General features: G+C 41.7%; 4 protein-coding genes across 7 annotated transcripts; all 4 read right to left on the bottom strand.

Moving 5' to 3' along the window:
* Positions 1-24916: 24916 nt before the first annotated feature.
* Positions 24917-41870, bottom strand: nfatc2a (nuclear factor of activated T cells 2a). 3 transcript variants are annotated; one of them, XM_084553583.1, is made up of 10 exons: positions 41395-41870; positions 40078-41011; positions 39811-39979; positions 37695-37897; positions 37439-37611; positions 35806-35946; positions 33750-33805; positions 33462-33621; positions 32637-33329; positions 24917-26741 (listed from the first exon to the last, which is right to left on the bottom strand). In XM_084553583.1, the coding sequence occupies exons 1-10, from the start codon at positions 41525-41527 to the stop codon at positions 26686-26688; spliced, it is 2718 nt and encodes a 905-aa protein (XP_084409709.1). In that variant the 5' UTR covers positions 41528-41870; the 3' UTR covers positions 24917-26685. The 3 variants fall into 3 exon arrangements, with proteins under 3 accessions (XP_084409709.1, XP_084409710.1, XP_084409711.1); XM_084553584.1 differs by having other exon boundaries at positions 32631-33329; positions 33489-33621; XM_084553585.1 differs by having other exon boundaries at positions 33489-33621.
* Positions 41871-48679: 6809 nt separating this feature from the next.
* atp9a (ATPase phospholipid transporting 9A) lies at positions 48680-79369 on the bottom strand. Its single transcript, XM_084553749.1, has 28 exons — positions 79205-79369; positions 77059-77203; positions 74534-74647; positions 74225-74333; positions 73226-73284; positions 72292-72343; positions 71181-71275; positions 69980-70060; positions 69359-69434; positions 68887-68963; positions 68558-68718; positions 68313-68455; positions 66539-66651; positions 65611-65820; positions 63767-63928; positions 63161-63253; positions 62959-63042; positions 61857-62027; positions 60923-61021; positions 59313-59402; positions 58901-59045; positions 58074-58138; positions 56893-57048; positions 55765-55829; positions 55443-55551; positions 55294-55351; positions 54078-54281; positions 48680-52442 (listed from the first exon to the last, which is right to left on the bottom strand). The coding sequence occupies exons 1-28, from the start codon at positions 79270-79272 to the stop codon at positions 52306-52308; spliced, it is 3141 nt and encodes a 1046-aa protein (XP_084409875.1). The 5' UTR covers positions 79273-79369; the 3' UTR covers positions 48680-52305.
* A 2304-nt stretch (positions 79370-81673) lies between these two features.
* On the bottom strand, positions 81674-89052 carry sall4 (spalt-like transcription factor 4). Of its 2 annotated transcripts, none has more exons than XM_084553580.1 (4): positions 88746-89052; positions 83998-86430; positions 83612-83916; positions 81674-83527 (listed from the first exon to the last, which is right to left on the bottom strand). In XM_084553580.1, the coding sequence occupies exons 1-4, from the start codon at positions 88810-88812 to the stop codon at positions 83093-83095; spliced, it is 3240 nt and encodes a 1079-aa protein (XP_084409706.1). In that variant the 5' UTR covers positions 88813-89052; the 3' UTR covers positions 81674-83092. The 2 variants fall into 2 exon arrangements, with proteins under 2 accessions (XP_084409706.1, XP_084409707.1); XM_084553581.1 differs by lacking the exon at positions 88746-89052 and adding an exon at positions 87383-87642.
* A 21384-nt stretch (positions 89053-110436) lies between these two features.
* Positions 110437-113888, bottom strand: zfp64 (zinc finger protein 64 homolog (mouse)). Its single transcript, XM_084553582.1, has 6 exons — positions 113759-113888; positions 113450-113608; positions 113220-113366; positions 112996-113058; positions 112645-112896; positions 110437-112564 (listed from the first exon to the last, which is right to left on the bottom strand). Exons 1-6 carry the CDS (start codon positions 113778-113780, stop codon positions 111147-111149), a joined length of 2061 nt encoding a protein of 686 aa, XP_084409708.1. The 5' UTR covers positions 113781-113888; the 3' UTR covers positions 110437-111146.
* Positions 113889-144179: the final 30291 nt, after the last annotated feature.

Here is a 144179-nt window from a genome sequence, read left to right as displayed (position 1 = left end):
TTGCTTCATTCTCCCCAACAACCAATTCTCTTCCTCCTCTCTCAACAGCTCACTGTTCTCTAATGGACTATAAGAGGGTGGCGTTTCCAGAAATGGACCGCTAAAGCTGCCAAGACCCAGCTGTCTCCCTCTCTCTCTCTCTCTCTGAAATCTGGTTAAACACTGAAACAGTCAGGCATGCCAGAAGCAGTTCTACCCCAGAAGACCTTTCCTTACAGTAATTCCAGCAGGGATACTTGTAAACAAAAATGTTTCTTTTATGTTGGAAGTGGGCGGTATTAATGCATACTGAAAACGCTGGAAGAAGCTGTAGCTCCAGGCCAATAATTGTCTCCCCAAGTCTGTCTGTGGTCCACCACAGTGTGTTGCTCTCTGCTTCTGAGGTACAAAGCAGTATGCCGTGTAGGGAGAACACATTTCAATAATGAACTAAGTTAGGTCTAATGGCCGTTATTAGTTTTCATCCTGCTAACAATTCGATTTCAACTGCAAACTGCGACGAATGCGCCCGTGCCACACTCCACCCTTGGTTTTTGACAATGTTTGTTATTTTGAATGCAAAAAAGACAGTCATCTCCCTCTTTGATGAATGTGTCTCATAACAAAGAGCTAATGAGAAGCATGACACCTCTGTCATTTTCTGCCTGCAGTTTCTTTCCCAGCCTGTCTGTCTGTCCTTCCTCTTAAAGCACTCTATCCCCCAGACGGGGCCTGAGCCGACCCACCAAATCCCCACATTTCTGCCTCACTGCTCCACATTATGCCTCTGCACTCCCCATCCTCTTATCCCCAGCAAACTGTGACATACAATATTTAGTCAGCCCACAAAACATCTCACCAACGCCTCAACTTTACACCTTCAACATATAACTAAAGCGTGTTTTGCTTTCGATCCCAGGTATTTTTCTTGCCTGAGTGGATGGATGCACACGCTCACCATTTGCGAGCCCTCATCTAACTTGATTATATAAAGATTGCATAACATTAAGTTCTCTGCATTGTCTGCGTGCATTAACCAATCCTCACTTTTCATCTTTTGATGCCATTTCCCGAGCTCCAATCATACGACCACCTAATCGCTGAGGGCTATGTTAACAATTTATTTTTCGCCGGCAGCTGCTGAAAGTTTTTCTGAGGCATGTGTACAGGTAGGAACGACCTCATACCAGTCAAGACCTGAATGTTTGTCACTTCAGACGGAGTGTTTCAAAGGATCTCGTTTGGTCCCTGCGGGCTGAGGTGACAGAAGGTACATTGCGAGTGTGAAAAAGGTACTTTAGCTAATGAGATGGAATAAACGGGCCAGACAAACAGCCTAAATGTTCTTTTTTTTTTAGCAGGGCTGATGGTTGTAAAGTGAGGCTGTAAAGATAAAAAAGTGGCAAATAAGATTAAATCATTATTCATTAACACTCTGAAAAATAAAGCTTTCCTCTTGGGTAAAATTTGTGCAGGTGAGAATCAAAATTTTGTGTACTTTTTACATTTTTACAGTGTGCAATTGAGAGCTGCATTTTTTATTATTTTTTTTAACACACAAACTAAATTCACAGAATCAGATAGCTGTTATTGTGGAAACAGAGGAAAGAACTTCATCCTACCTGCACTGTCAAAGCACATCCATCACCCGATTTGTGTTGAGTCTGAGACCTGACTGACGATCCCTTCGTGCGCTGGTGCTTGGGGAAATAGTGTTGCTGGTGGGACCGTGGCTCTTCGATCCGTTGCAGTGACACCAGAGGATATGTATCTAAGACTCCTTACACATAAAGACACCTGGGAATAGCAGAATATAATTACTTTGTGGCCCCCTTTTTTTGTGGAGGAGAATCAGACAGCCACTATTAGCTGTTGGAACAGGAAAAAGTCATTAGTTCATCTCATTATAGTCACAATTACCTGGAGGAGGAGGAGGAGGAGGAGGAGGAGAAGGAGGAGAGGATGATGTATTACATATCACATATCACTGGTATAAACTGTCAGTGAGGCATTTGCATTGTGGACTCATAATAAGATTATTGGCAATAACCTAACACCCTCAAAGTGATTTGCTGAAATAACAGCAGCTGTGATTTGGACTGAGGACTAGAAGTGGCGCTCACAAAACTTTCTCTTACATTAATTCTACTTCGGAAATTGCTCATGAAAAGTGGCCACGCTCTCAGATATCACACATTCATAATGGATGTATGGTGTAAATGCCCCATCCCTTGGAAATATCTCTCTACGCTGAACCCTGTCTCTGAAGACATATCAGTAAATGTTTACAGATCATAACATGCTGTAACGTAGCCGCAGCCCTGTTACCATGGTGTACATGCAGAGTATCCAGTATGCAAATCACTGTCATCTGTTAACGACATATTGTAGAGTGGATGAAAGATCCAAAGTGGAATGATAGCACTTTTTTTTATCACAGGAAATATTTAATCAGTCCTCATTATTCCAACTGACACAAGAGCTGCACATTTGACGTTGCTTTTAAAAGCTCACATGTGGCTATTTTTGTGCAAAATCACTGGCTGGGATAGACAGTAACATAACATAATAATCACATTAGCCATACAATACTCAGATGTAATGATATTAGAAATGAGTTTGCACCGGGAAAACAAATGCATGACAAACTCTCAAAGTCTGACTTACGCTTAGCAAATGTGTCTTTCTGTGCAACAGACCTCAAGTTTGAATATTTTCACATGTAAATAAAAAATACTCACTGTGCTCTGGAGTCAGTTTCTCACCAGCTGATAGTTTGCTGGAGCGGCCCGGTGAGAAGAACGCACATGTGGGAAAATGTGGAAATGTGTTGATGCTGCCTTGTTTAAGTCTGCTCCATGTATGCACCGGCACTAGGCGTGTGGAGTAAGAGGAGGCTATTTGATGATCATGAGCAACAGGCTGCCTCCCCTCACCTCCTTCCCTCCCTCATTCCCTCCTTCCCTCCCCTTTTCCCTCGTCTCTCGCTCTTTCCCTCTCTGACTCTCTCTCTCTCTCGGCTCCTTCCTCCCCCCGTCTTCAAGCGCTGACATCAGAAGTGGGATGTGCCATGATACCAAAAGCTTTTGAGAAAAATCCATGGCAACCACCATCTAAGCAGCAGTGCTTCCCCTTCACCTTTAAACGGGAATAATCACCATCTTTTGATTGTAGATTCACACAAAGCTTTTTATTTGTGCAGAGGGTTACTCAACTGAGGGGGGTGGAGGAGGGAGGGCCGTTGTAGGCTGGCTCAGACTCACCAGGGTGTCCAATTTTAGACAAGTGGTGGGAAATGCTATCATGAGGTATGATGATGAGGAGGAAGGCATGGCTCATACACTGACTGTTTATCACTGCCAGAACAAATGCTGCACTTTCATTTTTTTTCCTTTTCCTCTCAGTGAGTTTGGATGATCTATTAATTACCGAAAGAATGGGACGTGAAACATGTTATTTTTGATAATATTTGAAACATAAAACATTTCCAGTATGAATGCGTAACAAACCATGTGTGGCACTGAGCATTATCTCAGAGGCCTGAGTTTCCCGCATTTGCAACTATTATCCCTTTATTGATCTACCTGGATGGAAACTGCAGAGGTAAATGCACACCGCCTCACGACAAGTCAATATTACTCTGTAATTTTCGCTTCAGTGCCGTTACGACCCATAATTGTGACGTGAAAAAGCCCAAATGTGCGTCATGTTTTTAAGTGAGGCTCCAATTTTCTTCCCCAGTCTGCGGCGTTTGACTACAGCATGTATAAAAAATAAAACTATTTTACAGGCGCCAGAACTGTGCTCTCATAAAGAGATGTATTAGAAGGGAAAGGAAAGGTCAGGTATAATTCCTGTGAGCTATTGTGCCTCGGAACACAGCCCTCAAAGCTGCTGTTATCTGAGTGAATATGGGATTTAAGGATTCTCGCACAGAGCCGGAATGAGAGGCCACAACATTTCTATAATGCAGCATGGTCCCCGTCAAAACAAAGTTAAATGATTATCTTTTGTATGTCTGTTTTGCTTTGACTGATCATACACAGCACAGTGCCAGGCACACCAGATAACTGGGTGATATATGATCATGTCCCGTGACATCAAGATTAAAAAGCACCACCATGTTCAAGACATCCTTCACCCACCAGATAAAGTAATGCAGAGATGTCAGTCTTAAACAAGACTCAGCGGCACTGTGATGGCTGCACCCACAGCTACACAACAAAATGAAAAGTCAGTAACCCCCTGGCACTGACACCTTCAGTTTGTAATTTATTTGCGTACTCAACTAGTTTGCTTTAAATGGTTTTCTTCATTTTACACATTCCATATAGTTTACAGATAAAAGACATGACACGGGTTTTGTTTCACACATTACATTTCTATTTGCAGGTTCACGGCACATTAGTTCTGTTTGGGTGCACACATTTAGTTAACCTTTTTGGGAGTTACCAGTGCTGGTGGGGTCCACTTGTAGCGCTGCATCAGGAGGCCTGGAGCAATATACTGTGAAAGGGTCGGCCCTGCTAAATAGGCTCCTTTGCTGATTGGACTGCACCAACTCCCTGACATCTTAGGGGGAGGGAGAGTTAACTTAGTTTGGCTATTTTGTTTTTCTCCATACTATATAAAATATTGGTATTTCTTGTTACTATTAATACCTTTGTTTGATTAGAGAAGATTTTTCTATTTTATTTATATAGATGTTAATAGTTAGTGTAGTGCATCTCTGTTTCCCCTAGAGTGGCTATGTGGTCTGATCAGCCACTGTATATGTGCCCCCACTGTGGTCATTTCATCAGGTGTTTTTGTAGAGCTTGTTTTGGTCTGTTCTATTTAGTTTTTTCCAGTTACAGCGTGACTTAATCTGTTAATTTGACCTCCTTTATGTTAATTTGACCTCTTTTATGGGCCCAGAACCTTAATTTGTTTTTTTTTTTTGTAATAAAACCCCTTTTTCTTTAAACCACCTCGTGAGTATCCTCATGCTTTGGCCAGCTCAGTCTCTCACAGACGCAGTGGTGTTAATGTCGACATGCTAACACAACCACCATGATCATCCTATGAAGGTGTAATGTTCATCATTTGACTATGTTATGTTGTGTTACGTTTATTATTAAATTTATCACAAAAATAAAATAAGAACAGATTTGTGAAAATACTATCCTATCATTGCATTCTAACAATGTCCGATACATGCAGAGATATTACTAAAGTGGAGGATAAAAGATTGACAGACTAAAGCTTGGTTTACAAACAGACCTACAAAGAGCCTACATTGCAGCCTATGCAGCTGGCCTACACTGTTGCAAGAATTAATACCTGTGCTCTTTGTGTGTCGGCAATTGCTAAACTGTCACTTTTACTCGAATCACTGCAACGCAGTTAAAAAATGAGAGAAGATGCCATAGTAGATGCAGGAAGAAGAAAGAGGAAAAGCTCGGTGCTTGTCTGGCCACTGAGACATTTACATGGAAATGCATCTCTGGGGAGGTGCAGGCGACGCAGAAGCATTAATCTGGTTTACCACTGTCTGTCACAGAGAGCTGAGGCTAATCAAATATTCGCTTTTGCGTTACGGCGTTTGGTGTCATGGCATTTTTACTGTCTGGTTTGAGACAGCCTGTTGTTGTTCATGACAGTCTTAATGTATGCAGATTTTGGCTTGACACTTGAGTGGGCTAGTTTATGGGTGGCACTCAGATCTCCAGATATTGCACTGCAAAAACAATGGGTTTAAATATATTCAGAAATCATGTCAGTAACCAATCCACCTCTGATGTATTTGCAATTCATAGTTCTTAATCACATTACATTAGGATTCAGGCTTGCTGAGTTCCCTGATACAAATCAGTCAGAGATGGAATAGAAAAACATCTGAAAAACATTGCAACTAGGCAGAAGCCAGGCGTGTAAACTCCATCTTTAGTGAAGTATTTCATCAAGTTAGGACTGCCAGTGATTGTACCTTCAGGTGTTCACCTCCTGGCTGCTGATTGCTAATTTCTGAGACAACTTCAGTCTTTTTTCAAGCTGAAGATTGATGTTAGCTCTGACGCTGCAACTGTTTTCTCAGCGGCATCTTTCCACCGTGTCTTACCATTTACAAAGAGATCAATGAAGACTCTTTGATCGCCCGCTGCTTAAAAATCAAACACAACTATCAAAGGCACCTTTTATCTGCAAAACTCCAGAGATGATGATGAACAGCAACAAGAAAAAAGGGGTTTTGAAAAACTTCAGCTGAGTTTCCTGATAGGGGTGGAAACCTAATTCAAGGTTCTGCAAGAATAATGCTGATGTGGCTCAGTTCTGGTGGATGCAGGCGATGACGCTTCAACGGTGAAATGTAACAAACATGTTAGTCTTCCATGTTTGTTGAGTATGCTCACTGCCCCACATAGCTAAATTATTGGATAAAGTGAGTATACTCCAAGGTTCTTGGTCATTTACTCTTACCACATTGTTTAGACTAAATATATCTATTTTTTCTTTGCTTGCAGAAAGTTAAATGAGAAAAAAAAATACTATAACTGGTTACTCTGTGAACATTAAACTATAATTAAGAGACTGTTAGCTTGGCTCAAGGACAGTGGAAACTTCCTGAAGTCTTCTTGTTGCCGTGTAGTTGCCAGGCAACTGAGGGAGACTCCAGGAGGTCACTGCACATAGCAATGAAGAAGCCCTCATTTCATCAGGGTGAAATAAATTAGGTAAAACGAGTTAACTGGTGAGATATTAGGCTGATGGTGGGCCAATTTGGTCAATCTTTGGACAGAGGATGGCTTTGTTTGGTGGTGACAATCATCTCATCAAAATCTCACTGAGAAGCAGAATATGAAGATTTGCTCAAATTGTCAAACTAACACTGTGTTTAAGAGACTGATGAAATATTGTTCAAGAATCCTTAGTTACAATGTAACTTGCAGAAGCACACTGCCTAATAAAATCTAATACTCAAGCCTCTCTGGTCATCTGTCTCAATTACTTCACATCTGACCTTTGCATATTAACATTTATGAACCGCATTTCCCCCTTAATTCCTCACATCTCACTGTATTTCCTGACCAGTGGTGCATTAAAGGAAATATTGATCGGCCATCTTTTCTTTGTTTCCCCATTCCATATCCAGTGACGATTAGTCTTGGGCAAAAGTAGTGGTTGAGCTGAAAAGCACTCAGAAGTAAATCATGACTAATTACTGTGCAGAGTATATTTGCTGTTCAGTGAAATATGCTTTGAGACAATTCCAAAAGGAAATTACTATTTTACAGTTTCTCACTGAATTCACTGAAGAGCCGAGGTCTGCAGAATAACTCCTTATGTCTCTACAGTTTGGTTTGGACAGGTGCAGGATGCAGCTGTCGGACCCGACTCATCATTTCACTCAAAGTGAATTGATGTGGATGGCAGGTTCAGGCATACTTTCCTGTTCATTGAAAGGATGTGTAGCCACAATAAATGCAAAGACGGACCCACTAAGTTCCTAGAAATGAAAAAAAATTGATTTTATAAACGCTTGTGGTTCTTGCTAACAAAGCCTATGTCATGGTCTCAGCCTTTTAACACTGAACTGGGATTGATTGAGCTCTCATAAGGAGAATAATCAGAGCCATCCAGCCACTGTTTGGCTCCAATGTTTCAGCTATGACAAGAGAAAGAGAGGAATACTTTGTGGGAGGCATTGTTTGAATATCAAAAGGGCCCGTTCTTTATTTCCATTCAAACAGACAAAAAAGCACTCACTCAGATAATTTCATTGGTTCAACAGCCACTCTTCCCTAGTGTTGTCCTCACAGCAACCGAAATGTCGTTTTTGTTAATAGCAGCTCTTGTGCACAGTTCATGCTAGTCATGTGGCAGTCCTGGTGATATTCATTTAAAACATGAGCTATAGAGTTTAGACAGAAGCCTTGAAGCTAACGAGGATCAAAGTCATTAACCCCTTGATTTTACAAATCTTAATATATTGGATTTGAAATTACTGATTGTGTTTCTCATAATGATGTTAAATATCTACGACACAGTCAGTCTCTGATCATTTCAGATACTGAGTGTAGGAGGGATAACTGAGACTGATCATCTAATTTTCTCGTCAGCTGGCCTGTTGTGGTGGGAAAAGCATGTTACTTGAGCAGTCGCATGAAAAAAGGTTGATGCAACAAGAGCATTCAAGTCCAACCTGCTCCAGTGACTACAGGACTAATATAACAGTGGCTTTAATTCTATGGGGTGACTCAGCAGTGGCAGAAGTGCTCACATCCTTTACTTGTGTAAGAGTGGCCATACAGCAAAACAAACATGTGAGCAAAGGTCTCCCATTAAAAATCCTAAGTACCCTCAGAAAAACTGAGCAATATATAGATTTATATTATTGGACTTACACTGCTGAGACAATACAGCTTACAGCTAGCTTTTTAGATGGTTTTAAAGCTACCATGTGAAAACCTCTGTCTGCTTCTGGCAGAATAATCACACAAAACTTTAAGCTAGAGTGAGATGTTTGCCTACGGTTACTTCCCTAGCTCATGCAGCTAGGTCAGCCATGTAAAAAGCATCACAACTAGTTCACCAGCAAGCAAAATGTCACCAGAGACACCAGGTCTCGGCTTCAAATCATGTTTTTCCAAACTTAGTATTTTGAGTGTGTTCACATAAACAGCTATGGTAACAAGTAGTGCACCATCAGCACTCGCCATGGTCAAAAAACACTTCTCACCCTCAGTGGTCGTTGTCCTGACTACATAGCAGAAGGGATAAGGACCACCAACCAAGTTTAAAACTTCTGAAAAATGGAAACTGCAGCAGCTCCTGTTAGAAAGATGAAAAATGTTAATTCAAAAATGCTCAAATCGTGAAAGCCATCAGTATGTTCAATTCATTTAACCATCTGTAATCATTCAGTAAAGCCAATTTCAACAGAAAGTTTTGATTATTTTCCTGCGAGTCACCGGGTTGTTATAATTCACACACTAAGGAGTATATGAGATTGACCTGGCACCTGTGGTCACCATCAGTTAATCAATTCTGTGAGGACTGGTCAGGGCTTGAATGTAACAGACGTTTATTTATACATCAAACTCCCACAGTCTAAGTTTAAATGCCCTTTGGTATTTCAGTTCAGCTGTTAGCTTCTTCTACCCAATGTTTAATTGGCATTTCAAACGTTCACACTACTATTTGCTTCTATGATGATATATTGCATGATTTGACATTTTTGTATCTACAGGTTATTTAAATAAAACTATCAGAGAAGCTGGTCTTGGTCCAATAATGTTGGGAACAGCTGGTTTAATCTTTGATTAATTTTATGACTTTAGGAAGGGTGGATGGATACAGCCATAACGTGGTAAAGTCACCACAGCCCACACTTTTATTTGCATCACATTTAATCTCATTTAACACAACGGTTCGCTTAATTTAGGTTTTTATTTGATTTTTAAACCACATCGTGTTATATGGGGTGCAACCATTAACGTTATGCAGTTATCGGCAAGTTAGTTTGGTTTGGTTTGCATTAATCTTTATTTCTTTATTTCTTTGTTTCATGTTACCTGGTTACAGTGTTATCTTCCTGGTGAGTAACAGCTGTGGAGCCTGCATAAATACAGAAGCCAGCTCATTGAGCTGTAACATGCTGATTTGACATGGGGGGAATTTGAGTGTAGTTGGTGGATTTACTTTGTATTTAGTTGTGGTTTACTTTTCTACCTTTTATAATAATAATAATAATAGCTTGGACTTATATAGCGCCTTTCATAGTACCCAAGGTCGCTTAACAATGGGGGGGGGGGGGGTTAGGGGTCAAAGGACTTTGTGAAAAGAAATGTTTTGAGGTGCTTTTTGAACATGGGCAGGGACGGGGCAGAGCGAACATGGAGTGGTAGAGTTTATGTTTCATTTGATTTTGTTTCGTTTGCTCAAGTCAGTATTTAAGTCTCTCTGCGTGTCAGTTGGTTTGGTTTACATGCAGACTTGTGTGTATTTCATATATATATATATATATATAGACATTTTTATAGGCCTATTTAAGTTTGTAATTTGGTATTTTTTTTGCATTTTATGAGTAAAGAATCCACTTTTTCAATCATAAACATCTGTGTTCTTGTTGCCTCCCTGCTTGATCCCTAACATAAAGGTAAAATTAAAAACAGAAGTATGAAAAAATCCAAGCCCAGCAGTAGATATGGCACATTTTATGTTTCAGAATCTCTCTGTTGGTATATGAATGCAAAGGTCTGGAAAATCGTAAACAGGTGCATGATTTTCAGTATCAGTCAAAAGCACAACACCACAACGAGGCTGCGGTGCCAAAGAGACACAGCTGTGTCTATTTGACTGAGCTCAGTCAAAGCTTTCTGCATTTTGATTTGAGTGCCTATATTGTAACATCTCTGAGAGTTAGAAGATATAACCTGCAATATGTGTGTGCGTGCTGGAATCACAGAAAGAGAAGTATATGCAATAACGCAAGACCACGGAGCGTCAGAGTTATAACACAATGTATGACAGTGAGAAGATGTGTGGGTGGTATCTGTGACCTCATCCTATTCCTGACAGCTGCTAGGTCACAGTGTTTGTACAAACAACTCACCGATCATGCTATCCACAACCAACAGCTGCATATCAATCATGAAGGTATGTGCCTTTGCTATACGAGGCCATAGAAAATCGTGGCAATCTATAACATCTGAAAGATGAATTTCTTTCCCTCAAGGTACAAAGGAAATCTTTCATATATTAAATGTAAGGAAAAAAATATCAATGTTTGATTATTTGTGCAGTGACACACTGTAGCTGGAATGATGCCGACACCACTCATTTTACTCACCCTCCAGCCCTTGAGATGTTAAATCATCCACCTGGATGCTCTAAAAATGGCATCTTCCAGAAGTAAACCAGGGAAATATTTGAAAACCCTTTTTTTGGCAGATACGGTGGTCCATCTGTGCTGTGAACCAGTTTGGATAGTTTCTAAAATATGAGCTAATTTTAACTCCTCTCAAAGTAATGGTTTATTGAGCACACTGCCGGCTCAAAAGGTTTAAGAGCAGCCAGATAACACTGACTGAAGCTGAGCTGATAGATGGAGGTGTGGATGGTAGAAAATATGATCACTCACATGAATCAAGGGCATGTTTTTTAAATGAGCTTGATCACTTGTAGAGCTGTATATCACACGAACAGACCTGTTATGTTGACAAAGATTCAGACGAAAATAATAGCCTCTCTCACGATCCCAGCTATCATGAATGTAGAAAATAGTTATCGATATCAAAACTGTTGCAGTCTTTAAACATGTCTATAAGGGCTGTAAAGTTGGACTTTTAAACATGAGGGCACTTTTGGAACCAGCCTCATATGGCCATTTGAGGAACTGCTGTTTGGTTGGTTGGTTTCCTTTTTCACCCTCGGTTGCTGCCGTTTCCTAAAATATCAGTTTTATCAAAGTGAACTGCAGTATTAATATAATGATATACACCAATTAGCCACAACATTGAAACAATGAATAACATTGACCATCTTGTGACAACTGAATGTTCTGCTTGGAAACTTTTGGACCTGGCATTCATGTGGAGACATGTACCACCCACCTAGACCAGACCAGGCACCCCACCCCACAGCAATGATACTCCTTGATGGCAGTAGCCATCCCCAGCAGGATACAGCCTGACACAGACACACACACAAAAATGGTTTAGGACCAACTATAAAAACATGAAGAACAGCACAAGATGTTGACCTGGCCCTCCAAATTCACCAGATCCCAAACTGATCAAGTGTCTGTGGGATGATTCACAGAGGCCCGTCCCCTAAACCCATAGGACCCAAAGGCCCCCACTAACAACAAATGTTTTGGAGGCACAAGGGAGACCTACACAATATTAGAAAGGTGGTCATAATGTTGTGCCTGATCAGAGTATAAATATAATATTTTTTAATAGAAATATTAGCATGAAAAATTAACAACCACAAGATCATCTCTGTCTGAACAAAAAAGTGATCACCTTCTGCCATCATTTATTAACGTTTTTATCAGTTATTAAATTGTATGCATTAATTAATTATTAATGAAACCCCAAATATAAAAAAAATGGAAAAATAAACAACAAATATCTTCAAAAATCTGTTCTATTGTAACATACAGTACGTATGATATCTGGACACTGACTCTAGTAAAGAATGCTTTCACAATACAGAAAACTCCCACAACCAGAAGCAGTGCCCCTGCTGTTTGGTCTCACAGTATGACTAAGCACAACTGTGTCTCCTCTCACCAACACTGGAACATTGTGTTAGCCAGGTAAACAAGCCGCTGAAGTAGAAAAGAGGAAGTTTACCAGCTTGTATTTTTCTTTGATTGGGTCTTCAGAAGGAAATCAATGAAAGGATGAGGACACTCCAAGTAGAAAACTGTTCACAAATAGCACTCTCCTAGAGTTGTTTTGATTTTTAAATGCGAGTAAAAGTACTCCACACCCTGTCAGCCGCTCCCGCTGTGATGTGGTAAAATGTGTGTGTAATTTGGATATCAAATTTAACTTGACAAGATGAGAGGAGTGCAATACAGCACAGGTCTTCTTGATTCGAGAGAGTTAGATGAAGGCTTTGCTGTCTCTCAGAGAGGACAGCAGAGAACAAAGTGTTCATGATGCAGGTGACAGCTTGATTGTGTTCTGGCTCCCCTGCCACCTCGGGCAGACACTGTTTGTGTCGTACATGTCAAGGATATAACAGTACATTGCATAAAACATTAAGCCTGTGCAGCAAGACACAGAGATCATCTTAATGCATCCATCTTCTGCAGAGGTGTCCTACCTGAACATTTGTTTACCTTTCAGTCCTGTTAGCCGTTAGCTAATAATAGCACTGTGACCGGTGAGCTTTGTCCAAAGCATTTTTGGATTAACTGTTGGTATTGCTGGCTGCAAACGGCACAAGCCTGCACATGAATCAGAGTGCAGTGAAAGTATTTAGTTGCCTCTGAGTTGGAGGTGTGTGCCCTGTGACTTACAGCTCCTCATCTAACTGCTCACTGTGGACGCTACTTCTTTTTCCATTACATAGCGGCGGCTGCTAAGATCAGAGAGATTACATTAGCAGTAAATTCACACAGTTGCTTTCCCACAAAGGTCAGCACAGGCAGCCAGGTAGAAATAATAGAAATCTATAAGTACTGCAGTTCTTTCATCATAGGGCGCTGTCACAGTTGTGTAACCTCAACCTCATTTTATAACGTGTGACTTTACAGATGGAGAGAGCTCTGAGTAGAGCCGCCAGCTGAGGGTCAGGCATCTGGTGAGAATGACTCCATGGTGCCTCCTTTTAGAAGTTTACCAGACAGGGCCAGTTGGGAGGAGACCCTTGGGTGAGACCCAGAATTCGCTGGAGGTACTGTATACCTCAGCTAGCTTTAGCATGTTGTCACCATGGATGGATGTCACTTTAAAACAATTTTTAGTTTTAAATGTTTTTGTCAGTAGCAAGCTCAACATATTCACATTGCAGTAAAAAAGCTGACACAATACAGGGAAAAAAACAAGCATTTAAAATAGAATAAAGAAAAGAAAAGAAAATAGAATACGCAGCATGGAAGGAAATATTCAGTGCTTTACTGAACAGTTTACTATGACAGCATTCTGTGTGTTTTTGTACTCCTCACAACCAGAAGAATAACAGAATTTAAATCTCATGAATGCTTCATCTTTGTATGAATGCACAGTGATGGAGCTACAGCTGTTGTCAGTTATTTCAACGCAGAAAAAAACAAAGCAGAAAATGGTAATGGTGATGTCTTAGCCTCGGTATCTGACATTTCAGTGTCACACATTCATTGCATCAGGAGTTCACATGACTCCAAAAATAGCATAAGGTCGTAGCCTAGCAAACTGTTTTGCTGCAGCTGCACAATAATAATTTCTGTTTTCACCACTGTGTGTTATTGGTTGTGTTATTGCTATAGACAGCTGTTTCTTCCCCTCCCTGATTTCTCTCCAGAGGCTGCGTGTTCAGTTTGACCTTAATGACTTCACCATTAATTTCCACAGCAGGCTGATATTAGCAAGTAGACTCCTGTTAAAGCATACAAAGCCATTAGCAGGCGAATACACGGACCGAGATCGCAGATATGCCACCAGTGTTTACACCAATATTGTTTCCTGAGATTTGTATAATGAGGAAATGTTTGCACTCTGAGTTATAGGGCCCTGGTTAGAGATCATGATGAAATGCAGGAAGTGTTGGACAGCTGGCAAAACTGTTTCAAGAGCACAGGAAAATCACAAATACTTTAGCTAGAAAGTCAACCTTTTTTCTAAGGTTCCAGGAAATAATCTGCTTCATTAACAGGCGTGTGCTTGTATTCATTTAACTTATTTCACCCTTTCTTTCTTCTAGTTCTAGTGTGGAAATGTGCATGTGTTTAGAAGACTGTCCCCTCTCATCCCTCATTCAATTTCCCCCGGGTACTGTCAATACATTAACTCTGTTGCATCTATTAAGGCAATTAAAGAATTATTGTCTTTGTCAATAAAATGATATGATACATATCATTGTACATATCATGTTCAGGTATTTCTACTGCTACCATCCAAAGCTGTACAATATAAGGAACTGGCATAGCCTGTACAACTTCTTCCACATGCCTGTGCACATAATTTTGACCAAGCGTTTGCCATCAGCCCTTGCAATTCATATCAGATGTTTAATATGATTTAAAAGACGTCTAGGGGACAATATTCCTTCCAGGCATCCTTTTTGCTGAATCAGCATTTTGAAACTGGTGGGGAAATTGGTATCTCGAGCTTCACTTGACCTAATTTCTCTGCATCCTCGTTCCTGCCTTTCTCTGCACCTTGTCCCCTGCTGTCAGTGTATGCTTAGACCACTATGTTTGGAGCATTGAAAAGTCAACCTTGGCTTGGGATGCAGTGTAATTAGCAATTATTTTCCAGATCCTCATTGGAGATGCTTTAGTCCTATGTCAGTGAATTTACACACACGAGAACTAGAAGAAAGAAAGTTTCCTCAGAAGATATCTTAACATGTCAGACTTGCTACAAGCTGGTTTTCATTATTCCTCCGCAAACGCCATTTTCCTGTTAGAAACCACGTTTGCAAGGAAACCTAGAATTCTTTAAGACTCACATCCTGCCGACGGTGAGCAGCTGATGACCTTTGGCTTCACAGACAGCAGCGAGACTCATCCCTGTGCAAACGGTGTCATCGGATCACTGGGGGAGTTGTGAAAATGAGAAACGTGCACTGTAGGTCCTCTTGAAAATGGCGTGATAGGTCAACAGAGGCTGAGCGTATTCACAAATACACCTGAGAATTTCCTTCGGAGAAGCAGTCGGTCAAAGGCTACAAAATGCAGCACAGAGCACACTTGACATTCTCTGTGTCTGTGAGCAGCGTATAGATGTATGAGGAAGGTATGATAAGAAAGACATCACCGCTGTGCTAATAGTGTGACTTCATGCGCACGATCCATGGAGAGCCACCCCAGTTTGTAGCTGGATTAGAGTGGAGTCCTGATGACCTTCATTTGCACTCCAGTAATTATCAAACTAGCAGGACAGAAAACAACTGATTCCACAGGGTCAGAGCCGACAACCACCAGGCTAAAGGAAACTCATTTATTCAGGCTCCAGGGATTAAGGCCCATGTAATGAAATGTTTGCAGAGTGTAGTCCCAGCCTATTTAATTATTTTGGGTTTCCTTTCAGCAATACATTTGAATCAGTTTCTCATCCAGGACATATCTGATGATACTTTGGGGAATTTCCTTTCAAGAAATTAGAAAATTAACTATTGACTATTGAGATCTATTCACATCTGCAAGCAGACTGACTAGACGTTGCACTGACATGGATTTGCCAACCTGTTTTCAAGGCAAAGAACTTAACTGTATCGCGGAGGCCCAAAGATCCACATGACGTGTTTATATTTTAAATATGATCATTTAGTAATTAAAACCAAATATGTAAGAGCGTGAGGCGGTCCCTCAAACAGCGCAGACACAGAGATGTAGCTTAGCAAAACTAGCCTTCTCTATTTAGAGAATTCTTGTGGCTGACGATAAAAATATCCTTTGTTTTAAGATTAATTTAGTTTCTATGGATACCACATTGTTGCTATGTGACAGGGTTGAAACATGAACTGGAGATTGTATGGGGCATGCAGGACATACAGAGTTTTTATACATTTAAAACAAAAGGCAAAGCTGTGTTTTTTTTCCCGCCGTTTCTTTCTGCTGAGCTACTCCTTTGGGTTCTCCTTTAAAATATCTTGTAACAGCGATTTGTGAGAGACTGAATACACGTGTGTGCTTTGTACTGTGAACATTCGACGGCTAAGATGTGATTTTTAATTAGACTTAAGTCAGCGGTGAGGATTAACCTTTACCTTTAGCCTGAACACCGAACGTGGCCTGATAGTCAAAAGGGCTTTGACTAACTGAATACCCAATCAGTCAGGGTTCATTAATTCAGTCAGGCTGGCTTCTTATTGTTTTCAGCGCTGTTTGAAGCCTCTTTGTTTTTGTGATTGGTCTTCAAAGAAACACATAGTAATTAAATGGGGGGAAAAAACTGAGGAGAAAAATACAAATATGCCAGAAGTCTTTTTTCTCTCTCGCTCTCTTTCCTTCTGTTCCTCCTCTCTCTAAGTCTACTTCAAGTGTGAGAAGTCACCGTCTGCTGTCAGTGTTAAGGAGATGTCAGCTTATAACTCAGCAGGTCTGTTGATCACTATGGCTTTGATTATAGCCGTGCAAAATAACAGCTCCCCTCTCACAGCAATCTGTGCAGACAATCCTCTATCTGCTCTGCTGTGTGCCATTTAATGGGGTCCTGTGTCTCTGTGATGTTTCTCTAATGACGGTTATTATCAGGAAAGTATTACTGGCACAACAATGCCCTTACTCTCAGCTGCCTGGTTTAATTAAAGAGGAATGTATTTGAATTTCTGCTCTCTGTTTCAGACTTTTTAAATCTGCATTAGCGCCATTTATCTATTGGCTTTAGATTTATTTATAGCTTTTAATCACAATCTCTGCAACTGTTGAATACCAATCAACTTTTTAAAATAATCCTGGATAATCCTCATTATATTTGAGCTCCAAACCTCAGTGTTTGGGCTCTTTTGCTTTTCTTCCGTTCTGAGAAGTTAACACATGCCTTTTGATTTCTCTCCAAAGAGTGAGAGAAAATGTGCCATTTCCTCATGAGCAAGGTTACTCACACCATTTGGGCTCATGCGAAGCGACAGTGTCTCTGCTGGATGGAAATTAGTTCTTGGACTCAATGTAAAAGTGAGATAAAGTGACAGGAGGTCTTTGGCGTCGGTTCTCGACGTTGCAGATGGATTTTTATTCCTATTTGCCTATTTTTTTCAACCCTAAAAGACAATATGGACCTTCATGTTCCAGTAATACAAATTTTAAATTTGAGAGATGTCAAAATATGACAGATTTAACTAAATATTAGATATGCAAATTAACACCAGTAATAATAAATAACCAGTACAATTCTAAAATTTGAGAGATGTCTTGGTTATTACCATCTCAAATGCAAAGGCTCTAAAAATTCTGGGTTTTTATATATACATATTGCACAAGTGATTTTGTATTATAGGCATTATACCTTAAACCAGATCAGTTCATGGTTGCCTTTTCATTACTCGTCAAGTGTAATGGTTCTTTGTTTATGTGTTGTAAACTTTTGTGTTTGGTTACAGACACTCTCCACTTCCCTATTCTTGTATTTTACAAGTATGTGTTCTATAGAGACATATTATATATTATATTTCATCAAATATTATAAAATATTGATGTTTTGTGATATTGTGACCAACATAAATGCGTCCTCCCGCGACCCTTAACAGGAATAAGCGGGTACAGAAGATGAATGAATGAATAAATGAGTCCAGGACAGGCAAACCAAGCAATTGTTTGGTGCCCTGTGGAAAAAAAAAAAAATTTGAAAGTGCTACCTCTTTGCACTGAAAACTACTACCCCTCTTAAACCTGTGAAGGCCCTACAGTGAATCGACAATACTCCACAACCCCACCCAGGGGTCCCCTTCCATCTATCCAATGACAGATTTTGTCAGTGTGGACTGTGAGGATCAGACATGAACATCTTTGCCATCTTTGTTTTATTTTCAGTTAATCATTTGCTTAAAAAAATACAAAAAAGCCCATCACATTATTCCATAAATCCAAAGTGATACTTCATGTTTTTATCAACCAACAGTCTCAAATCTTGAGATATTCAACTTTACAGTAATATCGAACATAAAAAACAAAACATCGTCTCAAATTAGAAGCTAAATCAGGGATTATTTTTAGCATTTTTGCTTGGATTAACTGATTATTGATTTTGTCACAGATTGCTTTTATGTTGATGTACTGATAAATGAATTTATTGTTCCAGTATTATCTAGCGTGAACAAAAGTTAAAGTATCAGCAAAGTTATTAGAGCTCAGGGGAACATAAATATCAGTACCACATTTCTGAGGCATCCAATCATCAAAACTCACGAAGGCCAATGCCAGCATGGTACTAGAGAAAGTCAGCAGATCACCAAAGTCAGCAGGTAGAAGTGGACAAACAGGCATTTCCATTGCTTCACGTTATATGATTATTGATTAGTCTAAAGAAAATTATCTCGGGAACCACAGGAATTGAGAATCAAGCAACAGTGTCTACAGTTTAAAAGGACTAAGTCTTCAAATGTTTCCGTTTATGGGTTCTAATAATGTGTACCAACTGTATGAGGCTGAGAGAGACTGGAAGGACCATTATTGGTCTGTTAAAGGGACCAAAGTGGCTTGCAAATGGTCTGATGTCTGAGATGAAACGACTGATGCCACTTTCATTGTCCTCTGAGACATCCCTGCAGTTGAGTGGATGTGAAATGTGAGAGGCCATCAGGACAGAGGAGCGTGTAATTTGACTTACTGGCAGTACTTCATGCTTTAACACTGAAAACACACTCTCTGTGACAGCAATTACACAGAAAGAAGAGAAGCATAATAGCACACCTCCGCGAGCACACGTCTTCACGCCATCAACCTGATGCTGCTTTATGGCAGCCAGGGACAAATTGCAGAGTTGTAAACAAACAAATAATTCAGGGGGGTTGATAAGATATAATAGGTTGCTTCAGAGTAGCATGACGTGATGACTTTTAGCATAAAAAACAGCAGATTAAAAAGCATTGAGGACGGAAAATTACATTAGCGTGCGCTCTGCAGCTCAACCCCTCCCCTCCCACAACAATTACTGTTGAGGTATATGTTTGTGCGCTGAGCTTAACTTCCAGCTGACCTTGTGACGCCGTGATGTACAGTGTCCTCAGCAGATTTAATTAACATATGCAGCAAGAACATGGAGCACAAGGAGGGAAGATGTGCAGTGTGACACATGTATTTGTATTTATTTGATATTTCTTAGCCAACAGTGACACCAGCTATAACCATCCAGATGTTCTCTTAATCCTCTAAAAATACAACAGTAAAGGGATAGCTATTTGTATTGTGAACAGATGCTCTGTAGTTTTGTTATCATGTATGCTAACATTTAAAAACAATAAGAGTTAAAATTAGGAAGATAAAGACAGTCCTTTTCAAAAATACAACTAACACTAAATACAACTAGATCTTATGGGAATGTTATTAGTTTTACAGGTATTGAGGCACTGACCTGTTGATAGTTTTACAGAGTCTCTGCATGAATCATAACAATTCATCCAGAGTCTGCCCTCAAACCACAATATGGAAAAATCAAGGGATTACCAGAATGAGGCTTTAACCTCTGCCGATCATGAACGTAAAATGTTGTGATGGCAGTATCTAAAATTATATTGTTTTTATTTATTATATTTAATTCAGTCTGGAGCAGGGTGGCTCACGAAAGGCCCAGACACAACACACGGAAAGAACCACTGGCAATGGAGGCTGACTCACGTTTCCTCTTCTGGATAAAAAAAGTTGCACAACACATCGCAAAGGATACAGCCAACAGCCAGCTGGCAAATACTCAGTGCCCATTGCACGCTGGAGGGTCCCAGGCAAAGATGTCGCTGTGCTAACCCAATAGCCAAAATGAGCAAAATCTATTATTGGGTAGATGGAAGGCGGCCCCAAGGTGGGGTTGTGGAGTATTGTCGATTAACTGTAGGGCCTCTATAGGCTTAAGGGGGCATGCCAAAAGGAAGCCATCTGGGTGGCCCACATAATTACTTGGTTTGCCTGTCCTGACAGTGCTCCCCTGCACGTTCTGAATGTTCTGCACCTGGTGAAAGGAATTCATTCTTCATACCAGCAGATGTCAGCTACTTTTAGCCAGGGGGCTAGGAAGCTAGATCCTTCCGAACTGGTCTTCAGTTCATTCATTCTAGATGACTGTGTTGTCGAGAATTTTTTTGTGTATTCATAATGAAAAAAGAAAGGGCAGAGTGTTTCTCTGAAAAGCCAGTCGGAGTGATCGCTCTCCCTCTGACAGCAATGCTAACATGCTGAACTAGAGGGGTCAGACTGGTGACGATGGTGTGAGACACACCACCAAAACTATGGCCCTCCACTGGCAAACAGTACAATTTGCGGCTTGTTGTGTCATGTCCCTAACTGACCTTGTGTCAAACTAAACCTGCTCTCATTGCAAATTATAAACATGACTATTAAAAAGAAGCAGCTCCTGATTTGTGTCACTCTTTTACTCTGACAATCAGTCACAGAGATCACAGAGGTGCAAATTTCTGTATCAACAAATCAACCACAGGACACTTTGCATTCTGAGGAAAGGGTGAGGGCGCCCGTCATGCACATGGACCTGTGCTCAGTAACCATTTGACTACCGACCCTGCACCCACACACACACACACGCCCACCTTTGACTGAAAGCAACAAATTCACACCCACCAACAGTTGCCAGAAGTCTGTGGGAAAAACAGGAAATTACAGCACAAAGCAAAGTAGCAATATGAGACATGTTTAGGGGAACTGGTCTGTGCAGCAGGAGGAAACAAAACGCGTATCTATTCAGCTGATCATATTGGCAAGTGTTTGATTTAAAATCTATACAGATGCACAGATTTTCTATGAATATCCTCACAATTACTCCCTTGTGGACGGCAGTGAAGAAGAAAGCATTATGTAAACACAGGACCTTTGACCCCGGTGCCGTTGGAAGGAAGTGAACTGTGGAGCAGTGTGTTGCTTGTGCTGCCGATGGTGGGCGGCAGCTGTATTTATCAGTGGAGCCTGTTTCCTCAGATTTAATGAGCATCGGGTCCACTTCAGAGCTGATGTCACCGTGCACCTCGGAGCAGGAGTGGGATTTCACCACCTGGTGATGATAGATAATAAACCATTAGAACAGTTTGTTTTCCTCTCCACAGTGTCTGCGTTTGTTTCGCCACACTGAAAGTGCGAATCAAAGAGTGCTCGGCGTGAAGATGTTTATCATTTGACACTGACTGTTGGAGGATGTAGCTTGTTGTGTCGCTGATTTTATGAATATTGTGTAACTGCCTACTTTAAAGAATTCAAGTGAGACACGGGGGCTTTATTAGTTAGTGTGAGGTAGCTGCTATAAGTGACTATAAAGGCAGTCTGAGTCTTTGGACAAACATGAACTTGACTGTCTCGTTTTTTTGATAAGACATAAGATTTATTGCCACTGTACAGTCACCCATACAACAAAATTGCAATAAAATCAAGAGTAAGAGTAGTCAAACATTTAGTGGCTCATTTGGAAGTTGAGTGTCCTGATTCGTTTTGGTTTAGAAGCTCAAGTTCCTCCAACAGAACTGATGCTCAGGATGGAGGTAGCCGCAGATGATCTTCTTAGTGTTGGAGAAACAACAAGAGATGGCGACGTCACCCAAGGAGATAAAGGACAGCCAATAGTCTCTTCAGCTGCCCTTATTTCCCTCTAAAGCTTTCTCTTGTCAGCTGCTGTGCATCACCGAGCATACCGCACGGTGATGGAGTATGGCAGCACGCTGTCGATGGTGGATCGGTGGAAGGTCATCAGCAGGCTCTCCCAGGCAGTATTCTCAGGAAGTGGAGTCGCTGCCGGTCAGTCCTGCAAGGGTTTTCACACCTTTCTTCTCATGTACAGATGGTGTTCGGCACTTTTTTCAAATGTTTTTTTGGAGGATGGAATCCACGTATAACAGTCTAAAGAGGCTAAGAAAAGAGAACAGATGACGACAAAGTGAAAATAGACAGCAGCCAGCAAACAGCCTGCTTTACTACGTCCAAACCTACAGTTAAAATTACGGCAGACGCTCTCATTATTTAAAACCACATTACCTTAGAAAGATCGACAGAGAAGTTGATTATTAATCATAGCACATTCGTAACAGGCAGGTGTGGTTTCTACTTGCCACATTTAGTGGAAAAAGCAAAAACACATCAATCATTAATTAATCATTTGAGGACTAACCACCGATGCTACCGATAATTCTGAAGCTGATAGTTTTCATGGTGTGGGCTGAGTTTAATTATTCATACCTCTCACTGTTACACGACTTTTGCAACAGTTCTTCAAGACTTTCACAACGATGATCCATCGTTCAGTACAAATAACATCAGGGATCACGTTGCCTCACGGCCTCGAGTATGCAGAGCAAACTGTCTCGGGGAAAAAGGAGGAGGCAGCACACAAAGAAGCAACAGTTTGAGGCTGTGGAGTCACACCTGCTCCCCGTCGCTCTGCTTGACAGAGTGGGACTCTCACCTGATTGCTTTCTGCCCTGCACAGTGCAAGTGTTTCACAGCAGTCTGAGCTGTCACATAGGCAATACATTTTACCTATTTTGTCACTAGGTACTGGCTTTGCTTATTGTTTAAAATTGCTGATGTAAAATTAGATATAATTCAGTTTCTGACTTGGATGTCAAAGAAGTTTGCGCTCACTGAAACCTTAAATAATCTCAAAATGATCACCCAACTTGCCATGGACTGGTGCTTTTAGGTTAAAGTGATGATAGTTTTATAAAATTAGCTAACAATCTCATGCAACTTGTCTCTACATGTACACAGATATAACACACAATCAACCATCAATGTACTGGTAGCTGACGATAAATACTATAAATCTAATCTCAGTCAGCTCACTTGTATCATTTTCAGTCTTTTATCTCATTCACAAGAAACCTTTAAAGCAGTAAAATTCCATTACGTCTTCCCACAAAAGAAGTGCAATACGCTACATTTCTTCAAATGTCTAATGAAACATGCAGCTGTTTATTAATTTTTTTAAAGGACCGTTTGAAAGCTGGGTCCCATCTATTTAATTTCTTTCAATTTGCTGTTCTGAAGCGGCTGAATTTGTCAGTGCAGTGGCAAAAAAACAGCAAAATCCATTGTGGTGAAGTATTCCCAGTGTTCCACAGAGGGAGCCCTCGTGTCCTGTGCTTCAATGATTGCCTCCTGATTCCTGCAGAGAGCTGCTGAGCCTCTCCTCTGAATTACATTCACATGTTGTTGTCTCCCTCTGCAGGGCATCAGCAGAGCTCACTTCTGACTTAAGTTTCCTCCTTTCACACCAGTGGACACTTCAATAATGGGTTAAAATTTACATTAGCATGACTGGGCTTACACTATTTCATTGTATTGTGTCATCGTTCTTATGTAGATTACATCGATCATCAGATCGCATCCCACGTTTCCTGCACTGTGTTTCGCATGAGTCAAAGTGAGATTCTGTGGAGAAACTTAATGAGAAACAAGTGGCATATTTTTCAAGAAATACAGTATATTAAGATGATTCATCCTCAGGGACTGGCATGTTTAATATTGCCTTCATTTGAACTGACCTATTTATTTTTTGAGTTTAGTTCTTAGTTTAGCATTCAGAGGAGCATTTTGCACACCTCAAGCTCAGGAAACTGACTCACGTCTCTGAAAGGGAGGCTGAGTATTCAGAAGTGTCTGCAGACATACAATATCATCTTTATTCCACACAAACAGCCCATTATACCGCTGCTCTGCAGTCGGCCCTGTCTCTTTTTAAAGAAGAAAAAAAATGCAATCACCCCTAAACACTATATCAACCCACCTAAAAGTTCCGTTATTATTTTTCTAAATTTAAAAATCTGGACCCGTGTGTTGCTGTTGATTCATGGTTGACGTGGCGACCATGTATATTTCCTCCGTGCCTGGATGAGCTCAGCCCTTTTCTTCTTTTTACACAAAAGTGAGATGAATGAAATGCCAAGCTCATCATGTATTTCATTCTCGTCCGATTTCCACGCAGCAAATGTGAATGCGCTCCAAACTCATTACAGCACACAGTGCTAAAGGGCACGTGAGTCATCGAGGCATATCTGTATGAGTGGGCCGGAGGCGGCTCATGGAGAGAAGCCCACGTGCTGATTTTTCACCCCTCATGATGTCATAACCAGAGACTTCCTGAACACAAGGTTCATTCACAGAGACCTCCTCCCGACACGGGGACCGAGCACCAAACAAGCCGTCTCCATGGCAACCTTCACCCTCCGGGCATGTGAGTCCCTCTCATGTTGTTATTTGTTATTTGACGGAGGGTTTTTGGTTAGAAACTGTGTCCACACTGTCCGACATCACGTGTGCCCATGTAAATAAAACTCCTGGGTTCGAGTTCTGAATATTTTGACGTTGTGGAAATTATAAACAAACAAGCTGGGTCTCCCATGAGTGCATCTGCTCCCTGCTCAGAGCAGGAGGGGACCACTTGATGAGTCACTGTCTACTGTGGGTCTACTAATTTTTAATTTTCCTCCTATAATTGGCACCAGAGAGCAAAGAGGCACCTTTGTGCCATCTCTACTGTGCGCACAAGAGATGCACCTCGGTGACACAGGAGAATATTCTCTGCTCTGGGATCAGGACCTTCAGAGTGAGAGGGTGACACATTAAAACAAGGACACTCATAATGCATATGGTTATTATTTATTGCTTCTTTTAAGGATACAAAAATAGCATGAATAGAGATTTTTTTTTAAAGAGGCACAAATGAAACATATGACATCGATGAACATAGAAAATAAAATAAGACAGTATTAATAACCCTTCCATTACCGAGAAGACTACAAAATAATAACAAACACATGAACAAAAATAGAAACTATTACGTGTAAGTGTGTCATAATCTTCTTCAGGACATTGTAATAAAACAGGTGAAAGGTATGATGATGACTATAACATTGTGTATTTTACACAAGACAAGCTGCTTCTATTTTAGACTTTATATCTAATATTTACAGAAAAGGGGAAAAACTAATTACATTCAAGAAATGTCAAATGCACTTGTGCTGTACTGGCTCAATGAGAAATATCCTTAAGAGATTAATAGTAGCTTTAATATAAGAAAATAAATTTTTTTTTTTTTTTTTTTATCAAATAGGTCTTATCAAATGTGTCTCAGTCTTACTTTTCTTTTTTCTGTACAGTCGCACTTGGCACTTTTACCGTATTCCAATTCACTCAGTGGAATATAACTATGCAAAATGTATTTTTATTTTTTTTTTAACGAAAGCTTTTCTCATCAAAGAAAGCCATATTAGCATATCAGTAATCCTTACTGCATACCCCTATTGTGCTTACATTATGATGGCAGCTATAGAAAATACAATGCACGCTCTTTACGTCTGCAAGCGTGAAGGCAGCTTTTAGAACGCCATTATGGATAGATTCAAAATGCGACTATACACAAGACAATACACACAGTTTATGCTTTGGACTGTGGAAACAACCACAAATGTTATTACAATCAATACAAAAAAAAAAAGATTAAAAAACAAAAAGCAAGACCGCCTATAAATCAGAGTATACAAATTCTCTCACTTTAGCTTGCAAGAGCCAAATGTCTTACGCAGACCCCGTGATTAGCATCACAGGCCTCTTTGGAGCTACTTTGGCACCTCTGAATATATATTTAATGAATATAAAACGATACGTTATTCACAAATATTGTACAAAAGGTAAGAACACTGACCTCCCCATGATTAAAAACAGTGCATACTAGGAGGGGGTCACAATTTGTGTATGGTTATAAGGCAGTGTGCGCTTCACTTCAATTTGAAAACTGCACTTAAAATGAGATGATCGTCGTTGTTTTATAGATATCTACATAGAAAGTTAAACACAGACAACATATTGTGCAAATTTTAAAGAATACAATAACATTTTTGGCCACGAGAAAGATACGAAGATCATATTTGGGTTGAATTTTTGGTCTAAGATCATTTTGTTTGAAATTTCTGGTTAAACTACTTCATGCTACATCACTGCCATTCTCTGTTATGAGGCAAACAGGTGTGAGTTTATTGCCTGAATATTAAGGCTAATGTGATTACTTTATTTCTTTAGTCTTTTGTAAAAGCAACCGCTTCAACCTGAAAATAGTATGAGCAAATAAGGCACATTTGCCCAGTGTTTCATTTGTTGGAAACTGCGGGGGGGTGGCGGTGTCAGACGATGTGGGTCAAATTAAATCTCCTGTTTGTCAAATGTTTATTGCAGGAAAGCGTCCAAAGCAAACACAGCAGTCAGGAGCTGATATTTCTATCTGTATGAGTAAAGAAGGTCTGATTGTTGGTGGAAGTGCGTCACCTCAGTGGAAGGTTGTAGACTGCATGTGTGCGTGCCTGTCTGTGGGTATCAGGAGGGGGGTTGGAGGTGTGTTGTCATTTCCTGTTTGGGTCCCCTCTCTATGTCTGCGCTCTGGCCTGAACGCCCGTCAGATCCTTTCTTATGATCTCATTCACTGTAAAGCAAATAAAGAGAGGAATGTTAGACAGGATGCACGCAAGAGGTTTTACAATGAAATTCCAAAAGGGTGTTAAAAACGGAACCGCGTAAAAATGGGAAATTGATTTATATCCTTAAAACGCTGTTGACGGGGAAAGATTATGGTCTGGCTGATGTTTCTGTGCAGGGCTTAGATGGAAAACGGATAAATGCTGCATTAATGTAGAGTAACCTCTAGAGGTAGCAAGCAAGTACTGGTGTTTAGTCAAATGCAAGTGTGTGTGTGTGTATACACACATCAACAGAGGAGGAAGGGGGTTGAAATGGAAACTTTTGTGGTGTCACAGTTCTAAAAATAGGAACACAATGTGCGGGAGGACATAAAACATGCACTGAAAATAAATTTAAATATGGATTATCAGGATCGAAGAATTGAGATTATTTTTGTCTCCCATCAGGTAACCCACAGGTTCTGCTTATTTGCGGGAGTTTATCTGCAGATAAAGAACCTCAGACGTTCCACATAGTAAAGTCAAAAGGAAGTGTAACTGCCTGCAACATGCAGTCGTATTTACACTTCCTACTACCTGAGCCACTACGCCTGTTCAGGTAGTTCCGCATTGACCAGAAAGGAATGACGAGAATGTTTAACATGTCACCTCTCCAGATACACCAGGCCGTGCCGGTTGAGCTCTGGTGTTTGTCAGGGAGCCGGGGCCTGGAGTGTCTGTCTGTGTACACTAAGACCTTATAGTGCCGCCGCTTCCACTGTGCCTCGGGGAACTCATTAGAGCCGATGAGTAATATAAGTATTTCAAAGCGGGCCAAAAAAGCTTTTTGCCTGCAACCAAGCCATTGCAGAGCATATCGTGTCTGTGATTTTGTAGCCATGGTAATGGGCTTCACTTCAGGGCTGGGCTATTTAACTGTTAAAGTGTGAATATCTGCATTGATGGTCCATAAAGGAGTCTGTGTTATTGGCATACCAATGTTTTACTGCAGTTTTGCTGCGTAAGGCTTGTATGTATGTGCATCTGTTCCTATACTGGATTTCTCTTCCGCATAAATACACATTTAAATTAATATAGAACATTTTAACATGGAGGTCTATGGTGATTAACTTGCTGCTGCAGCCAGCACACATTTGAGGAACTGCATTTGTTTTGCCCTGAACTGGCTTTATATCAGCTGTGGAGGTTGCTGTGTGACGGGAGTATGCGGTCAAAGCCCAGCTCTGTTCAACAGATACAAATCTTTGCCTTCTATTCACGTTCACCTCTACCTGCAGATTTTCATACTTTAACAGAAACAAGAACACAGTATAGGTGATGGTGCTGATTGTGGACTGACACTGGCTTATTCAGCGGTAGAGGAGCTTTGTTAAGCAGACTTAAGTTCTATTTAAAGGCCCGATTTACATAGTGACAAGGCAAAAGGTGCTAAAACTCCCATAAAACAAAATCATACACCATCTTGCACCCACGCAGCAGCATCTCTGAGCAGAAGGCCTCACCACAAAAATTGGCTCAGAAAAAGAAACTGTTGCAAGGTGATGATTTTATTTTTTTTCGCCAGCAGTTAAGGGAGCTATAAATAAAATCGGCTTTTTTCTTACTGAATGGTGAAATACATGATGGCATTTAGTTTGTAATCTGATTAATCAATCAGACAGAAATGCTCTTCCATCAAACAGGCTGATCTTTCTCTCTCTCCCTCTCTCTGCCTCTCCCCTTTCTGCCTTTCTATCTGATCATTTGCAGATGTGAGCGAGCCGCTCAACACAGAGCACATTTTATGGTCAGAGCAGCTTCCGAGAATCCCAAAACTGCAGAAGCAGCCAAACTGGGTGCTCTGCTGTCGTCACAGCATCAGCGTCCCTGTTTATTTTAGTCTGTAGTGGAATTCCCTCTGACACCTAATGCCTTAAAGAAACTTTCATCTCCCCAGCGAAGCCACAGGATTTTTCCTGAGTATAAAACGAGCTCAGAGAAGAAGTAGGACGGCCACAGAGGGACAGCACAGTGGGGCTTTACTGATTCTAATGAAGGGTTGGCACGGACCAACTATTTGAGGCAGGCTCAGGGAACACTAGTCTGTTCAATAGGTGAGCGTCTGGCTCCTGAGCTCTACACCAATGAGCTGCCCTGTTTACCAGGCGACGCTGGGAGGAGAGCGAGAGAGAGACGGAGAGAGACACCCAGTACAGTAGCTGACTCAGTCGCTGCACACTGCCTGCTGCGAGCTGGAATCTGTGTGTTTGTGTGTCTGCAAGTATGTGCATGTCCATACAGTGTATGTGTGTACAGTATGGGTTACGTATGACTGGATCAACTTGAGTGAGGCTTGTGTGGGACTGAAATGACTTCTGAAAACCATAGAGAGAAAAGAGAAAGCAGAGAAAGTGGACTGGCAGCTAACCACCAATTTAACCACAGATGCAGCGTGACAGCGCTCAAGAGACAAGCTCAAGTTTATTCATGTCTGTCTACAATAATCATATAACTATGCAGTTACTGTTTGGTGTTATTGTACTTTCTTTCTATAAAGGCTTTAAAGAAATTCATTTAAATCCAATTTCTACACGAACATGCACCTCTACACCTGATCAGGCATAACATTATGAACACCTTCCTAATATTGTGTAGGTCTCCCTCATGTCTCCAAAACAGTCATGACTCATCAGAGAACGGACATGGGCCTTCTGAGGGTGTCCTGTTGTGTCTGGATGCATAATGTTGTTAGTGGGGGCCTTTGGGTCCTATGGGTTGAGGGGAGGGGCCTCTGTGGATCATCCCACAGATACTTGATCAGTTTGGGATCTAGTGAATTTGGAGGCCAGGTCAACACCTTGTGCTGTTCTTCATGTTTTTTTAAATTGTTCCTAAACTGTTTTTGTGTGTGTGTTCCTGTGTCAGGCTGCATCCTGCTGGGGATGGCTGCTGCCATCAAGGAGTGTCATTGCTATGGGGTGGGGGTGCCTGGTCTGGTCTAGGTGGGTGCTACATGTCTAAGTTACATCCACATGAATGCCAGGTCCACAGGTTTCCCAGCAGAACACTGGATTGTCACAAGATGGTCAACGTTATTTAATGGTTTTAATGTTGTGGCTGATCGGTGTGTAAGTTCAGTTGTTGTTAATGTGGTTCTACTGCTGTCAGATATAGTATATGAGTCTTTTTTCGTACCAAATTCATGCTTTGTCTTGTTATCATACTGTGTATGGACAAAGACAGGATGTTTGCATAAATAACATTAAATTTAGAAGATATGCACTTAATTTGACTAACTCACATTAGGGCCATTGTTCAGTTCCCGCCTCATATTGACATGAAAACGTAAACTGGCTCATCGTGTCATTCAGTTTTATCTTTCTCCAATTTCACATTAGTCCATGTTCAACCAGGGTTAGATGTGCTTCATAGTCTTCACTATCACTTAACCAACTAAAAACATCACTCCATAATGGCGGTTCACTGGCTAGTTAGAAATCATCATGGATTATGGTCCCCAGAAAATGAGAGCTATCCTTTAGCTTCTTCTGAAGAGCTACAATTGGGATAACATTGTTGGATTTAAGTGAAATGCTGGATTGAAGTTTACTGCGTACGTATGGACAGGCATATGCTCATCAGAGCCGTCTGAATACGACTAAGCTGTGTATTTGACCAGGCCTTTTAAAGGGAGGTGGAAGTGAGCTGAGACTAATGCGTGTCCACCAGGCTGTTGCTGTGTGCTTTATCTTTCCTGCCCTGATCTCTACCCGCTGGAACAATTTCACCTGCTCCACTGCCTCCGGGCTTTATTCCACACCCACTAAATCCGCCACTCTCAGCCTTTGTAGGTTCGCCAGTGGCTCTTTTTTTTTTTTTTGTTTTTGCAAACTGCGCGGCATGCAGTGAGCTATGCCAAACATTCTCTGTCAAGCTCTTACAAGTATCTTTTGTTCAGCTGACAAGACGCAATAAATATGAACAACGGGCAATAGATGTGGATTTGTCTGAGCACCGGCCATGGGAAATTATACCAGGGCAGAAGGTGTGAGAGCCCCGTGTGTGGGAGAAATCAAACATTTTGGTTGAAAACAGAATACCTTGGCGCTAAAGTTGACGCCGTTCAGGCTCCTGTGAGATGTGACAGTTATCGACCACAACACTGTGACGATACCAGGATGTGGCATCACCCCTTTTTTTCACAAATGACTACACATGTCTTGATGAGTAATGTTGACAATTTCACTTGGCTGAAAATGCGCTTGATGGTCCCATCTTAAATGATTGTTCTGCGGTCAGGATCATGCCTTTACACTTTTCAGTCAAAGTCAGAGGGATTTTTTTTTACCTCACTCATCGTCTCACCTTCAAAAGATGTTTTGAATATCGGGAAGTCCCCTCGCTTTTTTCTCATTAAAGTAGCAACGATGGCATGAGTGGGTGGATTATCACCTGTCGGAGCGATAAGACGAGGGCTGCGCTCTACAGCTGCAACAGTAGATGCAAGCCTTCAGGCGCGCCGTCATTGTATTGTGACAAGTGACAACTACTTACTCCTAGCAACTACTGATTCTACAAGCAGTTTTCTTGAGGTTTACAGGAAGGGGCTAAAGTCTTTTTTGAATTGAAAAACCTCAAACGGATGCAGAGAGACCCTGGGAAAATGACGAGCCGCCGTCACCTTTTAACGACAGAAGGATCAAAAAGACTCCACTGCGACTGTTTCTCTAACTCCTTGTTAATTCACAAACTCACAGCCCTGTTGCTGTTTATCGTGGTGGGAAACCCTGCGAGTTCCATCCAAAAAACACAAATTCCATTGCTGGCCTTTTTTCTTCGTTTCATTTTTTCCATTGAAACACACACAGCTCCTTCCCTTTTCCTGTGAAATACCCTCCACCCTCCTGCTATCTTACAGGGATCAGGCTGGATTTCTGGAGGACAGCAGCTGCAAATAGGAATTTCTTGTGCCAGATTGGCAGAATCCCGCAGTCGGAAAAAAAGCTAATCCTCTGGTGGGCTCCCCCACTGAATCGAGGGGCATAAGGCCAAGGAGCAGTTGTGGCCAACTATAACAAACAAAGCGGCTTTCCCCAGTTCTCCCAGGCAGCACGTTCCACTGTTTGACAATGGTTGCTATGGAAGTTGTTTTTCACTTCATAACACTGTCAACATGTCCAGGCGGTCAGGAGAGTGACACTTTTTTCTCCCTCCCGCTCCCTTTAATGCAGAGAGAGAGAAAAAAAAGCTAATTTCCTGATGTGTGCCGGTGCCAGGCGAACCCCTGCGACCGGCAGAAGGAACACTGTTGAACGGAGCAGGATGATGAGAAGCACACACTGCCTTAAAACCTCACCTGGCTGAAAATAAAATCTAAAGACAAGAAAAGTACTGTACCATTTCCAGAGCCTGTCATTTTATCGTTAAACATAACACAGTTTGAAGAACCTTTAACTCCAACATAAGGAAGAGGTCGACCTGCTGCCTGCTGCTGGATGTGGCCTGACATTAATTCTGTCAGAGGGTAATGGGGTTGACAAGCATAAGTATAAACATATGACTCACAATCCCTGTTATTTCCACCTTGAATGGAACATATCTACACCTCCCAGTGAGGATTGTTTTAACAGTGTGAGCTTGTTCTGTTTGCTTTGTTCAGGGGAATACTACAGCGCACAGACTGGGCCGGGATACATTAAAAGGGAGATGGCGCAGATACTGTAAATATCCTAGAATTGTTCTTGGGAAAAGTCATACCTGTGCTGGCAGATCTTATCACTCATTTCTTTCACAAAAGATGATTGCACATATCCATCACTCTGTCCGCCTGCGCTTTTTTTTTTCTACACATCTTTACACACACAGAGAATGTCACAGTTATCCCACTCACACAGAGTATAAAATCATTAACTTACACTCACCATCATCTAGGTAGGCCTGGTCCAGGTTCTCCTCCTTGACCGTCACCCGCCTCGTGCCGTCTCCCGCAGCCTCTATCTGCCCCGTCCCAGGCGGGGCTCGGCCTTTCTGCTGCCCCTTCTGCACGTAGGGCTGCTGCTGGATCACGGTGGGATAGTGCTGTGGGTGGGTCACTGCGGCCTGGGGGGGTGTGGGTGAATGGGCGGCGGCGGACTGTGGAGAGTAGGCATCGCAGTAGATGATCTGCTGGTTGTCTGGCTGAGAGGCGGTGAGGGGTTGAGTGTCTCCCTGTCGAAGAAGGTGGTGGTTGGTGGGAGAGAACTGGATGATAGAAGGGCCTGCATTGATGGGACCTACAGCCTGGGCCGGGGAACCTGTGTGGACCAGGACTGACCGGTGGGGGTCAGGCATCATTCCTCCGGTCTGCCAAACACCAGGGCTGCCGCTCAGACTCTTACCCCCGCGGGAGTACACAATGGCCGGGCTCTGCTGCTGGAAACGCGTGTCTTGGTTGGGAAGGCTGGAGCTGAGACGCTGGCAGGAAGCCATGCCAGAGACCAGGCCGTTGTCTGAGTGGAGGACGCTGCGTGCGTTATGGTAGTACGAATGGGGGGACAAGCCCAAGATCTGAGGCACGGCAAAGCCCATGTGGTCTGCCTCATACTCATCCACGGGCTCTGTCTTAATGGATGGCGCTGTAGAGAGGAACAAATCAAATACGAGGGCTGTAAACATTCAGACTGAGTAAGAACAGTGCAGAAAATATCATTATCTCGTCATCATCTAATCCTTTTCCAGCCATTGTCCTCAGTGTCATTTAAGCATACCACAATGAAGCAGGGCGGCATTCTTACATGCCAGCGGTGTGTAGGTGAAGTGTTGAGGCTGGCTGCGCTTTCTCTTGCCATTGATGACGTAGAAGTTGACTTTGACAGAGTGGCAGATGGACGTGTCCCGGTAGGACGGCACTTCCACAAACAGCATACTCTGCAAGACAAGGCTCCATTATTCAACCGCAAAGGATCTTCTTACACGAGCTACGCAATAAACACGTTTGGTGTGTTCTACAAGTATGATTGAAGCATTTGAGGAACAGTCTGGTGCGTGACACGTACAGGCTGGCTCTTATCTTTGTCCACTGTTGCTTCCATTTCCCAGATTTGCTGGCCGTCTACAAAGAAGTAAAAAGAGAAAATGAGTTTAATCGTTTCAAATGATATTACACAAGTCTTAAGCTTGTAAATCTTTTTGCACTCAAAGCACTTTTTGTTTCATTAACTGATCCAAATGCAGCTGTAGACATCTTGACTGGTCATGTCTGCAACCGTCAAATTCATGAGGAGGGAAAAAAAGCCTCTTTGTGCACTTTTTAAAATCACTTCGTGTTACACCAACAAGCTCATCCAAAGATAGAGATGATCCACGTGTTTACCTCTAACACACATACAGCCTTCCATTCAGCCAACCAGAGACACATGAGAAGACACACCTATCTGGTCTCAAAGACAGCCAGAACAGACACTCAGTGTAGAAGAGCGACATTAGCCTGGATGTGATGAGAGCTGCAGGCGTTTGCAGTGGTTTATGTTACATTACTCTTCATCAGACTGCATTTAAGCTGTCGTTTGGGTGGAAAAGTCGCAAAACAAGATGTGCCTGTCAATGCAAACTCCATCTCAGCTGACACATGACGGGACATGTGCTGCCGTTGCTGCTGCTGCAGCTGCTACAGTGAGTTCTGTTTGAATGTTACCGTAGGTGGGAAACCCTCTGTCAAATTACAAATTAAAAACACATGGCTCAAATGAGTCAGCAGGAGGAAGGGGGATTCCACACATGTAGCCAGCTTTTTTTTCTTCGTTTTATTTTTTATGATCAACTCTCTCCACTTCTCCTACAAAGTGTGACGACCACTGCTTTCTTGGCACGTGCCTGTGTTTGTGTTTTCTAACAGTTCTACTCTAAGGGATACCCCTGACTAGCTCGCCTCTGGAGATAATTGTGCGTGGGGGTGGAAAGGGGGGAGCGATGGAACTAGGGAGAGAGAGCCTGAGCTGGCTGGCTTGGGCCGGGAAGCTTTCCCTCCCTTCTGTACGACTCTCCCCGTCCAAGCACAGGAATCGGGGGAGCTCAGGCCAGAGGCAGCTGTCTCTCATTCAGAGGGATTTCGCAGTCTTACTGGTCCAGAACTTTGTGTCATGCAGAAACTCTCCAAAACAATGGCAATCCCTCTTAGTAAGATCTCTTTTTTCCGTCCCCGTCTTACTATCCATTACTGTTGTGTGTCGTAACACAGCGGCAGGGAACCCCGGAGAAGGAAAAAAACATAACCAGGGAGTGCACGTCCAAGTTTTAGATGCATGCATTTAAAAAACCAGAGGCAAGGAACAGCAGTGGAGCCAGTGAGTCACTATATCAGACAAACACCAATGTTTTAACATGACCAACACTGAATCTTTAAGCAGCAGCAAGAGGAAACTGCTCAGATCTGCAGATTCAACACCTTCTTGATAATTTGTCGTCCCAGAGCTACAGTATATCAACAGACCAAGGCAAATAACAATGGGATGACTGACCTTTAACCTTTAACAAAAGACACAAAGATAATCAATCATGGTTAAATAACTGGCAGAAAAATGTTAATATATTAGGCTGGATTAAATTAGACTTCACTTACTGGTATTACACAACTGAAGGGAAAAAAATGGACTACAAAATAAATCCTTTCATTCCATCTTGATGCTTTTAAGAGCATCAATAAATCTGCATGAAATAACCTTTCATGTCACACACTGAACCATTAACCACATAACAAAAGACTAATTTCAGCGATAAGACAACATGGAAGTCAGCGAGGAAGAAAAGGGCAAAAGGAAGTCATGCCGCATCCTTATCCTCTGGATCATGCAAATAGCTCATGTGGCTCCATCCACACAATGATGGTGATGAAAACAAAACTTGTTGTACAGACACCGAGAGTTACTGTGTGACTCATCAGTTATCACTAATGATTGTGGTGCGACAGCGCGTTGTGTAATAGCAGAAGTAACATCCAGAAACCATGAACAGTTTGCAGATTCAGTCATGGACCTGGTTTTCTGGCAGTGCATGTTAAGAAAACAACCTTTGCTTGGAAACTGGAAGTTTCCCAAAAAGATGTTTGCGACTCACCCTGAGTTTTCTCCATGAAAATGACCTTAGAATCGGAGCTGAAGTTCTGCCCGGTAAGGATCATCTGCTGGCCACCCAGAACAGAGCAGCTGTCCATGTCCTGCTTCTCCACCATGGGAAGCTCGTGAGCTGAGCGCTGGGCTGCGGGGACACACAGAGGGGTGGTGTGTAAAGATTACCATCCCTGGGATAGTCAGTTTTATATCACTGTAAAGTGAATAAAACATTTAAAGACATTTTAAGACACTGAGTCTAATGGTAAGGATGTTTTTTTTTTCTTTCACATTTTACAGACTAAATGATTGGGCAATGAATCAAAAATTTTAAAAAAATCAATAATTAAGATGCACAAAACATGAAACATGTAACTGTTCTCATTACCAAGAAGTGACTGCGATTTACAATAAAGGCATGATGCTGAGTCATTCAGGAATCCCTGCATCTCTTTCAGTTTTAATTTACGACAATTTTAAAATCACAACTTACGAGAGGTACGAGAAGACGCTGCCTTCGACTATCATACTATAAAGTACTGTGCAGGAAATAAGAGGAACGCCCAACAGTCTGATGCAACGTGATAAAACAATGAATACCACCAAGTGTATGTGAAGCTAAAATGTTAAACAAGTCTCAAGGGGCTCGATATCCTGAGTCGTTATCTGACATATGACTAATATTTCCATGTGATGGAAAGGGTGGTTGAACAGAGAAGAATCAGTAAAAGATGCAGGCTATAAACAACCCTAGACTGCGTAGAATAAGACAAATGCAGCAGCTAGAGGGGGGAGAAAAGAGAAAAGGCAGCTTTAACCTTCATTCAACACTCACTAAAGGGAGTTGAGGTATTGCCAAACTGTCCCTTTTAACAGGTTTGTTCACCCCGCTAGCAAATGGATAAAGCAAAGAGGATGACAGCAGCAGAACAGGCCTTTCCTCCTCAAACACACCGCCACCGCCACCGCCGGCCCAGCCTGCTTATCAACTGCTCAGACAGATGTCTCACAGGTGTCACTGTGTGCGTCTTCACGCTCGACTGCTTTCCACTGCTCTTTCTGAAGTTCATCACATGAAAAACAGGCGGCAGCTATTGTTCCTGCCCTTCTGCGACCGGATCGCTGACGGGAAACAACAATAATAAAACGATATTATACTCTGCGTCATGACTTTTTACAATGACACGAGCATATTGCAGGCAGCCGCGCTCGGCCAAAGTGTTGATCAAAGCTGGAAAAAGGGCCTTTTTGTTTGAGTTTTGATTACACCAGGTGCTTTAATAACACTGTGTACACACACACTGATGTACCCAAACACAGACTTTACTACTCTGCATACACAAACAGGTACACAGACACTAAAACATGCAGCGCCCACCAACTGGATGGAAGCCCGGGCTGCATAAAAGAGGTCTCTATTCACAGGGTTCTGGACTATCAGCCGAGCTCCAAGCTCATTTGAATGTGAGGTGTTTTTTTATGATGTTTATTTTGTATAAAGTTTTGTTAACTGTTGAAAAGCAGTTTGACCACAACGGTTAGCATACATAAGCAATTCACAAAGCCCACACTGTATCAGGGTTTTTCAGATGATTTAGAAAAGCACTTAAAGCATAAGTATTTCAAGTGTAGCTGCTTACAGCACTCGATAGGATGCGAGGCCGCTTGGAGAGAGACGTGCTGTCCCCCAGGTTGAGGTATGTGCACGCGAAACACCAGGCGAACTCGGGTGTTTTTCCGCCCGACGTCCGTCTCGCCCTTCCTCAGCTCGATGTCTGCGTTCCTGAGCTTCAGGATCCCGGCACAGTCGATTCTGCGGGAAGAATATCGGGCATGTGAGCAAAACTGGCAGCGCACGTTTTGCACAACTGAAACCTTTCGGCTGCTCCTCCTCACATTGCTTTCATGTTGTTCTTCGGCTCCAGCGGGATCTCGAGGACTTTGGTGCCGTTGACGATCTTCTCGTAGCTCGTGGTCGTAACCGTCTTGCCGGTGATGCGGTGAACTTGATAAAAGGCGTGAGGCTTGAGGATGCGCTCGTCCGCCGTACCGATGAAAATCTGCAGGCCGAGCGGCTCCTTGCCTCTGTAGCCATGTAACTGCAAACACACAAAAAGAAAAAGAGCAGTCTCACTATAAGGTGATGAGAATAAAGGAAATGTTCAGTGGGACATTAGACTGGATGTACATCTCCATAATCTCTTGTTCTAACTTGTTGCCTCCCCTTAGAGACGGCCAGTCGGAGTCAGACCCACGTGCAAAAGCATGAGTCTTCTTTTTGCAGCCTTGAAGCCAGCAGAGAGCTCAAATCCAACAGCCAACCATTAGTTATCTCCTAGCTGGATGAGGGATTTATAAAGGGCCGTGTCTCTCATTGAGAGAACTGAAACTGCCACAGTCATCCTACCTGACTGACATACGACACATGTCCTTTCACCTATATCGATGTCCTGCTGCAGAAATAAAAAAGAAAAAAGTAGTGCATCTGTGAAACTGTCAACTGAGAGAGAAGTTACTTTTAGCCTGAGGGTGCCTTCTAAGGAAACCTGCAAAAACCACAAAGTGTCGACTTGCATCTAAATGCTGTTTTTGTGCAAACTTTGAGGTGCATGACCTCTATCATTGAAGACAACACTGAACAGGATTCTGACTAATGGAACAAACGCTACAGGTGACACTTGTTTTCAATCATCATGCTCGCTGCAGAAAACGTCATGAGCAGCTTAAAATATTTTTGTAGTTTCCATTCAGAAGAGTGTAGAGAGACAGCTTCCTTCGGCTGGGGTCAGAAAGAAACGACTGGATGTAGAAATGATTATCTCAGCTGACACAACTGACGGACTTCTCACCAGCTGCTCGGTGTGAACAGAAACTATGGCAACGTGAATGAGCACGCTGCCTCCTGTCCAGGTAGATGACACACGGAGTGAAACAGAGGAAGCTGACTGCAAACACTCAACAGGCCATGTGAGCAGTCGGCCGGTTGTCATGGCAGTGGCAGGAGCAGTGAGTCATGACAGAGAGCAGCGTAGGAAAAGTAAAGTGGAGGCCACAAGGCTCAGAGAAGGAGAGAAGGAGGAAGGAAAAACACGGGGTGAAGGAAGAGGAAAGGCGAGGTGAGGGAGTGCAGCCGTGGCTAGCCAGGCCTGACCATCTGATTGGCCTGGCAAACCGGGCAGAACTGACCTCAGGGTGAGGTCTTTGGGGATGGGCAGAAAATGGAAAAGAAGCCTTATTTCCACAATGTCCCTACTATCACCAACAAAAACAGCATTGAAACGTTGCCACGGTAACGCAAAAAAAGGGGAAGTTGAACCTATTTATGGACACAACAGACAACTGTAAGTGTGTCACGGCTAATTTCAGCACGCTGCGTCTGAATTCAGAGTTATGGCTGTAATAGAAACATGATAGGAAACTTTTTCTACTGATCTCGAACTGTTTTAACTCTCTGCCAAATTCGGAGTCAGCTGCCTAATCCAAAAACCGGGCAGTCGACAACACAGCGTGTAAGAGGAAGTGAAGACGGCATGAACACAGATGCGCCTGTGTGGTTAAAACTGTGAGGTGAGGGCTCACAATAGCCGACTATTTTAGGCTGGAAAGCAGAAATAAAAACATCAGAGAGTCTGTGTCGGTCGCCGACCCCGAATTCCGTTCTGAGGGCTGTCCTGAGGCTAAATGGAGGTTTCGCTGTGTCATAATGGGCTAGGTTTTGTCCAAATACGTTTCGTTTTAGAAAGTGAGAAAAAGGAATGGCGACATGACAGCAGTCAGAGTGACTCGCTTAGAGAAATTTTCATATAGCTGGCTCCGGGCAACAACGCCAGTGAGTGCATAATGAGCAGGAAAATAGCATTACATGCAAGTTCTCCCATCAGGCTGAGGCTCCCAAAATAGAAGGCTAATTTAAAGGACAAACCTGACAACGCTGTGGTCATCCAGCGCACTGAATCTCAGCGTTACAATTTCAATGCTCTGATTTATATTTAACTAAGTACTCGTTTCATACCTGCACAACAGGATGTCCTCCTGTGGGGGCTTTGACTGCACCCCTGCTTCCCTCTGTCTCATAGTGAGCTCTGTGATGTGGTTTGGGCTGCACCTCAATATGGAGTTCATACTGGTCGGTACGATTAGGGATCGGCCATTCCAGAGGTGGGACAGAAGCCACGGGGATGCTGTGAAACATGAGAGGATACAGTTAATTGAGCAAATCATAAAATAACTGTAGAAGTCTTGACTGAAATAGCACGTAAACCAAAAGCAATAAGTTCACCTGCAGATGCTGGAAACCAGCGGCTTGGGCCAGATTGGGGGGATTACAAAGAAAGGCTCTGTAGCAGGTTTGAGTTTCATGTCCTGCTCACAGGACACCAAGTAGTTCCCGTCTCCGTGGTTCTCTGGGTACAGAGTGTAAACCTGGTTGGTTGTCTTGACTATTTTAGTGGGCACCAGGCCTGGCTGAGTGCTGCCAAAACCATTCATGCCATCAGGAAGGCCGCTGTGTGTGTAGTGGGCACCTATGCTGTGGTCTTCATGGCCGCTGTGGGGGGAGGGACTGCGGGAGCGGTGCCCAGGGACCAGTCCTGGGTTCCTGTACATGTCGTAGGTGCGTTTGCCCTGTGGGGAGGTGGAGCGGGAGCCAGGCCTCGAGGAGGGCGAGCGAGGTCCCAGGCAGCCGTCCTCAGTTAGGCTGGTGCGAGGAGAGGTTCCTGGGGAGGTGCGTGGAGAGCCAGTGTGGATGCTCTGCAATCGTGGGCAGAGGTCTCCGGGGTTCTGGCCACTGCTGGGGGACACGCAAGGAGACGCCCAGGGGGAATAGTTCTCAGAGTGCCAGCTGGTGGAGGAGTTGCTGCTGGCGGGACTCAGACACTGGGGCTCACGATAGGCAAGGTTTTCATGGCCCGGCACGGTCAGGGTGGGTCTGGGGCTAATGTTCAGGTGGTGGTTCTGCAGGGAGTCCCGGCCATGATTGTAGTGCTCACGGGAAGGGGTGATTTCAATCCGAGGGCTCAGGGCCAGGCCTGCAGGCCGCACACCGTCTTGGTAGTTTCTGGCCTCCTGATTTTCATACCCTGAGAGAACCTCAGGGTTGTGATCACCGTAGGAGGGGCTGCAGGACTTGATGCCGTACGGGGAGACCTCCTCCAGAGGGTAAGCCTGCTCAGATTCAGGACTGAGGACTTTGTGAGATGATAGATTGGGGTCATCTGCAGAGAGGAAAGATTACACTTTACTATGATGCACAGATTTGACAAAGATATTTTCCATTAATCCAAAAGTAACAAAACGCATCTCCTGCAAGTAAGATTTAACACAAGTTTGTGTTTCTCTTGCACTGATACGAATCATCCTGATTTTTATGGTTCATTTCTATTTTGAACATGCATTTAACCTCTTCACACTGACATTTTTCTTCACGTGGCTACACGCCAGAGCCCTCATAAACAAGTCTGACAAATTTACTTCCTGATTTTTTTTTTTTTTTCATTCACAGAACAAACTTTACAGGACGTATGTTAATCATGAGTCAACAGATCACCAAAAGAGGACGGGGACTCAGCTGAGGTTGCCAAAAGCGCCGCGGACAAACCTTGATTTCCTCCAGCAAAGTCGCTGCAAGGCGGTTCATATTCAAACAAGTACTCAAACTCCAAATCCTCATCAGGGCAGCCGACTCGACTGAGCTCTTCCTCCAAATCGTTTTCGTCGTAGAAGGAGGTCATCTGTCTAAACTGTTTTATTTTCCTCTCGACTCCTCCGGGATCAGACGAGGCGACGTGGCTACGGAGTTGCGGCGCAGACGCGGATTTGGGGGAACCTGTTCAAGTGTCAGATCGAGCATCGGTGAGCTGCAGGAGGTGAAGCGCACAAGTTTCCTGCTTCGGTTTCGCCGCAGTTATTTTCAGACGAAGGCGGGTCTATTTACACACTGAACGCAGAGTTCAACACGATCACGCCTTCCCGCTTGGTTGGCGCGTCGAACAACAAAAAAAAGAAAAAAAAAAACAAAAAAGCAGAGGTGCGAGTGATGAATTATACTGGCCCGATCGAAGAGAGCATGTGTCGACGGGATACGCAGCCTGGTGCTGCCCCCGGGTGTCAGGCAGGTTGCAGTGACGCAGCAGGGTGTCACCTGCTCAAAACCTGAGCTACGGCTGTCCACGAAAACATATATGTAAGGGCAACATGTCAGGTTTGTGTGGTCTTACAGACGGATCGATAACAGTTTTTTCGGTTTTATTTTAAAGTCGGCAAAGAGTGGATTTGTCGGCGACGCGATATTTGATTATCAGTGACTGACAACACGCAGGTTCTCCCGAGGGTTTCCCCGGATTCACGCACGACGCAACAGACATGCCAGGGCGTTCCTTCCAGTCGACTTACACCAGTAATATTTACTATGTCAGCAGGAATTGGGGCAGCGCTGTAAACTTTAAATTGAGGTGTTCTTTCTGGCGGCGAGACGCGCAAATCACAACCTGATTATACTTTTATATATGATCGCGCTATCAAACCAAACGCAGATTCAACATCCCTGTCATATTTGACATCTCAGGAGGTTTTCAAGTTGTTTTACACAAGTGACATGCAGAAAATTCTCATTGCACCAACGTATCAATCTTAAGAATAAGCTTAGATTAACAGTCTTCAGATGTAAGCGTAAAGCCTGACAGCTTTTCGAGCAGGTCAGCCGATATCTGTTTATCCTCAGTGAAATAAAGAAATGAAAGAAACTTCATTTTCTTGTCTAATACTTCGGCTTTCCTCCTGGGATACTGGGGCACGCGTTGCGCGCTGATCCCCTGAAGCGCAGCAGCATGCCTCCAAACATCCACATCCCAACAGCCCACTGACAAATCACTTCCCAGCATTTTAGCCCTAAACACACCACGGTTAACTCTACTCTATCGATTAAAAAAGGAAATGGGTTGATTACCAGATAATCACAACACTTCAGCAGTACCTTGATCCATCGACCTCATCATGTGGTACTGTGCCAGCCTCCAAGTTTCTCTAAACATCTGGAGAAAAAATAAAGTTGAAAAAATAATAATAAAAAAAAAAATAATAAAAGAAGGACTTCAAAAAATTACTCTCCTCTTGCAAACATCGCAGGAGAAAACTGTCTTCTGTTAAAAATGCCGATAGCAGAGGAAAGAAGAATAAGAAAAAACTCTCTGTACACGTTCAAAAACTTCAAGCTGCGACACAGCAGCTGCGCGCAAACTCCCTTTCTGTGTTCACAAACATGCAGCCGCATCAGCTACAGCAACGGTTCTGGTATGAAGTCCCCCTTCCTAGAGCTCTATAAGGATTACTTGACTACCCAGAGCGGCTTCCTTCCCCGCTCTGGGTGTTTATAATGGTCCAATGCTGTAAAATAACGGGATTCCCTCAGTGTTTCCTCCTGTTTGTGCGCCTTTGCCATGGAAACCTGGAGCCGGTCCATGTCGGAGACTCAGGGCTTTCCTGCAAAGCCCCACACTCAGGAATCCATGACGTCTCCGGCTCCTGCGCCAAGGCATTTCTGCGGCTTCTCTCAGACAGTAGCACACAAGAACTTCATTGTAGGGATGAAGAAATTACTGTAGGACGCTGTAGGAGAGAGAGAGAGAGAAAAAAAATGAAAAATAGCTCTGAACTTTGATTACAGGACGCATTACATGAAATTTACTTAACACAGTTTACTAGACTCGTCTGTCTAGGAGCTCTGTTATTAAATGTAAATGACCAGACAGTACTGAGCTGTAATGACTTCAGAGTATATTAAAGAGGCAGACTCATTTTGAACATGGACCATAGAGAATTCCATTGTTTCCACTGTGGGGAGACGCTACTATCCATTTCTGTTTCGTAATGGAAATCTGCAGCATCTTCTGAAACTTGACTGGAAAGAAAAAAAAAACCTGGACAAGACCACTACCTGACCCCAGGACACAGGAGGATACAGTCTAAGTTGCAAAATATGTTGTATAACTTTTAAAAAGAAGACAAATAAGAATATGGATCATTTGAATTAAGGATGGGATCATCTCTTATATATAGTCATGTCTGTGTCACACTACAAAATATAAACTCATTTTCTCATTTTCTAAAAAAAAGAAAAAAAAAAGAAGTCCACTTCTTGTCTTAACCATAAACATACGCAGACTCAATTTTATTTCCAACCAGACATGATCTTTTTGGAATAAACCACATAAATGAAAGAAAATTATATTCCTTGCAGCGCAATTTTCAGGCAGTTCATGAGTAAACCTTGTACATGTCTGAGCTACATTGACCAGGCATAACATTATGACCACCTTCCTGATATGGTGTAGGTCTCCCTTGTGCCTCCTAAACAGCTGTGACTCATCATGGACATGGGCCTTCTGAGGGTGTCCTGTGGTGCCTGGATACAGAATGTTGTTAGTGGGGGCCTTTGGGTCCTATGAGGGGAGGGGAGGGGCCTCTGTGGATCATCCCACAGAGACTTGATCAGTTTGGGATCTAGTGAATTTGGAGGCCAGGTCAACACCTTGTGCTGTTTTTCATGTTTTTTTTTTAGTTGTTCTTAAACTGTTTTTGTGTGTGTGTGTCTGTGTCAGGCTGCATCCTGCTGGGGATGGCTGCTGCCATCAAGGAGTGTCATTGCTATGGGGTGGGGGTGTCTGGTCTGGTCTAGGTGGGTGGTACATGTCTAAGTAACATCCACATGAATGACAGGTCCAAAAGTTTCCCAGCAGAACATTAGATTGTCACAAGATGGTCAATGTTATTCGCTTCTCCTGACAGTGGTTGTAATGTTGTGGCTGATCGGTATATGTCTGGGTTCATGCGCTGTTAAGTGCATTAACAGTTTTGTCAGTTCGTGGAGATTTCTCAACAAACGATGAGAACATGAAGCAGCAACATGCATGAGTTAGCCTTTACTGTTTCAGCCCTGACAGCTGATGCGTACTCTGGGGCATCCAACGCAGTGATGTGCTCATAGGATGGATTCAAATATATATGTAAATACTTATTCACCCAAACCATTCCTCTTTTTGTCTGTCGATGCTGTTTTGTTTAATACAAATTTGGATACGTTTGAATTTGTATAATGGACTAGCTTCTTACTTAGCCTCATTTTTCTCATCTAGCTATTCTAAAAATAAGAGTACATCCAAAAAAAAAAAAGATCAACTTCAGACATGCAGTCCATTGTTAACAATACAAATTTGGAAGCCTTTCATTTGAATCAAGACAAACCAAAACATTTGTCTGGTCTACATTTCACGTGCTGATTCTCAGAATAACCGCAGTGACTAACTCTTTGCTTGCATCAGTCTTGTCAGTCCCAAGGCTGCTAATAGGAAAATGTGCGTACTTGAGAGAAGCCTTGTGTGTGGGTGTGTGTGTGTGTGAGTGTGTGTGTGTAATCAGAGGATCTGCTTTTGGCGGAGACATTGATTAGTCTCATGGCGCAACAGACAGCTGGGTGAACAAGGTGACTGCAATGCGTAAACCGGGCCTGCGGGGGTGACCGTCCAGCAGCCTCGTCTACCAGATGTAAATTCCTCCACTGCTACGGAACTCTTATGCAACTCAGCTCATGAATGAGTAAATGAATATGGCAAACCCTTAAGAAAGGAAAACTGCTTGTGTCCAGACAGCCGAGTTTGCACTTCCGTTTTTTTGTTTTTTTTTTCTCAGAGAGGGCCAACTTTTTCCGAGTTCATGCAGGTTTTTCCATCGGTGTAAAACAGCTCATTGAGGCAGAGTCGTCTGGGTTAGAGCAGTGCCCTGTTTTAGTTTTCCAAGTGTAACATGTGCGACCGAGCTTTTAAATCCGAGCAATGGAACCTCGATTGTGTCTCATGGCAAACTTTCCAAGGAAATTCAGGGGGCCATGAGAAGCCTGGACTTTTGACTCTGTTACGGTCTTTTGATCTGCTTTTGTATATGCCGGGCACTTTGTACTTTTCTCCTTTGCATCAGATTCAATTAAACCTTTGACCTCTTAATAATAGTTATGTTAAATAACAGTTTTCTCTGGTGAGCTGCAGGGCTCAATCTGGACAAGTTGCCAGTCTGCCACATCTACACCTGAAGGGACATACAGTAACTCAGCAGGGTTATTAGTTTTAGAGGATTGATATGTCCATCACACATACAAAAGATGTTAAATATATAATCAACATAAATCAATGAAGGCCCCACAATACATCAACAAAAATCCCTTCCGTGTACTCTATGACAGATTTCACTAGTTTGGACAAGTGGTATAGCACACGTTTATCTTTGCCTGGGGGCCCCACAGGACCTAGGATCACCACTAACTGGAGAAAGAAAGAAATAGATTGGGTCAGTCCAAAGGTGGCAAAATCCCAAGGACTCTAAAGACTACTTAAAATGCTACAACTCTTACAGGCGAAAGTACAAGAAAACAGACTATACGATTGAAAGGCTCAGAACATCAGGAATGTTTACCTTCTAGAATCAGACGCAGACCCCATTCTGCACCTTGACGCTGCACAGGGTCAAACATCAAGTCAAGATATAAAACACTCATTTTAAAAACAGGATATTGCAGAGGACTGTAGCACACATGTTTAAGTGTTTTTGATGGATATTCAACATCTCTGCCGGAGTCTGCGCATCTAAAACAAAGCTCAAGCAAAGCCCTTAGATATTTCACTACTCATCCAACCGAAGCCAGTGAAGCCAATCGTCTGTTCAGAAGCAGAAGATGTTCTGAACGTCTTCAAGAAAACTCAAGAGTCCCAACAACTCTGGAGCTTGGACTAAAGTGGGTAACAATTCTCAGTGTTAGGAGCAGCTAAAACATTTAGACCAGTCATTAAGAACCAAACAGGAATATGTGCTTTTTAACTTTTTAATGTCTTAAATCTCTCTGAAGGCATCAAAATCATGAATGAACACATATGGGATTATGTAGCAAATAAAAAAAGTGTGAAATAACTCCAAATATGATTCATATTTTAGATTCTTCAAAATAGCCACCCTTTGCTTTGATTACTGCTTTGCACACTCTCGGCATTCTCTCCATGAGCTTCATGATGTAGTCACCTGAAACAGTTCTCCAACAGTCTTGTTGACAGAGATGCTGAGAACTTTTTGGCCCTTTTGCCATCACTCTGCGGTCCATCTCATCCCAAACCATCTCGATTGGGTTTAGGTCAGGCAACGCAGAAAAGGTGAACGGATGGTTCGCACACACACAAAAACACAGAGGTTGGAACCAAAGGTCTCAAATTTGGACTCATCAGACCAAAGCACAGATTTCCACTGGTCTAATGTCCATTCCTTGTGTTTCTGGACCCAAACAAATCTCTTCTGCTTGTTGCTCTTCCATAGTAGTGGTTTTCTAGCAGCTATTTGACCATAAAAGCCTGATTGGCGCAGTCTCCTCTGAACAGTTGATAGTTGGTAGAGAGGTGTCTTCTACTAGAACTCTGTGCGCCATTGATCTGGGCTCTAATCTGAGGTGCTGTTAGCTTGCGATTTCTGAGGCTGGTGACTCGGATGAACTTCTCCTCAGCAGCAGAGGTGACTCTTGGTCTTCCTTTCCTGGGGCGGTCCTCATGTGAGCCAGTTTCGTCGTAGAGCTTGATGGTTTTTGCAACTGCACATGGGGACACATTCAAAGTTTTTGCAATTTTCCGGACTGACTGGCCTTCAGTTCTTAAAGTAATGATAGACTGTCGTTTCTCTTTTCTTAGCTGATTGGTTCTTGCCATAAAATGAATTCTAACAGTTGTCAAATAGGGCTGTCAGCTGTGTGCCAACCTGACTTCTGCACAACACAACTGATGATCCCAATCCCATTAAGAAGGCAAGAAATTCCACAAATGAACCCTGACAAGGCACACCTGTGAAGTGGAAACCATTTCAGGTGACTACATCATGAAGCTCACTGAGGGAAGTCCAAGGGTTTGCAGCGCTGTCAACAAAGCAAAGGGTGGCTATTTTAAGGAATCTGAAATATGAATCATATCTAGAGTTATTTCACACTTTTTTGTTCACTACATAATTCCATATGTGTTCATTCATGGTTCTGATCCCTTCAGTGAGAATCTACAATGTAATGTCATGAAAATAAAGAAAACCCATTTAATGAGAGGGTGTGTCCAAACTTTCGACTGGTAGTGTACACAGTCGGGAAAGAGCTCAAAAGAAAGCAGGCAGCACATGTTGGCATTTTAAGGTTGGAGCAGTTTCCAGTGAGAAGGCCTTCACCACCAGGAATGTTTGAATTTTCCACCACTCCACCGCGCCACATCAGGTGACTCTCAGTGAGAACGTCTGATAACTCACTTATCACAGTTAGGTTAAGATGTTGTGGGTCGTCTTTCAATCATGTATAAACCTAAAACTATGAATAAACAAGTGTTGCAGTAGCTGCTGACACCCCTGACAGGATTTCAGTTGGGGCAGCGCTGGCATGTCATTGTGCAATAAGGAGTCTTGTTTCCTTCCTGCCACAACTTGAGATCCCTGGAAAACATTTTCCTTCTTTTTCCAAACTGTATAAATGAGCTAATACGTTCCATCAACATGGAAACATGGAAACTCCATACGTACACGCTGGATGGAATCGGCCTGCTTATGTAATAGCCTTCTGATCAATACTCAAATGTTTGCGGAAAGAATTTTTAAGTCCAGTGGAAAAGTGGCAGACTAGCTCATGGGTTTTCTGTTTTCTGGCCCGGCAGTATTTCTTCAACATCTCTCTGTATCTATTATCAGTATGGATGTACAGGAGTCAATATTTGGTAGTCAAAACAGAGTGGAAGAAGCCTATTCAGCATTTCAACTGAAAGAAAAACTCACTCCTCCCTTTGCAACTTCATTCATAACAACAACAGCCTGGAGTTCAGCCTCAACAATTGCACCAGGTCCTCTTTTACTTCTGCTGTAAGGAAAAATATGTATCTAATCCAGACAGTGATTTGTTTTGTTTAGTTGGTTTGGGAGGCATTAGTCAGTGTTATTAGAGATTATAGGGAGAGGCAGGGAAACACATCTTTAACAGTTGTGGGTGCTAGGACAAATCAAAGCATTCCAGGCCCAAGGAGCTATAAATAGTGCCAGAGGAGGGCGTGTGTTCATGCTTTGCAATGTTTCTGTTAGGGGCCTGTCATTGCCAAAATCCAGTGCTTACACAGAGCAGTAACAGAGAGTAGTAAACAATTCATCAGCAGCAGCTTCTTCAGTATTTGGTGCCCTGACAAATCATCCATCAGGGGGTTTCTGTTATTCCAAAACAGCTCCCTGCTTCTAAGCAGACCAGCCTATCGTGGCATTTAGGAGCAGATGATTGAGTTCATTAACCAATCAGATGTGACCCAGAAGCTCAGCCGACCTCGGGCTTAACCCGCGGTAGATCAAAGTCCTCTCATGAAAACTGGCGAAGACCAGCTGACCTCGTTGATGTGGCTGCCTTTGATTGAATGTCGGGTACGGATCCCACATCCATGCTAACGTTGGTATCAGCAGCTCTCATCCAGGAGACAGCTGCCAGTGTATTCCGCAGCATATTCAGTCTGCCTCTCTTTCTTGTAATGTTCCACTGGGAGCTGAGCTGAGCGTAAGATATTTCCAAGCTGGAAACAAATTCCTGTGTTGAAGTGCCAAAGATAAAATGCACGGACCTTGTGATAATTACCCTGGATATGTTATGCAACAGCTGTAAGCTAGCCCTTTTCTCTTTTAAAGCCAGAAAACCTTGTTAAACGCAAAGTAAATTTTAAAATTGACTTTGACTGGGTTGCAAGTTTGGCAGTGAACCAGCAGGGGCTCCATAGCTGGCTTCAAGAGAGAGGGGAAAGACCACAAATGTTGAGGTTAGCAGGCAGCTCTGTTGATTCTGGGGTGGAATTTCAGTTTTCATGGGCCTGATTAACTTAAATGGTTTCTTTTAACGGTATAACTTACGCATTTGGGCAATGGAAGAAGAAAAAAAAAGTTGGACACACTCTTTGAGTTTTAATGGTAACATGCAGTACTGAGGAGCTTGACTGCATGTTAATAAAAGGAAAAGGTTTTATGGCTGAGAATCTTGTTCAGTTTAAACCACCACTGCATCAACACTTTTATAACTTGTAACCTGTGTCTCAAGCCCCGTCTGAAAACCTAACTAAGCATGGACACCGATTTAAAAGAAAAATTAGGAAATGCTTAACGGTTTTATGAGAGTAAAATAAAGTCAATTTAAATTTCTGATTGCGTTTAAAGTGGAAGACCTGGACGTGACCATGTGTGGAAAACACCACGGCGTCACCAGGCATCAGGGACTCCCTCCTCTGGTGAGAGAGAGCCAAACATGCAGCCTCCTTGTTCTGCCTGTGTGTCCTGTGTGTATCTCACACCTCATCAGAAACTGAAGTGGAACAAAACGGGGATAACCAGGAGTGCTTTTTGCATACAAACATTGGATGATTTAGTCTCAGTTCAGACAGCAGGAATGCACTGGGAAAACAAGTGTCTTATAGTTTCAATTACAAAAAATAAATGTTGTTTTTATAGCAGCATGTTATTAGTTTGAGTCCACTAACACATGTTAGGCCACTATGTAAAACTCTTTTTATGATTCATTAGTTATAAATCCTCACATTGGTTTCAAAGATGTTTAAAACATTAAAACATAGTATCCAACAAACAACTGAACAAATAAGTGGATTTCAACAGCTGATACGTCCTGCCCTGTGCTATAACCCTTCATTGTTCTTACAGTGTTGCTGTAACTGGAACAGCAAAGGCGTATTAATCTACAGCTGAAAATAGTTCCCAACATGCACACTATTTCCTTTGGTTTTAATGACATTTGAAAGCATTTTAGATTATAATTGAGCCATTATTCAAAATGTGTTTCCGTCTTCAGCGGACTGGGAACGTATGGAGACACAGAACACTTGTAAATCATTCAATAAAAGCAGCCATGAAAAGGAAACGTGAGATTTATTAATCACCATCATCACAACAATGACAGCAGCACAATTATTCTCCCTTTTTGTTCTGCCCATTGAATAAAACATGTTAATAAATAAGAAAAAAAAAAAAGTTATTTACAAGCAAGCAAATCATTACTGCATAATTTACTCTTTGCACGTTTAGAACATAAAAATATACTTAACAGTTGTACAAAACAAAATGTTGTGCAAACTGCTTGCTGAATTCAGTGCTCATTAAAATGTTTGTTTTGAATATTAAAGAACTGATTAATTATGGCACCCTGCTCGCTCTGTTTGACACAATAAGTTCATCAAAGTCACCCTTTCTGATTCAGCTAAAATCATGGTATTGTTATTTATTCGCGGACCACCATCACACCACCAGTGAAATTAAGTATGAAAGTGTAGATTTTTTCTTTCAGTGTGCATTAGTAGTACCTATTGACAATATTCACATTGAGCTGTGGCAATTTGATCTTTTTTTTAATTCCATAGCTGAACTGTACAGGTTAGTAGCAGTGAGAAGTGAGGGCGCCCTGGATTAGGCGACACGGACGGGACGGGTGGTGGTGGGGGGGCAGTTAGACGCCGGTCACCGGGGTATTTTCAGTTATGGCTTTAGGTCACCATTACAGTGAGTCATCATGCAATGCAGAAGCGTGGCCGGTGCTGCCCTGCCCGAGCGGCCACATTAGAGGCCGTGCATTCCCCTGCAGGCACAGGGCCTGTCAGGAGCCGCGGCGGAAGGTTCGGCTTCGAATAACCGTCACTGCTTCGTGGCCGTTTTGACCGCGCTCCACAAACACCAACAAGTCAAGGTCCATACAAAGAGACATGGACAGATTTAACATCAGACACCACGGGTCATGCTAAAATAAACCACCACACCACCTCCGCTGTGTCAGGCTGCAGCTTCGGGGTGACGCATAAACAAATACACAAACTTGCAGACGTGTGTTTTATGCAAAGTCTAGCCAGTAAACTTTTTTTTTTTTTTTTTTTTTTTAAACCATATAATTCACATACTCCATTTAGAAATCACTGTCTGAGGAGAATGTGAATCAGGTCAAAATGCTACAACTAAAACTTCAGGTTCTCACAATAAAACAGTTGTACTATTTAAGTGCTGGAAATTAGAGGAAAATTGGGTTTCCTTCCCGATGTGATCTCTGACATTATAAAGTGAGCTGCGCCTGTATGATTCACTGAACTGGTTGTGTGATTTCATTGAATACATTCAGGCTGAACAGCTGCATCTTTGTCCAGAATTATTTTAGGATCTGACAATACATAGGTTTGAAAACACTTGTTGAATCTGGTCAAATGACCCAATAAATCATCTATTAAGCCTTGCATCAAACACACAATGCTTTTAAACTAACTGTCAATAACTCTCAATCTCAGTAATTAATCTGTCCCTGTCAAATCTGTTTCTTTTCAGAAGAAATTAAAGGGGATGAATCCATGTTTGACTCTCTGGTCTGGACGCAGGCTGTGCAGGATGAAAACAGGGACATCTTTTAGATCTTCCCACGGCAAACAAGGCTGGAGGCTCCTCTCAGTGTCTAAGAGGTCAGCTTGGAGTAATTGGGCGGAGAGAAGCGTCTGCGCAGGTACTTGAGGATGTAGAGGGGCAGACAGCTCACCAGCGTGATGACAGTCACCTTCCACAGGAACGATACTGTGGTGATGAAGTATATGTCTGGCAGAGATGAAGAGTGAGAGGTCAGAGCCTTGTTGTAGGATACAGATACATTTCTAAACATCATGCAACAGTTTGGAGTGGAAGAAGTTGTCTTTTTTCTGACAGTCATGAGTTTTAGAAGTATAACTCAGCAATGACATTATTAAATAATCAGGAATGATCAGGACATTTAGTTCACGCTTGTTTACCTCATTGTTGGTTGTAAGGCTACTACTTGAGTCTTGTTGTTTTTAGCCAGTATTTATTCACACACAGCCAGCCTGGAAGTCAGCCTGGCTACACCCGCTTTTGGTGGGCATGGACAGAACACTAATAGTAACACAGTCATACACGTCCCCTGAGCTTTGTGGACTTGAATATGTTTGCAACAAAATGGCTCTGATTAATTGCAGGCCTATCCAATTGAGTCCAGAGGTATTTTTACCCATCGCAATACAGATAGCCATCACTTGATTACTGGAACTGACACAGATTTCTATTTTTTTTTTCTGTATCTGTTGTTCCTCTGTTCAACAAGTTCAGTTTTGATTGTTTCAGTTTTGTGCTCTACTTTGGTATATGGGTTTATGGAGGTTTCTTTCTTGATTAACTCCCTGATGTTCATGGGGGTTTTATCTTATCTTTAGGTGAGTTTTTTTCTATGACTCATAAGTGGAAGTGCATTTATTTCAATTAAGATAATGATATGATTGGAAAGAATATGTTACATGGAATTAAAATGTAGTGTATTATGCCTCTGGGTAGGAAAAGGTGTATAACTTCTCCAGAACAAAGTTCTGGTGTAAATGGTCAAAAGAACAGGAGACAAAAAAAAAACTTAACCTTGGAAAATGTTCATTTAAGTGAGTAAAGTGCATATGCAACAGAAGAATAGCCTTTAAAATCTATTCCAGTCTGACTTCAAGAGGCAGGAAAAGTGTCCAAAATAGGGTAAACTTGACCACATGCCAGTCATGATCCTCAGTGGTCGAGATTGGAGGCTGAAAATGGAACTCCACACCCCACATAAAGCTGAAAATAAAGCCTTGAAGAGCTCTTGGTCAGGGTATTGTATATGTCAAGGGCCTTAATATGGCACAGCCAAAAAAAGGCTTATTTTTTCCCAATAGCCTGGCAACAAGCAGGGTGTAATAGAGTGAGATAAACACCAACAACGCAGTCTTCTGCTGGAAAAGCTGTTTTTCTTTCAGACTTCTAATGGCTATGAATCTGTTAGTATACGACACAGGGGAAAACACTATTTATGTGGGTGATGTTTTCTACCTAACACACCTTCACTGATAAACACATAAACCATGGCAACACACAGGAAACTAGACTGTTGGCATTTCCTTTTTGATATTACAGTATGCCTGAACCTCGGTCACCCCAGGACAATTTGTCAATGCACTCATCTTTAGACTTCCTAATATCCAGCATACCACAGCTTATTGTACACTAGAGACATTATATGAATGAGCAGGTCACCCTTACTGCTGCACACTGACGTACTATTTCAAGGTCGGGACGAAGCACAATAACATTAATCAGTCTGCAGTGAGATTAATGCGGACACTAGTTCTCTATATAAAACACAGCTACAGGCTCAGAGTCACCTTCTGCGTGGTTGAAATAATGAGTGTGTTTGTTTACCTATGAACTCAGGCAAGAAGACCAATGAGGCGCCGTAGCATGCCAAACTCAGGAGCTCGCCAACTATCATGAGCCAGTGCCACGTCTGAATGGTCAGGGCCACCATCAGCAGCTCAGTCAGGATGAGAGAGGTGAAGGAAATGGCAACGATGTGGACGAACTCTGACTCAAAGAGCAGCAGGGCTCCGTACATGATGCTGCCCCCTGAGGAGGACAAAAGAGGCCACGCTTCAACACAACAACATTTATTAGCTCACAATGTTTTTTATATTAACTGTATTAGTGCTATCCTGACAGTTAAAATGTTTTAGCTATGACTACAAGAGTTTGTAAAGAGAGCTGCAAAAGGCTGGTGTATTTGGCCGGCAGTGTTCTTAAATAAACCAGCATGCCACACAGTCCTCTCAATTGCTTCGCTGCTTGAACAGACAGATGGCCATCTCATCACATAAGCATGAGAAAATGTTGTCTGGGGGAAAACAAGAAATATATAAATAATTAAAAGTCCAGAAGAAAAGCAAAGAGCTCCAACATTAGTGTGTGAAAAGAGGCTAGACGAGAGAAACGAACAAGGATCAATTTATCAAAAGAAATAAATAACAATGAAAATGTATTAAATACTGATGTATTCAGTTATACGTTTGACTTACTGTTTTTTTGTTTTGTTTTTTTGTTTTCAGGGCATATGTACCAAAAACACCCTATGTCCGCATATTCATCTGCTATAAAACTTTCCACCCTGTAACAACCTGAAAGCGCTTTTTCTCCTTGAATCTTCAGGTAGGAGGTAAAGTCTAAGAAATCGAGTGAAGCGATGACAACACAGTGTTTGGCAAACTTGGCTCAACGCTTGTAAACACATAGTAGCTTAACATGAGTTGCAAAATGGAAAGTTTTGACAGAAATAGATAAAAGATTTCAGGGTGTAGCTTAGTATAACCCTGTAAACATCTTTTCATTGCAAGCGGTCTGTGTCTGTTTCTTTGGCAAAGTCTTCACACATAAAGAAAAGAAGCGAGTGTGTGGGATGTTAAAGAGTGACATGTCATGAAGCAGAAAAATATACCTTTATTTGTTTGTCAGGGAGTAATTAATCTTGTCTGCCCAGATTAAATATATGAGCTTCATCTTTGTGTCTGATCTGATGTCTTGTACATCTACAAACATCTAGATGAGAATATGGGTTCACCAGAGGTTTGTCTAAAGGCCCTCTTACCTTGATAGATACTGATTAAGACCCATATTAGAAACGTCTTGAAAGATAGCGGTCGACCCTGTGAAAAGAGAACCAGACATTATATTATTTCATTTCACATATATCTCTCTTTAAAATGTGGCTGTGTGACAAAAGACATTATTAAATACCTTCAAAAGGTCTTTATATAATTCTGGGTAAAGCATGGCAACCTCAGACTTCACATCTTTGTCCAACACAAGAGAGAAGACGGGGAACATGGTGTAGACAGTGGAGTAGCTGAAAGAGACAAAAGTGAGTGTGATGAGTAACTGGCAGATTAAACGGCTAATGTGCAAGATGCTTGATACATTTCATTGTAGGGTTCAGCATATTTTCACATTTTCCCCTTCTCGCATTTCAACAGTGCTTTAACACAAAGGAAATGCCAAGGAGACAAGGCAGCCAAATGCTCTGTTGATAAGTCATCGACATTCAGAGCTTGTATCTCACCCAACAATCAGGAATCCTTGGTAGAGTGGGACAGAAGCAAAGTAGAAAACAGAGGAGAAAACCGCCTAAGGAGAGAAAGAAGAACACAAACACTACTTAGAAATGAATGCTCAAATAGCATTATAGACATGATGCTATGCACGAAAACATTAGGTATTACTTTTAAGATAACACATCAAAATGAAATGCCATTAACCTGGTATGGAAACACACAAATCAAAATCAGCTGGCTAAATCTCACACACAAAATCCACCAAACCAAGGACTATTTCTAGGATGTGTCTTTGACTTATGGATAATGCCAATACTGAGATGTCAACTAGTTAGCCTGCCAACCAGGCAAACTAGTCAGGTCACAGCTGCAGCTGTGGCTGGTGTTAATGTGAGACATGTGGAGGAGGGCCTCCCTAAAACCCCAAAGTCCACGATGCAGTGACTCATGGGTTGTCCCTCCGCAGTGGGGGCGGAGGTTGGACTGGGACATGGGAATTGGACAGGCAACACTGTCGGGTGTGCGGGGGTCAGCTTAGAAGGGCACCACAGGCAGCCTCCTCTGAGTCATAGTGCACCCCACCCATCCATCCATGACCACCCCTGAAATCTCTCCCTGCCTCACTCTAAGTACGTCCTCCTCACATGTAGATATGAACTGCTGTGAATGAGCATAACAAACATCACCCTGCCAGATTTTTAAGGCTGCACCCAATTATTATCTGATATTTTAGAGTAGATGACTACGGCTTTGGCTCGGGATAGCAAAATGAAAAACTGAAAATCACTTGTAAATTAACTGACTCTGAGGTACAATGTCAGCTCATATTAGCACAAATTTCAACACTTATCACTAAACCTATTAATCACTGGATGATAGCATGATGTATCTGTTATCATTTCGTCATATTGTGAAAATGAATATCCTGGAGAGAATGTTGTAAAATAAATTGCAGCGGCAGAACGAAAAAAAGAAATTTACATTTACTACATCACATTAAAATTATATTGACTGAACCATGTACTATTTGATGCCTTGACTTAAAACAAACTTTGCTGTTGATGCAGAACAGAAACAGTTGTGGCGCATCAACATGACTTATGAACACAAACACAAATGGATTAGTTGGTCTCTACCTGCATGGTGCTGATGCAGAGGCTCCTGTGGATGACAAACTGGCTGAGGGCTGCAGACCTTTTGTAGCTGTTCCGACCGTGGACCATGAGGAGACGGCCTAAATGTTTGAATTGAGTCACAGAGAAGTCGGCAGCCAGAGAGGCCTGCTTTCCTTCCTGTCAAACACACAGCACAGAGGACAGTGAGGACTACAATATATCGTATGCAACATTCAGAAATACATATAAATTAAGCAATAGGAATAAAGTATGGATTTAAAAAAGTCGTGGGGAAAAAACGTGAAAGTGCCCGTCACAATTTTCCCAAATCCTTGATGATTCAGTAGACAAAAATCTAGCTCAATATAAGAGATGCCTAAGAAAGAAATCCAGCAAATATACATTTTATATGTCATATATTTTTGACACCACAGAACTGAAGAATTCAGATACAAGCGGTGCTGATTTTCAACAGCTCTTCCAGGCCATCCAGAAGCAACTCTCTGCTCACAGCTCAATGAGTATCCTGTGAGTGCTCTGGTTTCCTTCCATACCTCAAATACTGACAGGTTTGTAGGTAAATTGGAAAAGATCATTATTATTTTATCTATACTGCATGCCTTACTCCTGGCAAGGGAAATTTGCTCAGTGCATATCAGGAAAGGCTCCTGCCCCCAGCGTGATATGCAAATATGTGTGTACAGCTGGATAATGTTCAATTGTGTCTAGTAGGATACTGACAGGTTGATGGATGGGATTATACGCCCCATGTGTATAAGGTTACAGGCAGTTTTGTAAATTTGTGTTCCTCTTCATCACAATCATTCACTTCATAGACAAACTGTTGACTGTTACCTTTAAACAAAATTAGCATGGGTGACGTGTGTAGAATATCTAAAAGTAATGGCACTTTTGTCATGTGTAGAAGTACGATGTCTGATCAAACTAATCATCTTGACTGGAAAACCATGAGAAGTACAAGAGGCAGGCTGATGAGAGACTCCTACTTTTACTTTAGCATAAAAGCATCCTGTCATCTTTGTTTCCTCTACTCAGACAATAGATCCCTATAAAGAGGAATCATCTGTGTGCACGTCCCTCTACAACTCTCTGAATGTGGGAGAGATCTTGACAGGAAACGCAAAGTTAAAAATCTGTGAGCAGCACGTCAATGTGAGGCGATGAGATGGAGAGAGTCTTACTTTTCCCTCCACTCCCACGCCACAGTCGGCTTCCTGGATCATGCTGACATCGTTTCCTCCGTCCCCTAAGAGAAAACAAAAGCCATGGAGGTGTCAGGATTCACATCAGTGACTCACTGATACAAAATGTTAGCGAGAGTATTGTGTGCATGTGTTTCACAAGACGCGCCCTTAATTTTGCCTGATTAGGGGATTGGAACTGTTGAAAGGAAAAATAAATATTTGTTAGGAATTTCCTAGGCAAAAGATATGAAATACATTTAAATCAAAATATCTTTCCAATAACATGACTGAGGTTCTCAGTCATTCATGTCATGGAATATCCCCCCAAAAAAGCTGAAACAAGTGCAACTGGTCTTAGAGTACTTCTTGAAGACCATTTTTTTTAGCTTGATTACTGTAAACACACACACAAGAATCACATATAAAATGTTCAGATTGATCATGTTAAATTCAGTGTGCTGCATTCCACAGTAATACAATAAGAAACTTTTAATATGACAAATAAATGTTTCTTGGAAGAATTGGTCCAATGATATGATCACATTGTGATTCTTAATTCATCAGCACTAAAACATTTCAATGAGTTTTGCTCAATTGATGCATCTCGTGTATACTCATACGGGAGTGCTGGTGAGATGAGCAGAAGAGAGTGATGGCAGTTTGTGGCTGAGACAGAATATGTGTTGAGGAGGATGTGGATGAGGGAAAGGTTGTGTTAAATGTTAACACCACAATGAAAAAAATAGAAAACAAACCAAACTGAAGGCTGCTCACACATAATCTCCTTGTGAAAAAGCTGTTGCACAGTGTCAGTTTCTGCTCACCTACAGCACAGGTGAGTTTGCCTGTGCGCTCTTGCAACAGCCTGACTATCTGAGCCTTCTGAGTAGGGGTACAGCGGCAGCAAACCACAGCGGGACACTGGCATGCGAGCTCCATGAACTCGTATTCGTAATATTTCAGACAGACCTGCAAGACACGCAACAAGAGCAGACAGGTGAGAAACTTGGGCCACCACAAGTAACTGATTTCACTTGTGGATCTTCAGCACCTCAACTTAACTTACAGTTTAACTCCTACTGTGGTTTAGAAAGTGACTCTAACCACAGACACCACTTCCAGAGATGCTTCAGTGGAAGTGATATTATCAAGCTTCGCATAGAAAACACGTCAAAGTTTCATAAGGAGAGATAAGACGGTGGGATGAGGGTTAGACACACACAGAGGCGCACTTACCTCAAGCGAGTCCCCCGATATCACCAGAGCGCAGTCATGTTTTCTTCTGAAAGCGTTGAGCTCCAGGTGGGCTTCCCCTCGTGTTGTCACCTAGGGCAAAGCCAACCACATTTTTAAATGCACGCATAAGCAAGTGCACAAAAAGCACTCACAGGGAAAAATGATCATTGATCACAATCTTTCAGCCCCTGCCTGTTTGTTGCTCTGATGGTTATCAGACAAAAGAATGGCAGCTTGCTTCATGCCAGCTGCAGTGATCACAGACATCAGAGCAACAAAATACCTGACAAACATGCTACTATCAAAATAAGTTTCTACGTATCATAATATTGAACTGAATGTTTTTACCTAATCAGCTGAGAGAATGAATTTTAGTGAAATCTGTGTCACTTGGATCCATCTTATTATTATTTAAGTTACCATGAGATGCAGCTCATGGTATCACCTTAACCTTAAATGGAGACCCACATACATCACTATTCTTTAAACATTGTTCATATGTTTTTGTTGGTGTAATAGATCAGCATTGAGCATTATTGTTTGATGTATTGTTAGTTTTGATCCAACATTTTATCCGTTTGAAACGAAGCCAATTTTTATTTTTAATAACACATTAACTCAAGTAACATTTTAAAAAACTGTATCGACATATAAACATATATCATATTAAGAAATATAAAAATAACATAACATATATAAAGTTACAATTATTAACAAATATATTCATGTATAATATATTATGATGTTCTGTAAGCCAATTCTTTCAAGTACTTCTAAATGATTAATAATGTGTGTTAAAGTGGTACCAAATTCTAAATTGAAAAGGGAAACTGAGAGGAAAATACACTGCATAAAAAATCAACAGTGCTTCCTAAAAAATTGTATCAGGTTCAAATATAGAATTAAAAATTCTCCAAAAATGCAGCACTGACAAGGCATGATGTAAATCTGTCAACAAGAGCAACGCTCTGGTATGAATATCCTTCAACCGCTGACTACTCATACGTCAATCCAGGCCATTGCTGGCCACCAGGAAACTAATCCAGATGTATGTGTTGCAGGCCCAGTCAGCACTACCCCGTCCACTGGGACGGAGGTTTTCAAGCCATGCCAGCCATTGTTATTCTCTTCCAGTAACCGCAGTTGTACGCAAGTTGTAACCTTCCTATATGGCAGGCTCTCCTTCTGCTCTGGCATGGGTCCAGAGGGGAAGGCAGAAGGGGACTATCAAAGCAGCAAGAGAGGCTGAAACCTGCAAAACAATTTAGGAAGTGAGCCCTCTGCATGTTCCCTCTGGGAGTGGTTCAGCTGGTGTCCCCTCTCTGTTGGCCCGAAGGCCTGTTTGTTCACTTTGACAGTGGCTTGGATGCTTTCACTGGTGGGAGGTGATTTATTCAGCTGTAGATGCTGGCCTGGGCTGCATGTGTAGTTGTGTGGAGCTGTATGACCACTAGCTAATGGGTCTGGTCGCAGAGCGTTGCTACCAGTGGTGTGATTAAGTCAGCAAACTGTCAGTGCTGCAATGAACTGAGATGAGCACCATAATAAAAGCAACTACTGCCAGCTTCATACACACATAAGTAGAAAACTGGCCTCCTTCCTGCACTTACTGGTCTGAAGATGTGGATGTCCTGGTTGCGGGTGATCAGATGGGCATTCTTAGCAGTGCATGTAGCAGTTTCAAGCTTGTCTCCTGTCAGCATCCAAACCTGCTCAGAAACCAGAAAACAATTACCATGTCATTAAAGTAATTTTTGAATATATAAGCAAGCACTGATGTTTGAAGAAAAATTCCACTCCACTAAACTCCAGAGATCAAAGACTAATCACTGACTCAATCAAGTAACTTGTAACGGCTGTGTCTGGGGGCAAAAGTCTGCAGACTAATCTTAAGATCAAAAATAGTTAACTTTATTTTAATATTTGTGCTTCAAACAAAACACAAACTAGGTCATCACACAGATTGATTTGATTATAGTATCCAAATTCTGTCTCACTCTGATTTTAACAGAGTCATTTTGGATTATAGCAAACAGCTTAAATGGTTGACTTATCCAAATAGCATTTCTTAACATTGGCAGTTTGGGCTTTTATTTCTATTTTGAGTTATTCTTACTTCTGGAGATTACTGCCTCCAGTAGTAACACAACACTTCAAATTCATTGTTGCTATAGAGTATGCAAAAAAAACGTAGACACAAGTTTATGTTGGAACTACTTTCCAAAACAGCCCTTGTGAAAAGAGCTGGCAGCCTGTTCAGTGGTTTGTCGAGAGTTGCAAGGTAACGGCACAACTGCGGATCATTTTTAAAATGCTATGAGCAGAAAAAGCAAATTCCATTAATGATAAAATTTCAGTGGCAGATATCTAAAATCCCACTGAAACAAAAATAAAGTTGTAGTTTTAGATTCAGAGGATACTTTGAATACTTAATTAAATACAGTTTGTTCATGTGGGTAGATTTGAAAAACTTATGTACTTTTCTCTATGTTTTGTGTTCTCAATTTGTTGCTACTTTGAGCTACAAGAATATAATCCTCAGACCTTTATGCCTGCATTGCGGAGGATCTCCAGGGTGGGCCTGACATCTGTCTGCAGCTGGTCCTCCACCCCAGTCAGACACAACAACTCCATCTCCATCTCCAGACTCTCAATCACTGTGGCCACCTTCAAAGAGCGGTCATGGACGCTGAGCTTGGCCTGGACATACCGTGCCTGCACAGCAGCAGTGGGATGAGAATATCGTGAGTGGGAGGATATGAATTTAGTATAAATCAGGAAAAATCATTGCAAGACTAAAAACGGAAACATCCCGGAATAGATGAAGGAAATATAAAGCTGGCCACCAGATGCAGAAATCATGACCAACAGAAAACGATAAAAAAGCACCAGGAATGCCTCAAACAATGTAAATAAATTAGCCAAATTTTGCAACCTAAACAAACACTAAACTGTGTGCATATGTGTATACACTCCATCCAAAATGCACTAAAACTTCAATGAAAGATATCAAAGTTTCAGCAGTCCGAAAAGCTATTATGTTTTACAAAGCTGTGCATAAAGAGCAGACATAATCAATTGGTTAACGCCCATCTTTAGTGCTCCAGCTCCACAGCAATTTCAGATAAAGCAAAAACAATCCAAGTGTGACTCATACAGGAACACAAACTCTGTGTGTGACTCAGTTGGTGACTCAATGCTGCCCACCAGCTCTGCTCACTCAATTATACACTTCAGTAATGGGCCTGGGGCTAACAACTGCAGGGGAGACAGCCCAGCCCAGCCCAGCTCAAACAATGAGTGGGGTCTGGTGTGCAGTATAAGTGCGTGGGAGCGTGGGGTGGACAGACTGGAGGGGTTAGTCTAATTACCCAAGAACACACTTTGACATTTGGAAATGCTGAACATGCCTTCACAAAATATCAATCTGCGTTTGTTCTGTTTGTCAGTCAGTATATTTGAGATATCTACTGCTCTGTTGGTTTTTCAGTGGTTTACAAGTCATACTGGCTTGACTAGACACAGGCCAAACACAGTCAATGTGTAACTTTGTGCATAAAGCCAAGACAAACAACACTGTCTCTAACTAACTAACACTACTATTGAGGATGGGAGCGGTGAGCTATTCTCAGTAGCGGGCACTTACCTCAAAATCTTGATACTGTTCCTCTGTCAGTGACTTCTTGGAGACAACAAGGACTCTCAGACCTTCTCTCGCCATGTTTCCACACTATGAAACAAAGACAGTAACATCTGGATTCAACAAAGACTATCAGTCTGTGAGTTACTTCTAATGGGAATAAATAGCTGTCATTCTGTCTGCATCATGTCTTGTGAACAAGAGGTACCTCCTCTTCCAGCCAGTCATTATACTGGACGATGCCTGCCATCACAATGTCGGCACCTTTCATGTAGAAGGTTATCTCTCCTGTCGATTCATCCTAGAAAACAATGTATTAAGTGTTTATAACAATAATAATAATAGTAATATTACTCAAAGCACTTCTCTTAGGATTCCAGTCCATGTCCACATGTGCTGAGGTTCACATGCACTATTTTATGAGTTTGTGTTGCCTAGCTATGCACAACTTATTTTGTTTTTCACAAAAGGTTTGAAAAATCCCAGACTTCCTATGTCATGTCCCAGCCAACAAAAGTAAAGTTAGTCATCAGACTTAGTCAGAGGTTGTAAGTTGATGATTTTCTCAGATAATACACTTTAATAGGAATCTGTGTTCTTTATTTTTTCTTGTTAAAAGCAGTGCCAAGCATGGATCAGCATTCAAGCAACAACCAATGCCTTACATTGATTGTTGCATTAATGTTAAGTCAATGGGCAAATTAAAAAATCTATGTTCTTTGAAGCAGAGAGTTTTAGAAAATAACAGTTACCGCTAACAGAAGAGAATATTAAACACAAGTAACAAAATATCTGTAATATTCTCGACACTCACGCGCACTATAATGCCCATCCTTTTGCTCTCATAGGTGAAGGGAAATATCTGAAGGATGGTGAAGTTCAGAATTTGGCCTGTAGGGGTCCGCAGCTGCATGGAGGACTGGTCTCTTCCCACTAGAGTCAGCCCAACACTCTCAGTCCACTGCACCAGCGACACCTATCAACACCACAGAGTAAAGGCTTGGTGGTGACACTCAATATACAGGACTTAAAGATCAATAGGCTGCAATATTAATCTAACAGATAATATTTTATGCTTTAACAGAATAATAAAATATTTTTATAGGAACGGAACGAGAATAAGAGACCACTGCTAGGGTTGTTTATTATTCTTGTGGTAAATCCATTATGTCAATATGATGTTCCATTACTTGAACTACACAGAAAACAGTGAAGACCACTTTGGAGAGAGAGAGAGAGTAGGTTGTCAGAGAGCACAGTGACCATTCAGCCTTAATCGATAACTCATGCATTTTCAGCACTTAAGACTATTGATTGACAAACTGGAAAGATTTCCATTCCTAAATTGAAAATATTGTGTCTGCTCAATCCTTTATGAAGGACAACAGACAACATCTATTAATACAACAGTAACATGCGTGCGGGGAGAAAAAGAATGGAGATGACGTTTCCCAACGACTTCCAGACCAGAAGCCAGATCACAAACCCACTTCGTCATCCGTCGTCTGACAGGAGAAATAGCAGAGGAACCACATGAACACAGATGAGAGAAAACAAGGAAGATTGCCTTATTCCACCATTAGAAACACAGATTTTGTGGTTTCAGAATTACTTATTTTAGAAATATGCACCACATAGTCTGACAATGCTTAGCCGGGAGCTCTTTAACGTCAGAAAAGCTCTGACTACCATAATGTTTGTCATCCAGGTTGGGAAGTATGAAGATTGTGCTTAGTCACAGTCTAGAAATATTCACTGTGGAGACATTCTTGGATCTGGTGTCCGCCACAGCAGCACTATCTTATAACAGCTGTGGGTTGGCTGTCGAAATTCAACTGGACTGAATAATGTCAAATCGTGCAGGCTTGATTCCGAGCAACCACATCACTGACAGGTTTTGTAAGAGACGAGGTGGATACAACACTCGTGGGTGTAATCCATTACACTCACCTTTTGATTACTATTATATACAGTATAAGCAACATGGAACTAAATTTAATGAATGTTTGCATGTAGATATTAGTAAAATGTCAGTTCTGAGTACAGTTGCAAAGACCATACATTCAACAGTCACTGACATTGCATCCACTGTGCTCAGTCAAAACCAGATCTAAATTAAGACTTCCTGAAAGCTGTAGCAAAGCACAATGAATCTGTCTAGATCGTACAAGACTGATAAAATGCAACGTTCAGGTCTCAGCCGCTCAAAGACAACAGTTTTTATCCAGAGTGGCCTAAAATAATCAAGCAGCTCCACTTCCTGCCAACAGTACCATCCACTTCTTTTATACATCAGATCTTGCTGGGCTTTATTAAAATGTGCTATCAGAAAGGAAATTTAGATGAGGGTCAGTGCAATGGGCTGGAGAGCACATTAAGGAAATCCGTATTTACACCACAGGAAATGGATCAAGTTGAATTCCGCAGCCCTCTTCCTGATGTTCAAAGAAATCATACCGATCAAGGACATAAGTGTGGAATGCAATTTTTTGTGACTGTCCCCCCCTTTAAGAAAACACTTAATACACTCCAAATAATGGCCCTTACTAAATAAAGAATAACCCCTCCCTATTGCTAACAGACATGTATTCATCTGTTTTTATGTTTCAGTTAATTAAATAAATTTAAAAAACAAACAAACACAAGCTAAATTCATACCTCATCAGGGCTGGACGCCTGGTAGACTCTGCATGTGTCTTCATAGTGCTGCTCGGCCTCGGCCTGGTCCGTCACACTGTTGGACTCGTATACGGGCGTCACGTTGTGCACCAAAGCGATGGCCTTCACAGCCTCATGGACTCTACTACTGATGGTCTTACGAACCTTAGTGGCTGCTGGAGCTCTGGAGGCTGGAAGGTCATGCGTGGGCTGAAGAAGATTACAAAAGTGCTGTGGTCAAAACAAGGCAATAGAGAAATCTGAAAAGAGTTCTAACAATTGTTTTTTTCACTGCTGTCAAGGTTTTTCTAGGAAAGAGCAGCTATTGTTGCCGATAGAACTAATAATCTGTTTCATGAGTGCCTGAATGTCCGAAGGGTCAAAAGTGAAAAATGAACAAGATGTATGAAAACTTTTAATCCTATATACAATAGTTCATAAACACTCACACATTCAAAAAAAACTCATTTAAAATTTTTAGATTACTAAATTAGATGTCTATGTTTTAGGCAGACAAACTGGCTGCTTCGTTTCAACCAGTTCCAGTCATTGCTTTGACAGTGGCCTGTAAATATAACCAGATGTGTAGAGTAAATATGAACAATTTGCTTTTGCATTGTGGCTTTGCTATTTTTAGAAGGCTGTGCGTTCCAGGGGTTAATGGCAGCGTCATTAAAGGAGTCCGGTCAGTGCTTCGTTTGTCGGCTAATCCTGTTTCCTGCTTCACTAACCTCTAGTGTCAAGGGGGACAAAGAGTGTCATCTGAGGTCAGGAAGCATTCAACCAAACAATAATCACAAACTGATATGTTTCTTAAAACAATGCTTGTGTTTGTTTGTTTCAGCCTTTCTCAGGCTTTTGGAATTTCAGACTTCTTTTCACAATATCACAAGTTTATTACCCAACAGACACTTAATACTACAATTACCTGAGTGTAGGCACTGAATACATGGCTCTGTACTTCATCCATAGAGTCCATCCCATAAGCTACAGTTCCAAGATGGAGCCGTCTGAACACCATTTCATTCAGGGTGAGAGTTCCTGGTAAAGATTAAATTACAGGGATTAAAATACTGAATTAATTCAGTTATGTCTATGATGTTATAATTCCAGTACAGCATATGTTACATCTAAAACATTTGCATTAAGATTAACAGCATAAATTATTCAATTATATTTAGAGTTTAGACTCTTTAGACTCTGTAAAAGTGTTTGTAAACTTTATGTGAGCATGGTTTTATAAAAAAATATCACCTTGAACAGAGTTAGCATGTCACATATGGTGATTGGAAAAAAAAATAGAAAGGAAGCCAGAACCTTCTGTCACAACATACAACGTTTGTATCCCCACACTTACTTTAAAAGCATTTTCTGTCAGTATATCAAAAAGACTTCAGGGGCCTCGCACATACATTAGTGTGACCTGCAGACCCCACCAGCTTATCGCACTCTGAATGGGGAAATGGCTGATCAGTTTATTGGGCATGAGGGTTGTAAATCTGACGTGTAACACCTCATGCCTGAGGAAGTGCACCAGTGGAGGTGTGATGCTCTAAAGGCGTGTATGGATGAGAGACTTTGGGTTTTATTATGATTTAAGGGTCCAATAAGTAGCAGGTCTCAGGGAACAGAAACCCCACCACAGAGCAACGCCTCCAGGGAGGGAAACAACTAAACTCTGTCTTAAAGGATACTTCCCTGGCAAATCCTCAGCACTCTTACCTCTCTTTTTAGGGACTATTCAGACCTTGCACTAAGATCCGATCTGGGCGATCCGATCATATAAAAGACAGGTGTGAACATCCTCAGGCTGCATTGAGATCGCATTTGAGAGACCTGATCTCTGATCACATTTAGAAATGGACTGGGTCGTATGTGTCAGCATGTGTCTGCATTCCTTTAGTAGTGTGAACGCAATGCGTCCTGAGTCACATTAAAGACCGCCTATACTCAACAGGGTGCTCCTGCGTCAGTGGAGTTTTACCTCATTCATTCAGAAAAAAACACACAACCACTATTAGAAATTATTGAAAAGGAAAAAGCACCATAAGTGATGTCTGTTCATTAATAATGAGAACCTTTTCAAGATATTCTGTCCTTGTTGATGGTAACTAACTAAAAAATAAACAAATATAAGTAAGAATTTACAAATTAAATTATTTAATTGAGTACACGAGTGCATTTCTTCTGTTAAATATTGATGTGGTCATGTTGATACATGAGGAGTTGTGTGTGGTTAAGTTACGTATTACGTCATTCACCAATGTCTTTATTTACCTTTATAACCAGAGATCACTGTGTGCTTGGAAAGTTCAGGATTTGGGTTATAATATGAGCTTTGTGCAAGTCTAACTAACGTCAGGACAGAGATCAATAAATAATAACATGTGTGACAAAGTCATGACGCACACAAATAAAACGGTGCTGTTCTCAGTTCTGGAGCAGCTACAGAGATACATTAAAGACAGAAGCTGGTAAAATTATGTACTACGCCCCAGATGATGTTGGAGTTTATTTCTATGCTGAGCATGAAACTGAGATCAGATCTGAAGACGCATTGGAGACGTATGTTAATGCCAGGTGTCATCACACGTACCCAAAGCTGGTCACTTGTGATCGGATAGCCCACATCGGATCTTAACGCAAGGTCTGAACAGGCCCTTAGTGCTCAACTGTACTAGCCAAAGAGTGTGTAATGTTACCTGTCTTGTCAGTGAGCAGGTAGGAGATGCGTCCAAGCTGTTCAGGTATGGTGCTCGCTCTCACAACTGTTCCAGGGATCTTGGAGTCTTTCTTAATCATCCAACTGAACACCATTTTTCCCATATCCAGATTGACACGCAAACTGTGTTATATAAGACAAAAACAAAAGAGTGCTTCTCAATTCATTACATGTAAATACAACACAGAGCTGCAGGATGACATTGAAGAGAATCTCAAGTCGTACCTAATGGGAACAATGTTAGAGAAGAGCAGAAGGAAGCGAAACATCTGGAGGTACCAACGGCCAGCAAAGTGCTGGAGGGCTACCATGACGAAGGACACCACCAACAGGGCCGCAAAAAGGATCTTAGTCAGGCAGTTCACTTCCAGGTCAAATAAACCCACCTTTCATGAGCAACAGAAGCAAACATCATGAGTCAGATGAATTAAATGTTACATTAACCACTTCTCTAATAAGGATAGATTTTTATCACAATCATCCTAGCCAATGGCACCTTTATGTAACTAAATGATCAAATGTCAGTCTTCATGCTCTGGTCCACATTACTGTACCTTGTGCCTTGGGTTGGAGGTGTTCATGACACTGCGCAGCTCCTTGCCTGTGTAAATCACAACCCCCACCACTGTGCCTGAATCGAGGGAGAGAAAAAGACCAAAAAAAAAACTGCCTCAGGTCAATATAATAAAGGTACAACATGAAACATGGTACATCAAGATGTTTCCCAGACTTATAATCTTGACATGAGTAGACTTTTTCAAATGAAGAATGTCACTCGGAATATAGGATACAGATTTCCAATTGCTTAATGGAAAACACATGTGAGTGTGGGATAGTGGATTCATTTCTCTTTTGAGAAGTTATTTAAGCTGCCCCTGAGCAATTTATTAATGAGCAAAATGTTTGTCTGCCTCAGTATTTTTTTTCCAGTGTTTGATTGGTTAGACAAGCATCAGATTAAAAGATATGAATGGAATAATGCTTCAGTGCAGTCCTTTACAGGTACCCCACCAGTCAGATATTTACCAGAGGCAATAACGGTGCTGGCCCACAGGGTGTTCTCAATGCCGAGACTTTCATTAACTGGTGGGTCTCCATCTTCCTGTATCAATTGATACAACAAACACACAGAACAATGAGTGATGTCAGAAACTGTCAAATAATTCCTATGTCAAATAGAGTTTTTGTAAACAGTTCTATGTGCAACACTCTTACTTTCAAATATCTATTAAAAGGATGTTTTTTTTCTTTCCATTCAGATAGACAGTGGGTCTCTTTAATACTCTTGCTGCATTGCATAATATCTGACACTTGGTGCACGAGTGTAAGCAACGAGGGATTCTCCCCGGCCAAACTCAGGTTTCAGAACTTTTTTACAAACATACATGTAGCAGTTTTCAGATCACCATTTACAAGGTTTCAAACCTAGAAAACAAACTAATACACTCGGAGAACAGTGACAAAATTGAAACTCTGACAATGTGTTGGAGAAACACGGCAAATATATATATATAAATATATATATATTCATATATATATATATATATAAAGATATATATAAATATATAAATATATAAAGAGCTATGAAATTAAGAAACAGTCTAAAGGGGGCTTAGGATTCAGCTGAATAGTAATGTGAGCACTTACCCGGGTGAAAGTTCCAATAAAGTTATGGATATCAATGTTTGGTTCTTCTGCATACACATATGATCTGATCTGGAGAAGGTCCTGTGAGACATTGACAACATGATTTATGTCAGAAGAAAAGAACAAGCAAGTCATGGTGAAGGAAGCAGAAAGGTGCCCAAACTTGCACGTTATAATCACTGTTTGCTTTTTTTTTTTTTGTAATGTTCATGACATAAAAGGTGACAAAAATCAACAAACTGTACTTTACCCAGGTGTGCTAAATGTTTGCATACAACTAATTTATATTCTATGTAGCCTATGTGGTGTTTACTCTGTGGTTTTGCATTTTATAATGAGAAACTTTGCTTGAGGCTTTAATTGGCAAACTGCAGAGGCACATTAAAAAAATAAATAAATACACCCAAACTTGTTTGACAAATATGGCAGTTATATATTGTTTATTCTGCCACCAGGGACTCCGAAGCAGCAGGTGCGTGAATAGCTGAAGTTCAAGGTTGAGTTAGGATAAGGTTTGAAACTATCTCTATTTCTAATATTGTTCATTTGTTCTGGAAGATGACAGAAGATAGCAAAAACAGGCCAAATAAGCATCAGGTGTCTTGTGTGCTTAACAATAGCCCAAACCCAAATATTTAAAAAGGTAATTTATTATTATTACTATTCAGATTAGAGATGGCAGAATAATTTAAATGATTTAAACTAATTGTTTCAGCTCCAGAAAAGCAAGCATGGACCAACAAATAATAGCCTTTTATTATGTATCCAGAATAGAAATACCATTCACCTCTGATAGGAAGGTTTCTTCCTGACATCAGATATGTCAGTAAAATCATTAAGTTCTTATTAGATTTTTATTTATTCATTTATTCATAAATGTTTCATCTTAAGGCCCACACTGCTTGACTTGCAGCAAAATAGAATTTAGGTTAAAAGCAACCAAGTAAATAAATTTAACTACTTTGAACTACATACAGAAAATTCTATATATTTACTGACAACTGTTCAAAGTCTAATAATGAATATTTGTCTTTAACAGAAGAGGTTTTCTAAAACAACAAGCCTAAGGTGAATCTTTGAACTTTTAATCAAGACATTCTCTGAATCCTGGGCTCCCTACACTTAAGTTAAATGGCATCTTTGTCCTGCAACAATGGTGTAAACACGCTATTTCTTCCTACATCTTTGTTGTATCACTCACAGCTGCAGTGGGCAGCCTCTGTGTGCAGGCCACTGGGAGGCGTAGTTTCCAGTCCGTCTCTCCATCCAGCTGGTCAGTCCGCAGGAAGCAGGAGCCTGGGAAGGAGAGGACAAGTCAGAGCTGCTGCTGATGATGATGACACATTAAACCACATTCACCCCTAGGAGGCAACAATAGATAGGCTTTCAGTTGAAGCAGGGACCGCATAATATTTACTCTTCATGATGGCATACACTGTACAAATCATTTGTATTGTCAAAACATGCTGAATGCTATTAGCAAGGGTTACTCATTATATTCTTTAAGCAAAATACATGAAAAAGGGCAATAAATCAATTTTAGCCTGAGGTCACACATGAAACAGCAACTTCTGTGAATGAGTTGGAGCATTACTGTTGGAATGGAAGTGGAGGCATCCACTAAAACCCATCCCCCCACTGGTCTGCGTGCATCATCCTGCCCAAAACTCTCAATCCTGGCCTAGGTCCTTCATAATTGACCTAATGGCCTCCACATGGAACAGAGATAACCAAGCACTATTTCCAGTAAAACAAAGTTGTTGTTTTTCTTCCTCCAACAGGAAGACGCAACAACAACAAGCTTCTAGCTTTACTTACAGAGTCACGTTTGTCTTTCGAGAGGCTGAAAATAAAACAACAGCTGCCGGGTATTGGGTTTTTGATGTGCTGTGCCTTAAGGGTTGTTGTTTTAAAAGGACAATGCAATGCCATGCACCAAGTTTGTGTGATCTCTGTCAAATGTCGTCCTAATCCATATTTGATTATTCAGATTAGGCATCCTCCTCTCATGCATCCTGTTGTCTCTTTGCATTTGATTTTTGACTCCCTTGATTTTCCTTTCTGTTGTCTTCTCATTTGAAAGACAAAATTAGTCGGAAGTGAAGAGAGAACAATGCATTGTCTGAGTAGCCAACACTTTGAGTCATAATTTAGCATTGGGCCTAGTTAGAATTTATATATTGTGCGGCTTCCTGCCCTGGCTCAGGGCTAATCCCTGCTCCTCAGTGCCTTTTTAAACAAGTCATTTCCCCCAGCTAGTCAGCCAGACAGCCTGTTGTGGATATCTGAGTGAATGACCAGCAGATGTTTACCATTTCTTTCAGAGGTCCTTAAAAAGATCATGTCAGCAGGAACACGCTGGTTCTACAAAGAAAGGCAGAAAGAAAAATATCAACAACACTTCCTGACCCTGCACTTTTCCTTCTCTCTTCTCTGCTCTTTAGCTGCAGAAAAGTAAGACTTTTAGCTTTTCATGTGTCACATTACAAACAGACAGTCAGTCAAAATAATAAGCCCTCCAGCAAATCATCCTGTCGTGACCTGAACAGGACCTCGGCCAGATTTTACACTCAGCCTGACCTGCTCCCTCCATCTCACTACACAAATTTATTATTCAGTTAAGCTTTCCAAAAACAGAACTGTGCATGGGTTACTGCTAACTAGTTATATTAATAAAGATGTTCTCTGGCTCTTCAAATGCAGGTTCATTTAAATATGCCCACTACTGATTTAATCTCCACTGATGACTGTGTAGGACAACACGTGTGACCTTTCCCTCAGCAGCACTGAAATGGGTAATTCAGAAAGAAGCCCTCGGTTGGAAACTGAAGACAGAACTCACTTCTCATATTTCATGCACAAAGACCTCTGAATATTCAGGCTGACCACGAGGAGAGTGAGACAAGAGATTCCCCTGAAAAAACTTTGAGATGCTAAACTGCAAACTATACATTTAAGATGAAAAAAAATCTTTCAATAAGCAGCACTTAATGGAATTTGTGTTTAAGATCTAATTAAAGGCATTTTAGGTTCACTTCTGTTTTGTATGCATCGAGTTTGACAGGCTGACGCTGAGCATTGATCACAAGATTACAAAATCTTTACTAACTCCTTTCACCTCAGTCACCAGTGGAGCACAGAAGATTAACAACCCCCTCATTATGTGCTGTCACAATAAATGGTAACCTGACAGTCTTAAAAAGCAAAACTATTCACAGATGTGGATGAAACTTATCTCCAACAAACCTTTTCCACAATTATAAGATCGCCAACTTGAATGCCGCTGCTTTTAACCTTCACAGTGCCTGAAACACAATAAAGTTTAAAGTTAATGAAGAGCTTGTATATTAGCTGATGGGCTATGCGTGGTGTCACTGCACGAAATGTGTCGAATCTAGGGTATGCATTTAAATATTTTAGTTTAAACGTTAATGTATTCTTTGGATGGACTTTTTGTCCTGAATGCTTCGGCAGTCACCTCAGTGAATTTGGGAAAGTAATTCTCCACGCAGATATGAAAGAATGCTGGGGGAGTTGAGCCTTTTCTCTCATTCCACGTGGAATGAACGGGTAAAATTGTTTGGAAGAGATCACTGACCCCTGAACTCTGCCGTGACCTCTGGGCTTTGCATATGTAAGACATTAAAGCACATTAATATTGCTATGCATGGGACTTCACATTGGTGCTCTGCTCCACTGATGCCATGATGTTTTATCAATTCTTCACAAAACACAGGAATTCAGTGAAGCTGAGCTAATAAAATATGACAAAACATTTATCAACATAAAGAAATTATTCACTTTAATCCCAATATCTCATCATATGTCCTAAACATAGAATTTATCAGAACACAGTCAAAACAGCCACAACCGGCTTCTTCCTGTGTCAGAAAAAATTACAGCAAGTTCTGACACCATAAAGTTTCTATAAACCACAAAATATGCGCAGGGGTCGCTATCATGGAGGCAACCAGTCATTGTGTTTATGGGTAAAACAAGCTGCCACATCAAAGGGGCAAAGTGATGGAAACCACAAGAGGTCCCCTGCTTTTTATTGCTGGTAGCACTTTATACCAAGGCCTCTTATGTACACTTTTACATCTCTGCTTTGAATTACCAACCATTTCCCCTAGCCCCAATAAGTTTTAACACGACCAGCCTCCTACAGTTAACAGACGCTGATGCTGAGAAATAAGCAACGCACATATCAACACTGGTAATGTTGCCAGAGCTTTCAGTTCTTACCTCTTGTTGAAAGCTTGCTGTAAATCTGAGCATTCACTTCTTTGTCTCGAAGGTAGCATCTTATTTCATCAACTGCCTCTCTTATGATGGTAATAATTAAAACAAGACCCTGGAGAGTGAAATGTCACAATTAATATCCCAATTCTAGAGTAGAGAATAACAAACAAACTATTGCAGTGGAGGTTTGGAGAAATACATGAAATCTCCCTTAAAAGAAAGGCACTGAAGAGGCACTGAACACAAACAATGACAAAAAAATGAAGCCAGTTGAACGTAATGATTAACAGTTAAAAGTGAAATGCTGCATACCAAAGGGACCCAGTAGGTGTAGAGGTCACCTAAGCGTAACTCCTCGACAAATTGAGAGCAGGCCAAAATCAAAAAGTACAAGTTGAAGAAGTACTTGAATTGATTGAACAGTACCTGTGAACACAAAACAAAGACATACAGAGTAAAATGATGGTGATTCTCAGTCACCTAGATGATGTTATATTTCAAACAAAGCTAAAGCAAAGACAACTGGACTTGGCTGAGTTTTCTTGAAGGTATTTAACCACTCATCTGAGTGCGTTAGGGTTAAGTTAAGCTTAGGGATCCAGATATAGAGTAATATATTTGCTGTGTGGAAAGTTAATATGCATATCAGCACAGACAAACTGCTAGAGAGAAGTCTATTTTTACTGAAAATGTATCTTTGATATCAGTGGACTCCATGGCTATAGATATATATAAAATTAAAAGTCATCCAGGCATCAATGAAAATGTCTTGGGTTAAACATAAACAAGAAGTAGTTTGATGGTAGGGGACATGAATTTTATATCAGTGGCCTCCATGGCTTATTATGACAATTTTGGAGACCATACAGTATATAACTCAGTTTCTGAACATCAATGCATATTACAGTTGAAGGACCCTGGTCAATGCCACGAATAACTTAATCAACAGAAGATTAAATTGTAACTTTTTACCGTTTACTTGAAAATTGCTTTCTTTTTTGTATGAAAACATGAAACAGAAAAAAAGAATATTAAATGGTAAAGAATATTAAATGATATTGGCCACCAGTTTATTTTTTTAAGCAAAAATTCCTAAGATAAAAATAAAAACTTGACTGTTGTGAAGACTTCCCTTTGGGCATCATGACATGTCATGGACAAACTTTATTCAAGTATCCATTAATCCCAAAAAAAAGTACACTTTGTCATGTTTCCTCAGAGAAAACATAGTAAATCGAATACTATCTGCATTGGATTCTATCATTGTCCACAATAGCTTTATATACCCAGAAATACATGATGACTGCCACAATAAAAGTAATTCTGAAGTTACTCAAATGTGAATCATTTCACAGTATATATCAACATATCACACACTCTCACCAAAAACTTTACAATTTTCAGTTAGGCCGACGAATCCTTTTTATGAACCAATAGATATAGAGGAAAGTGCAAACACATATAGTTGCTTTTCATCCACCGGTGTCATTCTTAAATTTAACACACACACAACAGACTTGCTCAATTTCATTACCACCAGAGTGCGAGATTACAACCAAGAGAAAACATGTGTCTTCTTTACGTCATTACCAAAGCTGTTGCCAAGTGGGGAGAGCAGAGCACGAGAAACCTCTCACAGAGACATAAAGTTCACAATATGATCTTCACAAAAGTGCTTCTTGGCATGAACCACGGCAGATAAAAAGCATCGCAATTTGCAATGCAAAAACTCCATGCTCTTGTCTTTTGCTTTCCAAACAAATTGGAGCTACTTTCAATGTCTGCCTCCATAAACAAAAATAAGATCTTAAGACAGGTGAATGCCGAGAAAACAAATGCATATGTAAATCAGGAAAGGAAATGCAATAATCTAAAACACACAGCTTAGTGTCCATCTAATCTCCAGCCAAATTCGCATCGCATCGCAGTCACGTCTATAATCAACATAAATGTGGTCGGAAAGATCGGGTACTGTGAAGTTACACAGGTGTTTGTCTAAATGTTGCTGAAAGTATCTCACACGCCTCTCCTATCTTTTAAAGATCTTTCATTTAACATCCTCCCATAGCGCTAACGTACAAACTGAAAAAGGTAATTGGCATTTAAATGAGAAAACAAAGCCTCACCTGAATATAAGATTGATCTATCAGTTTAAATGGTGCATCTGTCACCAAATGCCCTCTGGCTTGAGTTATAGTATTAAAAATGCCAGTTTCTGTGTGTCTAAGCATCTGGAGGCATGCTAATATGTCATTATTTTGGATTAGGCTGAGTATAAGCAAACAGTATTCTAAGATTAAACTAAAGAGATGATTAAAAAAACAAGAACAACATGACGGCAGAAGAACTTCTTTGGTCTAGAGCTGAAAGGATCGGTCCATTTACTGATTCACAAGCTCACTGACAACTCTTAATGGCTTGAGAAAAAATGCACATTCGGTGCTACCTCATTGTTATTTTTACTTTTTATAATATTCTAAACTGAATTATCTTTGGGGTAAGGGCATTTTATCATTATTTACTCGTCATTTATAGGCAAACTCTTCCTTTACATATTTGATAAAAATGGTTAAATCTGAACTGAAAAAAGCTATTAGTTGCAACTTTAATGGGATGACCTGATCCCTCATTTAAAATAAGTCAGTGGAGGACTACATCAATGTCTCATATAAGAAGCAGCCAACACAGAGGAGTACAAAATGAAGATGATTATGATTCTCTGAAAACGTTTTCAACAATCTGTGTCTGAATCACTGTCAGGATGAAATAAGTGGGTGGTGATTCTGGAGGGGATAAAGTGAGGGAAGGTGAAGGGGTGACCTCTGACTAACACTAACCCCAGGCAGGAAGGTGAAGAAGTTGTACTTCTGGTTGTTAATGACATTCCTGGGGTACCTCTGCTCCCTCTTTTCTGGGTGGCCGAGCCACACGGTGCGGGGACGGAAGTCACCCATGCCACAGCATCTCGACCACGGGCAGCACCTGAGAGGAAGAGGCAGGGCAATGTTAAACAAGTTCACATTTATTCTCACATACTCAAGGGCAAACTTGCTGAAATTCAGACTGTCAGATTAAAAAAAAAAATGAAAGTGATCTGTAGTCCTTTATTTCACTTTAAGAAAAAACACAGAAACCTACGTTGTACTTTGGAAAGATAACTGCTCCATTTTTAATTAATTTCCTGACACGTCGTGTTGTTAATGTGTTGCTTATTACGGCCACAAAACCACAGAACAGAGAGGGCTAAGCTAAACGTCCATGACTCAAGAGCCTGAAGAGATCATACCTTACAAAACAAACATTAACTTTATGCGGAACAAAACATTTCATATCAATCAACTAAGTGCTCTATGGCACTGAGATTAATAAATGAATTAATTTGAACTATTTTTAATTTTAACACCAACAATGTTAACTGCTCAAAAGCTGTCTGCAAAGCCTAGCAACATTTATAAAGAAGTTTAATAGATGAGGACCTTCTCCTCCTTTGTGTTTAAAGGTCATATTCATATTCTACAGTATATTATATTACTAGTTCAAATCTTAAGGGGTTGTTCAAAGGTGTTATAAACATTCCCTTGCTTTGTCCTCGCCATCAGGAAGACACTAAATAATTTTACAACATTTACAACATTTTACAACAATGACTAACATTTTATTGTGGAAAGCCCATGTTAAGGGCTGGCCTGCACCGACAGCGGCATTGCTCACTGAAGACATTAAGACCCACACTTTGTGTCAGTCAATAATGAAACATTTGAATGTACAAAAACAACCCTAATATTGTCTGCCGGTGGTGTCTGAACCCAAAATGTTGTTAGTGGGGGCCTTTGGGTCCTGTGGGTTGAGGGGAGGGACCTCTGTGGATCATCCCACAGATACTTGATCAGTTTGGGATCTAGGGAATTTAGAGGCCAGGTCAACACCTTGTCTGTTCTTCATGTTTTTTTAAATTGTTCCTAAACCGTTTTTGTGTGTGTGTGTCTGAGTCAGGCTGCATCCTGCTGGGGATGTCTGCTGCCATCAAGGAGTGTCATTGCTATGGGGTGGGGGTGCCTGGTCTGGTCTAGGTTGGTGGTACATGTCTAAGTAACATCCACATGAATGCCAGGTCCAAAAGGTTCCCAGCAGAACATTGCATTGTCACGGTAGTTAATGTTAATTACTACTACTGTCCGTGGGTTTAATGTCGTGGCTGATCAGTATACGTCTTTTTTAAATGGTCTTGTGTCCATTTATCATCTTGTATGTCTTATGTGCAGTGCTCACATATTCTACCATAAACCTCCCATGCCTTCGTTTGCCTCACCATGTGGGACACTGGACATGGGCAGTGGATGAACTGATGTTTACTGTGTTTGACCATATGTCCCACTGCAATTTATAGCCTGATCAGCCGTGCATATGTTGATGTTTGTGCATTATCATAGCTCATTCGCAGCTCATGAGTCTTTCTACGGGAGCTGACATCACCATGATATCATGACCAGTCCTCTGGGTGCATTTCAGCTCTGTGTCTGCCCTGTTTTTCCCAACATCACTTAAGAGGCCTGTCCGTTTGTGTACAAATCATCTCATTTTGTCCGCAAGTGATTTGTTCTTTCCATGCCAGGGCCACCATTTCTAAGCAGTATCTGTTCTTTCTCCGACAGAGCTCGTCAGTCAGCCGAGCAAATATTGACATGGGCGTCAAATGCACTTGCTCCAGCTGCACCCCGGAACAAGGATGTCTCATGGAGCCCAGGCTAACGTGAGCCGTTTAAACGCCACAACGAGTGGTCACATCACATTTATGAGCATATATAAGTCTGCTAAACGTTATTTATTCTCCCCCAACACACAACACCGCTTAGCTAGTTTCTGAGACAATGTCGCTCCAATTTAACGGCCACACTGACAACAGACGCCGACGAGGAAAAAGAAAAAAAAATACAACAACAAACGGCTTCGTATTAATATTTCCGTGCTGTATGACGTCCTTACCCATTTCTATGTTTACTGTCGTGTCTTTTCGGTCTCCTCACGGGTTGTAGGGGTATAATGTCGGTCATTCCTGCAGCCCCTGGTTGCGGCGACAAGCTGGAGGTTGTCCGCCTGCCTGTAGCGGTTCTGGGCGGAGGCTTCAGCTGTCACTCACAGAGGACGGTTCAACAGTCAGCAGGTTAGCAAGCTACAAGCTAACTCACCACTACATCCAATAATATCATGAATGAATGTTTTTAAGCATTTAATTGAATTATTATTAAATTTAATCATCATTATTATTATTTATTATATTGAAATGCGATTACTATTCATATTTATGAATTTTGGTTGGTAGCTAATTACATTTACAATTCCACTCTTACTTTCCCATTTTTAAGTATTTGCTTAAATATTTAACTGCATTTTAAACCAATGCATCTTTTCTCCCTTACATTTTTTGGATTGGATTATTGTACATCTTACCTATAGCATTATTATAGATAACTACCGTGGCTAAGTTTAGCCCAGGTTAGACTGCTGTTGTGGGATATGGATGGTCATCACCAGACTCAATGTAAAAATAATCTAATGTAAGTCTGTGTATTCTCATACAATCATAAGAAAACATACAGCCTATAATAAGACAAAACCAAAAACATTTACAATACCACAGTCAACTCCCATTTGTGGTATTTACTATATAAATAATAGCTACAATTGTGAATAGTAATAATCCTCAATATGTAACAATATCTAATAATTATTATTTCTGGTGGTGTCAACAGAAGTCACAGGAGAGAATGTGCTTCCCATATACAATACTGTGTGGAGCCAAATGCTGAAAAGTTGCAGAAAGTAAATGATTACATTATTATTTATCCCACTACAGTTATTCAATTTTATTATTCTAAATCATATCTATAGCACCCTATAAATAATGGTCGAATTTGATATAGATAACTATTGTGGCTGGAGTTCAGCTCAGACTTGTACAAAGATACATCTCAAATCTTGTTCAGCACCACACACCATGTAAAAGTAAAAAGAATAAGTGTGTGCATTGCTATATAAAACTGAGACAAGATATAACAAGGCAAAAATATTTGGGGAGTGGGTTATGGATATTAGATAATACAGTTCGGATTAGCCTTAAAATAGCCTTTAATAAGCCAATAGTCTAAAATGAGTATATAACATATAACAAATACTTTTGATATTTTTGATATTTTGAATAGAGGACTATGTGTGATGTTTTATATTACTGTAGAATCTGAGCGCATCTGCGTTCAGTCCTTCTGCAGAAAAAATAAAACATCTACTTTTGCAGTCCAAGACAATCAATCCAAATTTGTGCCTTGTGCCAACAATCTTAAGGCTGCAGTAGTCATTTGGCAATGTAGGTAGAATATTAGCACTTTCTGTATAATGCAGTACAACAGACCAGATTACAGGCAATTTACAGGTGTTCCTGCACTCTAGAAACCCGCTGAGGCTCCTGCACAGATTGCACAAGCAGGTGCAAACATCTATTAAAGCAAATGAAATGGGAAGAAACTGGATGTATGTCTACTACTGTAGCAACATGCACCATTTGTATAATGACCAATGCCTCCAGTAATTACATTTGCATGCCATATATTTGACCTCAGTTGGTGATAGAAGCAGAAGCAAAACAGTCTTTGTTATTATTATTTGCAGGGCCACCACTATGAAAATGCCTACCCAATACACTTTCAATTTTGTGCATAAAAAAAACTTAGAAGTGACCTTGATATGTCCATGGCCTCTGTCTTTTTGTGACAGCTTGGTGTTCTTTGTGCATTTTCCGTGACGGAATTTAATCATATACAAAACTCAGCATCAAAATCTACCACCAAAGTGAGTTTACATGCAAACTAGCATCCACAGAAACCAAATGCTCAGATTGATTGCAGTACAGCTTCTTTGTGTTTCTGCTTACTCGCTGTACGCCTACAACTAGCTTATGTAAGGACAATTATGCAAAGCATTACAATAGGTCAAAATTGTGAAGGACAAAGCCATTGTGCCGTTGACCTTAAAGAGGATTGTGGACACGATTTTACAACATGCTTCAGTTGTGGATGCAAATACTTTTTCATTGAGAATGCAAACTGGGGAGGGATTAATGGCTCCTGGTGGGTAATGAAGAAGAAGAAAAAAAAAAAAAAAAAAAAACACATTTCACTGGAGTCATCTGAAGGTGAATTGATGTAAATGAGGGATTTTGTGTACATTAAGACCAGCCTGTGCTGGTATAGGCATCAGCGTTTGGTTGGGGTAAATTTCAGTACAACACAGTGCACAGCCTCTTTACGCTCAAACGAGTCTGGTTTTCTGCGAAGTAATGACAGGAGGATTTATTGAAAAAGTCACCCTGATTTTATTTTATTTTTTCAAAATCAGAAAGCATTTAAGTGAAGGAAACTTTTGAGAAAAAAAAAAAAAAAAAAAAAAAAAAAAGACAACAAAAACATTTACATTGTAAACAGAACAAATTGGCTCAACAATACTTGAACCGTGGAGACAACTTGAAAGCAGTTTTGACATGGTTTGCTAAAGAAAGGCACAATTTGGCAAATGCATATCGATAAAGGAATGTACAGCCGGGGCCCGCAAAGTACTCTGACCAGTCTGAGTTGCGTAAAGTGTCCAGTGATACATTCATTACCGTTCAACTCAGCAGGTGGAGAATGAAAAATCTTAACGCGTATTCAGGAGAAAAACAAAATGTATCAGAAACTGTACAGAGCATCGCATTGAGTATTAAGGGGCACGGGAGACTAGTATCTAGACGAGGTAGAAATTACCCCCTAAACTCAAGCATTGGGGTGTGTATTATAAATAAATTAATGATGCTACAAGTTGGTAACCTAGGAAAAAGAAAAAATATATATATAGCCTGGCGATCTAAATGGTTGTTTATGGCAGGAAGGAAAAGTTTGCCATCTCCTCGACATAACAATAAAAGCAGTGAAATGCAAATGCAACCGAAACCTGAAATAAAGTGCAGGCATGAGAACATTAAGCACCCGATATGCCTTTGGCGCTCACTAGGTGGAATATATGGATCAAAATATGAAATACATTCTAAGCTTCATGGTACAGCACAGCAACGTATGAGCCTTTGGAAGTGAACAGCCAACATTTTTAGTTCAGATTAGGCACTTGCCGAAAGGTATGAGTTATCAACTACTGTATCTTGGCACTAACGCAACAAAGATGTCATACATTATCTAAAACTGATGACCTAACTGTTGCACCTTGATTTAAAAAAAAAAAAAAAAAGGCAAGAAAATAGAATAATCTGTCAGTCTGGTCCAAAGCCCCTTCAACAATGAGACAAGCTAATCACATTTACTGCTACAAACATGTACAATGCCATAAAACCTATGGCACACAACAGGAGGGAAAGTAGTCATTACAGACACACACAGTTAACTGCACCATTCTTTCTGGAAACTGAGACCACGTCCTGACTGGTCAAACTGGTGTCCTTAAAAAGTCATGTCCTGAAACGTTTCCTATCAAAGTCTAAATCCTTCAAAAGCATCAAGAGACAGTCTGAGTTAAAGCAGTTTCAAGTAAGTTATACATTCAAACTTCTGGATAAACAGCAAAAAGAAAAAAAAAGTCACAGGAAAAAAAAATACCCGCATATATATTTTTATATAAAATAAAATACAACTACAGTAGTTATATCAAGTTCAACTAAAAATAACACTTGAGAGTTGTTGGGATCAGGAGGGGAGAGAGCTGCAGTGAAGACAGTGGAAAAATTCAACACATCTAAAGTGGGATTCTACGAGGTTCTCTCTGGATATTGATTGTACCTCATTCAAAAAAAAAACAAAAAAAAAAACATTCACAAACAGAGCTAAAAGAAATCTAATTGACTGCTATTTTACCCTCTTCCATGAAATGTGGGAACTGCGATTTTGGCACACTGTCAGAGCTGTTCTTCTCAATCTCAGCCATGGTGGCAGGCAGGCCGGAGTGGGATCCGTCCATCTTCATGAGGCCTCCGGTGGAGCCAATCAGAGGCCCGCCGGCAGGGCTCCCAGGGAGCGGGACGCCACCCCCCTGGATGACAGAAATTTCATTGGTCTTCATAGTCAGGCCTCCACTGAAGGCAGCGGCATACTGGTTCCACAGAGACGGGTCAAAGTTCATTGATGGAGCACCCAGCTCTTTGGGGGCCTGCATGATTTCTGGCATCATCTTAGCCTCGGTGCTCATTGCCATCAGGGCCATGGGATTATCCAGAGAAAGACGCTGGCCCCGCCGGGACGAGTTGTTCCACATGTGAGTGCCAATATGCACCTAAAGAATAAAAGGAGACAATTATGATCCCATTGAAATGCTGAGATGAACAGCAAAAAATAATCTTGATAAGTGAAAACCTACCTTTAGATTCCCCTTTGTGGTGAAAGCCCTGCCACAGATGTTGCAGGCAAAAGGCTTCTCCCCTGTATGAGTTCGCTCATGGATCTGCAAGGCGCTGGCAGACGAGAAGTTCTTGCCACAGGCATTACACACGTGCTGCTTGGTTGACCGCCGTGGTGCGCTGGAGATGGAGGAGGACATGGCGGTTCCCTGAGGCATATGGGAGCTGAACAAACCGTGAGGGCCCAAAGGATTCTCAAGGGGAATCTTCATTTCCATGCTGGATAGACTCGATGGTATCCTCATGAAAGACATGTTACTGGGAGCTGATGAAATATGGAAAAATTAGGATATAGGCACACAGTAAGTCAGCATCTAAGATACTTTTCTTAGCTATTGAAACTCACCATAGTCTCCGTTTGTAAACAGCATGCCAGGTTCTTCTTTAATTACTTTGGGAGTGGAGCTGCTGGAGGCTGTAAGGTCAAGGGCCCCACTTGACTCTGCACCATCTTGAGTAGCATCAGGCTCTGATTTTAACCCACTGCGGGCAATCTCATCAACAGCAGACCCAGGACTCTTAGTACTAATGTTGTTTACTGGGGAAGAGGAGTGAAATGACATGGCCGAGTCAGAAATGGCAGGACTACGGCCATTCTGATATTCCTGCTCCCTAAGAGATGGTGGGGACTCTTTGGATGTTCCTTCGCTCTCTGAAGTGGTGCTGCTCTGTCGGTTCAGTGCAAGAGCAGAGGTGAGATTCTTCAAAACATCAAGGCTGGAAAAAACAGCAGGGGCTATGTGTTTCTCCGGCTGTTCCTCTGGGGCAGATGGGAGTGAGTTTGAGGTGTCATTCTGGGAGTTCCGCTCTGGCTGGTGATTTTCCATGCTTGCCTCAAAGCCATTGGTATCCATAGCCTTCTCCTCTGGTAGAGATGGCTCCATTACTTCTGCTGCTTCAAACTGGTTTTCTGGAACCGGAGTGTTGGGGATCTGCCCACCCATGTGCATGCGGATGTGCTGCTGCAGAACCACAGCATTGGTGAACTTCTTCTGGCAGATGGGACACGAATGCTGCATTTTCAGAGGCGTGTTGGCCCTGTGTACTCCATAATGAGCTTTGAGGTTTCCCTTTGTGGAGAACGCACGACCACAGATTTTGCACTTGTACGGCCGTTCACCGGTGTGAGTACGGTAATGCATTTTGAGTGAGCTCTGGCAACTGAGCACCCTGTGGCAGATTACACACTCATTGGGGTCACTGGTCCTCTTTTCCAGGCCATCCACCATCTGCTGAAGTTTCGCCGTTCCAGAGCTTTGTTCTCCTGGGAAGCCATTACCATTCATATGATGCAGTGCTCCAAGAAGTTCCTTAGTATCTTTCTGATTTGGATCCAGTCCTGACTCTTGGCCAAACACAGATGTGGAACCATCGCTTGTTGATGGGGAGGGTCTCTGGGAAAACGGGTCGCCCCCAAAGCCATCAAAAGTTTTGAATCCTGGTAGTGACGATGTGCTTAACCCAGCAGCTGGATGACTTAGTATAGGCTTAATTTCAGTCAGGTTTGACTCATCAATGGGCACAGACATACCAAAAGGAATGCCGCTGCTGGTGGGAATATTGTCAAGGTGCTCTGGTACCGGATGAGGATTCATGCCGATGTTAGGATATTTGTCTTTATGCCTTTGGAAATGCACTTTTAGGTTTCCTTTGGTTGTGAAGCGGTTTCCGCAGATGTTGCACTTGAAGGGCCTCTCTCCAGTGTGAGAACGCAGATGAATCTGCAGGGCACTGTCATTGCCAAACGTCTTACCGCAGTATTTACACTTGTGCTTGTACAACGAGTCCCCCATCTTTGGTTCTGGTGGGAGGTTCAGCATCTTCGCCTTCACCTTTTTGGAGGACTCAATCCCTGCTTGGATACCACTGAAGGCGCTGGGGAAACCCATGACACCTGGTGACTGGGGCAGTAGTGCTGGTAAACGGCTGGCCAGCTCTGGAACTCCCTTCATTATGTCCGTTTTAGAAGTCACTGAGCACAGTCCTGTACTCAGAGAGGTAGGGATGCCAGTGGGCAGAGGTAGTTTACCTTGCTTTATCGTCTCCATGGAGAGGCTCTGAGTGCCTGTCCTTTTTCCTATGAGAGCCGCTGCTGCAGACAGCTGTTGAGAGAGATGCGCACCAAAGGCTTTCAGGGGGTCCATTGCTGCCCCTACTGACGACTGGACACCGTGTGGGGTCATCATGGCCACTTGGATTCTGATCTGTTCCGTCAGCTGGATTTGCTGTAGCTGCTGTTGCTGGAGGCACACTAGCTGTTCCAAGATCACCGGGATGGCCTGCAAAGCCTCCTGAGATGAAGTCAGAGATGTATTTGAAGAATGTTGGGAGACGGCCACTTTAGTATCAGCTAGGGTTTCAAGAGTGACATTTGAATCTTGCATTTTGGGTGATAGATGGAAAGCCATCTCGGGACTGGCAGACATCTCTCCTTGATCCTGGTGTCCCGAGTCTTCTGCATTCATGCTGGACTCTTCCTCTGTTCTCTCCAGCTGGTCCGCATTAGCATGCGATAGGGAATGACTGCTGGACTGGCTATCATCATGGTCGCTGGTAAGGCCTTCAGGAGAGCCTTGCGAGTATTCCTCCGGCACGTCATTGCCATCTCCATCCTTCATGATGACCACTTGCTGACTTTTAGTGCAATTTTTCTCATGCTCAAGAAACTCGGCTTCGTCAAAGAACTCGGCACAACACTTGTTGCAGACTCTGGTTTCGTCCATTCTGAACCTCTTTACTTCATTGCCAGTCTCCACAGCTTGATCATCTCGATGAATCCCTTCAAAATGAGAACACATAATATAAATTAATACCGGCCACACCATGAAACTGATAAATTGGTCATCTGCCTGACTAAACCCGCCAACATACAGATTTTCAAAGGCGAGAGTAATACTTCCTTAAAATATCTGGAAATACAATATATTGTTTGTTGTCGTTACTATGGACCGCTTATTGTGTCTGGAATAAAGATTAAATAAAAAAAATAAAAAAAATAGAGCCCTTTTATTCCTTTTGGGAGACATGTTAAATTACAGATGACACTGTGTCAAGATGTTTGTGTTCACTGGATTATACAACATTTCAAGATGTTCATCTTATTTTATCCACTCTCCCCAGGTCACTGCACTGGGCTGTTAAACTGAATTTGCCCACAAGGCCAGCAGAGGGCAATAATCTACCCTTAACATAACCCAGAACAATGTTCAGAAAGACAAAGAAACAGATAGACTGGGCATTAAATTTAACAAATGTTTCAGGTCAGCCCTTTCAAATAAATAAATAAATAAATAAATCTTCCTGTTTCACACTGAAGACAACACTTGCATCCAACACCAAGATTAATATCCAGATAAACATTTACTATACAACTTTACTAATACTTTGACTGAATTTGATGTCCCACACAACATTTACTACGCAAACATGAGTTGCTAAAAAGAAAAAAGAAAAAGAAATTCAGTGCCAAGGACTTTAAAACATTTCACAGCCCGTGGAGGCCTGGTGCGTGTGCATTTTAATTTGTCTGCTAACTAAGAGGCCATTTCACAACTGGGTGTATTGTTAAATGCTAATGCCCCAGAGAATGGGGGTAGACCACCTGTTTGCATTTGCCCAAGGAAACTTTTGGACTTGTTAACTGCTCACCAGGAGGCATTGAAGCGTTGTCACAAATACCTCCATTACATTCTGATCTATGTGGAAACAGTAAGCATGGCTCCGCCACCCACCTTTGCGCACCATACATTTCAGGCGCCCGTATTTGAAAGCGCTTAACTCCGACGAGAACAGCACCCGCGAGGTTTATGAACACTATTTTAAATACACGTAGGCTTTAAATAAAAGCCCCAACGTATTCACTGGTAAATACAGGGGGCAGCGCACTAGTTTGCCACTTGTCGGCGCATGACCTGTATCCGATCACCTTTAGTGGGGTACATGACACGAGGTCAGATTAAACATTCAATCTATGCGCTCTAGTTTAGTGCACAAAAGGTGACCGTTTAGCCATCTTATGGCAGCCACAAATCAGAATACAGTCCGAAGCTGCTCGTCAAACTCTGTGTATGTCAAATAATAAAAAAGGTGAGGTCTACGGCAGCGCTGGGGCTTGCATATGGCAACACCAAAACGCACCCCCACCCCAATCTCCACAAAAAGGCCACTGCTCCATCCCCCACCTCCTCTCCACATATGTACGAAAGGAAACAGTCATGCATTAAACTGGGGGATTTATTGCCTTTAGGTCAGCTTACTCCAGAGTCACATTTCATACAGTTTTTGGCAAACTTTGTGTTAAAAGCTTATTTTTTCCGCACGCTTCCAAACAAATCCCATCAAAGCAGATACAGATACAAAGCAGATATATCAAAACACATAATGTTTAATTAGAAATAGCAAATAAAATGTGGAGAATCAAAAGTACACGATGCAAAGGTAACAAGTCCAACTTGGATCCATCAGAAGGACGCACTAATATATCACCAAATTATTTTTTCTTTTTAATATAATACGTATAAATGAGTTTAAACCCCCCAAAAATACACAAACAGACAAAACGCAAACAAGACGGGCATTCTAATCAGGATTTCCAGTCTTTGTTTGCCACAAAGCTTCCTCTCTAAGCAAGTTATATCTGAGCCAAATAATACCAACAGGTAGAAACACACGCATCAAAGTATCCAAAACAGTTCAACGCGATTCAACGTGTCCAGATCTGCCCACGAAACAACAACTCACATAACATATCAATATGAATGGGACCAGAGAGTTAAACTACAGAAAAAGTTTCTAAATTGGGCTGCGTTTCGAAACCCTCTACAGTGCTGCCTTTTACGCGACCTACCTGTACGCGTTTAAAATTATTCCTCTAAGCGTCGCTTTCCGGGGCTTAACATTTTATTCCTGGCCAAGTCAAAGAGACAGCAACAGGTCAGAGTGCGAGGGGGGACAATGTTAAAGTCAGCCCCGCAAAGTTTGAGAAATAAAATGTCGATAGTTTGCACAGCAGCGTGCCATGGCTACACGTTTCTGACTTTTTTTTTTTTTTTTTGGGTGACCAACACTCAGCAAATCTCGTGCGTAAAAACTTACCATTTTCTATCGGACCGGGCTCGTCGGAGTTGATGTGCTGCGGTTTGGCTTGCTTGCGCCTCGACATGGTGCAACCATCAGGAGCAAAGAGTTACAGACAATTTTTCCTCCCCTTCTTCAACAAATTCTCCAGCTTGGAAAATTAGCCCCTGAAGTAGAAATGCGCATGTCAACGTAATTATTATTATCAATAATGCATTGCGATTTATCACGGTCCTCTGACAGCTGATTGGCTCCAGTCCAAGTGGTCACACATTATTCAAATGCGCTCCCTATTGATGAGAGGAGCGGAGTGCCAGGAGGGGGCGGGAGGAGCCATGCGAGTGGATGGACTGCGGGATGGAGGCAGGGTTAATAACACCCAACTTATCGCTCTTTTCCTTGTTCATTGAAAATATATGTTGCTGCCGAGAAGCGAGCGAGAGTTCACTCAGTGTTTGAAGACTTCTCCCAACTTTATTCTTATTTTACCGAACGCGCTGGAATCGCAAAGCGACGCTGCGTCCGTTTTATTTGTCACAGGGACTCGCTGCGTAGAGTGCTGCTCATCACTTTCCAGGAAACTCGTCATCTCAGTTCTCCGACACCATAGCACTGTATTTATGATGTTCCTGTAAGCAAATGTGCCGCAACAGCTGTCAGATTATGGTAATAAAAGTCTGCCCAGTACAAATCTTCAAATATTGTATACCTATTTCAGTCAGTAAGAGTTTAGATGGTCATCTTAATTCTTTCAAATACAAAAAGTTAAAAATTGTCTCTAGAATGTACATTAACATAGACTCTACAATTATTTTTATTAGATTTTATGATTTACAGAAGACATATCAGCCAACACAGGAAATAGTTAAAAGCATGAAGAAGGGAATATGAGATCAGATACATTTACATGGATGCATTCATGTTTTCCCCAGCACTCTTATTGTGACTGGAAGTGACATACAGCAGTTTTCCAACTGTGGTCAAGGATTTTTTTTTGTGTGTGTCTGTTCCAAAATGTGAATGAGATCACTAAAGCATTTTGGAAATACAGTTTTAACAAATAGTAATCCAATACAGGGGTGGTTTTGTTTCTGGGTAGGGATGTTCATAACTATATTGCTTGAGTTTATTAATTCCGAGCGATGCACTGCTTATAAAAGACACCGCATTTGTCTCTCGGGTACAGTTTTCTGAACCCCTTATGCTAAAATGATAGACATTACAAAAAAAGAGAGATGTTGGAATATTTCTGTTCCTCCACCCCACACTTTTCTGCACCTGAAACTTTCCAGGAAGTTCACTCCACAAAGGAAACTTCACAAAGGGGAAAACCTTTATCGATGCAACAGACAATGATCACCTCCTGTATGTTTATAGCATGCTGCACAACAACACTAAAAAAAGCACTCAGATTTCTTTTTTTAACGTTTCAAAGTCTGTGCAGCCATATCATATACTGTATATCATACATCACGACCTCAGAATTTGTCTCATTCACAGATTACCTGACGTGTCACATACCAGGAACATAACAAGCCGCGTGCAAATGTCGTCCATAAATGAATGATTCATGCATTGGCAGAGGAGGAAATAAAATGGAATCTATCATTTAAATAAACTTCGGACAAAAGTTTATATTAATACAAACCTCGCCGTGCCATCACTCATACGTTGCATTGGCCTTCCTGCCATTCCTTTCCAGGTTAAAATGCCTCAGCATGTGTTATAGAATGCCACGGCCGATAAGTGTGAGACAAAGACGCGCCAATATATTCAGATAAACAAATGCCCTTTAAGGGACTGGCTGAAGGTGAAAAAGAGGGGAGTGCTGTCTAGACAGTTTATTGCCCCAATAAGAAACTATACTTGAATACACTGTTCAATCCAAACAGCTCAAACTGTGCAGAGCTGTAAAGCTGCAGCTGTGGGAACCAGAGGGACCTTTTGAAAATTAAAAAATTAAAAATGAGATGAAATCTCAACTAAAATATGTCAGTGACAAATGAAACAACAAATCTGTTTTGACCTTCACTCAAAGGAGCCACGGAGGCCGTTACGTGAAAAAGGAGAAATCCATCTCCAGCTCCGGTCTTAGCTATAACCCTGATAAACAGATCCTTGGCTTTCCCCCCACCCCTGCCCTTTGTTACACGTATTTCTCTGTTGGCTCCTGAGATCCATTGTGATCATTTCATGCTAGTCGATGTCAGTTATGTGATTCTGCAGAAGAGAACTGTAGAGGTGGCACAGAAGTGAACACTGAAGGAAAACATAATGTCCCTGACCAGGTCACATATCTGACAATAGTGAATCCAGAGCGGTGGCAGAAGGTCTCAGCGTCAAGACGATGAGCAATTATTTTCTATATCCTGGCTTTATTTTAGATTCTCCTCTGGGGTTTACACTAGAGAGTGTTACAAGATGGAGACTAGTTTCTGTGATGCGTCACTAGGTTTACGATGACCTTGCAGCAGACGGACAATAACAGCCCGACACTTGCTGAGGAATTGTGAATTGAACATGTGTTTTTTTTAGGACTCAGTAAAAGATGAAAGACGCAGGCCAAACTTGGGAAGGATGAGCCTTTTCACATCAGTGTGACAGTCGGCGCTGCTGGAAAGTGTCTGTTTTGCTCACCCTGGTTGTTTTGAGGGAGGACACAGATCTGCTCACATCCTCTGATACGTTTTAATTTTCGGCCTTCGCTGCTCTGGGACTTTGTCTGCCATGGACAAAGAATCTTCAGTCTCTCCAATGGTGAAACCTCACAGCAAAGAAGGAGAAATATTCAATATGCTTATGTAGTCAGGTCCGTGAGCAGTTAGTGTGAATGTGTAAGGAAAAATTGTATTTTGAAACGTTTGTGAAGGAACTCTTTAATTATGAAACACATATACTTGGTTGTATAACCTTCATGACGATAAGTGCATTCCTGATCTCTTTGCACCGAATCACACACGGCAAGTGTTAAAATCCGAATGCCTGAGTGTCTCCTGGAAAAAAACAAAAACAAAACAAAAGTGAAAGTAGGTCTTTATTAATGTAAGGACCTAAAAATCAAGCCTCGTCTGACGCCATTCCAGACGTGTTCCCTCCAACACACCACAAGTAGTCTCTTAATGGTTGACCAGTTTCTTGCTCACTGACAGGATTTCTTCTGAGTGTATTTCCTAGATCCTGTTTTATTATTTTATCCTCCGCTGGCTTTCTTCAGGTGCCCCTTAAAACATTTCCTCCCTTGTAGTCATAAATAACGTCATTAAACTTACACAAAGGACAAAGAGAAAAAAAAAAAAAGCCTTTTTTTTTTTTCTCTTCATGCCAGACTTGATTCCCATGGAAAGGTAACTCTGAGGATAGGCAAACACAAATGAAAACAGTTCAGGTGACCTTTTTAGTTACTCCTGTGTTTTTTTGTCCCGCTCATATTAGTCATACCACAACACGAGGCTTTGCTTGCAGGCAATCAATGCGCCCTTTTTTTCCCCCCATGCTCATGCTCTTAAGACTTTACAGTAATTTTCCCTGCCACCTTTGCTTTTCAATCATCTAAACATAGCATTATCTAGAAATACAGAGGCTCACCGCAATTACTATAGTGTCAGACTGTTTTCATTATTGATCAGCCAACACCCCTTCCAATGTCCTCCTTTTCATGAACATGTGTATTTAGTTCTTTTGTTTGGTAGCATCAGCCTAGAATAGAGGCTGAGGGCACTGAGGTGAAAGGTATTGGATGTTTGTCTGCTCTGCCAATATTGTTTTTCCCCGCTGAATGTTTCTCTTTTGAAAAGCACCGCAGCCTGAACACATGCACCACCTGGTCAACTGGCCACACAGATGCAGATATGGAGCATATGCGGTGGAATCTCTGCAGTACATTCAAAAATGTTTTGTCACATTAAATGGCTGATTTTTCATTTTGTTGTCCTTGCCTTGAATCTGTGCTTAAGCGGAGAGTCAGTTAAGGTTCTGTATGTAATTTAAAGTGTGATTTGAATTTTCCTGAACGTTCCTGTAGCATAAATGTACGCGGTTGAAGCACAAGCAGTTGAGCTTTTCAAAGAATATTTGCATATTTTCCAGGCATTTGGGGTAAATGTAATTTTAAAATCTTTTTTATGAGTTGATTAAACTTTTGAACAGACAAAACTTACAGCAAATTATATTAAAAAACATGTCTAGAAGAGGATTGTTTACTTTAAAACGGCCATAAAAGACAAGGAAGGAATCCCAGCAAGGCACATAATCAAATCTAACACAATCATTTGCATGCGAGAGTTGAACCGGAAATGGTTGTAACACCTGGGTGAAACAGGAAGTTCGGAGGACTCTGTATTTAAACTGCATCTGTGCCTTCAGTGATAGCAAGATGAGTGCTTATTTGTCTCACACCGCTAACTGGGAGGTTGGGGGTTGGGGCTGGAGGAAATTATCTGCCACAGCATTCCACAAACAACTTTGGCCCTGCTCTGTGAATCCTGTATTTAGTTTGCTTTCAGCAATTTGTTTATTTCTTCTCACAGATGACGAGAAAAGCGAGTTTCGATTTGTACTGAGCCTGATGTGTTGTGTGTGTGTGTGAACGTGTGTGAATGTCTCTGGTGCAGGCGGGTGAGGGGAGAGATCAACGGCCCACACATGGCTGTAATTTAATGGAGAATTGCCCAGTGGTTCCTGTGCAGAGGTAAACACGCCAATAGGCAGGCTTTTGTTACTGCACGACTATGACAACTGCCTCCATCAATAAACAATAGAGTGTTGGGGGGAAACAAGGACTCACTGTATGGGGAGAACCCCACTGTGTCCACTTCTCACTCTCACTTCTAATCAGCGACACACTGAAGAAGCGAATGATGTGCAATAATAAGTCTGCAGGGCTGAAGTCGCACATTAGAGAGAAAGGCATATCCCATTTAGATGTGTTGTTTTTTTTTTTAGAGATACTGCAAATCTTTTTTTTTTCTAGTTTAGTTGTTAGTTTACATACAATTTTCTGAGGAGCTGGGGGATGAGGGGGTCAAACTTGAAGAATTTGAGACACAATAAACAAAGAGATAGGGAGAAGTCGGCAGTCACCATCAAGCTGTGAGTCAACAGGGGGCCAATCCCTCAAATCTGAGATGCAATCTGGGTCAGGGCCATAAACATTTACAGGGTGGGAAGTGCTGAGCAGAGGGGCTGCTGGATATCAGCCCTCTCTCACTTCTAATTAGCTTATGAGAAAGGTTATACAACAGCACACCGTCAGCTCCCGCTCTGGCCATTTCCATGCGCTCGTTTCAGTTGATAGTTGACCAGTCAATTTAAAGCAACACGATGAAGTTCAAACTGTGGTGCTCTAGTGGGAGTTTTGGGAGATCAGCCATCAGAAAACATCCACTTAAAACCTTCAATTGATGGGCTTTCTCAAAAATAAATAAATAAATAAATCACCCAAGTAACTTCTGAAACATTGATGATTGCAACACACCCAATGTTAACGTGATCTCACATATACACGCAGTTGGAAGGAAGCAGAAAGTCTCCTCTGAACATCTAATTGTTCAGGTCAAATTTGAGTTCATAAACACATTTTCAAACCATGTCACAGACAGACGGATGATCTAATGTGAAATTAGTGCAATTTCTTAAAAATTTCACGTCAGCTAAGGGCTCTCAGAAGTAGCCCTGGTTGTCAAAGGGGGACAACTTCCCCGAGCACAAAAGCAACACACAGAATAAAGCCCTTGACAGTGAATGTGGTCGTTCTTGTGGGGCTCAAAGACTATAAGACACCTGGTGTGTTTTCACCAGACTCTTCAATGTAGGTTTACAGCGGCCATTGACAAAGACAGCCGTGGACCTCAGAGGTATTGACTGCCTTCTGTGACTGCTGAAAGAAACTCCTAATCCCCCCGGCCTCTGCCTACTGTATTCAGCAGTATTCACAGGGCCCTTTAAATCTGTTCTCATTTCCTGTAACATGTGAATATATCATTTAGTTCTTGTTACTTTTTGTCCTTGAAAACAGAATACCGGATGCCTCCTTGTCCGGTAATGTCTCATCAAACAGTTTGTTTATTAAGAACTCATTAAACAGACATATTTTTGTCATTTCTTCCCGTCAACGCACTTCAAAGAATCAGACTCCACACTGCCATGAGTGCTGCACATGGATAAGAGTGTATTATGGTTGTTATAGCAACTGCAGAAATGCCTTCTCTGCTAAACAATAGTCAGATGGGCCTTTGGGGAGGCCCGGTTGCAAGCCCCACCACCCTCCCTCCACACCCACATCTGCTGCCCTCACATTCAGACTTATGGGATGTTCTGCCGATTATTTTCTGTCCTGCTTCCCCCTTTCAAAACTGACAGGCTGAGAGAATGGGAATGAAATTAGGAATTCTGCCCACATCTGTCCAGGAACTGTTATGGTAGCGCAGTGTAGATAGGAAGTTAAAAAAAGGAGAAGAAGAGAAGAGAAAAAAAAGGTGAGCTGTGAGGATGTGCTGAAGTTATTCAAGTCGATGGGGTCGAAACGTGTGTGACAAAAGTACTTTGCGGGGTTTATAACGGGGAACAATCTCAGAGGAAGAGCCAGAAACATCCAGCTGAAAGGGCCGGAAAATAGTAGCTACTGCATAGCAACCAGGAAGGTATGCAGGAGTTGTGTTAGCATGTGTTAGCATGTGTTAGCGTGAATATTTAGCAAAAGTAAATAATAACTCTGTGTTGCTTACAGTTTTAGACAACATACACTAGGAACCTCACAATCTCACGCCCAGACTCGTTTTGCACATCCACGCGCAGTCTGTACCGTCCATTTAATATTTAAAACCAGACGCTTTATGTATTTTTTTGTACATTTTGAATTTTTATATATTTTTATTCTGACTTTCAGCGCTTGCTCTTTACTTTCTCATTTTCTCTGACTGCTTATTGGACCAAACACAGAGACAAATTCCTTGTATGTGTGAGCACACTTGGAAATAAATCAGGTTCTGATTCATTCTTCTCTCCTATGAGCAACAGTGTGTGTCAGAGACTTTATAAGAGGCCAAACTGTAAATCACATGCTGGACAGAAAGGGGACAACCCTACAGTGCCTTTGTCTTTTTATTCCTCGTGGGCAGCAGCCTCACAAGAACTGGACTTGTGAGGCTGAACTGGTGTGCAATACATTTATTCTTCTTCCACTCTGGACTTTCCAAACAACATAAATGTACCTTCTGATATCTTGTGATTGTCTCTGAAACACATGCCACCAAGAAGCTAAAAGTAGGACTTTTATAATAATAATGTGAAATCTGCCTCAAAGGGTTTTCCAACAGCAACATGTGACAAACTCCTCTCTTAGAACAGACATACATGTAGATGTTTTTAAAGTCTTTGAAATGAAGGGTCCAAACTTGACTTGTTCAAATCCTTCTGCTGTTTAGCCACACTCTCTCCTGATCAATAACTCCTTCCTGTCACGTATGAGGGCATTGTACTCCTGAACAAAAATGAACCCCAAGCTTCTTGTAGCGCCCAGTGATGCATGTACAGGCAAGAAAAGAAAGGGGAAAGAAAGACTTCAGACTTCAGGTATCCAAACCCCCGCATCCATATTGATTAAACAAATTTGCCACAAATCATTTTACAAATGCCCAGCGGGGGGCTATAGAGGTTGGTGGAAATACCCCATTCATGCTCTGTCCTCCCCCGCAGGGCTGAAGCCTCGACTCTTGGCTCGTTTAAGCGTGCTGACAGCCTCTGATCCTCCGGCCATCTGCAGGGTGGGCTGGCCAGCGCTGAGGGGTCTTTGTGTTCTAAACTTCAGGAGATTAAACAGTGAAACAAGAAGAAGAAGAAGGAGAAAAATGTTGAGGAGGGACCCCCCCCCACACTCTCATAATTCTGGTTCCAGCTCATTTGCAAGACTCACAAATCAAACTGTGAAGTTAAAATGGCACGAGGCAAAGAAACTCCTGAGGGGGTTTTATGATGATGAACATTGTCTTTGAGGATGTTTGAGTTAATTTTCACAGTAAAAGTATTAGTTAGGCCGACACGTGATGCTCTGCTCCGCTGTGCTCTTTCATCGACTCATACAAGTTTGGGTGAACCTTAGCTCCGCCTCACTCTTCACTCTCCACGCTTTGTGAATGAAAATGGGTGGAGACAGCGAGTATGTGGGGTGTACATGCGTGTGTAGGATCAGTGTTTTTGAATGCAGGTGGGTGTGTGTGTATGAGTGTGTACATGTGCTGAGCCGTTGCCCTGCAGGGAAAGTAAACAGGCAGCCTGCATTGACCAATAATACATTTTTGTACGGTTTCTGTTTACATAGATTTCCGTTAAGATTATTCTTCACACATCGTTTGCTGTGTTTTTTTAATCCTATTTAGACACTGCAGCTGCATCTGTTGCAGATTTCCCTTTAAAATTATAAATGCAGGTTGCTGAGTGAAACTTTTAGACAGCGAATCAGCCAAACAAATGAGCGTGGCATGCTATCTATTGATGGGAATCCGGCAAAGAAGAAAGGACATAATTAACAGATACACCTCACGAAAACCCTCAGCTCAAGTTTTATCATATATTCTCCGGGCTGAAGGAAAATGCAGCTGTCCCCTCAACATAAGGAGGTTCCTCCCCTTCTCATAACCTCAAACACATGGTCAGCTCCTATTATTTTAACTGCTTCCAGTTACTTCAGATCTCACTCGACCTCTGAGCGCAATCAAGAGGAGGAATGGCCACATTAAAACAAGCAGGCCGGCGACAGCTTAGGTTACCCCACTTACAAAGGATTAGGAATGACTACAAAGCTACAAATGTTCATAAACGATTGATCAGTGTCTCCTCTTTGTATCTGGCAACCATTTTTGATGAGTGAATTTTGATTCATTCATCAAAAAGTTTAAATCAGTTCAGCATCAGAATGGATCCCTTCAATCTCAACTATCTTCCGATGTTTACGTGCATGTTTCTGATTAATCCGGTGCCACAACCTCCATGTGTATCAACTTCCCGGTCACGTGGAAAACATGTCTGGAAATTATTTTGCCCCTGTTCATACAGAAGTCAGAAGACTCATGATGAGTGGGCTCCGGGGGAGCAGCTGAGGAGAACAACAAACACGTAATGCTTACAACAGCTGTGTCACGATTCGTGTGCGTACAAGAAGGCACAGCCAAGTCTGAGTGTACACATAGTAGGTTCTTTGGGTTTTTTTTGTTATCACTTCAGGAGATAACCCTCCAAGCTTAATTCATGCAATAACATGTCCTATCAAACATTTACTGGGATCTTGAACCTACTCCTGCATTGTAATGCTTATGGACAGGCCTTAAATGCTTCCCCAGAAACCCAATCCAACAAAACAGACCATCGCTCATAAAGACGCCACATGAGTGATGTGAGTAGAGGGAGTTATAGTGACCCTGGGACACACAACTCTTCCCTTTCCCCAAACACACAAATTCCACTGATTTGTACTCATCTGTGATCACCAGCAACTGTCACGTCAGTTTCAGGGCCACGTTTGTAAAATCTGCTCATACACTGGTTTTACATTACCTGTAAAAAAGCTATTTCTTTCTCTCTCTCTGTTAAATAGAAGAGCAGCAGCTCCATTCATTTCATTCCACTGTCTTATTGCGTGTATTGACACACAGCTGCGTTTGACTTCTAAAGACATAAAATCAATATGCATGTATACTGTTTGCTGCTGTTGTTAGCGTTAGATGAGGATGTAGGACTGAGTCAACAGTTAGCTGCTGATAACTACAATTTTTTTTTTGCTGGAAAACATTCTGCAATTATATCACAAAGGAAAAACATTGTGAGCATGAGTATGTTTAAGGTAAATAAATGTGATGCTTAAAAATGCTGATGATACTATTTATGAAAAATTGTGAATAAAACTGTGTTATGTATGTTACTTTTAGAGGTGGAGAGCGGGCACATACACCACCTCCGAGCCACCTAGTCGGAAGTTACAGAGGCTCGGCCCTCTGCACAATGAGATAAATATACTACTCCACTCTTGCCTGCAGATTTTTCTCATAAAAATCCCTTTGATAGTTTAGCCATCTGGCCAGAGCCGAAAAAAGTCCTCATAAAAGAGGCCCAAATAAGGTCAGGGGTCACTCCCTCCCTAGGTCAGGGGCCCTGGAAGGTTGTTATAGTGGACTTTACTAAAGTTGTCAGCTCAGATCCCCTTGACAAATTAAAGCACATTCTTCTCTTTTTAACAAGTATTCCATTACAGTCAGACTTCCCTAAAGGAACTGTTGCTCACAGAGATGAAACGCTGTTTGCACAGATATGGAATATGAACTCAGCTTGCACGCTGAGAGATGAATTCACTAGTTTTCATAAATATTTGATTATCAAAATCCTTTTATGTGTAAGACTTGACCTCTGTCTTATCAATGGAAAACCATTATCCATATGTAGACGAGCAAACTCGAGCCTTTACTCAACACATAGTGCATTAAAGGTGCAATGACAGCCTGTCATTAACCCTGACCTGTCTGAGTCTCTGTCCAAATGTCCAGAGGATGAAAGGCTTGGGCTGGACTTATCTCACAGAAACATTTAGCGGGCTGCTGTCTGCTGGCTGCTGTCTGAGTCAGCGCACAGAATCTGCCTCTAACACGATACAGACACAGTAAAGTTTGGTATGACGTATACACGGCAGACATTTCAAACTACTCCTAATTCGGCTTTTAAAATTGGAAGTAACACCATGTCTAGGACCTAAAAAGTTATTCTTTTAGAAATATGATTGATTTCTCGTTTAAAGTTAGATGAGAAGACTTATACCACTTATGTCTATAAGGTGCTTGTATTGCTACTGCCAGCAATCCATAACGTATCTTGGCCTAGCATAAAGACTCTAAACAAGAGGAAATGCCTTGCCTGGCTATCTACCAGGTAAGCTAAACCTGATAGCTTAGCTTAGCTTAGCTTAGCTTAGCTTAGCATAAAGAAAGGAACGAAGGGAAAACAGAATAGTTTGCTCTCTCCTATGTCAGCAATCTATTATCTTAGCTTATCTTAGCATAATGACTGAAAACAAGGGTAAAAAGCTTGGTTGCTTCCCTCCAAAGCTAGCAGCTCATTATCTTAGCATATCTTAGCTTAGCATAAAGACTTGAAACAAGGGTAAATAGCTTGTCCTCTTCTCTCCAAAGCCAGCAACTCATTAGCTTAGTTTAGCATTAAGACTGGAAATAAGAGGAAATAGCTGGCCTGGCTCTCTATCTTGTTTTTGCTACGTTGAACATTTGCTCAATGTACAGGAACTCAGAAACAGCCAAGCTGATAATCCCAGGTAAACTGTTTTTGTACAGATCAAACCAGAAGTAACATGAGAGGTTGCAGTTGGACAGTCATGCCTTTCCAAAGATTTTGAGGTGGTGTTTTAGCATACAGATAGAATAAGCACTGTTGTTTTCTCATATCAGTCAAACAAAACTCAAAACACGAACTTGCTCCAACAACAACAAATGTTAGACTGACAGCTAAAATCTGTTGATGATGAACCTAGATTCTAATACTACAAGCCAGCTGATTACAGAACGCACGCTGAAGTATCAGACACGAGGTGGGAGAATAGGAGCGGAGCAACGCTACATCTGCCTGTATGCCCTGTGACTTTCATACACCTAGGAATGGGTTTGGTTTCACACCACATGCGTTCAAAAACCCATCTAAAAAAGTCAAACAAATGCTGAGCATGTGACAGCCCCTATGCGACTCTGGGAAGGACTGGACAAAGGCAGGTTTTTCCCACCACACAGCTGCTCAGTTGGAAATTTGTCTTGTGCTCATTGTCTTAGCCTTTAAAAGACGTGTTAAAGCTCTCGCTCCATGCTCCAGTCACTTCCTAAGGAAGGTGCTGTTGGATGATACATGGGCTGCAGTGTCCAGTTTCAGGGGAAATGGTGAGAGAATTAGTAGGGGACGATGAGCTCCATTAAACACCACTGAAGAAGTGGAACTCGCAAAGGCCGTCTGGAGCAATCAATACTACACAATCTACAGGTGGGCTATAGGAAAGGAGGCCAGACCACACTAAAATCACACATCTTTGGTCCTATTAAGGTGTAAGAAAGTGTATAATCGCCACACACAAGCACAAACAAAATTGTTGATGAGGAAATTTAAATGTATTGATTAACAAATACATGCAAAATGAAAGTCTTTTGTTCTGTTTGTGGTAATATGACAATGAAAGGTGACAGGCAGAAAAAAATAACTAAGTCCAAGCAGGGAAGAATACAAAACATTTCTTATAATCAGCATGACTATGAAAGGTGAAAACAAACACCTTTATTCTCACAGAACTTTTTTTGCCCGAGGGAGCTGGTTCGAGGAGGGGCTCCATTGCAGCACACCGTTATTAATCTTCGTTAATTGTAGGCTTCTCCATTCAAACGTCCCTCAGCTGTATTTTTCATCATTAAGCCTGTGTTTATAGTGGCAGGAAACTGACCTAGAATCTTAGTGATGGATAATCAAACCGCAACAGCAGCGACCAGAAAATGTTACAGAATTTGTTTAACATGTGAGCGCTCCTCCCGAATATGCGGGAAGAATATGGTGTGATCAGAAATGCAGCCATTCAGCTAAACTGTTGAGGAAGTAAAAATAGAAAAACCCAGTTTTGCATGCCTATGTGTGTTCATATGCGGATAAAGAATTTCTGTATGTAAATTACTTTTACTTGGCTTTTATACATTGGGCTAAATATGTATTCACATACAGTTTCCAGGCAATGCCCTACTTCATACTGCTAACAAATTATATATATATATATATATATATATATATATAATTTTCCACTAAACTTGCATTTAAACAGGTACAAACATTTGCTTATTTGACAAAATATGATGCATTTTTGTAGATTAAACTGCTCCATCTGAACCAATATTTTTACTCTACACTTCCCAGAGAACCCCCCACTCGACTGAACTTTAACTTCAATTTTCAATGTCTCACTTTTACTTAGTTAAATATTTATATAATGTGGTGATGTATTCGCTTCTTCACTGTGCTTGCAGCCCTTTATACCTGAGCGAGCACCTGTTTAGCTGTTTTCTGGTGCGCGCGTCCAGTTTTTCGGAGGATGTGACATGCCTCCAGTGCCCATAACACAGCTTGCATTCCATGTGTTGAACATTGATGGTATCCTCTTTTGAGAAGGAATGCATCATGGTGGAATAATTGCCCTTACTCCTCTCTAGCCACTTAGTTAAAAGGGATTCAGATGGTTTGGGACCTCTCCCTCTCTCTCTCTCTCTCTCTCTCTCTCTCTCTCCACCACCCCTCCTCCCATGGGGCAATGAGAAGGAGGAGGGGGAGGACATGAGGGGGATGGGTGTTTGACTTGGGAGAGCAGATTTTGGGAGGAGGGGAGGTGTGAGCATTTACATAAATGGCCAATCTAAGATTTTAACCTCAATTTTGAATCCATAGAGACTCACAGTTTTGATATCTCCTAATAACAACCATTATTTCTTCTTATCAAGGGCTGGCGCTAAAACTGTGGCTGGAACTGCACAGAGGTTCCTTCAATTAACTTTCCAGTAGAAAGTGACCCGCACAACAGACATGGATATTGGATTATAGCGCAGTTTTTTTATGTCACATGATCCTCTCGGACCCCGTAAAGACTTCGAGTCACCTCTTGTTGGCAGGGCTGGGTGGCCACTGGGAGGTCCAAGCGGTCCGTGCTCCAAGTTTGGCGGAGGGACAAGTGATTGCTTGTGGCTGCAGCTTATCTTCACATGCATGTTCACACACATGGACACAAGCACCCACACACAACTTTGTTTAGTGAATCATGGAGCAGCAAGTGTAACAGGTTTTTTGGGTTTTGCAATGAGTGCCGTGAGTGACATTTGAGGAAAAATTAGCTTTCAGGGCTTATACATTCCACTACAATACCTCTACTGGAATAAGAAACACGGACTTAATTCTTTTGAGATATTCAATCAAAATTTGTTGTTCATCTAAATGTAGGATCCCCAAAAGTTGTTCAGCTTTCTGATACTAGCTTTTCTCCAGTATGTTTTTAGACAGCATCCATCACAGTATCTGAGGCCGATGTATTTAAGAGGAGCCACCGTCTCCGTGTCTGTCACTTTTATCACTTTTGTTACCATTTCGACCACATGTCTGTCATCTCCAAGTCAGTGTAGTATCACACTCATGTGATTTTGTCAATCCTATTGAGTCAGCCTTATGCTTGCAGCCCCAACCCCCGCCGTGGGGCTAATTAAAACAATTTCAAGGACAAAGGAGGGGATCCTATTGTATCACCCAACCAGAAGTGCAACGGATACGGTGCCAGAGGGGCACAGTTGTCAAGGATTAGCGCTCCTTCGCTGGCGCAGATGGATATATCAGCCTCCCACCGCTGGTGATGAGTGCCTGAGTGGGACAACTGCCTCAAATGAGCTTTTAAATGTAGGAGCCAACCAGAGCGTGTCAGGAGGCTGACAGGAAACTAAGAGAATAGTCTGGTTTGGTTTCTGATTTACCTGTTGACTAAACCAGTTGTTCAAGACGCATATTTGAACATTGAGCAGCGATTTCAGTCAGAATTTATGCTGGTTTTCACTCATAGCTGGGGCGATGATTGGAATTAATATTTCCTGCATTACAATATTACACAGCTAACACTGAACGCACATTGATGATTCAATTTTAATGTAAAATATGACTCATACATTTATATTAAAAAGTACTTAATCACTCAGCAATTAAATTATTATTAGCTGTCCCCCACACTGAGAATCTGGAGACCAGTTTGTCTTATTTATGGGAAAAGAAAACCCTCCCAACACCCAGGTCTTTTTCCACATTCCTGAGCTGTGCAGAGCCCACCCCCTTTCTAAAACAGAAAGATCTGATGGTGACAAATCTTCAAACCAACTTCCTCCTCTTCCTTTCAACTCAAGTAATGGCCCAGTGAACTGGATTCTCTCTGTCCTGACTCACATCCTCTGTGCCATAATATTTATGCTGCCTATTCAGGAGCTGCCCTCATCAAACCGCTACATGAATCACACCACAGGCACCACCTCATTACATCCTGACTAATAGTCTGAATATTAGTCTGGGATCATGTCATATCAGAAACAATTGCGTGCTGGAGATTCACTTCCCACAAGCACAGTTATTTATAACGCCAGTTTTCTCTAACTTGCTTGACCGAGCGGAGCTTGCACATGAATCTGGGTGGAAATCTCACACAGTGAGGTGTTGACAGTCAGTGTCTCATCCATGCTTTTAAGGCATTGTTGTTATCTGTGTGGCCAGGCCATACTTATCTCACAGAAGGAACTGTATGTGAACAGAAACAATAGGCTTGATTGAGTGCATTCCCTGAAAGGTGTTAGGTTACATAGGCCTGGTCTATTTAATAGATTATATCTGTCTGAAGGGACTTTGCCACATGATCTTTACCACTCAGCTTCTTGGAAATGGCGCATGATTCATAAACTAATTAATTTTCTGCTATGAAATTGCGATAACAGGATCTGATGAGAGGCTGCATGTTGTGGGTCAAACTCAAACCAGGGTTATATAACGGAGTTTGAGATCACATGTATTATATTTGCTATGAAAATGAAAAGCAGATAATCAATTTTGATCATGAAGTGTCACGTCCAACTGTGAAAAACGTCAGAGTAGAGCACTGACAACTATTTAATTTGCATTTGAAGAAAATGAACCTCATCCATAAGCGATTGTACATCCATACATAGGCTCACATACCCCCTACTTGATTTTTGAAAAAAGCCCTCAATAATGCAATTAGCTTAACAAAGAAAATGGTAATCCACGAGCCAGTATGAGTGAATGGGTGGGATGCATCTGTAATGACCCGAGAGTGACTCTGAGAATGCTCCTGAGGAATTTTCACACCAATAAGCTCCAGGAGAGCTAGACTGAAGCAGCAACACATAATCTGTGGGCAGTGCAACTGGAAAAACAAAGCCAAAACAAACAAAAAAAAACCCTCACATTTCAAAACACACACTTCAAAAAGTTTACTTACTCCCGTCTTTGTCAAAGGTTAAATAAATGTGTGATTCTGAACCTGCTGGCCAACGTTCAAACAGTCTGTATTTACAGATATCAGTAACAGTATGATACATTATCAGACCACCAGCAGATTCATAGCTGGGGGTGGATTCACATATGCTAATAAAGCAGATGTCCACAGTCCTCAACACATTCCAGGCAGCCTATAAAAACAAAGCGTCTTTCTTCCCCAAGGAGCAGCGCCCCATCTCTGACTGTCTCCAACCGTCACAAAGCTTCATATAAACATTCAGTGTTATAACCTGATGGTCCCAGCGCCGCTCGGCCCCTACCTGGAACTGCCTCTAAAACAGCCGCGGCAATTTGAGACTAATCAGAGCTCGCCCTCATTTTGGGAGCGTGTTTGACCAAGGTGTGGGTCCTCGTCTGAAAACTTTCCATGACACTGGAAGTTTCGGGCCACGTCTCCGCGCGTCTCTGCTGTCCACTGTGCCCGACCCCTCCACCCAAATTCATCAGCCATTGTTTTCCCCGCAGAGGCATTTATGATGTCACTGCAAACATAAGCTTTGTCCTCAGATGAAGGATCAGCCAGGGTTCGTGCCCTCGTGGGGTCAAACAAACAGCAAATATGGACGGACTATGACTTAGATCGTGGGGTTGGGTGGACGTTTCTTCATTTAGAGAAAAAAAAAAAAAGGATGGGTATGGACATTTTTTCCCACTGGTAAAAAAATAAAAAATTTGTAGCCTGAATCGTATTTTCTCTCCACACCATATTAAAATGAAAAACATTTCCTGGGTTTGTGCCACTGATTGATTCCCTCAATGACTCATCAATAATAATGAAAGGTATATAACACTACAGAAACCTAAAACAAGATGCAATAAATATATTCCAGGCTACCCTAATGAACCAAAAATATTTTCTGTTGATAACAATCCCATACCATTTATAGATTTTGTGAAAACAAATACGATGAAAAAAACGTCTGCAGTATTTAGAAAGCAGTTCAGTGTTATACTTCTGAATGTCAACAATACCTGGTGTTTAACTTCCACTTCCACCGAAAGACTTTATTTTGTTCATTTATTGCATAAGCATTAATGCGGCACCGGTGTCTGTGTGCATTAAGGGCTTTGAAAGAAGGCAAGGTAAACAAAGGCTTAAGCACATACACATGCATGTGCACGCCTACACACACACACACACACATACACACTAAACAATGGGTTGTATGTGTAAAGATCAGATTTCCATCATGTTTGTTTTTTTAGGATAAGGCATGTGTGAACAAAGAAAATATTTTGCTTGCTCGTTGCCATCTGTTGAAACCGGTGGAATTTCAGAAAGTTGTAAATAGGTCTGTTTGTCCTCACACAAAGTAACACAGGAGTATTGATTTAAAAGTTGACCGTGTAAGTTGTGAATCCAGCCAAGTGCTTACAACTGACATTTACTCATTCTCAAAGCCCAATCAATCAAAGAAATAAACATCTCTTCATGCAGGGAATTCATACTCGAATCATTACTGCAGTTCTTTGCGAGGTTAACCTAAATTACAGAATGCTTAGGAACAATCTAATCGCTCTGTAATGGCAGGCTGATGACAGCAAATGACGAACCACACAAAAAGTGACGGTCTCGCTCTGCAAACTATGAGAATGCACACAGAGCAAACACAAAGCAACATGCTGACATGTGAAAACGATCAGGGGTCGTCACAAAACCGGGCATAAAATAACAAATATGCGCACAGCCAAACCTGACAGGCCCAACACCAACACTTAGCCAGTGTTCCCAGCATAACTCGCATCCCGAAAAATATGGAATAAAAGAAAACAATTGGGCGATTGTCCCCCTCCTCGGTACATGGCACCGTGTGCACGGCCGATACCATGCAAACATTCATTTGTTTAGGGTTAGTGGCACAGAAACAAGACAGGAAAACAATGGCTAAATGTCTTTGTTACCGAATCACAAAAGCTGATAGCTGGTTATTTGCATTCACGAGATCACAGTCAGCGCTCATTGCTAAATGGTGAAACCCGCATTGTCATAAAGGGAATAAAGGGACATTATTATAAAAGGCACTGGCTCTGTGTTGAAGAGCAGGAGATACTGTAGCCTTCTTTTGTCCACTAAAGGACTTTTATGGGCTTTGGTGCTCTCGCTGCAGCCTATTGGCTCAAAATTAACTTATTTTTCTGCCCCCTGAGGACTGGTTTTAAACTCTGCTTTCAGTCTTAAAGAAACAACAACAAAAGGGGGTGTCAGAGTAATGCTTCCTGACAACCCAAGATAGACAAAAAAGGGCAAAAACAACACACTGAATACCAAATGAATACCACAAAAAAGTGACATAGCTTGCAGAAGGTGTAGGAATCTCAAAGCACATTGAAGCAGCTATAAAACCTTTATGATTTCAGTAAAAAAAACATATAAATAAAGAGAACAAAATGTGTAATATGAAACATACACCTTCACCCAGAGGCGAACTAATCTTAAAGCTGGAGTTTGCCCTGAAGTGATACTATTGATTGCACTCTACAATAGCCTAATAATGTCTCAGCAAATAATCACATTGCATTCAGAAGGGCAAATTAAGGTGTCTTTCTGTTGCTCGGCAGCCCGATCATATCTTGAATTTCTATCACACAGACAAAAAGAATTGAACAGAGACAAGATAAAAGCCTCCAGTGTACCAAGAAATCAAACATCACTTAAGATGTCAATAGTGTCACAGCGCAAAAGATGCCCGCATCGGAAAAACAAATCCATATCAATACTTTACCAATCAGTTAATTTCATTAAGGCACTCAATGGCATTTACTGACGGGATAGCAAATTGTGGGCAAACAAAGCAAAGGTCAGAAATGTATTGTTGAACCGAGTGTCAGGAGCAGAGTGTGAAAAAACTGCTAGCACTCAGTGGCTCTGATCAAAGAAATTAACATAGTAAATTCATTTATTTTACAACCCCTTGACGTTTTCACACAATTTAAAACACTCTTGCTAAAGCTCCCGTGTGATAGCTCTGCTTGTTGACCTCCTATCACCTGCTACTTTCTGGTTCTGTTTATGTCCAGAAGGAATGCATCACAACTTACGATTTCTTTAAGCAGCTGTGAGTGGAAATTGCTTTTTGGGGAGACATTTATGACCTCATTCAAAGGCTGACATCTCAAACACAGGAAGGAAGGAACTGAGAAGTGCCATACAGTATCGTGAGGTGCGTTTAAAACTCCTGCTGCCTTTCCCAAAAAAGAAACTTCAACCTGAGCCTGCTGATAAAAATGGAGGCTGTTTTAAAATCTAAAAACAAACTAGGGCATGTTTAAAAGCAGGTGCGATTATCGTTCATTCTTTACTCACCCACACACAAAAGATTAGGACGTGCGTGATATTAACATGCCACACTTTGCAGCAGTTCAAATTTTAACCCCAAGCAAAATCTCTAAAGGAAAATAGAAAAAGCACTTAACCCAGCCATGATGTCACATGTGGAACAGGAGGGAGGAGAGAGGGGGGCTCCCTTCCTCAAGGGTGCTCAGGATTATGGCCTGGAAGTCTGTTAGATAATAGATCAAAGAGATACACCAGAGAGCACTTCTTGCTTTTCCCACATAGCGATCATCTTCATGCATAATGGAATTCCAGGAGTTTTTTTTTTTTTCTTCTGCTTTTGTTTTTGCAATTCCATGTGAAGATGAGGTGACACACTTTGGTCCTAAAAATCACACGTAATCTTCAAAAGCGCTACTGATCACTGGTGCTATTAGAATACAAATGTGAGCTTGAGTCCAGGTACTGACAATGCAACAGGATAACGTCCCAGTTCATATCTGATGTAAACTGAGAGCTCTTTATGGACTACTGTTTTACACTATATGTTCTATATGATAATTTTTCTGTAATTAGTATTAAGATGTGGACCTTAAGTGGCAATAATATATCAAATGTACCACATTCATAACTTTACTTAAGTAAAAAATTATTCTCAGCAAAATGTCTGTAGCCAGCAGTTAACCTAGCTTAAAATGGTATAAACTTATATAATTTATATAAAAAAAGTTCACCTTTACTTCTAATGAACAACATTTATGTTCAAAATTAAAGTTAACCAGCTGGTTTATCTTTTGAAAGAATCAGGCTAGCAGATTCCTTGTATTCAGTCTTTATGCTAACTAAAAAAAAGGACTCCATAAGTAACAGCTAACCCTAACTGGGATAAATATTGTGGAACCTGAGAAATGTAAATTCAGCATGCAGCAGACGTTAGTACAAGTAATTCAAAATTGTACTAAAGTAAAATGCAAAGAGTTAGCTGAGCTAGAAAATGGGGTTAAACAGCTGCTTCCTTGTATCCAGTCTTTGTGCTATGCTAAGCTAACAGGCTTCTGGTTGTGTATGGTGGAATTAAAGTATTAAGTATTTTTTTTAGGTGAATGTAAAGTGTACCATAAAGCTGTAATATTAAAGTATCTCTAAATTATATATCACAAGTTAAAGTTAAAAGTTTTGATTAAGTAAAACTGAATTATTAGTGAGGCACAGACAGTTAGCTTAGCAACTGAAAACAATGTGAAAGCGATTGATTGAACTTGTTTAACAGCAACAAACAGCATGGTGTCTGTTCAAAACTAAAGTTAGATAACTTGTCTCCTATCATAGGGCAAAGCCGGGCTAAACTAAGCTAAAGGCTACTGGAGACAGATTAATAACCAAGGACAGAAGAACAGCTTAATTTTTGCATCTAATTTTTAGCCAACATTTATAAAAATGTCCAACTTTTAATCTTTCACCTAGCTTGCAGCCCTAGCTGTTGGACAAATATGGCAGAATTAAACTTGCAGTACTTTTCTGAAATGTAAATGTAACAAAGTACTATAATATCTTTAAATTATACACGGTGCAGTTCAAAACTGTACTCAAGTAAAACAGAATTAGCAACGAAAAGCAGGTAGTTTAGCAACAGAATACAGTATGAAGCAGCTCGTTTGGATTTCTATAAATGTGATAAATCTGACAATTTAAATGCCAATAAACAATGTTTATGTTGTTTGTCAGCTAAGTTGGCTAGTCTGTTTCTTGTCTTCAGACAAAACCAGGCTCGCTGTTTCCTTGAATCCAGGCTCCATGCTAAACTTAACTAACAAGCTAACGGTGGCGTCATACTTTCTTGGCCAATATTTCTTAAAATCTCAACCTAGAATTTAAATATTTTACCCAACTTGCAGCCCTAGCTTTCAGTATGGTGGGATTAAAAGCATTTTTTTGTTATATAAATGTAAAATGGAAGTACTAAAAGTATCTCTAAATAGCTCTTAAGTTTAACAATGATTTTTTTTTAAATAATGATATTATAAAAAATACATTTTTTAATGAAACATTGACAGGGTCCAAGGACACCATAAATGTGTACTGTGATTAGTTATGTTTCAAATTCTGAAACCCAAACCAACTCAAAGGTGCAGGCAAACATCATCATCATCATCATCATCATCATCAAGCGACTTCATCCGAGTATGTGGCCATGCTGAGCCAGAAAAACATCAGCAGAGCCATTAGGGCTGAGAGACGAGAAAGAAATCAATGGTCAGGCGTTCACAGGCGACTCCTATTCAGGTGCAGCATCCACTCTCTGCAAAATACTAAGTGCTGAAGTCTGAGTGTAAAAAAAATGACCAGAATAATAGATAGCAACAAGCAAAACAGGCACTTTATTGAAAAATCTATTGAGAGAGCAACTTGGCTTTTAGAAACCAAGACCTTGATATGTAGCCTAATGTTTTCTACAACTGACATCTACTTCATAGATTCAGAGTGAGGACTTGAAAATATTAATCAAAAACCCTAAACGTACTGAATATGTATAAACAATACTACAAAGACTGCAGTACTCCACAATTTCAGATGAAACTTCACCTTCTACTCGTCGTTCTGCTGCCACCTTATGGGCAAACGGGGGAAATGCATGGCTCAAATATATTTATTCAGTTTCAAGTTAAGTTCATTTGTTTCAGATTTTATTTGTCTTTATGTTGCTGTGATGTGCCAAAAACAAACCTTATTTCAACTAAATAACTAAATTATTTAAAACAAGGTGTTTGTTTTAACTTAAAAAATAAAATCGCATGAAATTATATCCAAAAGAATTAACCTTCGTCTTTAAACGTTATTCAGTCTTAAAGTTCTATCATTCAGGATCAAACGATTGTGCTACTACAGTAATGAATTACTTTAAAGTCTGAAAATAATTAGTCGACAATATTGTTATTTCAGTGGTTACCTTCAGACCTACGAGTTAATTATGGGCAAAGAAATAGCTTATGATGCAGTTATAGTCTATTCGGTTTTAGAGAAACAAACGACACCCTCAATCACTGAGGGATTCCTTCCAGTGTGTGTGAATCTGAGTACAGTGTGTGAGGAGAGAGCTGCTCTATTGCACTCTGCTGTTGTGAAGCAGACACTATTAGTGGAACGCCGTGGATGACCACGTTCTGGCTGCCCAGGCTGATGTTTGGAACCAGTAACGCACTTTCCTCACAGGGTAAGGCACTCTCCTCGATCATCACTGTCCCTGCTGCCTTGGACATGTCCATGTCAGGGGGAGTACCTGTAGTGACCAAGGCGGCGTTCCCTTCCGTCACCACTGTGACTTCTGTGCCGCCCTCCTGGATCAAGGCATTGAGGCCTTCCAGTTCAGAGCAGGTGGTGATGTAAGTCTGTGTGTTGCTGCTGGAGTCCTGAGCGGTTATGGCCGTCTGCAGCAGGGCCTGGTGGAGAGGGTTGTTGGCGTCTTCAGGGCTGAGCTGCGTCAAGAGGACTGTCTGGGGTTCAAGGGCGCCTTCTGTGGTTTGGGACGACCCGAGAGGTTGCATAGGAGCCAGCAGGTTGACCTGCTGGATCATAGAGTTGACTACCATGTCTTGGTTTTCTGGGCTGAGCAAGACCATGTTGGTTTTGTTCTGACTGTCCCCACCAGCTGGAATTAATGTATTGTTGTGGCCTAAAGGATGAGATACAATGATTTTAAGCTGTGTATTACTGTAAGGAGCCATTGAGCTAGATGGCATAGGAACTTCAAGCTGGGTGTTGTTCTGTGACACTGTAACAGGGACCAAGTTTACTGCATCTGCTGGGGTGGAGAGCTGGAGCTGCAACACACTCTGACTGTCTCTATGTTGCTTCTTGTGGCTCCGCAGTGAGTCCTCCCTCACAAACGAAGCGTCACATGAGTCGCAGCAGAAAGCTCGAGCTGCATCTAGTTTGGCCCGATATCGGGAGCTGACAGGCTTTGGAGAGTCACCACCTCCACTTTTGCCTCCACTTCTGCCACCCTTCCCTCCGCTGCCTTTCTCAGGCTTATCCGAGTGGCACTTCTTTTTGTGAATGACGAGATTGCTGCGTTGCTTGGAGGCAAAGTTGCAGAAGTCACATTTAAAGGGGCGCTCCTCTGAGTGGATCCTCTCGTGGACTTTGAGCGCCCCCTTGCTGGAGCAGGAGTAAGTGCACTTGGAACACTGGATGGGCTGAGTGGGTTGGTGTGCTCTCGAGTGTTGCCGCAGAGCGGTCTTGTTGGAACACTTGAAATCACAGTGCACGCAGTGAAAGGAGTTCTCTGTGCCGTGTTTGATCTGAATGTGGGATTTCAGGTTGCCTTTCATAGCGCAGCGGTACTCACAGAAGTCACATTTGTAAGGCTTTTCACCAGAGTGAATCCGGATGTGCCTCTTCAGGTCTGAGTTGATTTTGAACTTTGCGTCACACTGTTGGCACTGGAAAGGTGCATCCCCTTAAGAAACAAAAAGAAAGTAAATTAAAAGACAAAAAACTACTATTACTGCAGTCTTTAAAACTGATTTGATTACCTACCCGTGTGGGAGCGGAGATGCACGGTAAGCTGGCTGGAGTTGCGGCTGGCATAAGGACAAATCTGGCATTTAAATGGCCGTTCATCATAGTGGATACGCAGGTGCTTCTTCAGGCTGCTGCTGTCTGCTGCTGCATAGGAACAGTGTTTACATTTGTGTGGCTTCTCACCGGTGTGCGAGCGGCTGTGCATGTTGAGCTTGTCTCGCCGGCTGAAGCGCTTGTGGCACAGCTCACATTCAAATGGCTTCTCACCTGGATGGCGGACAGAAAAAAACCCCCAAAAAAACTGTAAACACCAGGTTCTAATGGGGTCTTTCAACTGAATAGCATATGTACGAGGCATTAGCATACCGGTGTGGGTTTTGAGGTGCCGCTCCATGTCTTTTTGGCCATACTGCGTTTTAAAAGTGCAGCCTGTAGATCGAGAACAAATATGTGTGTAGTCTGCACTTGTGGAAAGTTCACCTAAAAGTGTACTAAATAAATAAAATGAATGGCAGGACGTCCAGTTCCCCCTGCTTGGAAGCTCAAAAGAAAATAATGTGTTACAGTCATAAACAGCAAGAGGCTCCAACCTGAGAAACAGCAGCTGTGTCTCTTTGAAGTCAGGGCAGGTTTTAATTTTTTGGAAGGCGTTTTCTGTGCTTTGGTCAGGATCTTTTTGACGCCTCTCATCACACACGTCTGGTAGGTCTCCTCAAAAACAAACTCAGTGCTGGAATCTGAGAAGGACAAGAATATGAGAGGTGCAAGCTATGTTTTCATGTAGATTACAGGCAACTAAAGCAGCAGTAGGGTGTGTAACCTGTGAGAGCGGCCGTCGTGGTAGTGGCTGGTGGATCAGAGGTGAGCAGAGAACATCCATTTTGCTTATGAGCGACAAAGACCTCATAGTTATTGTACTGCTGCTTGCAGAAGCCACAGATGTGGATGTCTGGGCTTACCTCCACCACAAGAGAATGTCCTGCAGAGGGAAGAGGAAACCACGACTTCAGTAGGATGGTGCATGATACACATTAAAGAAACTTACAACAAGATGCCTGCACACAAAAACTACAACATGTCAGAGTGTAGGTCCATTTAAGAAATGATTCTTACAACAGTTCCCCTTTACCTTCGGCGTTGTATGTTGCCATCTTCGAGCTTGTTTTGATAGAGATCAGCTCATTTTCTGCCTCCTCTGAGCCTACACGGCATCCATCGTGGCGTCCAACTGCACAAACTCGCGTCAAAAATGCGACCAGTAAAACTATTCCATATTTTAAACTGTTAAAATCTGTCGCGGTTTGGATATCAATTGTAATAGAAAAAATTACTTCTCTGACTACACTGGATTTTACGACAAGCTACGCGAGGTTTGCGGCAGCGGAATAAGCATGCGTTTACGTGTGACGTCAGTGTTGCATTCAAGAGTATAAGAAAATCAAACCGCCACATTCGAACAATGAGGACAACACAATAAAAGCGGCGCATTTTTTCTCTTCATGTCTATTTTACGGTTATAATCTCACAGAAGAGCTCTTGACTGTTTTAACTATAAGAATGAGATATATCGTTTAAGGATAATTATTCAAGTAAATGGGCCGCAACCGTAACTCTTGACGTTAGGTATACAAAAGCACCTGAATGCAGCATTACTATATTGTAAAGAGTTGGATTCAGGAACAGCACAATTTTTTTTAAAGTAAAAAAAAAAAATCTTAAAAATATATTTATTTATGCTTTAAATGGTGCAAGCGCTACTCATTTAAAAAAAATATATATATATGTTAAATTGTATTTTAAATGTTATTACGTCTAAGGGAATGTTTGCCTCGTAGAACGGGAGAACGGGACGACTGTTACCTCTTCGATTCCTGAGGGCCTAGCAATACACATACTGCCACCTGTCGTATTGGAAGCTTCACAATGGCCTACCAAACGAGCTAAAACCATTCGTTTGTTTGACAAACATAAATAATATTTAATTCAAAATGACGCCGGCACAAATTTTAGCTTTGTTGTTCATTGTTTGCAACGGCGTTAGCATATTCCTGAATATAGCTTCAGCACTTCCTGTTGTACCTGCCAGCGACTTCAAAGACTATTTCTGTGATAGGTAAGCTTTGTTGCAGGCCCCTTAAACACACAAATACACACTACCATTTTCAAGTAAGACCAATTTACTGGGTTGTTGGGGTGAGTGAATGAGAATGCCTTTTTTTTTTTTTTTTTTGTTATGCCAGAGCAGTTGTGCTGGTGTGAATAAGCCATGAAAGTGACTGACACACAGCTCCATTTTCAGTGGCAGGTCCTTAACTGCCTGATTGCCACTGTGAAGCTCAGGAATTTCCTTACGCTGACTTTCCCGCATGGCAAAGGCACAGGACTGATTCCTTCCCTGCTGAAACAGCAAATCCTTGAGACAGACAGGAGGCACACACACACACACACACACACACACACACACACACACACTGTACTTAAGCAGACAAGGCAGACACACACACACACACACACAGTTGCAGGGCCTTTCATTGCCTGCCCACATGAATGTGAAGTAGTCGATTATCGCTGTCGTGGAATTAGATTATTTTTTTCCTTTCGTATATTCACATACTTATTTGTGTTTATGTTTTTATTTTTGCGATTTGATGACACTGTTCAGAGGGGGAGAATACACAAAGAGGAGTTAATTAAATAAATAATTAGATCTGACCAAAGCGTGTGCAAATTATATGCACATAAATCCCCCACAGACTCAGTATAGTTAAATGTACATCAAAAGAGCACATTTACATGTGACAGACAAATGACTCAGAGATGGGGTAATTAAAAAGAAGACTTATGTTATCCCCCCAGAAAGGAGAACAGGGCCAGTATGCTCTCTGCTTTGATCTGCTCTTCATTTTTTACTGTCACAAGAATTGCTTTTTTTTTCCTTTTTTTTTTTTTTAAACTCTTAACACTTGAAGCTTACGAGTCTCCTCCCCCTTATGATTGAGTAGTTTGGTCTCTTCATTTATAAGCCTCAGCTGTGACACAACACCACACCGGCACTGAGAGTATGAGGCATTAGTGCCGCGACAAACGGTGAGGGATCATTTTTAAATGAACTGATAAATCATTTGATATATCAGAAAAATAGTGAGAAATGCTTATTGCAGTTTCCCAAAACGGGATTTACGCATTAAAATAGCATTTTATGTATGTAAAAACTGGAACCGCTCCAAAAATATATCGCAATTGTTGCTATTTTTTCAGTTTAATTTCAAATTTATACACAACACCAGTCTCTACTTGTTGAGTTCCCTGCTTGCTCCACTTCTCGTTATCGCTATGAAGCAATAAAATCATTTTCAGTTGTATTTGGAAACAAAGTATCATGTGGACCTCCAGCTGTGCCAGTCCTAATTTGTAGACATGCCCCTTTCCCATTCATCGAGACACCCGTGTATTCAGTGAGTGATGTAATGTCCCTCTTTTCCCCAATGAGACAAGGGCAACAATAGGGGGGAGTGCCTCTGTCACATTATTTCCCCCCACCGAGGCACGCCAGCTGCTTACAGTTGCTTAATGGCTACGAGCTGTCACAAGGCATCACAGCCCGCTGCCACACAGGAGCGGCAGATGCTTTAATTGCACAATGACTTGTAGGTTGTCAACAGCAATTATACCAGGCTTCCACCTGAGGGCACCCGAAGAACGCGGTCTACTCAGTTCCCTGACACAAGCCCCAAAAGCTGGCTGCTACGCATAAACCTGATCTCCGAGTCTTGCGCCTGTCTCCAGACGCGCAGATTCCAAGTCTCCTTTTCAGCCTAATGCTTTTGCCATGTGCTGCAAAGATCTGGGCAGGGTTGTCAGACAGCAGGCTCCGGACCCCAAAATCATATTTAGATATAAAATATTTATCTGGCTTTGTCACCTTAGGGCCCGCTGCTCACCGTGCTGCGGCAGGTCGCGGTGTGCAGAGTTTGAGTAATTTTGCTCATTATTAATTCATGTCATTTTTTCCCTTTTTGCGTTTCAGGGGAGGCTCATTCGCCGCTGCCAGTCCGGAGATTATTATCATTAAGACGAGGCAAATAAATTGGTGAGTTCAAAGCTCTGCTGCAACCTGCTTCAACCCATATTTGTTCCAGTATGTTTGTGGTTTGTTGTATACACTCGCACCTCCCTTCATTAGGTACACTAGTGAAAACGAAAGCATTGTCAGTTAACAGTCCTGCCTTAAATTTTAGCTTCATAAAGGTTATGGCATTCAGTACTTTTCTTTTAAATAACAGAGAGAGCTGTTGATTCAACTGTGTTTTCATTTTGGAGGCTTTGGTTTGTAGTACTAATCATCTGTGTTGTGTTGTATGGACACATGCTTATGTTATTTTGGCAAGCCCATTTTAGGCCAGGCTAAATAACAGAAACACTTTTGTGTTTTATTTAATACAGTTTCACTGCACCACTAACTATTCCACAAAATGATCATACAGTTGAATTACCACCTTCTCATGCAGTTTTAACGTAAACTGAACATCATAACAGTCATGAAAAGCAATTTGGTGCAGCAAAGTTACATTAGAATGCATCTGTGTTCACCAGTGTACCTAATAAACTGGCAGGTTCTAGTTCAAGTGTACATAGTTCTGAGACGAAAACTGCGTAATACGCTTGTGATCCATCCTATTTATAGAGAGTCCAGAAATTATAATCAAGCCACTCAGAAACCAAACACACATAGTGACCTTGTCTTCGGGTCATGTCAAATTGAATGGGTAAAAGATGTCCCGTGTCCTGTGTTTGTTTTCAGCCACAAGACAAATTATACACACATGTATGAATTCCTTTGGTCAACAGCTGCCATCTCAGCATCAGATAAACCAGAGCCAAAGTCTGGGAGCCATCAGATGCCTCCGACACTCCCACTTTATCATATAAAAAGACACTGTACACAGGCGCGCGCGCACGTACGGGCTGGACCCGCACGCGAGTGCAGCCGTGCTGCACACACAGAGGCACACATGCTCACACGCAAATCAGCGCTATGCTCTTTGTATCTGCCAACTGATGCAGATGATAGAGGCTGCAGATGAGGGCAGGCTAACCGGAGACTGGAGGGTACATGTGGCTTCGTAGACAATAGCGGGACACAGCGTTAGAGGAGAGTATTAAATCCTGAGAAACATGCTGGGGTATAAATAATAACTTTCAACCCTTTTTTAGATGTTTCTATATAAAATGGTTAATACTGTTGGGTATTAAATTTTTGCTGATAAAGAAGCGTGCACAAATATTGCCTAGCAGGTATATAAATATGAGTGTCATGTAGAAAAAAGTAGGAAAACTACCTTTCATGTCTCTAACTTAAAATCAGATCGAAACAGAAGTCATTTTTGTGGAGTCCACTTCGGAGAGAAGGCACTGTAGGCGTCTTGTATTTTGCTGTAGTGTCAGCAGGGGGTGTCCAAAATCAGGCTAGAGAAAGAGACCCAGTGCTTGTTCGAAGCAGCTTACAAGGCAGTGCTCCAGTTTGTAGTAGCTGACATTTTGGAACCAGTGGGTCAGCAAAATGGAGAAGCCACGGATATGTATCAAAAGCAATGAGACTTCTGATCACATGATGGCTGCGTGTAATTTATTGCGGGCCGTTGCTTCTCCTTCGTAGTGAGTCCTAATTATCTTTGCTGACCGTCAACATGATTGCACAAGTAGGTTTCAGGTGCTGCCTTCTCTCTCCCAAGTAGAACAAGGCGGCAAACGAGGCCACGGGCTGAGCGCGTTGGGCTCGAGCTGATCTACAGAGCAAAATCCAAACAAAAGGCTGCTGTGTGTGCATGCGTGATGTGCGAATATGTCACACATACATTTTTACATTTTTGTGTGTGAAATTGTCAGTGACGTCGTGATGGAGGGGCGAAATCTTGATAGTCAGACAGATAACAATGAGGCTGGCTTATTCGTGCCCTGCACACACATACACGGACACAGACACGGACACCACACACACCTAGAGACACACACAGCATCATCATCGTCACAGAGGGAGCAAGGCTCATAATTGGACAGAGGTGTCTGTAGATAATGAAGCCAGACCTCACACCTGCCAAACCTTGGGGATTTCACTTGACTGGCCACTTAAATCTTCCTCACTCTGTGGGTCTGGAGGGCAAGAGAGTGAGTAAGGAACTAATGGAAAAAAAGCATGCGCTACAGGGAGGATCCCTGTCAGCATGAGTGTAGTGTGGACCCCCCAATCCCCACCCCGCCCCCAGCCCCCGCAGCTCGTTCCATACAGCACCCACCTCACTTCACTTCACTGTAAATCCTCTGGTGTCAAGGATTTCAGACGGAAATGGGGAAATGCTGCACCAGCTATTTTGTTTCAAACTCTCAAAACACTTGCTTCTCCCAAGTTGTCTTTGGTGACAGCGTTGTGTGCGGGGAGCGTATTGTGCCAGCTTTTAGTGGGGTGTCATTCGAGGTGCTGAAAGGGAAATCAGATAGACGCTTCAGCGGAGAAATACTTCTATATAGAAAGTTTACCTGACAGTCATCAGTGAAGGTGTGACACTGTATCACTGGTAGCAAAAAGCTACACCAATTAGGGAGCGAGTTTACTCTGGCAAAATCTTAACAATTTATGAGAAACAAAATGGAATTTCCCTTCGTCTTTCTTCATGACTTGATCCATAAATGAGGCTTGGAAATCGTTGTCATTCTATATATGAGATATACCACTAGCAGGGAAAATGTTATTCTTTTGTTTTCTGCTCTATAAAAGCCCAGACAGCAGCGGGGTATCACTCTTTGTTAGCTTGTCATGGAGTCAGCCATGTCAGTTTTAACATATGTGGCCGTGTCTGCTGTCAGAAGGTTGCAGTGGTAAACGGCTCGAATCAATAACTTTGTAGTGCTAACAGACACAAATAGAGACTGGAAGCTTTGCTCGTGGGTTAACTGTATCCAGATGGCCTGGGTATATCTGTCATATTTTATTCTTTATTCTGCAGATACCGGATAAAAAGCATAAAAATGCGCCTGTCAAACTTTGCTGTCTTGTGGAAGTTTTTTTTCTTTCTTATATATTTTTTTTTTTTACTCCTGTGCTACCTAACGCCAAGCCGTGCATTAATTCTTTGACTTTAGGTCGAGAACAACGCTACAGAGAGATCTTCAATCATGTTTCTTGGTTGCTGTGTTTACGTGGACACTAGTATTCCTCTAATCATTTGAATAATAGCCCAATAAGATTAAGAGGCCTCATGTAACCACCTCACTCAGAACACACACTGACCTGATCAGAAGAAACTCATTTAGAGAGGGGTGGTGTAAACCTATGACAATATGTTCAATATGGAATATTAGCACCTAATAACCATGCAAACACTTGATCAGATTGTTTCTCCGTGGTTGGAATAAATTCATTCTTTCTGTATTTCTACAACGTGGGGTAAACATCAGGTGATGTGATGAGTTTCCAGGAGGGACAGAAACATGGTAACAAAATGAGTGAAGCCAGAACTGCTGTGGGCAGCAACGTTGATAACGTGGTTCCATCTTGGTAATCTTCTCCTGTTGAAGGAATTTAAAGTTGTTAATAAAGTTGGGAATAAAAACTTCTTCTGATGTATTTCCAACAGATATTTTTGCTCCACAGTGGGTCAATAAATTTGTACTCTGACTGATGTTTTGGGGCATGTAAACACATGAATCTTTATTTTTGAGTCCATGTAACAGTTAAGTTGAAATCTATTATCAGATGTCACTGTAGCCTGCGTTGACCAATCTTTCTAGCAGTTTGTGATTGAGATTTCCATGCGTATCTACTTGCGTGTTCAGGAGATAATGAAATTAATTATACGTCATGGCTCTCTTGATCTGCTGCCTTTGCTCTTTGTTGTCACACAAACACTGGAAACGACGTGTTTAAATGCAAATGACATATCTCAATGGTTGCACCTTTGTGCTTTCCACATTCCAGCTTAAAAGCACATGAACACCTCAAGAAAGGAGACTATCTGAGGAGCATGTCAATTTGCCTTATACACACTACAGCAGTACCCAGTCACTCAGATCAGTTTTTAGGTGTCAGTGAAAGAGCGTACAATTCTTCCAAGCTGGCAGATCTGTAGCAGAATAATAACAGAACTGTAAAAATATGCAATTAGGTGCAAAATCTGAATGAATACTAAAGTCATCCCCTTTTGACTGGGGCTTTTATTCAACATGAAAGGGTCCAGAAAACTCAGCCCAGGGTAATAATCTTGTGTACTTTGAGTTTAATTTTCCAATGTCCAGGCCAGGTGGGGAGGTAAATGAGCCCAGGTGGCTTGCCTGGCCCGTGATACCCAGGAGGGAAACCTTGCCATCCGCAGCAACAAAAACGAGCCTCCACGGTGATGGATAGTGTTGCATGTCCACCTAGTGTTTGGGCTGTAAGTGCTGAGCGCACTGAGGTGATAGCTCAACTCATCCTCCACTTTGATAGATTAGGGATGGACAAAAAGCTGTGTGAGCAAAGCCAGTTTTGGGAAGTGCACTGTAACCATAGACCCTGGATCATCGTCATCGTCCCATCTTCTACCAGCTTTAGCTGCCACGCCGAGACACTTTTAGTAGTTGGGCAACATTTGCTAATGTGGATCTTCTTTCCAAATTGCGACGATAAGCTACGCTGAAACGCGCACTGAAATGAAATCACGCGGAAACTGAAAGCTTATCAAGATGAAACTGTGCAATAATACAAGAATTATCCATCACCATCCGTCATGTATTTGTTTGCAGGAAACAGATTACATGGATCTTAATTGAAATATTATTTTACCTTCATTTGAATTATTTATGGCGAGGCTGACTAGATTCATACCTCAGAGAAAAACATGAACACATTATGTGATGCAAGAATGTGTGTGTGTGTGTGTGTGTGTGTTTGTGAGCGTTTCTCATATATTATTCAAAGTGTAGAGTCAGAATATGGTCTTACGTAGCCATATGAAGGATATCAAAGGGCCTGTCTGTGATACAATTTATTTGAGATCCACTGGCCAGAGCCGAGCTGTCCATTGGCCTTCCATTGCTAATGAGATCGGGGGGTAAAATTGAGAGTGGTGGGCTGGCTGTCATCCGCTAGGTGATGGTTTTAAGACTAAGCAGTGATACTTCATTAATTAACCTTCACATTCTATGTAGATCTGCTCATCAAGATGCAGTTAATTAAAGAAAGGTCATTCCAAGGGCTGCTGGGAAGCGGCATTATTACAATGGAGGGATGGCACTGCTTTGAGCGAGATAACACAGGGGAGGGGGCAGGGAGAAGGCGATCACCCAGTCACTGCGAAAATGGCAGACGGCTTGCCAAAGCCAGTTTCTGAACTCCTGACTGCAGACCAGCTTAGTTCAAGAAAGAAAATGTTCTTTTTTAGTTGTTTGTATTTTTATTCCTTGCCCCCCCCCCCCCCTCCTTTTTTTTATTTTATTTAGAAAGATACTGTTGAAAAGCTCTAATGGAGAAAGCCTCAGTAAAATATTCATTACACTCAATCGACAGCATCTATCTTTTAGCATCTCGGTATAGTTTTTCTACTCTGTTTTTGCAGCCCTGTTTCTTTCCTGTCAATTTCTTGGGTGAATTTTACTTTCTCTGACCTTGCTCGGCGTGCGGGGGGAAAAAAGCCATCTTGAGTAAATAAAAGGCCAGGAACTCGGCGGCATATAAAATAGTTATGTCATCTGTAAGTGAAATCCACTTCTGGTTGGTGACTTATTCATTCAGATTTCTCCCTATCTGTCTATATATCGGTCTTTGTCACTGTCAGCTAAAGCTCAGATCAAAAAAACTTAGTCTTGTTCTGGAAAGTGGATCAAGGAGATGCCGTGTTGTATCGTGAAAACCGCCAGTGTATAAAGATGCTCCTTTTAGGCTCTTATCAATCACAAAGGATTGTTTTTGTGCAGGCCTGCTTGTGAACATAAGGACAGAGGCAGTTAGCGAGAGCATAGTATGAAATAATGTGTCTGTAGAATTGCCTCTCGGCAAATCACACAAGTGAGATCAGACTTAGTGTCACGGGTGGCATTCCATAACGCTTTTGCCAAGTTTTATTTTTTGATAATGGAAGCCCCCTCCTCTCTCGGCGCTGTCTTGTTTGGAACCTTGGTGTCACTTTTTTCAAAAATGTTGCTCTACTGCAAAAATGTAGCGAGACATCAGCAGCTCCCGAGTGTCCACTCAGTCCTCCTGTAGCCATCCCTGAGTGTCTTTTGGCATTGCTTCCAATGGCAGGTGTAGAGACAAATGAGAAGCAGTGCTCTGACGTGCATGCGCATGCATTCAAGCATGCGTCTGTGTGTGTATATATATATATATATATATGTGTGTGTGTGTGTGTGTGTATCCCTCCCACTCTGCTACGATACAGTAACTGCTGACCCCGGACACAGTGCCATTATGGCAGACGATGCAGGGCTCCCCTGGCAGCGGCTGGGGCGGCTGGTTGCTAGGTGGAGAGACATTACCGCGGGCCTCTGCAATAATTTATCCTAAGAGCGCGGCGAGCCGTCATGTAGCCCCTGACAGAGAGCTGCAGTACTTTATCAGCCTGCCTGTAAATCAGCCATGTGTGGGTGCAGACGGCAACATTGTTTGATCTCTTTCAGACACTCTAATAATCTGCTCCCCTCTGATTGATACCTTCACACAACAAAGCACATTACACCAGCAAACCACAGCAGCCATCAGTGTGTGCGCGCGCGCGCGCGTGTGTGTGTGTATACGTGCAAGCGTACCGTCTGTCTATATGAAAAGTGTGTGTCCATGCATGTGTGTGTGTGTCTTTCTGGTGGTCATCAGTATTGCCAGTGGCCAGGGGAAGGAGAGGGAGGGGATGAATTAGTCTTCTGCAGAAACACAGGGTCATTTGGAGTCTCTAAACCAATGACAGGCTAACGGGTTCACAAAACGATCACTGGATAAAAGGAGGGGCTGAGAGAGAGGAGAGGGAGACAGTGCCACCAATCTCAAAACAGCAAACGGAGAACAACTGAAACATTTATTCTTTTCTTAAACGGCGGCTGTTTTCATTTTAAAAGAGGCCCGCAGAATGATTGCCACTTTCCGCTGACGGAGATACATGCAGCCATGATGTTGCGTATGTGTAAAAAAAATATATTTAATTTATGATTTTGTACTCACAATTTGACTGCACAATGCCCCCCTTTCTCATGTCAAACGCCACACAATCTCCGCAGGAATCATTTTTTGTTCAGTTTTCAGTACAGCAAACATTGCGCAGGCTTCGACAAACACAGAAAATGTAACTACACAGCTGAACGCTTGTATCTTTTCTTTAAAATGCTGATATTTTCTTTTTTTTTTTTCCTTTTACGCCATTCATGGCCTTCTATCAACTGAAAGTGAATTGCATCCTTTCCGAATTGCCTCCCAACTCCTTGCTTGATATGGCTCATATACAAAGGAGAGCAATGTCCCGTCCAACAATACCCATACCATTTGTGCCGCTCAGCTTCAGAATGTCATTGGTTTGAGTGTGACAATAAAACATAACTCTACCTTTTCTCTGGGTTGCATTGGAACATGGCTTCCAATTATTCAGCCCCAAATTCAATAGCAATTTTCTGCTCAATGAAATAGTGGTTTCAATCTCTAGAGTAATGTCACTTTAGAGAGATTTTCAAAATGGCATGTCTGTGAGTGAATAGATGGACGCGGGAGGATTCATTTTGCTTGAGGAAATGATACTTGTCTGCTGAAGCTTGTCATTTATTGATGAAGAGAAGACATCTTCAGACACTATAGAATCTACGGCCTATGTATAGATGTAGCGTTTTTGCCGCAATCCCGGACCCCCTATTAAATATAATGCTATCAGCATTTTAGTCAGAATCTCAAAAAGCATAAAAGATGCCAGCCAGATGTATAACCTCATGATCGTGTTTGGTCAGATGGAGCTCATTTTGCTTCAGTGCAGCATTAAAAGTAGCACTGAACAATAAAAAAAAATGCAATTATAAGTGTGTTTGTGTGTAATGTATCAGTAGCCCATCCAGGGCCCCATAATGAATGCAATGCAACGTGCGATCACTGAGCCGTGCGTATGCCCCGCTCAATGCATCTCTGAAAATAAACAGAGCAATGGAAATGGTTCTCATTAGTGTTGTTTTCATATTAAGTCCCTCAGACAAGGTTGACAAACCCAGCTCCCTGTGCCAGGCTCCTCGGGGACCATCGCTTCAATACAGCTAGGGCAAACAACACCAGCCGATACCAACACCATTACCACCTCCTATAGTTACTTATCCTCCCCTCCCTCCCTGTGGAGTGCTCTGTCTACACAGACCAGAGGAAAATGCATTAAGATCTTCTAGCAGCATAGAGAAAGAGTCCTGCTTTCATTTATCACCATTGCTATTGGCCCTAAAAGGGACAAATGTCTGTTCTCCATCTCTGTGCAATTGGAATTGGAGAAATGTGTGCCGTGTGCGAGATGGAAGCTATTTTGTGCTCTAGAGACGATCCACTGTGAGGCTGTTTAGCAGGAAGGGAACAGGTGTGCTGAGCTTCTGGCTTCCACCATGTGTTCCAGTTGTTTCATCTGCACCTGTTTCCCCGAGTCCTGTATACGATGATCAAAACACTTTATTAACCATAAAGTGCTCTCGTTTGCACGCCGCGCCGTCTCTGCCTCTATCAGGCACATATCATCATTAAATAATGAACTCACGCTGCAGATACTATTGTGTCAAACGACATGTATTTTATCCAGGAAAATGTGTTTTAACTTAGATGATAAATTTTCATTTTCTGCTTTGCAGATTGATGAATAGTGATTTAAACTACAGTAAAACCAACTCATGAACACGTTCTGTAAAAGGGTGGATTCTTTACCTCATGAACAAAGTCGGCAAAATACAAATAAAATGTGAATTTTTCGCATTTGTTATGACGTTAAACTCAACCTAAGAATGTATTTGCTTAAAATTTTTTAATATTTCAGAAGAAACTTTACGTTAGAGGGCCAGACAAGATATTATTTTCAGTGTCAATTTATCTGTCCATTAGTTTTTTCATGTAATCAGTTTGGTTGATTTAGAGAATTTTAGAAAATGTTTTTTAGAAGTCATAATGATATCTGCAGAGTTCTTGTTTTCTCTAACCAAAAGTTCAAAACCCAAAGATGGTTTGTCAGCAGCTACACAACCTAACAAAAAAGCTGCTAATTCACACATTTCAGAAGCTAGAACAAGGTAAAAATGACAAACAGACAAATGACAAAAAGTTTCTGAAATTCCATGGTAACGTACTATTTAGTATGTTAAAACAGTATCTGAGAATTGGTTGTTGACTGGAAATCAACACATGAAGTTAAAAACTGTTTGCAGGATTTTATTAGAGTAGGAAAACACTCAACGCTGGCAGTAGAGATGAGGTTGTCAGTTTACCACAGTTTTGGACAATATATTGAGTACTGTATGTTGTGCAGACTGTGCAATTTTGAATGCAGTTGTACAGTTGCAGAGTAATTAAGTGTTGATTGACTAATCTGTGCTGCTTCTATTAATTATTCTAGTAAAGTCATTGACCAGCCTTGCAAACCTGAACTCAATATAATACTGCATTAAACTGATGGGATATAATGCTGCCTTCAAGTGGAGTCGTGATTGCCACGCTCACAAGAAGAGTCCGTATGAACGGCCTCCTCTTGTAGTATCATTCTCATTTTCCCAAGGTCCAAGTTCAAGCGTTGTGTGCGTGGCTTCCCTTGTCGTAACCACATACTTCATTTAAAAAAAATAAAATAAAAAAATCAGTGCATGTTTATGGACAAACATTTTGCTTTTGCTCAACAGTCAAGTCACATAAAGCTTTGTTACGGAAAACAATAATCGGATAATCTTGATAATATTCATAAGCAGTGTCGTTTTCACCAGGTTTAGTGAGTCTACATTAATTGTTCCATTAGGAGCTGACAGCAGCCACTGTGATTTATCTGAGGGAGGTAGCAGTCGGCATCACAAAATATGGCTGATACTGAATAAGTCCCTTGACATATGGTGTTGTGTTTACCACATTTGCTAGAAAAGTCCACCAGTTGTGATGTGTTTGCTGACATTTTCAAAAATGCTTGAGGTGGATGGTGAGTTAATATATTGTAAATTCGTCATAGAGAGGTCTCTTTGTAATTTTATAATATGTTTGAGGAAAATTATATTTCCAACAGCCTCCTTTGCATTTCCTTCTTTAAGTTACCCGGTTGTTAGCTTGCTAAACTGTTAGCCTATGCGCTGTATAGACGTCAGTAGTTGCCCAACAATGGTGTTACCATTTGAACACCAAGCATTTTGTGTGCATGACTTCCCTTGTAACCACAAGCTCACAACGTCCACTCGAAGGCGGCATCCCAGCAGCAAAAGCACAGGTGTTACCAATAACCTAGCGATGGCTCTGTTCTGTTCCAATAAGCCCCGAGTGTGACAGCGAGCCAGTGTGCACGATACATGTACCCTGAAACTGAAGTAGATAAATGGAATTCAGTCATTGTTAATTTTATTATTTGCACCTGTGCTTTTGCTGCCGTGAAATGTCTTTGAAAAGGGGCCTTCAAGGAGATGCGCATCGAGAGGGTGAAAAAAGTCATATTGTCGCCACCATCTATTGATCTTTGCAGAAAATTATATGAATTACTTTTTGGTACATGAATGTGATAGTGATATGCTAAAGTGCATCTTCTCTCCTCGTTCTCCGCCCAACGTGGAGAGGCTGCTCGGCCCACCTGAGCCGTGATTTGGCAGGGCGCATCATGCTGCTGCAGGCAACTGTAAATATCACCTTTCTTGTTATCTCCAAGACCTGCTTTTCCAGTAAATAGGGGAACATGTAATTCAATATACCGTGTCGGGCCATTTGCTTTCAGAGGACATCTAGGTGACATGACTTAGTGGCCCCGGAATGAACATAAAGATTAATAAGTAATGGCCATATAAAGATGATATTTGCACTCAGATATCGCCTTTTTTTAGATTAATGCTTTTGATCACAGGGAAACTGGTAATACAAAACGAGCAGCAGACAGCAGAAGGTACATCTCAACACAATCTGGGACATTAGGATTGTGGAGTGCTTTACATGCTTGAATCTAACTTTTTCCCCTTTATTATATTTAGTAAGTTTCCCCGTCCTTGCATGATATTTCTGACCGTGCACAACTGTGAATCATCTAGGCTCATAATACAGCTGTCTCATGCTTCGGTACGTGACTCTATGACCACTCATACTAGCTCGCATGTTACAATTTATTGACAATAACGATAATATTGAACTGCATGTCCCGCACTCTAAAATGAAATGGTATTTGGTCGTCCTCTGTAATACTGTTGTTGGTCCCCCTGGCATTTTGTAATTTGTTGCAGTGTTTGTGTTCTCTTTCACACTTTAATATCGCCGTATTGCTTCAATTTAAGCTCCAAGATAAAGTTCTATTTCATTTTGTGGGATTAACTTACTGGGTAGCGCACGTCTCAAGGTATTTGTTGTGTTTTGTTTTTATCTATGAATTATTTAGAAGCTTCAAAAATCGAGAATGGGTTAGAAGACTGTGTGTTCTGTCTCTCTCAGCAATCTCAGTCAGATGTTTAATTTGCTCTGCTAGCATAGAATAGCACTCACCACATCTGGGATTAGGTGGTTCGCTATGTAATTTCCCAGAAGGAGGAGCATGTTGAATTGGAGAATAATGATAAAGGAGGTACTGAACATTTGTAGCAAGGAAATATGAACTCATGATTGCCGCGTGTGCTTGAGGATGTCATGGATCTTAGCTTGGAGATGACATACTGTGCAGAAATCAGGACATGCAGTGATATACAATAAAATCCAACATAATTCAACCTGCTAGTCAGTACGTGGTGTTTTAAAGTTAAGGCTGTAGTCGTCCTTTATTGGGTGATTTTTCATAATTTGCCCAACATGCTAAAGTTCAGTAGGTCTATTAATGAAACATTCCTTGTTTTTCTTTACACTCCATAGCGCTTTTTAAAAATGCTAATGGACTCCCAACAAGCACCTGAGCAAGGATGAAAGTGCCCTAATTCCTGCTCAAAAGGTCACTGAGATGAGTTATTGTGGTATAAGCACCTGAAAGCTATTCCCTTGTTAGATTTGACAAAGGGAGCCTGCCATTTCCCCCCTTTAAAAATAGTGTTGGGTAATAAATGATCATTTGTGGAACGTGGTCGCTACCGGCAGTGACTTTTCGTCTGACATAACTTTACTGCCGGCTGATTTACATGGCGAAAGTTGTCCCCAAAATATTTAAAATGAGCGTTTTATTCATGATGCATGGCAGACGGCAGTGACACCCTCACATATACAAGAGCTCTCATTGTGCTTCTTAGGGGAAATGGCTAATTAGTTGGCCATGAAAAATGCAGGCGTGCCTGTTTTTTTTTTTCTTTTTTGACTCTCATCCTCCATTTGACTCAACAACACTTCAGGCTTTTGTAACAGATTTGCAGTTATACGTCCAGAATCAGCACAATATGAAATGTCTGCACGCCCACACTTTGCTTTCACACCACTGAGTTACTGACACATGCATGCTACTATCAATTATGAAACATACTGGTCTCTGGACAAGTGTGCCTTCGGTGTGCGCCTCGGCATATGTGATAGTCCTTCTCGGCAGCCCTCCACTGGTCCCTGGAAGGTGCTCCTGGTGTGGATGCAGGGCTGTAGAGCAGGGATCAGAGTGACAGTTTCAGGTAGAGGAGTCTATTAATAGTTTACCTCTCAGCCAAAGCATTTCATCATTTTTGGTGTCTGAGGGCTTCCTGCTTCAAAAAAAAGGGCAAAGTTATGCATCTCAATCTACCCCTTCATATTTCATGCTGTTGAGGATTATAAATAAACGGACAGACTTTGACCTGGGCTATTAGTTACCCAGGATCCTGTGGGTGGATGGTGCTTTGTCTTCTGTCAGCTTCTTTTTTTTTTTCTTCAGAAAGCAACAGGATTACAATCAAAGTCTTTGGGATACAACATGAGATATGATCCCCGCTGCCTAGAAGTGAAAAGAAGGAAGACAGAGCAACAAAAGGCAAAACAAAACAAAACCAATCAGTCAAAATCAGCCAAAAGGAAGCATCCGAATTGAATAAGGTGGAGAATTTGACAGTAGGTCAAGCTATGGGTCGGGCTAAAGTACCACTTGGCTGATTGCTGTTTTCCCCCATGTGTAACTCTCTTGTTTTGACCACACAGACTGGCCTAAAGTCTCCGGAGACGAGCCTCTCTGACAGAGTGATGAGGAAAACTGTAAGCTAGAAAGCTCTCACTCTCTCACCTTCCCCATGGTCCAATAGATGGGCTCAACATATGCCAAAGCAGCCTGTCAGTGCTGCTTGTTGTTGGACAGACCTTTGATCTTGAACAAATAGAGAGAAGAGTCACAGAGCACCTGCCTTGGGGCGTAAAGAAATATGGGCATCACAAAGGGTCAAATTCTGGAGGAAGGCAGTAAAATTAAAACCTTTATTGCCATCTTTATGGCTTCATTCCTTATGGCAATTACATTATCTGTGGAAAATGACAGAGCTTTGTTCCCATTATCAGTGAAATCACTAGCAAGGAGTGTCTAGATGTGCTGAGAATGAAAGTGATGTATGTCAGTCTGAATGTATCACCTAGCATACTGTGTCACGTTCAGCAGTTTACAAGTCTCACAACTGATCACATTTTTGCAAATAAACACAAAAGTGCTTAGCCGTACATCTAATCAAAAAAACACTGAGAAAACTTTTGTTCAGCTCAGGGTGTTCCTATCAAATCCAGACTGACAACCCTCACTTGAAATTAATGATTTTGTTTTGCTGCGACCACTCAGTCGCTAACCACCCGAAACCTCACACATTGACTTTTCTCCACAGATTGCAACTCATCCATTTTTTAATTGTGTTCATTTTTACCTGGGTCCCACCGGACCCGCAGCAGCGGTGGTCGTTGTCATCCGTCTGCGCTGACAGGAAGAGAGAGTGAGAGAGTGGCGCCATGCCACTTTCCACCCCAAGCTGATGTGTCAGGCTTATCACACAGCCGAGCGATCCTGAGGTGACATCCTCCACTGAATCAGTGACATTTCACGGACGGTGCAAATCTATCCATCTTTGTCAAGCATCCGCCTCGATTTTAGCATTCCCCGAGTTAGCATATTGATCACTAAGAAACGCATGAGTGAGGACTTCTTGTTTTCTGCTCCTTAAAAATGGGCATTGTGAGTCCACCGGACTCCTCTGTCAAAGTTTACTGCAGTGGGCCTTAACATGCCCTCTTCAAAGTTGCATAAAATTTGAAGGATTTTTGTCATTCAGGACAAGAGACACATCAGGGACCTTGTACCAGAACTTATCTGGAGGAAAGTTGCTGCAAAGTGAATTCCTCCAACATGTTTTCATTATATTAAATAGTATACAAGTAGTTTTTTATATCAGCTCCTCATATTGTATATTTTTGAACAGTACTGTCTCTTTGTTAAACCTGTTCTTATTCTTCTGTTTTTCTTGTTTGATTTAATTAACTGTGGAACAGTTAACCAGCTGTGTGATGTATCAAATTAATTAGGTTATATCTAATTTTTGTTTTTGACCAATATCTAACATGTCTAAATTTCTAGATAATTTTTCCGTCACCCAATCACTGCCCTGTGATGGTTCCTCTGAGTTTTGTCATTTCACACAATAAGCCTGAGTAATGGCAGCCCAAGACAATTTCATAATAACAGTGGATGGAAATGGTTTTGATTTTGGTCATAAGTGAATTAGGCCACTTTGCTGTGTAAAGTTTCTAAAGAATTAGTTTAAATTAAACTAACAGGAGGACAAACCTGTGGCAGCGCCTCAAACAGCAACACGCAGTAAATGCGTCTCTGCTAGATTTTGCTGCCAGCTCCCGAACAAGCTCCAAAAGCAACAACTAGAAAGCAGCAGACCTTAGCCGCCACATCCTCCAGTGTCTCCCTGTATGACAAAACGGGCTGCAGTCAATCGCAAATACAAACCGTCAAGCCACAAAAAATATTTTGCAGAGACAGCTTTGCACTGTTTGCACAACGAAACACAAGAGAAGATCGCTCTGCGGTTGGTGTAGGCATTATTTTACTCAACAACAACAGATCTGTGGACCAGCAGAACCATAGCCTGGAAGCCAGCTAACCAACTGCCATGCCCAATTTTGTTTTTGTAGCAGTCAGTCTGGATTTGCAAATCATTGGAAAATGATTACACCCCCACAAAGACCTGCCGGGCCAATCAGATTATTCGGGCTGGTTTTATGTAATGATAGACAGACAAGAAACAGCGAATTTGTTTACAACTAAATGGTTTTGATTGGTTGTACGACTATTCAGTTGCATTAGAGGTGGGTTTTTTTCTCTGTATCGGTTGAAACATCACCTATAATGAAATCCAAACAGCATGTTATCAGAATCATACTCTGATAAGAAGTGAGCGTTGGCTACGCCAGGCTAGGAGAACTATGCAGATTGACATGAACCTGAGCAATGTCACTTTATTATAGAATAATTGTGATTTAAAGTGGTGCATAGCTACATAAACAAACACTGTGGTAAAAGAGATCATATTCAAAAAGGTTCAGAAAAGGCAGCTGGGCTTGTAGAGTTTCTTAAAGATGTTTTACCATTCATCCAAGTAGCTTCTTCAGTTCTAGAGGACTGGTGGGGAGTTGGGGTTTAAATTGAAACATCTGTGAGTGTAACCCATCAGAAACTTGTTTGACTAGTCTCTGTTAGGCCCAGATACTTACATGATTAGTGTCTGTTAACATGTCTGACAAAAAAATTGAGATATTCCTTTTTGGCCGTATTGCCCAGCCCTACCAGCAACCACATCAAATAATGGTTTGATAGCTTGTTAAATGATGCTCAGTTAACCAAGCAGCTATGCTTCCTTGAGCTGCTTTAGTAAACAGCAGTGAGCTGTGTGTTTTTTAATTGCTTTGACGCATTATGAAAAAAGAGAATGGTGGTTATGATAGCGGAGGTTCTGTAACCACCTGGGTCCAGTGTACTGTGTAAACTACAGCAGCTTCTGTTATTTGTGTTAGGGTGCGCAATATAATAATTGATTAATAATGCAAAGCTTTAGGGAAAACTGTAACCCCTAAAATGAGGGCGATGATTGTGCTTGCGCCGAAGCAAATCAACAGCGACAGAATAGCACCGGGGATTACAACATCTGCAGTCTGTGGTGTCGAGGTTAACTTGTCCTGTGATTACAAAACGCATTTCCCGGGAGCAGGTGTTACGTTGACACCGTTGCCGTCATGTATGTGCAAATGGTGGTGCAGTGGTAAAGCACACACACATGCACACACAGACATGAATTACACAAAGAGGGGTAGGAGAAGGGAAAGAAAAGAATGGCTGCTTCCCTAACCATATGCTTTTGGCCTCTATGCCTGTGAGACCCGTGTGAAAACATGAATGAGCAGCCTGCAAATCGATAGGGACAAGAGATCCAGTGTCTAGCAAATCCAGTGCAGACTGACATGTTCTCCATGTAATCTCCTGCATTGTGCTACGAAGGGAAAGATTATCCTTCTCTGACTGGCTGGTAAAAGGTTGCTTTGCTGTAGTTCATGTCTGTGTGAAGGGAGGGAGCATATGCCTCTCTGTAAACGATGCTGGCTCCCCCTCCTCCTCTGTCAGAGTCTGGATTATGTCCAACATTATCCACCCCCCTCACACACACACACACACACACACCCGCGACTCTCCAATAAAGGGCTTTCTCTCTCCCCTTCTCCTTTCAAAAATCATCGGATTTATGACAGTGGATTTCGGAAAAAGTTCTTCGCCAATTTTGATGCCTGCTAAGTACCCTGGCAGGATTAGAAGAGGCCTCTTGATGTGTGTGCACTCCAGTGCGTTGAGCGGTGCATTGTGGTCAGGGTTATCAACTGAGGAAAGAAAAGACGGCGGTAGTACACAGTGCATAATGATAAGGCTCATTATACACATCAAGTGCTGAAAGCAGAGAGTGAGAAAGAGCATGTGTGTTTGTTTAGAATCAATAGAAAACACTATCACATTTAATTTGTCTCGTGCTGCCTTTTCTGCCTCTTTGCTTTACGTTCATAAACAGCAGATTGGAGGAGATGGCTCCAGCGCCACTGTAGCCGAGGCACTACGGCAGATGCGAGGAAAACAGAGCAGGAGCTGCCTGGATGAAATGACCGCTTACACTGACAGCAGATTGAAACTTAACACTGCAGCACAATTTACAAAGGCGCAATAAAAGGTGGCGACTATCTGAGGATAGACTTGTAAAAATGTGGTATACATGTTGTAAACCGTAACGAAATACAGCAATGACTTTCCACTGATCTAGAAATAAACGGGAAAAAAGTTGTGCGATATCTGATGCAAGATTTATTGCGCCACGCTCATTGGCTTGTGTGTGTGTGTGTGTGTGTGTGTGCGCGCTTCAAGTCTAGACACAGGAGGCAGACAGTCACCTTCACAGCCAGCTATCCCTCCCAACAGTCGGCCCGCGTTCCTCTCCGTGATGATGCTGGGTGGCCTGTATGTGCAGCTGTAAATTCAGAATCACTGAAGCGGTTTTGACTGGCTGCCTGCAGCCTGACTGTCTGACAGAAGGTCTGGCTTTGGGCAGGTGTGAGACGAGGAAGAGCCAGGTTAGACTCAGTTAATAAAGCCTCAACCAGTTCCTCAGTCTGCCCTTGGAGATCGCTTACATCAAAGCACCAATCAAAAACTGGTGCAGATATAATTTGTCATCAGGGATTTCCTGCCGGAGAATTATAGAGAAGATACAGGCCGATCAATACTATGGATTTTCACTGCAGTGGCTGATTGTCCAATTGCCGTGAAACATGTACCGAGATAAAAGGGCACGCCTGCCATTTTGTAACAGACTGCCGAGTCAGCATAGGGCTTGTCAGATACTTATAGGCTGCTGTGATAGAAAATTATCATGCTGCAGTGTCCAAGTACTATTTAACACATTTTCTCTCCGCGGGACGTGATTCATCACAGATCCCCTCTCTCTCTATCTCTCTTTCTCTCTGTTTTTGAGGGGGCATCACTCTGCGTCATTGTCAAGCGGGGCTCTGGCCACACATGGATGGCGTTTAAAAGGAGCAGACACACACGGATGCCAGTGCAATGCAATCCCTCCGCCGGAGGATGTCAGCTAGAATTACTAAAGATGTTGGAGGAATATGTTAAATCCCAGAAACACCCTTCAACACTGACCACTTAAACCACTTAATACTGACTTAAAAAAAATCCCTAACTTGTAAATTGTAGATGTACTTCCCAAAACACATTTATTATTAGAAATATATTGAAGAACTTCCTGTTGCACCCAGATGCTCTGGTCTCCAATCACAGTACGCACAAACTACCTGTGAGCATATATTAACTTGTTGCGTAACTATGAACAAAGTTGAGCCTCCATTTCTGCACTGCAAGATAGACAACTACTCACACATGAAAGTAATTCAGTCATAAATCAACCTTTGATTTACTCTCTGAACATTAACAGAAAACCATTTTAGGATTTGGATAATAATTGGATAAAGGGCACATGAAATTAAGGACGGATAACATAACATAATAACTTACCAATATGTATCGATAGGAATAGGCAGTATCAGTATCGATCAGTTCATAGAACAGTATACTTCGATCAGACATAACATTATGACCACCTTCCTAATATTGTGTAGGTCTCCCTTGTGTCTCGAAAACAGTTGTGACTCATCAGAGAATGAACATGGTCCTTCTGAGGGTGTCCTGTGGTGTCTGGTAATAGTATGTTTTTCGTGTGGGCCTTTGGGTCCTATGGGTTGAAGGGAGGGGCCTCTGTGGATCATCCCACAGATACTTGATCAGTTTGGGATCTAGTGAATTTGGAGGCCAGGTCAACACCTTGTGCTGTTCTTCATGTTTTTTTTCATGTTGTTCCTAAACCGTTTTTGTGTGTTTGCCTGTGTCAGGCTGCATCCTGCTGGGGATGGCTGCTGCCATCAAGGAGTGCCATTGCTATGGTGTGGTGTCTGGTCTGGTCTAGGTGGGTGGTACATGTCTAAGTAACATCCACATGAATGCCAGGTCCAGAAGCTTCCCAGCAGAACATTGTATTGTCACAAGATGGTCAATGTTATTTACTTATCCTGCCAGTGGTCATAATGTTGTGCCTGATTTGTGTAAATCCTTTAGATTAGTCAGTAAGCTTCATTATAGAGACTTTATCTTTTTTCTCTTAATCCTGCTCTGCTCTGACAAGGATCCTAAAAGCAAACTGCTGGTGGTCAGAACATCACACGGACAGTGAGGTGGCAGAGTGAATAGCGCCTCCCCAGGTTCATGGACCCAGAATGGACTGGGTCACGTTCAAGCTGTGAGCTCAGTGAAAAGTCACTTTCAGGGATGAGTAGAGAACCAGAGGCAGGTACAGAAAAGCTGTTTTTTTTGCTGGGTCATCTTCACTCCTCAGTGACTTTCTTTAGCTATGCTTCGTGTTCCCTGTGTATGGCACTGTCCACCAGTTTGATCCAGACGGAAATACCTCTGCCCCCACCAAATGGATTGCCTTGATATTTTGCATTGACATTCATGGTCTCCAGGGGATGAATGTTACTGGCCTTTGGTGACGCCTACATTTTTTACTATAAAGTGGCTTTTCGTGGTTATGAGTGAAATGTCTGACAATATTTGGATTCATCGGCTCATTGTCCTCCCTATGTCTGCTTCATGATGAATTTGGGGCTGCATGAAAGGATAACTTATTGAATCGATCAATCGATTATCTAATTAATTATTTTATAGACTAATCCACTGATTATTTTCTTAGAAGTGCCATAATCAGTTGCTTTACGAATTAATAACCATCACTTCTACCATTAAAGTTTCAATACACTTTTTCTTTTCTTCAGGCCGTATAAGTATTTTGCCTTTTACTAAAGATTTTGGTGGAGGGGAACAAGTTGAATTTATCTCAGTTTTTTAATGCCCTGTGGTGTAGTAGTTAGAAAAGCAGCTTGGGACCAAAGGGTCACAGGTTCACATGACGAAGGTGCCTCGAGCAAGCACCTAACCTCCAAATTGCTCCCCAGGCACTACCCAAGTGGCAGCGCACTGCTCCAGGTGTACTCACTACTGTGTGAATGAATGGATGGGTCAAATGCAGAGAAAGAATTTTCCCATGAGGGATCAATAAAGGGATCATTTTATTTCTAAACTGTTGTTGAAACACAACAGTTTTGACATGAATTCTCTGAATGAATGAAACACTTCAAACCTTCCCTCATTCATTACAAAACTTAAGATGTATGCAGTGTAGACCTTACAAATGTGTTGTTTACTATGTTCTGCTTTTAATTGGCATGCATACTGTTGAATATACAGAAACAAACTGCTTACACACTTTCAAATGCACTAGTAAGCAGCAGTGCCATACGACCCATCAGCATCTGCTCTTGAGAGTCTTAGTTGGGGTTGTTTGAAACACAGCAGACTCCAGGGCTCTGACCACCAACCAACAATCACACAAAGCTCACTGTAATAGTCCAAATATGCATGCTGCTGTTATGTTGTTTTGAAGGCAAAAAGTTTGTGGACACTGCTGTGGTAGGCTTTTTGATTTTTACAAAGCCTCTATTTTACTAAGTCTCTGTTTTTTGATGATTGGGTTAGGGCTTCTTTTGGACAAAGTCTCATTTTCAGCATGTCGGGTTGCAAGAGTTGGTGTAATTGGAATGAACATAAATATTTAACCTTGTCAATGTATACCACACAAACAACCCCAGATTAATTAGAAAAACTTTAACAAACCCTTAACCTTTCATTTCCTCTCTTTGATTTCATCCTCAGCTGCCCTAAAGGGCAAAAGCAAAACTCTAAAGCACATGGTGTAGCGTTCCGCTCATGGATCAGAACCAAAGGTTTGTTTATTTGTATGAAAAATTTAGAATGTAATATGAGTCAGAGTGGATTTCTTTTTTTTTTTCAGGCGAGAGGTGAATAGGTCAGTAGTACAAATGGAATGATAGAAATTTGATGAACAGGCTAATTTATAGCCAAGGAAACTGTTTTGGGGGCAGTTCCTATCAGAAAAGCTTATGTGTTGACCGTTGCAAAGTAAAAACAAGCATTTCAGAAAGGGTGGGCATTGTACCATGTAGCCTTGAATAGTGCCCGGACATGCCTGCCTTTGTTGTATCCGCAAAGGCAGTCGACATATAGGGCTAGATGTCAGGCAGAGAAAATGAGAGACTGCAGCTCAGTGACGGAAGCAATGACCCTCGACTCAACCATCTTTTACTGTTTACGGATGTGCTGCTGCTGTAATGACCCACTTTTAACGCTGGTCTTCCAGTTTATAACATTATATTTCCTTAAGAGCTGGCAGAGTTCCCCATAAGAATGACTGAAAGGTTAAGGCCACAGGAGTTCATTCTTCCGCCAGAGAGGTGTTAGGCTTTTGTGCAGGTCTGTATTGAGCTTTTAGCAACAGTTTGGGACAGACACAAAATTAAAAGCAACCACACCATACATCTCCTCTCTTACATTCTGGATAATTCATAAGTTCAGTAAAAGCTTCTAATTTTTGGAGGACATCTAAACTTGTTTGAAATGACCTGTGCTTGGACAGGAGCAGGCGTGTCACAGCTGCAGTCCAGAAGGATTTTTCCAGAAGCCTTTGGTCTATACAGGAAGTCAGAGAAACACTCATATACCGCTAAGACAGAGTGGACTTTTAAAAGGCATATAGGATACAGCATGTGTGATAATGATGACGACAGCATTTATGGTATAACCTCCATGTCCAGTTAATTAATTATTTTAAGACTATTTTAGGAATCCTTAAATCAACGATCAGTTCCTCACACTGGGCCGCTGACTTTTAAGTGGTGGTCTCTGCTTACTGATCAAAGGCCCTTAAATCCTACAAGCATAGATGTAACTGTTTTTTCTATTTCAATAAGCTGAAACCGTGTCCGTTATGTACCATTAAAGATTTCAGATGTCAGCTTCTTGGTAGCATTCAGACGTTCCATTTGTACTCCACTCATCCCCAGGTGGAAGCTAGTTAGCTTGGCTTGCTAATAGCTGCGCAGATTCCCACTAGTTTCTTTTTGTTCATGTTGTTTCAATCCCTGCTGTGTCATCGGCAGCTTTCCCACAATCTAGGCTGATTTCATTCTAAATTATAGATACGAGAGGTCCAGCGAACATTACATGTTTTTTGTTTGTGTGATGATGGAAAAGAATCAAACTGTGAAAACTTAGTAGTGAGAAGTGTTGTAATATCAGCGCTCCATTATCCAGTGGTTCCAAAAACCACAGAAGTGATGTGGAGCCTTAAAATTACAAATGACGTTAGCAATGGATGTGCGTTTACATGGACACTAGTATTCCTCTTATGATCAGAATAATGGCTCCATCTAAATAAAAATATCTAATGTAACCAGCTCAATCAGAACAGTCTTATCCAATCAGAGGGATAAATCCGTTTGAGAAGAGCGATCTAAACCTTTGACGATCTGTTCAGTCGGAAAATATTAGGTCCCAATAACCATGTAAACCCTTGATCTGATCATTTAATCATTGGATTAAATATATTCTTTTTGTTCATGTTTGCTTCACGTGGGGTAATCATGCTGTAAACAGGTGATAATTCACTTAATAATTCACTGATTAATTTATGGGATCTCCCATATGAAGTTGTGCTGTTCTTGTAACTGTCTCATATTACTTAATATGACATTTTTGACTTTTGGCTGCACAAAATAGATTTTTCACACTAAACTTAATTTGTGAGTATTTGTGTGCATTTTCCTTAGTGTAGCTTTTGCAGTGTTCTGACAAAGCCTAAGTGCTAACGTAGCTGCCTCTCTTATATAAACTTCTGGTGTTGACAAGCTGTTCCTGCTATTTATTTGGGAACTGTGATGTCGAGGAAAAAAGATTGCACATCACTTCTGAAACTCATGCCTTGATTTAATCCCACTTTATGTCCCTTTAACTCTAAAACACACAGCGTAACACGGAGTTTGGGACGTTATGTGAAATGCATTGCACATATTTGTCTGTGTGTGTGCGTGGACTCGAAGTGCTCCCATCCTAAAATCTGAGCCACGCCACCTGTTTTAGTGCAAATTGCGCTGCCAAGAGGCGGCGAGTTTCGCTGCTCATCTCAACGCGAATAAAACCGCCGTTCCTGGAATGCTGCAGAGATGCTGAAATAAAAACTCGTGTTATAATTAGTTCAGTATAGGAACAAGATCTTCTCCACTGACTGGAGGTTCTTTGCCAGCCTTGTTTTTTTCCTAATCCGTTATTTTCACTGGATTGTTGGTTAGAACAGAGCACCACCTAAGACATGGAGGTTACACCAGAACAACTTTGAAACCAAGGTGAATCAGAGGCTGGTCTTGCTGGACTGATCCTTCTCGAAGCCAAGGAACGACCTGCACAAAGTTCACCATTTTGATTTCCATTTTCTGTTCTCGAAGCTGCTGCCCGTCTCAGATGACGGGCCTGGACATAAGTGTTTTGGGAAATATGCCCAGCAAAATGAATCCATACTGTAAGGTAATGAGGACTTGCATAAGCTGTAATTGTTATTATTGCCAGACACAAATTGAAAAGCATAACCTGTCTGACACCAGCTATCAGTTGTCATTATGTGGGAAAACATGCCCTCATTGCAGATAGCTGTCTGTTGACACCCAAAGTAATTGAGGAGGTAGTCGAGCTGTTGAAGGCTCTCAAAGGGGAGGACGAACACTTGATCAGAGCATTTTTATGTCTTGGGAGATGATTTGATTTCACATAATGTCTATTTTACAGCCAGATATGCCATTAATTTGCATGATAGCGAGCCAAAATGTGACATTTTTATTTAGACGTCCCCACAATGTTTGGAGAACAATTGGGTGGTGTTTTTTCTTCTGTCAGTCTTTCAGAGCGGTGGCGTCTCATTATATCATATCTAACAGAGCAGTGAATAGCTGCCTCTCTCCTCACATTGCTGTGTCAGGTCAATGTGCCATTTTTTAAGTGGTGATGGGAGGGAGGAGGTGGGGGCTCATTGTTGACAGCGAGATGATGATTTCATATTTAACTCTTCGTTGTTGTTTACCAACGGCAGAAACTAATAGAAGAAACAAAGTAATTACTCTAGCCACCACGATACTCTAGCCATCCCATCATCTGGCTTAGAAAGGACACCCCATAAAGAAAATATCATGCAGCTTGGAAGCACCGACTGCTTATGTGGAAAAATATCTGTAGTTAAAAGAACAGTAAGGTTTTTTTTTTTTTTTTTTCAGCCTTACACGTAGGGCCAACGAGCTCTTTCCTGTTAGCTCGGGCTGGCAAACTGGGCAAGTCTGTGCTTGGTGCCTGAAGCGCTGAAGCGAAAACAAGGGGCTTCTTTCCCATGAACTGGAGCCAAGTGCCAGCACTTAAGGTGAAGGGCCGAGGCGCTGGAGAAGTAATTTAATCTGAGGCTCTGCCCAATTCCCTGGGCGGCTGAGTTTAAGAAAGGTCACACAGAGAAACAGGCACTGGTGACCCCTTCCCAATTACGGGCGCTACAGCAGAACATATCACAGCACCGTCCAAAGTGACAGTCATTTAGCAGCAACTCATCTGAGGGGAGGAAGTGGGAGATGGATGATAAGGAAATAAAAAATGATTTGCCGGGACCTGTTAGCCACTTCTCTACACAGGCCTGCTGCCCCCCTCAGCTCCGCCCTGTCTTATTCACACACACTCATATACTCCTCTCTCTCTCTCTCTCTCTCTCTCTCTCTCTCTCTCTCTCTCTCTCTCTGTCTCTCTCTCCCCCTCTCTCTCTCTCACTCTGTCTCTTCCCACCCCCTGCCACCCCTGCTGCCCATCTCCCTCCTGCTCCACAGACACGTGACGACTCCGCATGATTATTGGCGCAATCACTCATGTAACAGCCTGCCCAGCTTTCCGTGGGGGCTCCAGTATTTGTCACTGTCACTTCCCCAAGTGCTCCGCCATTGTCTTGGAAATTGTATGTGTAAGGCAAGAGATGCCTGTGACCCACTTCGACAAGGGAGCCAGCGATGTGAGGGCGCTCATCACACAAAAAAACAGCAGTTTGATGTGTCCTATTATGTGTCCCAGCAAGAGCCATAAATAATTGTGACAAGTTTTTTGTTGCGCGTGAAAGTCCTTGACTCTGCCTCCTGTTCCAGCACCTCCTCTCTCGTATGGAGACGCTGCCAAGCACCCCCGATGATAGATGGCACGGTGCAGCAAATGACAACGGGATAGATTTTTAGTTTGTGCTTTGGAAGGGATCAGTAATGGTGCTTTGCTGTACAAAGCAATAAAAGAGAAGGACAAGAGACAGAGGGGGGAGAACGTGTGGAAAAAAACAAAACAAAAAAAGAAAAGATCCATAGATGCCGAAGAGGGATGAATGATAGTTGGTGACGCGCGGTTTTTGGGCATTTTAGCACTTAGATATATGAAATCAGGGTTTGTCGAAATGGAGTGTTGGTGTGGTATTTGGCCACTCATTGCAAAGACATAAAAAATGCATGAAATACATTATAGTTTTATACTGTCCACTATATCTGGAATGAATAACAATAAAAGAACAAATTGATATAGCCGAGTACAAGCTGCATTGCTTTTGTTGTTTGTCTTTACCTTGGACAAACTGAAGCTGTATGCAGTTGTTCTGCTATTCATTTTGAGTACATTGTTTCTGCTCTTTGTTGCCTGCCAGCTTGTGATTTCGGACTGCTTAGCAGCGAAAATTTCCTGTGAAAAATTGACGCCGACGTTAGATAAAGTACCACCTGCGGGTCCTGGGTGCCAGGCGGGCAGGATACTGGTAGACGGTATGATCAGTCATGGTAATGAGCGCAAGGCTGACATACATGCTTTGAATTATATGACTTTGAGGCCTGGGCACCCTCAAACCAGACCTCAGCCATTAGTTCAGCCACTCTCCCCTTATCTCAGAGTCAAGCTGTGAAGTTTTAACAGCGCCATCATTCCGCTTTTCTCCTCTCCAAATTGTTCCACCTCCATGGCGGTGTAAAGCAGGGACGCTCTTAGAGACGAATTAAGATTGTTTGTGTGCCGCTACCATGTGTAGGTAAATGAATGCGGCGGGTTTCTTTTGCTTGAACTGCTCAAACCAGAAGAAAGAAATGATTTGATATCAGCACATAAGTATGTTTGTGTTCGTCTTCCTTAGCTGACCGCAGATGCATTTGCTAATTGTATTCCACTTCCTCTTTCACAATTATTAATTTATCTCCAACTCAGACTGCTGCAGCAGTGATGATCATTCATGTCGCCGCATCCGATAGTTAAGAAGTGGGCTTCCGTAAAAATCCATCATGTACATCAATGCACATTACTGAGGTAATTAAACAGGAGGTAATACTGCCAGATATCGTAAAATATCAAGGGGTGATCATACGCCCCTTAACACTGCACAGGCTCAGCACATGGAAGCGATGCAGTAGAAAAAAAAAAAAATCCAGTGCACAAATGTAAATGTAATTTGTCTATTTTAGGGTATCTGTACCTTACCCTGTGAAAACCACTAATTATTTGAAATATACTGATTACTGCAAGCTGAGAAAGTGGCATTAAAATAATTACTTGTGAGCCCTCTCAGAGTTTGTACATTTAGCACTGTACCACCATTAGGAATAATCTGTCCAATTAAAGGTTGTGTAATTAATTAAGTGCACATTCTGTGAAGAGGAGAGGGGAGAAAATTTATCAACCTGCTGAAATATGACCTATCTTGTCCAAAAGACTAATATGTTTAAACAAAAGATGAAAATTGATGACAACATTATTTGTAACAAAATGCTCACTGTGCAACTATGATGCATCTGTACTTGGATTTGGCTTCGTAGCATTGTCCTCACAAAAGCTGTGATGTATTACCTCCGGCTGCCTGGCAATAACTTTCAATGAAGGGCGCTTTGCCTATCTAGTGGAACAGTCTGTTACTTTATCCCACTTCACATCTACGGCCTCCGCTGTGAGCATCATCTGGTGGGTTAAGACATTTTCATAAGTGGTAAACATGGATTCTGTTGACGGCCTCGCGGAACGATGTAGCAGTGGCACACGAGCTACTGAGTGCTGGCGCTGAGTGGACATCCTGATACCACCACCCAAAAGTGTAGTAGAGCAGAAAACATCTTGCTGCGCAAAACCTGTCAGGTCATTTCTGTTATAGCAAGAAAATTTGAGCCAATGTCCTGTGTGTGCATCTGAGAGAGTGCGAAAGATGCCAAGTGCACATTCTTTCACCTGCCATTACAGTTTGTTGCCAGCCCTACATATGGCCTAGATGAACACTTTAGGGAACGGGCATCATAGCTCAACATTTAGCAAAGTACAAGTACAAACACATGTCTACTGCTAGCATGATCAGGATATATGTATACACTGTGGGCATACTGCAGTGACACATTTATTTAACAA

This window comes from Chelon labrosus (genome assembly GCF_963514085.1).
Source record: "Chelon labrosus genome assembly, chromosome: 10".
In the NCBI taxonomy this organism is placed as follows: Eukaryota; Metazoa; Chordata; class Actinopteri; order Mugiliformes; family Mugilidae; genus Chelon; species Chelon labrosus.
This window is presented reverse-complemented; position numbering and strand designations above follow the sequence as displayed.

Bases quoted from the DNA above. Each gene is read 5' to 3' on its own strand.
- nfatc2a (XM_084553583.1), bottom strand. From the start codon at position 41,527: ATGACCTCCTTCTACGACGAAAACGATTTGGAGGAAGAGCTCAGTCGA. The intron at 37,612-37,694 runs GTGAGGAGGAGC...TTCTTCCCGCAG, and splicing joins AAGAACAACATGAAAGCAAT to AATCGACTGTGCCGGGATCC. The intron at 35,947-37,438 runs GTAAGCAGCTAC...GTGTCCCCGCAG, and splicing joins CTCGCATCCTATCGAGTGCT to CCCAGCGCTCAGCTCACGAG.
- atp9a (XM_084553749.1), bottom strand. From the start codon at position 79,272: ATGACCGACATTATACCCCTACAACCCGTGAGGAGACCGAAAAGACAC. The intron at 73,285-74,224 runs GTAAGAACTGAA...ATTGTGTTTCAG, and splicing joins CAGCAAGCTTTCAACAAGAG to GCACTGTGAAGGTTAAAAGC. The intron at 54,282-55,293 runs GTAAGAGGGCCT...TGTCCTCCTCAG, and splicing joins CTTAATCAGTATCTATCAAG to GGGGCAGCATCATGTACGGA.
- sall4 (XM_084553580.1), bottom strand. From the start codon at position 88,812: ATGTCGAGGCGCAAGCAAGCCAAACCGCAGCACATCAACTCCGACGAG. The intron at 86,431-88,745 runs GTAAGTTTTTAC...CTCATTTTGAAG, and splicing joins GCCCGGTCCGATAGAAAATG to GGATTCATCGAGATGATCAA. The intron at 83,917-83,997 runs GTGAGTTTCAAT...ATATTTCATCAG, and splicing joins GTTTACAAACGGAGACTATG to CTCCCAGTAACATGTCTTTC.
- zfp64 (XM_084553582.1), bottom strand. From the start codon at position 113,780: ATGGCAACATACAACGCCGAAG. The intron at 113,059-113,219 runs GTTGGAGCCTCT...CTCGATCTACAG, and splicing joins ACACAGCTGCTGTTTCTCAG to GCTGCACTTTTAAAACGCAG. The intron at 112,565-112,644 runs GTAGGTAATCAA...TTGTTTCTTAAG, and splicing joins GCATCTCCGCTCCCACACGG to GGGATGCACCTTTCCAGTGC.